Source organism: Mercenaria mercenaria, chromosome 8, assembly GCF_021730395.1.
Source record: "Mercenaria mercenaria strain notata chromosome 8, MADL_Memer_1, whole genome shotgun sequence".
Lineage (NCBI taxonomy): Eukaryota > Metazoa > Mollusca > Bivalvia > Venerida > Veneridae > Mercenaria > Mercenaria mercenaria.
The window spans coordinates 68,493,052-68,637,230 of record NC_069368.1 but is presented as its reverse complement, the minus strand read 5'-3'; the positions used below and the strand labels follow the sequence as shown (position 1 = coordinate 68,637,230).

Sequence of the window (144,179 nt, the reverse complement as noted above, 5' to 3'; positions counted from 1 at the left end):
CAAAAACTAGGTCACCGGATCAAACCAAAAGAAAAGCTTGTGAACACTCTAGAGGCCACAGTTTAAATTTGAAACTCATGAGAATTGGTCAGAATGTTTGTCATGATGATCCCTAGGTCATGTTTGTAGGGTTAAAAACTAAGGCAGTAGGCCAGATCAAAGGAAAAGCTTGTGAACATCGTAGAGGCCACAGTGTTGTGACCCTATCTTTAAGAAACTTAGTCAGAATGTTTGTCTTGATGATCTCAAGGTCAAGTTCGAAACTGAGTCATGTGGGGTCAAAAACTAGGTCAGTAGGCCAGATCAACTCTGATGAGCGATAATAAGGCCATCATGGACTTCTTCTTTTGTAGAATTATGGCCCTTTCTAAATTTCACAAAATAGGCCATAGTGAAGAAATTTGGTGCGTTCAACTCCTCATACTCTTTTTGAAGGATTCCTTAATTCTTGATTCAAAGTTGCTCAGAAACTGGGTCATGTGGGGTCAGAAACCAGGTCAGTAGGCTAAATCAAAGGAATATCTTGTGAACACTCTAGAGACCACAATGTAAGTTTGAAACTCATGAGACTTAGTCAGAATGTTTGCCTGATGATTTCTAAGTCAAATTTGAATCTGAGTCATATGGGGTCAAAAGCTAGGTCACCCAGTCAAATCAAAGGAGAAGCTTGTGAACAGTTGTGACCCATTCTTAATGAAACTTGGTCAGAATGTTTGTCTTGGTGATCTCAAGGTATTGGTAAATTTTGAAACTGGGCATGTCGGGTCAAAACTTAGGTCAGTAGTCCAGCTTAAAGGAAAATCTTGTTGACACGCTAGAGACCACAATTTAAGTTTAAAACTCATGGGAATTGGTCACAAAATAGGCCATAGTGAAAAAGTTTGGTGCATTCAACTCCTCATACACTTTTTGAAGGAATTGATTCAAAGTTGCTCAGATGCACACCCTTTTCAGAATAGAATGTGCTTCACACATTTAGTTAAACATCCTTCATGTGGAAATGGTTGGTACTAAAAACTTTGCTATTTAGAGGCTGGCGCAGTATATTGGGGCATCCGTGTCCAATGGACACAATTCTAGTTTTTAGCCCACCTGAGCACGAAGTGCTCAAGGTGAGCTTTTGTGATCGCCCTGTGTCCGTCGTCCGTCCGTTGTCAACAATTTGACTGTAAACACTCTAGAGATCACAATTTTTGCCTAATCTTAATGAAACTTGGTCAGAATGTTACCCTCAATAAAATCTTGGACGAATTCGATATTGGGTCATCTGGGATCAAGAACTAGGTCACCAGGTCAGATCAAAGGAAAAGCTTGTTAACACTCTAAGAGGTCACAATTTTGGCCCAATCTTAATGAAACTTGGTCAGAATGTTACCCTCAATAAAATCTTGGATGACGTGATATTGGGTCATCTAGGGTCAAAAACTAGGTCACCAGGTCAAATCAAAGGAAAAGTTTTTTAACACTAGAGGTTACAATTTTGGCCCAATCTTAATGAAACTATGTCAGAATGTTACCCTCAGTAAAATCTTGGATGAGTTCGATATTGGGTCATCTGGGGTCAAAAACTAGGTCACCAGGTTAAATCAAAGGAAAAGCTTGTTAACACTCTAGAGGTCACAATTTTGGCCCAATCTTAATGAAACTTGGTCAGAATGTTACCCTCAATAAAATCTTGGGCAAATTTGATGCTGGGTCATCTGGGATCAAAAACTAGGTCACCAGGTCAGATCAAAGGAAAAGCTTGTTAACACTCTAGAGGTCACATTTATGACTATATCTTCATGAAACTTAGTCAGAATGTTAATCTTAATGATCGCAAGGTCCAGTTTGAATCTGGGTCATGTAGGATCATAAACTAGGACAGCAGGTCAAATCAAAGGAAAAGCTAGTTAACACTGTAGATGCCACATTTATGACCGTATCTTATTGAAACTTGGTCAGAATGTTAATCTTGATGATCAATAGGTCGAGTTCAAATCTGGGTCAGGTGGGATCAAAAACTAGGTCACTAGGTCAAATCAAAGGAAAAGCTTGTTAACACTCTAGAGGCCACATTTATGATTTTATCTTTATGAAACTTAGTCAGAATGTTAATCTTGATGATCTTTAGGTCAAGTTCGAATCTGGGTCATGTTTGTTCAAAAACTAGGTCACCGGGTAAAATCAAAGGAAAAGCTAGTTAACACTGTAGAGGCCACATTTATGACCATATCTTAATGAAACTTTGTTAGAATGTTAATCTTGATGATCTATAGGTCAAGTTCAGATCTGGGTCAGGTGGGGTCAAAAACTAGGTCACTAGGTCAAATCAAAGGAAAAGCTTGTTAACACTCTAGAGGCCACATTTATGGCTGTATATTCATGAAACTTAGAATGTTAATCTTGATGATCTTTAGGTGATGTTCGAATCTGGGTCATGTTGGGTCAAAAACTAGGTCACTAAGTCAAATCAAAGGAAAAGCTAGTTAACACTTTAGAGGCCACATTTATGACCATATCTTAATGAAACTTGGTCTGAATGTTAATCTTGATGATCTTTAGGTCCATAGGTCAGGTGAGCGATACAGGGCCTTCATGGCCCTCTTGTTTAATAAATTGAAGTTGGATATCAAATGAAAGCATTGAAAGGTTAATTGCATTTTTATATTAGAGCAGTGTTTAACTTTAGTTTATCTGAAACATTATGTTTTGGATTGTACCTAAAATATCTTTCCGTTACTTGATCAAAAGAGTGATTTCAACCATTTATGTTATTGTTGGCAAGGGTGATAGTTCATTGGTATGAGTGAAACTATTTGCTCTAATTGTTCAGAACTACATGCATTTGCAAATTTTTCACTTCCTTATAGTCTGTTGCCCTGTCTGGCTGATATTCTGGTTAGTTGCCCTATACAGTATTCTTCCCCTGTCTGGCTGGTCTTCTGGTTGGTTGCCCTATACAGTATTCTTCCCCTGTCTGGCTGGTATTCTTGTTGGTTGCCGTATACAGTATTCTTCCCCTGTCTGGCTGGTATTCTGGTTGGTTGCCGTATACAGTATTCTTCCCGTCTGGCTGGTATTCTGGTTGGTTGCCCTATACAGTATTCTTCCCCAGTCTGGCTGGTATTCTGGTTGGTTGTCCTATACAGTATTCTTCCCCTGTCTGGACAGCTCAGTAGGAGGAGTTCAAAAATACAATTTGGTCCCTGGATGAGTCATTAATTTTGTCTTAGGTGATTTGGCAATAGACAGTGTGTCTTAAATAGTATTTGCCACCCACCCAATCCCCCTCCCCTTATCCCCAGTGTCCACTACTTCATATGGAGAAAAACCTTATAAGTTATAAGCCAGCAAGTATTTAGAGGACCAGACACAATGGACTGACAGCTGTTACAGAACTGAAAAATATGCAAAAATTGGTATAAAAATTTAACAGCAGACTTTCTATGATTTAATTGAGTTCAGCCAAGGTCAAGGTTAGAGTGTTATGCTATAGCTAGACATATATTGAATTATTTAGAAAATTGTTAGATGTTTTCAGACAATATTCTGTGAGATATAATTTTCAGTAAAAAATGCTGTAAGAATCAGAATGTTACTAGGCAACAGTTGCATATTGGAAGTCTTCAGGAACTGAGTCAGCTGAATGAAAGGACTCACGGACAAGCAGGCCCGGATCCAGAAATTTTTGACTTGGGGGCACCAGAGTGGAATGAAGACATCACCACTGAGGCACATAGTGAGGTATTGGAGGTGGTGCCTTGCCCATGTTAGGAGGGTGTCAGGGTGGTCTTCCCCTGGATTTTTTTTTTTTAAATACGGGTATGAAATGGTGTCCTCTGGTGCATCTATTGGTGGGTGTACTCCCCTCATATTAGTTAGGTCAGGAAATGTTTGAAATACAGGCATGAAATGGTGGCCTCTGGAGCATTTCTGGGTCTAAATTTTGAGAAAAAAATATTCCACTTTGCCAAGATAGTAGGGTGCATCTTTGATGAGTATAGGTCACTTCTCAGCCAATGTGTGTGTGTGTGGGGGGGGGGGGCATAGGCCCCCTAGGCACGGCCTTGGAGCCAGGCCTGACAAGAACACTGATATGTAATAATATGGCCGTAACTATGCACTTGAATTTATTATGTCTCCCACCACACAGTGGTGTGGGAGACATATTGATTTACTCCAGTCTCTGTGTGTGTGTGTCTGTCTGTCTGTCCCAAAGCTTGTCCGCACTCTAAGTCGAACATTTCTCATCCGATCTTCACCAAACTTCAACAAAATGTGTCTGCCAATAAGTGTGCGGCCAAATTCGATAACTAGCCTAGGCACTTTGGAATTATGGCCCTTGGATTACCAAAAACACTCAGATTTCTTGCGCAGTTTTGCCCCCAAACCGGCGCCTATACTACTAGTAGTATAGGCGTACTTTTGGTGTCAAGAAAGCGCATGCACATGTGGATTAAGTAAACAGTATATAAAGACTGACTTACTATTTAGATGATAAGGCAGTTGTGGGAGACATGCGCTTTTCTCAAAAGCATCTCTTGTTATCCCCCGACGAAAGTCGGAGGGATATAGTTTTGGCGTTGTCCGTCCGTCCGTCCGTCCTTCCGTCCGTCTTTCCGTCCGTCCGTCCGTCCTTCCGTCTTTCCGTCCGTCCGTCCGTCCGTCCGTCCGGAGCCATATCTAGGAAATGGTTGGGAATATTTATTTTAAACTTCATATACATGTTCACCACAATGAGTTCTTGCGGCCCGTCAAGTTTCAGTCAGATTGCCCAAGTAACACCAGAGTTATGGCCCTTAGAAGTTTCTAGTGTTAACTATATAGGGTACTATAAATATGGCAATTTCTGCATCATAACTTTTGATATATTTGACCTAGAACTATGAAACTTAAACAGAATTTAGATCACCATAATGTGGTTGTGCACACACAATTTCATATGGATTTCTTTTGTAACTGCAGAGTTATTGCCCTTTAATTGTCTAAAAATCCATATATTTGTACATAACAAACTTGCCATTTGGCAGAATTTCATTAAATTTCTTTCATTCTTTTCTGTGAACATTTATTATAAACATGTGAAGTTGCGCACCCACACCAGGTCGCCCACTTGCCTTGGTCACCCGGGGTGACCCCGGGGTCAAAATTGACCCGCCCCAGGGGTCACTTGATTTTACATAGAAAAATCTTTAAAAATCTTCTTCTCAAAAACCAGAATCCCTAGAGCTTAGATATTTGACTTGTAGCATTGCCTAGTGGACCTCTACAATAGTTTTTCAAATCATGACCCTGGGGTCAAAATTGACCCCGCCCCATGGGTCACTTGATTTTACATAGGAAAATCTTCAAAAATTTTCTAAAAATAAACCAGAAGGCCTAGAGCTTAGATATTTCACATGTAGCATTACCTAGTAGACCTCTACAAAATTTGTTCAAATCATGACCCCAGGGTCAAAATTGACCCTGCCCCAGGGGTCACTTGATTTTACATAGGAAAATCTTCAAAAATTTTCTAAAAATAAAACAGAAGGCCTAGAGCTTAGATATTTCACATGTAGCATTGCCTAGTGGACCTCTACAAAATGTGTTCAAATCATGACCCCCGGGGTCAAAATTGACCCCGCTTCAGGGGTCACTTGATTTTACATAGGAAAATCTTCAAAAAATTTCTAAAAATAAACCAGAAGGCCTAGATATTAGGTATTTGACCTGTAGCATTGCCTAATAGACTTCTACAAAATTTGTTCAAATCATGACCCCCAGGGTCAAAATGACCCCGCCCCATGGGGTTACTTCATTGTACATAGAAAAATCTTCAAAATTTTCTAAAAATAAACCAGAAGGCCTAGAGCTTAGATATTTCACATGTAGCATTGCCTGGTGGACCTCTACAAAATTGGTTCAAATCATGACCCCTGGGGTCAAAATTGACCCCGCCCCAGGGGTCACTTGATTTTACTGAGGAAAATCATTAAAAAATTTCTTAAAATAAACCAGAAGGCCTAGAGCTTAGGTATTTCACATGTAGCATTGCCTAGTGGACCTCTACAAAATTTGTTCAAATCATGACCCCTGGGTCAAAATTGACCCCGCTCCAGGGGTCACTTGATTTTACATAGGAAAATCTTCAAAAAATTTCTAAAAATAAACTAGAAGGCCTAGATCTTAGATATTTGACTTGTAGCATTGCCTAGTAGACTTCTACAAAATTTGTTCAAATCATGACCCCCGGGGTCAAATTGGCCCGCCCTATGGGGTTACTTGATTGTACATAGAAAAATCTTCAAAATTTTCTAAAAATAAACCAGAAGGCCTACAGCTTAGATATTTGATATGTAACATTTCCTAGTAGACTTCTACAAACTTTTTTCAAATCATGACCCCAGGGGTAAAATTAGCCCCGCCCCAGGGGTTGCTTGATTGTACATCGGAAAATCTTCAAAATTTTCTAAAAATAAACCAGAAGGCCTAGAGCTTAGATATTTGACATGTAGCATTGCCTAGTGGACCTCTACAAAATTGGTTCAAATCTTGACCAACCCAGGGTCAAATTGACCCAGCCCCAGGGGTTACTTGATTGTACATAGGGAAATCTTCATAAATTTGCTAAAAATTAACCAGAAGGCCTAGATCTTAGATATTTGATATGTAACATTTCCTAGTAGACTTCTACAAACTTTGTTCAAATCTTGACCCCCGGGGTAAAATTGGCCCCGCCCCAGGGGTTACTTGATTGTACATCGGAAAATCTTCCAAAAAATTTCTAAAAATCATCAGTTTGACATTAGAAACATGTAGCTCATATTACTCTGGTGAGCAATCCAGGGTCATCATGACCCTCTTGTTTTTCATTTTTAATTTTCCATCAAGATTTATAATCAACGTGTGAAATTTTGTTTCCTCTCCCATTCCCCCGCACCCCCACACCCTTAAAAAATAAATATATATACATATATATATATTTCCATTCTTTTTTTTTTTTTTTTTTTTTTTAAATGTTCAAACCTTCAACATGTTAAGTTGTGACTGCACAAGCCTTGCCCTCAGTCATGTTCAAGATATCTTACCATAGTTCTCATAAGGATATCTGTTTTTTTAAGTTCAAATGTACATGTTAAACAACAACACCTGGTGCCAAACCACTCAAAGACAATATTTCGTTCCAGTTAAACTTCAAGCTCATATTTCAGTTAACTGCATTTAATTTTAAAAGCTAAGCTTATTACAGTAAGCATATCCCATTCAAAATAAATTCTTTAGTCAGGATCAAAGTATCATACATTTATTATGTACTCTTTAATTAAACATTTGTTTTCTGTTAAATTGATTTTGACTAATGAAATTATTTGCTTCTTATAACATCCTTAACTTTTTCCTGGATATATTTTTTTGCCATTCCTCACCACAAACCCTTTCGGCGGGGGATACCAATTCATCGAATTTGCTTGTTTAACATAGAAATAAGCTGTGCCCGTCTAAAAGGAATTTTGATGTTATTTGGATCAGTAATCTGAAGGTCAAGGTCACCATTGAGGTCAAGGGTATAAATGATGTTTTCAGATTCATCACTAACATATCCATCAATTATAACTTCGTGGAATAATAAGTGACATAATAGTTACTCTGTTACATTCTCGTTTTCTCATATTTTGTTGATATTTTTTCTTACTGCTGTTTTATCTTTTGGGAATGGAATGATCTCATTCTATGCACAGTAAACTCCAGTTGTTATTAACTTATGGAGATTATCATATCGTAGTTTCTGATAGCAGAATATAGCTATGAAATTGCTGTAACCAGAGTAATAGAAAATCTGGTCATTCAGGGTTATTCCTTGTAACCAGAAATTCATTATAGCTGTGTTTATAGAAGGTTGAACTTATTGTACTTTTTTTAAGACAAATGTATGACAACAAAGATAAATGTGAGACAACCATTTATTGTATTTTTCTGAGTTTTCCTCCTAAACTAATTGTACAGTTTCTCTAAGGAGGCAATTCACACTGTTATTAGGTGTATGAAATGACACTGCGGAGTTGTCTATTGGCAATAAAGAGTGACATCTCCTATTAAAAGGGATGTTTTCAGCAACCAGGCTAAGATACAAGAAACTCATTAAAAAGGGTTATTTGACTTTGGAGGTAATAAAGACTTCTGTAAATGGAATCGGAAATGTGTGGGAGCTAATGTTACTCCAGAGGAACAATCAGAAATATTGTCAGACATTACAGATGTATGAAGATATAGTGAGCTGTCTGTACTATTGTAGTTATAAAGCTTCTGGTAGAACAGAAAGATCTATGGTCAGAAATATTGTCAGACATTACAGATATTACGAGATATAGTGAGACGTCTGTACTATTGTAGTTGTGAAGCTTCTGATAGAACAGAAAGATCTATGGTCAGAAATATTGTCAGACATTACAGATATAACAAGATATAGTGTGACGTCTATACTATTGTAGCTGTGAAGCTTCTAGTAGAACAGAAAGATCTTTGGTCAGAAATATTGTCAGACATTACAGATATTACGAGATATAGTGAGACGTCTGTACTATTGTAGTTATAAAGCTTCTGGTAGAACAGATAGATCTGTGGTCAGAAATATTGTCAGACATTACAGATATTACGAGATATAGTGAGACGTCTGTACTATTGTAGCTGTGAAGCTTCTGGTAGAACAGAAAGATCTATGGTCAGAAATATTGTCAGACATTACAGATATAACAAGATATAGTGAGACGTCTGTACTATTGTAGTTGTGAAGCTTCTAGTAGAACAGAAAGATCTTTGGTCAGAAATATTGTCAGACATTGCAGATATTACGAGATATAGTGAGACGTCTGTACTAGTGAGACGTCTGTACTATTGTAGTTGTGAAGCTTCTAATAGAACAGAGAGATCTTTGGTCAGAAATATTGTCAGACATTACAGATATTACGAGATATAGTGAGACGTCTATACTATTGTAGTTGTGAAGCTTCTGATAGAACAGAGAGATCTTTGGTCAGAAATATTGTCAGACATTACAGATATTACGAGATATATTGAGACGTCTGTACTATTGTAGTTGTGAAGCTTCTAATAGAACAGAGAGATCTTTGGTCAGAAATATTGTCAGACATTACAGATATTACGAGATATAGTGAGACGTCTGTACTATTGTAGTTGTGAAGCTTCTGATAGAACAGAAAGATCTATGGTCAGAAAAATTGTCAAACATTACAGATATTACAAGATATAGTGAGACGTCTTTACTATTGTAGCTGTGAAGCTTCTGGTAGAAGAGAAATATTGTCAGACATTACAGATGTTACGAGATATTATGAGTGAGACGTCTGTACTATTATAGTTGTGTAATTTCTGGTAGAAGAGAGAGATCTATGGTCAGAAATATAGTCGTACATTACAGATGTTAAGAGATATAGTATCTAAGGTCTGTACAATTGACTTTATAACTGTCCTTCAAGTCCAAGATTATTCTTTTTGATTCTGAACAACAAGAAAATTGTCCTATTGCCAGAAATATTGCCAGCTATGAAAGGTTTTAGTAGTTACAGTGCTATGTCTATAACATCACTAGAAATAATACAGATGTTTAAAGATACAGTGGTAGACCACTGAATGAAGACCATGGTCGACCAAGGTGTTTGATGACTGTCAAAAACCATGGTGCCATTTAACTATGGTTTTCCATGGTTGTATGACTATGAACTACCATAGAAGTCCATGGTAGTCCATGTCATCTGACCATCATTTTTGCCTGGGAAGTGCCTTTGGATGAGCCTGCTTTTTTAAGCCCCAACACATTTATGTGGGGAACATATAGCATTGCTGTTGTCCGTACGTCCCGATATCTTGTGTGTCCAACTCCTCCTGATACTATTAATCTGATTTGTTTCAAGCTTTCACAGATGAACAAGCTTGATGTGCAGATGACCTTAAAGGAAGGAATTATGTCTCCCCCCCTCTGGGGGAGACATATTGTTTTTGCCCTGTCCGTCCGTCCGCCCGTCCGTTCATCCGTCTGTTCATCACACTTCATTTCCGAATAATAACTGGAGAACCATTTGACATAGAACCTTCAAACTTCATAGGGTTGTAGGGCAGCTGGAGTAGACGACCCCTATTGTTTTTGGGGTCACTCCGTCAAAGGTCAAGGTCACAGGGGCCTGAACATTGAAAACCATTTCTGATCAATAACTAGAGAACCACTTGACCAAGAATGTTGAAACTTCATAAGATGATTGATCATGAAGAGTAGATGACCCCTATTGTTTTTGGGATCACTCCCTCAAAGGTCAAGGTCACAGGGGCCTGAACATTGAAAACCATTTCCAATCAATAACTAGAGAACAACTTGACCCAGAATGTTGAAACTTCATAGGATGATTGTACATGAAAAGTAGATGACCCCTATCGATTTTGGGGTCACTCCGTTAAAGCTCAAGGTCACAGGGGCCTGAACAATGAAAACCATTTCCGGTCAGTAACTTGAGAACCACTTGACCCAGAATGTTGAAACTTAATAGGATGATTGGTCATGCAGAGTAGATGACCCCTAACGATTTTGGGGTCACTCTGTTAAAAGTCAAGGTCACAGGGGCCTGAACATGGAAAACCATTTCCAATCAATAACTTGAGAACCTCTCGACCCAGAATGTTGAAACTTCATAGAATGATTGTTCATGACCCCTATTGTTTTTGGGGTCACTCCATTAAAGGTCAAGGTCACAGGGGCCTGAACATTGATAACCAGTTCCGATCAATAACTTGAGAACCACTTGACCCAGAATGTTGAAACTTCATAGGATGATTGAACATGCAGAGTAGATGACCCCTATTGATTTTGGGGTCAGTCTATTGAAGGTCAAGGTCACAGTGGCCTGTTCATGTAAAATCATTTTTTGGAAATAACTTGAGAACCACTTGACCTAGAATGTTGAAACTTAATAGGATGATTGGACATGCAGAGTAGATGACCCCTATTTATTTTGCGTTCACTTGATCAAAGGTCAGGGTCACAGGAGCCTGAACAGTGACTTGAGAACCACTAGGCCAAGAGTGTTGAAATTTAGCTGGATGACTGGACATGCCAAGTAGATGATCCCTATTGCAGCCAACCATCAGTGTCTCTTTGACTTTCGCTCCTGACCCCTATTGACTTCATGCCTATAGGACTTTGCATTGGGGGAGACATGCGCTGTTTTACAAAAGCATTTTCTAGTTGTTTCTGTGACTAGTTCTACTGCAGTTATGGCCCTTTGATAGTTTTGCTGTATAGAATATAGAGAAAAATCTTGTTTTTAGAGGATGGCACAGTACCTGGAGGCATCTATGTCCAATGGACACAATGCTGGTTTTTCTTACTTCGATATTTTTAGTATTTCCACTTTATTGTGTTTCTCAGTTTCTTTCTCAACCAGCCCCCACCCACTAGACACTCCACATTCAAAAATAACCTCCCTTTCATCTTTTGTATGTGGTGAGTGCCTTGCCTGCTAGCTAAAAGCAAAATCATTATGTTTTAACCCTTAGCCTGATAGCGGCAAGAGATTCTGCCTTTGCGACCAGTGCAGACCAAGATCAGCCTGCACATCCATGCAGTCTGATCATGGTCTGCACTATTCGCCATTCAGTCAGTATCTTTTTGGTAAGCACCCCTTTTAACAGTTAATGGTTACTGTCAAAATTGAAAGATGGACAAGTTCATTATAGAAATTTAGCAGGGTAAGAGTTAAACTTATAAACTGTTGTTCAATTAGCAGGACAGAAGAACATCAAAATTCAGACTGATGTTTTACCATTGTGATTCGGAAGGCATTTTTTATGTTATTAAAGACAGAGAAATAATAATTCTGTGGTGATAAATTGATTGGATGGCAATAAATGTGCCAATTCTAAGATAAAATCTAAATTGTAACTGGATTATTTCCAATAGATAAAATATGATTAAGATGCATTTAGTCATGTAATACCATAGACAGAGTTAATATTATACCACTGTGACAATCGAATGGGTTTTCCTGGAGATATATTCTGTCCTGAAAATTTAAGACTGTGGCTTTGATATACAGGAGGGAATTTTTGTAACTCAATATTATGGTGCTAAATTTAATAGTTTGATGTCTCTAAATGGAATTTTGTTTGACTTGGCATTGATTCGACTATAGGTTCAGGGTGAGTTATTAGTATGGATGGATGATCCTGCCTCAATTTTTTCTTAAATATTTTCTCCTCTGGTCAAAATTACATCAAACTTGGTCTGTAGCATCCTGGCAAGGTCCCCCCTCGATTTTTTTTTTTTCAAATGAGGGCACTTGGTTCCTTTTAGGGGCAGCTAGATTTAAAAATAGAAATACCTTAAAACGACTTCTTTTCATGAACCAATTGACAGATCTTCATCAAACGTAGTCTGTAGCATCAGTATAATCTCAGATTTATACAAATAGGGACACTTGCCCCTTGTATGGGCCGCTTGAGCTAAAATTACAAATACTGTTAAATGACTTCATCCCATATACAGCTTGATGGATCTTCATCAAACTTAGTCTGTAGCATTACTGTAAGGATCCTGTCTCAAATTTGTTCACTTGGGCTTTTTAAAGGACTGCTAGAGCTAAAAATAGAAATATATTTAAACAACATTTTTTATGAGCAGCTTGATGAATTTTCGTCAAACATGGTCTGTAGAATCATTATTAGGTCCTCTCTCAATTCTGTTCAGATGGGGACACTTGGCCCCTTTTAGGTGCCACTAGAGCTAAAAATAGAAATACCTTAAAACACCATCTTCTCATGAACCTGATGATGATTTGATTGATCTTCATCAGACTTGGTTTGTAACATCAATGTAAGGTCCTCTCTCAATTCTGTTCAGAAGGGGGCACTTGAACTTTTTTAGGGACTGCTAGAGCTAAAAATAGAAATATTTTTAAATACTTCTCATGAACTGTTTGATGGATCTTCATCAGGCTTGGTTTGTGCATTGTAAATTTGTAATGCACTCTCCCATTTTGTTCTTCAAATGGGATCATCATTTAATGGCTCCTTAAAGGGGCCATTATAGCTGAAAATAGATTTTTCTAAACAACTTCTCATGAACTGCTTGATGGATCTCCATCAGACTTGGTATGTAGAATCATTGTAAGGTCCTAACTAATATTTTTAAAAATAAAGAGCATTGACATTTATGCTTTTACATGCTAAACACAGATCTTACCATTCATGATTCATTGTGTCATATGTTTATTAAATGTCAAATAGTCAGGGTCAAGTAAGCAACTTAGGGCCACTATGGCCCTTTTGTCTAACTGAGGTTGAACAGAATACTGTTTTGTTTTGAATGCATTAAGTTACAGCAGTTTTTGATTCAACCCTACTGTCATGCCTTTATCTTTTATTAAGCTAAAAAACAGTTTTATTTAATTTTACAAGGTGGGGTGCTATAAGCTTCTAGAAACATTTATCATCAGAAAGATGAGACAAATCAATATTTCAAATGAATAACTTGCTATGTGACATTACTGACCCTGCAGTTACAAGAAAATAGAGAATCCAGAGAATCGGAAAAAATGGGTTATGCAAATCAATGTTAACCAAATACTCATAACAAATAAAGTTTTGAAAATCTACAAAAGCCTTTGCGGTAGACTAGCCACTAGACTGATAATAACTATATTTCTATATTTTTCCCTTTTTTGACAAATTCAATTTCATAGAGACAAAAGCCAGTCTATTTTAAAGATTTTCACACAGGACTGATGTTGAAATTATGATATTGGACATAGGATATAGACTGGCTCAGTTCACTACATTCAATCATAAAAATGTAAAAAGATATATCATAGTCTAGGAGCTAGTCTACCTTTGCGGGAAATGAAAGTGGCGATGACTGCCCTGATTGAAAAGGAGGAAAAATGGAAATAATGGCAGAATGATAATGACTTCTTTAAAATCTTGATCTGAAATACAAAAGGAGAAAAAGATTGGAATTTAACGATGAAATGGTATTTTGATCGTATAGCTAAACTGGATCATCCACATGCAAATGATTCAAGAAGAATTTTATGAATTACATCCCTTTTTGGAACATAATTTTCCTATAATATTCCTTTGAAACAAAAAGAGTGGTAGTAATCAAGCTGCATTTTAATGTTGAGCCCACTTGCGGTGAGCTCGACTTAGTTGTCACTTTTGGCGGGTCGGTGTATGTGCGTGTGTCCATGCGTGCTTCCGTCCGATTTTGTCCGGACCATAACTTTGACATGCATGGACCAATCTTGTTTATATCTGGCATGAATGTTTGCCTCAATGAGAAGGAGTGTCTTGCACAAACCCCATGTTCCTATCTCAAAGGTCAAGGTCACAGTTGGAGGTCAAAGGTCAAATTGAAGTTTGTCCAGAGCATTTCTTCTTCATGCATGGTGAATGTTCACCATTATGAGATGGAGTGTCATGGGCAAGAACCATATCCCAAGGTCTAAGGTCAAGGTCACACTTAGACAGCTGACTGGCTCGACATTCTGCCCGTGGGCATACTTGTTTTTTTTATGAATTAAGTTTTGAAATTTGGAAATTTGGTGTCAATTTAGTGACATGTACTGTGCTGTAATTTGGAAGTTTTGTGTCAATTTAGGCGACACAGTGTTGTAATTTGAAAGTTTGTTCTTGTTTTAAGTGACAGTGTTTACTGTCATTTTAGGAAATTTAATATATCAGTTTTAAATGTCAAGAGAGTGGTGCTTGAAATTACACCCTTACCCCAACGCATACACCCTGATCTTTGTTTGATTATCAATAACCCTTACCCTGCTAAATTTCTATAATGTACTTGTCCATCTTTCAGTTTAGACAGTACCATTAACTGTTAAAAGGGGTGCTTACCAAAAAGATACTGACTGCATGGCGAACAGTGCAGATCTTGATCAGCCTGCACAGATGTGCAGGCTGATCAAAATCTACATTGGCCGCAAAGGCAGAATCAGTCGTGTCCAGTATGATAATGGTTAAGATATTTGTTTATCTATATTTGATATTTGGGTACTAGAAAATATGATTGCAGATCTTCTGGTATCAGTTTCTCAGAGTTTGACATTAAAAATGTCAATATTGTGTCAGGAAACTTTAAAAATGTCATAAATATTGATATCCATTGCTAAATAACTCTTGATAATATCAATACATATTTAAGAATAAACTGGCAGGTTTCAAACAAATGTTATATGTACATAAAATGTCAGTAAGAGAGGTGTCAAAGATTTCATGGGACATCTGGTATTTTGTCCATTGCAAATTTTACTGTATCACTCAGTACATCTGTATACCATTAAGTAAGTCTGTATTCAGGCTGTATATTTATTTATGCACCTTTCGTATGGAATTTGACCAAGAACGTAAAAAAGTTTAAAAAAATGCAAAATCGAAAAGTCTTAAAACATATTTAGTCAATAACTTATCAATGAGTAGTGTAAAGGAGACTCCTTTGACCTCCAAAACCAGTCCAAAACCTAAAAGACTGCTAGGTAAGAAAAAGCATCTGTACAATGTTATAAGCACTTTATTCTTCTTAGCTCATTTGTTTATACAAACTGTAGAAAGCATATGGCTATGTTTACAGCTGAAATTGTAAAGACTCCAGGGACGTAGCCTGACAAAATATCTAAAACAGAACTCTTTAAATTTCGATTGGGACAATAAAGTCTATGGAGAAGAATTTTAGTTTGCATATTTATTAATTCTGAGAAAACAAACTGAGGCAATTGCTGCAGTGTTCCACACTGAGATAAATTGTGCTGCCTATCTTTTTATAATATAGTGTAGAAATGAGGTTAGAAATATAACCTGAGTTTACTTGCATCTCTTATCTTTGTGGAGAAGTAATTTAAATATTTGGAAATGATTGAAGAGTTAGACACTTGTTAAAATTAGTTTATGTGATTACCTCCCTTTATTAACATTCAGCTTTAAAATTAGTTTATGTGATTACCTCCCTTTATTAACATTGAATTGTTAACATAACTGTGTAGTTTATGTGATTACCTCCCTTTATTAACATTCATCATTGACTTGTACAGAGTGAAAAATGTAATCCAAGTAATGCTGCTTTGAAGTTACATTAAGATATTTAATACCCACATCCTTTTCTCATGCCGATAACCATTTAAGACAGCCATCGCTTTTTAAGAAGTGTACATTTCTAAAACTGGTTTAATATTATGAAGTAAGTGATTATCCGACAGTGGTTTTTTTTAAATAAAAAAAATCCTCCATATAGGGTTTTAATGATCTTTTCTAGCATCTTAGAAGTTGAATTTTTCAATACACATCATTGATCAATAATTTATGTTAAATGATCATTAAAGTGGGATGACCTTTATCTGAAAATTGAGTGAAGGTCATGCACTGAGCTACTTCATTATTAGTGAAACCAAGTCAAAAACAAAAGTTCAGATTTATTTATGTCATTCAAAATGCCATACATGCAGGTAAAGAATTTTGTAAAAGCAGATATTATTGGCACATAATTATTGGACTGTCTGATGTTCCTCTAGACAGCATTTGTGTTAAATATTTATGAATTTTTTCCTCTATAAGCCAGATAATAAATTCAAACATGAGACTCCTTATAGAAGGTGTTTGAGTAGCAGCTAGTGGATCATGTTTGAATGGTGGAAGAAAACAATTCATAATCTTTTAAGTATTATTTTATCATTTCTAGCAGTGATGCTTACAGTGTTTTTAAGTGATATTAAGTGATTAAGCAGAAGGCTTTCGAGGAATTAAAATAGAAAAAAAGCAACATGGAAGGATGAAGCAGTTGTAGGAAAATATTAAGGAGTTTTCTATAAACTGTGTTGTACAGAATTTGGAATTAAGAATGGCAACTTCAGAGGATTTAATGAATAAACTTTTTGTAAACCCGCTTGACTCTATCGGGCGTAAACTGCGGAGTGGCCGACGGCGTCATACCACAGATGTGGTACCCAGTTTATCTGTAAGATCTCCAAAGGTTGATCGGAGTAATAAGATGTTGCCAAAGTCTCGGCACACGTCAGTCGATTTTGGCAGTGCCATTGTTCCCGTGGAGATTATTGACGACAGTGAGGTATGTGTCTCTTCTTCTTATTTCTTGATAAGCTTTTTGCATAGACCATCTATTGATACATTGTCCCGTCCGTCCTTGTCCATCCTGTCCCACCGATCCTGTCTCTTCCTGTCTCATATAAAGAAACAATACAAATATCATTTTGAAACTCACCATAAGGTTGTAGTATCATAAGACATTTTCATATACCAGGTCCCATAACTGACAAGTTTGACAAAAATTTTCTCCCCTTTTCACTTTGGAAAATTTCCCAAAATAGACATCTTCTGTATTGCTTAAACTTATATTGCTTATAAACTTGTTTGAGTTTATAATTTAAATTTGCCCCATGTGGTTCTGGGACAATCTGTGTATGAAAAGAATTGGAACCACTGCCTTACCCTTGCATGATCGTAAGAGATGACTAATAGGGTCTAAACACTTGGTTTTGCAGTAACTCTGTGATTCCAGCAGGTATGCAAATTTTGATTCCATACCTCATGTTTTTATTTCGATGTAAATGAGATGTGAAACCAAAATTTGTAGTCCTGTTGGTGCAGTATAACCTATACTGTGTTAGTGCGCAGTAAAACCCAAATAAAATGAAATAGATATAATTTAAATTTACAAGTCAGGTTCCATTACTCTGGCTTTTATTTTGAAATATTTCCTTTCTGGACTAAATAGAAATCATGGGCAATGAACATCTCTACAACCAACTTGAAGATACTGCAATTTATTGGAAATTTAACACAAGTTGTAAGAATCATAAGTCAAACTCCTTTTAGAGGTCTTGTAATGCTAACAATTGTTTTGACAAAATTATTCCCCTTTTCACTTTGAAGATGTCCTAAAATTGAAATTTCCTTAAATATTTCTGAATTTGATTGAATCTGTACACAAACCTTTAAAACATAGTGTTAGTTTAAATTTCAACTTCCATAACTCTGCATTTTATTTTGACATACTTATCCGAGTGAAAATGATCAGTGAAATTCCACTGATATTTCAATGAAATTTCAATAAAATATCAGTGAAATAACAGTGAAAGATTTTGGCAAATTATCAGTAAAATTTTGGTGAAATTTCATTAAAATGTTGCCAAAATAACAGTAAAATTTTGGTGAAATTTCAGAAATATTTTGCCAAATTCTTTCGGTGGATTTTGATGAAATTTCATTGATATTTCTGTGAAATTTCACCAAATTTCATAAATATTTTGCCAAATTCTTTCAGTGAATTTTGGTGAAATTTCATTGATATTTCTGTGAAATTTCACTAAATTTCATCAATATTTTGCCAAATTCTGTCGGTGAATTTTGGTAAAGTTTTATTGATATTTCTGTGATATTTCACCAAATTTCATCAATATTTTGCCTAATTCTTTCAGAGAAATTTGAGAGACATTTTGTCAAAATTTCGCCAAAATTTCACAGAAATATCAATGAAATTTCATGTAAAGAATTTGGCAAAATTTCAAAGCTGTATCTTAAAAAGCAAGAAAGATACTAAGGTCAAGGTCAAAGTCAAGTGACCCCAAATTACTTGTGGTCATCAGTTAATCGTACTTGAATAGTCTAGGAAAAAAGATCAGAAAATTTTTGAAGTATTTTTTCCTATGTAATTCATAATCAACAAGTGACCCCCAGGCTGGGGCCTCTTTTCATTCCAGAGGCATAATTTGACCAAATTTGTTAGAGAACCCACTAGGCAATGCTACATACCAAGAATCAAAGGCTTATAGGACTTGAACTTTCAGACATGAACATTTTTAAAAACAAATGCCTATATAAGTCTATGTAAAATTTGGGACCCCCATGGTGGTTCCTCTTTTCACCCCTGGGTAATTATTTGAACAATCTTGGTAGAAGACCAAAAGGCAAAATTACATAACAAATATCAAAGGCCTAAGTCTTGTGGTTTCAGGAAAGAAATTTTTCCCTTTATAAGTCTATGTAAAACTAGGGACCCCGGGGATGGGCCTCTTCTCATTCCAGTGACACAATTTGAAAAGTCTTTGTAGTAGACTTCTATATAATATTATATTATATATGTTGCATATGGTACCAAATATCAAAGCCCTAGGCCCTGTGGTTTTTGACAAGAACATTTTCAAAGTTTTTCCCTATATAAGTCTATATTATATAAACCAAATGACCCTGGGCGGGGCCATATTTGACCCTAGGGGAATAATATGAGTTATTTTGGTAAAGAACCACTAGATGATGCTACATAAAAAATATCAAAGCCCTAGGACCGTTGGTTTTTGACAAGAACTTCAACAAGATTTTCAAAGTTTTCCCTATAGGGAAATATGACTTGTATATATATATCTCTATGTGACCCTCAATGCGGGGCCATATTTGACCCTAGGGGAATAATTTGAACTATCATGGTAGAGGGCCACTAGATGATGCTACATGCCAAATATAAAAACCCTAGGAACTGAGGTTTTGGACAAGAAGATTTTTTAAGTTTTTCCTTTTGGTTGCCATGGCAACCAGTTCTCCTTGAATTTCAATTCTTTGAATAATTTTGAAAGGGGGCTACCTAAGGATCACTCCTGTGATGTTTATGTTAGTCTCACACTTGTCTTTTTTTTCTACATTTCCCCACCCACTTGTTTACATCAATGTTTTCTAAATTTTCAGCATTGTTTGAAAAGTTTTAAACACTTACTTACATCAATGTTTTCTAAATTTTCAGCATTGTTTGAAAAGTTTTAAACACTTACTTACTGTAGAACTATCTATTTTCAATTATTCTGCAATTTTTCTTCCACTGTAACCATGCTCATGTAATGAAAATATGGTATTTTTCACAGATGGAATCAAATCTTCTATCAATGTGACTTTGCAGACGAAATATGTAATCACCAGTTACTTCCCTTGGTGCTAATATAGATTGTAACCCTGAAAAATTATCCTACCCTAAATGCATTTCAATTGGAAGAAAACAGGCTTTGAATTTGCTGTCCCCTGTTAATTAATAACTTGGTGGCCATTTTAGGACATTAATTTGTCACATGAGTGTACATAGTATAAGGCTTTACTTCTAAATAATGATGTATAACTTCATTAGATTTTCTCACCAAAATTTTGCTCACAAAAATTTGACAATCGAAATTTCACTGAAAAATAAATTTTGGTGAGAAATGAATTGCACCAAATTTCATTGAAATTTTAGTGAAATTTCACCAAATTTTTATCATTTTGTTAAATTTCACCCGTTTCAATGAAATTTCACTGAGATTTTGGTGACATTTTCACTGGGTGCCTTTATTACATAGATAATGGAGCAAATGTGTTTCTTTCTTTAAGAATCACTAAAGCCAGGAGTGAAAGTATTGCAATGAACAGGTTGTAAGGACCGTAAGGCCTGTTTGTATATGAACATATATATAGAAGGTCCCATATTGATAAAATTATTCCCCTTTTAGACTTTAAGTGGGACATTTTGAATTGAAAGGTTCTTTAAAGGGAATTTTACACTGTGAAAAATAATTTCCCATAACTCTGATTGAATTGTTTTTAAAGAATTATATCCCTTTCTAATTGTACTTGTAATATTGAAGAGTCAATGATGATTATTTGTACTGACAGGATTTTGATATATCTTGGTACAATGATTATGTCATTACTGTAAGTGTAAAATACACAATTATCTTAAATCTGCCTTTAATGACACTATTTTCTGGTAAATAAAATGTTATTTTCTCTTCTTTACCCTAGATGGGACAGATGAAATTGTGTGAAATGTCAAAATGTTGTCTTATTAGTGGAGTTACTGGGTTATTTAGGACTTAATAGGTGGTCTTACTACTGAATAGCCAGGTGGTGTTTTCAAAGGTGTTCATGACCATTGAAATGTAGAAGAAATATAATATGAAACGCAAAAGTAAAGGTGCCAAAGTTACAGCAATGCTAGCTGACTAGTGATAACAAGATTTTTTTGTAGACTTAGAATTTTTTTCTGTGGACTTTGTATTTTTAGCTTGACTATTCAAAGAATAGGTAGAGCTATTGGACTCGCCCATGCATCGTCTGCACCGATGCATCCATGTCTGTGTCCCGATTTAGTTAAGTTTTTGTATGTAAGCTGGTGTCTCAGTAACCACTTGTGGGAATGGATTGAAACTTCACACACTTATTTACTGTGATAAACTGACTTACATTGCACAGGTTCCATAACTCTATTTTGCTTTTTTACAAAATTATGCCCCTTTTTCAACTTAGAATTTTTTGGTTAAGGTTTTGTATGTAAGCTAGTATCTCAGTACCAATGGCAGTAGATAGAAACCACTGTCATGATCTGACATGCACTGTACAGGTCCCATAACTCTACTTTGCATTTTTTCAAAATTATGCCCCTATTTCGACTTAGCAGATTTTGGTTAAATTTTTGTATGTAAGCTGATATCTCAGTATCCACTAATGGGAATGGATTGAAACTTAACACATGTGTCCACTGTCATGAGCTGATAAGCACTGTGGAGGTTCCATAACCCTGTTTTGCATTTGTACCAAATTATGCCCCTTTTTAGCTCACCTGACCTTAAAGTGCTCAAAGGTGAGCTTTTGTGATCGCCCTGTGTCCGTTGTCCGCCGTCAACAATTTGACTGTTAACACTCTAGAGGTCACAGTTTTTGCCCAAGCTTAGTGAAACTTGGTCAGAATGTTATCCTCAATAAAATCTTGGATGAGTTTGATATTGGGTCATCTGGGATCAAAAACTAGGTCACCAGGTCAAATCAAAGGAAAAGCTTGTTAACACTCTAGAGGTCACAATTTTGGCCCAATCTTAATGAAACTTAATCAGAATGTTATCCTCAATAAAATCTTGGACGAATTTGATATTAGGTCATCTGGGGTCAAAAACTAGGTCATCAGGTCAAATCAAAGGAAAAGCTTGTTAACACTCTAGAGGTCACAATTTTGGCCCTATCTTAATGAAATTTGGTCAGAATGTTACTCTCAATAAAATCTTGGACAAGTTCGATATTGGGTCATCTGGGGTCAAAAACTAGGTCACCATGTCAAATCAAAGAAAAAGCTTGTTAACACTCTAGAGGTCACAATTTTGGCCCAATCATAATGAAACTTGGTCAGAATGTTATCCACAATAAAATCTTGGACGAGTTTAATTTTGGGTTATCAGGGGTCAAAAACTAGGTCACCAGGTCAAATCAAAGGAAAAGCTTTTAAACATTGAAGAGGCCACATTTATGACTGTATCTTCATGAATCTTGGTCAGAATGTTAATCTTGATGGTCTCAAGGTCCAGTTTGAATCAGGGTCACGTAGGATCAAAAACTAGGTCACCAGTTCAAATCAAAGGAAAAGCTAGTTAACAATGTAGAGGCCACATTTATGACCATATCTTAATGAAACTTGGTCAGAATGTTAATCTTGATGATCTATAGGTCAAGTTCAAATCTGGGTCAGGTGGGGTCAAAAACTAGGTCACTAGGTCAAATAAAAGGAAAAGCTTGTTAACACTCTAGAGGCCACATTTATGACTGTATCTTCATGAATCTTGGTCAGAATGTTAATCTTGATGATCTTTAGGTCAAGTTTGAATCTGGGTCATGTGGGGTCAGAAAGTAGGGCACTGGGTCAAATCAAAGGAAAAGCTAGTTTACACTTAAGAGATCATATTTATGACTAATCTTTATGAAACTTGGTCAGAATGTTAATCTTGATGATCTTTAGGTCAATAGGTCAGGTGAGCGATACAGGGCCTTCATGGCCCTCTTGTTTGACTTTTGTACTCATTCAATTGACAAGGCTGTTGAATAGTCAAGCGTTGCTGTCCTCCAACAGCTCTTGTTTTTGGAATTTCTTCCCTTTGTTGTTCCTGTCCTTCGAGCTTCAACAGTCAAGTTCTTTAAATTTTGCTCCCATCCTCTAATATGACCCTTCAGCCACACTTAGGGGTCAAAGGTAATACCTTCGGGCATATATTGCTCCACATTTCGGTGCTCTTGTTTAACAATTGAAGTTGCTTATAGAAAATAATAAAATACTTAAAGACCTGCTCCAGTCCTACCTTTTAACCTTAAATTGTCACTGAAAAAGCATGAAAATCCTGACTATGAACAGTGACCCCTGTCAAAATAGGGTCTTTTTTATATAAATTCTATATAGAATACCTGTGATTATGCGTGTGGCGCGTGGCCGTTTACTGTTACCTATTGTAATCATGGGTTGCATACACACAATAGAATTTGAATAGCCGTGGAGCAGGGCTTTAAGTGGAAATGAAAGTATCAGAATGTAAATATACCTTGCTACAAAAGCTCTAATTTGAAACAATTTTGGAGAGTAAATTTGCACAGGCTGAGTACTCCGCCCATTTAGAGGTTATGTCAAAAGGATCTGGTGTCGGACTAAAAGCTTTTAATTGATTTGTTGTTTGATTCATAATGCACATTTTATGTGAAATACAGTTCTGAGGCAGATACTTAATACAGAGTACATTTAAGGCAATGAATTTTATAGAAGCTTTTTAAAATGTTTTTATGTGTTTGTACTCAGTTTGTATTCAGTGTTCACTTTGCAATGCCCCAGAATGCAACAAATAAGTCATTAAAACAAACGATTTCTAGGGGAGCCTTGCACACCCCCTGCAGCAGGAGAGGAAGTCCTTCCCTCACTCTATTCTTCACCACCATAAGGAGTGTCAAATTTGCCCCATGTGGTTCTGGGACGATCTGTGTATGAAGAGGATTGGAACCATTGCCTTACCCTTGCATGATCGTAAGAGGCGACTAATAGGGTCTTTACACTTGGTTTTGCTGTAACTCTTTGATTCCATACCTCATGTTTTTATTTCGATGTAAATGAGATGTGAAACCAAAATTTATAGTCCTGTTGGGCGTCATATAACCTATACTGTATTGGTGCACCGTAAAACCCAAATAAATAAATAAATAAAAGAGTGTCAAAATTTTTCTTGTAGCATGCCTTCGAAATTTGCTGGCTATAGAATCCCATTAATTCACTCACCACTATTTAAGTTAAAATACAATATTACTGAGAAAAATAGCAACCCTGAATGAAAATTCCAACCATTTAATCAGTATGCAAAGTTGTATGTTAAATTTAAGGCTTTAAAATGAGGTGCATCATGCTATGCCATTTATGTAAATGAATTGTCTTTCTTTTATAGTTTTTGTGCACACCCACTCCCTCCCCCATCCTAGGTATGGGTGGAAGTATGGCAATTGGATTCAACCTGATGTCTGTCTGTCTGTCTGCCTGTCTGAATTATATTTTGCATATCTCTTAAAGTAAATGACCTTTATTTTGAAACTTTATAGGATTGTTGTTTAGCATATGTCCCATATGATTCTTGGACAACTTGTATATAAAAATATCCTCTAATCCTTGCATGATCCTTGGACACAACTAATAAATATGTCTGTGATTTCATCAGATATAACAGTTTTGATTCCAAAGCTCATACATCATATTTTTATTTTGATGTAAATGAGATGCGAAACCAAAATATTTGGACCAGTTTGACGCCATATAACCTGTGCTGAGTTAGTGCACTGTAAAACTCGAATAAAAATTGTCACATTTTCACTTGCCCAAGAGTATGCATGGCCTTTTGTTTTCCACATCAGTAATTTGCACTGGGAAGTACCATATTATGTCATACTATTTATGGTAATTTTTAAGTAATCTTCTTTCTCAATTTTATGGTATGGGTTTTTTTTTGCACAGAATGAACTGTTTTTGTCAACAATTTTCAAAGGCTCCTATTATGAATTTTTGTCTGAAATTTTGGAAAAAAGATACTTTTCCCAGTTTGGAATATGACCGAATAACAGCTTTGAAATTGACCTAAAAAAACAACAGCCCTGAATTATTACCCACCGTATTGTATCATCAGTTGCCAGTAATGTTGTTTTGGTAATAAAGGAAGCTCACTATGTTACATACAGTATAGTCGGCTGTTATTGGAGTTTCCTCCCTTTGTCCACGAATGTTTATATTGATTGCCACTGCCAGTGAGCATTATGTAAATAGAGGATTTTACATAAGTGTCTTTTCATATTGAATTTATTAAACAGTTGAATAAAATAATAAATTTATAAATTTTATTCAACGAGTTTAATAAATTCAATGTGGGAAGTCACAAATGTAATATTCTTTTTATCACATGTAAGCCTTTCCAGTCAAAACATCAACAATTCTACTTTCTTTTACTATATAAACAAGTCACTTTGTCCTATGTCTCCTATACTGTAAACGATGTCAGTGTCAAAGCTTTATTACACTAGTGTATTATCATTTTTATTTAGTGGCTTTATTACACTCCGCGACGTCAAACGTGATAAATATTCTAACTAAGGAACCAGTTCCTAACGAATGAACATCAGACTTCTTGACAACATCACAGCAACTTTCCAGGGAATTGCTTTATTAAACAAATTATAATGTTGTTGGAAATACAATCTGTATACAGACATGATCAATATTTGTTAATATTTTGTAAAAAGACATTTGATATATAATTATTTGTTTTGTAACGTTTATGGGAATGGTGGTCTTATAAAACTGCATAAGATATGTCTGCCTTTCAACCTGGGGGTCAGTCTAATTTCATCTCATATGACACCAACAGTGATGTTTCCAGGAAGGGGTTCAAATAAAGCTCAATTCAGCCAATTCCTTAGATAATGAATATAACCCATGATTACGTTCCTTTCAGTGTTGGTGTAAAATTATAGTCAGAGCCTTAAACAAGAGGTAATAAAACATTGGACTCAATTTGCCTATTTTGAAAAAAAGCAGGATGTATAACATACTCATGTTGTTCACCTAAACATTTTCTGTTTTCCGTAAGTTAGAAAATGTAACAGATGCACAGCTCGTTTAAATGGGTCAGCCGTGTTACTGTACTTATAAAATAGACTGGCCCGGTTTATAGGTTGGTCAGGGCTACGATATGTATTGTATTTTGCCATCGAGATATTTCTAAAAAAACGCTTCTTCCCCTTCCGTTTGGATTTGTCCATGTTTACAAACATGTTTGTTTATTTTATGGACTGTATATATAAGCCCTACTTGAGGAGGGTCATTATTGTTTTTGGGGTCAATAAGTCAAAGGTTAAGATCACAGTGACCTGGAGACTGAAAATGGTTACTGGGCAGTAAGGAATAAAGTACAACTGTACCATTAGAGGAAGATCCTTACTAATTGTGGGGTTTGTGGGTCAAAGGTCAAGGTCACATGCTTATTTTTTTTTCCTCCTACAGCCATGTGTCATCCTGGTGGTTTGTAAACAAACAAAAATTTTAAAAAAAGGCTTTCTTTTCATTTAATTTTCTTGATATTATATTGTAGTGCATTTTTACTGCCCTATCCCATTCTGCATAACTCTTAATGTTACTTTGTAGATTAGATATTCAGATTTGCAACATATATCTGAGATAACCTCTAGGAAATAGAAATAGCACAAAATAAATATATCTTATGGTCATAATAAAACATGCGGCAGCTTTTAAAATGTGCCCCCATCCCAGCTTTAGTGCAGGATGGAGGGCATTATTTGAGTAAAGCCGGAGGCTGAGCATGTATATATAGCATTCCATTCTGGACGTTTAAACCTTATCGCAAATTAAAAGATTTCAAATTTACCGCCTGATGACGTCGTAACCTGCGCATGCGCTGCACATCACCCACAATACACCAAATCCCATGAGATTCACAATTTAAAGAAAATTTTTGTTGCTTAAAAACATAATACAAAAAGGGAGGGCATATAACAACACCAATTCTAAAAAGCTTCCAACACAATGTGACTCAAACTCACTACACAAAGGGCAGGGTATATACATGCTCAGCCTCCGGCTTTACTCAAATAATGCCCTCCATCCTGCACTAAAGCTGGGATGGGGGCACATTATTTTTCGTAAAGCCTTTCGGCTTTTCGCATGTATATATAGCATCTTTAAAGGCAACAAAAATACAGTTTACAATGCCTTAATTTATTATTCATCAAATAATCATTCATGACCAAATACAGCATCGTTGTAAGACACATCACTCTCAGAATGTCTACAATAAAATTTTTTAAAATTCTTATCCGACTTCCAGTTACCCTGCGAAATAATATTACTAATACTACAGCCTTTACTATAAGCTGCTGAGGCTGATGCCCCCCTATATGAATGTCCCTTGTAAATAGAAGTATCTATACCAGAAAGTTCAAGCACAATTTTGAGCCATCTTGATAACGTACTAGTTGTTACCGCATCAAGTGTTACAAAAGAAACAAAAACTCTGTCACTTTTCCTCATAGAAGCCGTCTTTTGAACATAATACAACAAAGTATGCATTGCACAAATTCTCTCATCTGTATAGTGTTCTACCTTCAGAGAATAGCACTGTCCTGCTTTGGACGTTTTCAGAATTTCAGAAAAGGTAAAAACAACTGCTTGTTGTTGAACAATCATATTATTTAAATCTAATGCACATAATGTCTGAGCTCTAGGCGCTGTTGCTAATGCAACCAAAGCTAATGTTTTCAATGTCAACAGTTTTAACGACAACTTGGATAAAGGCATCAAGCTTTGCAAATACCTTAACACAGTAGACACATTCCATGTCATAACATATCTAGGCTTTGAGGGTTTATGTATAAACACACTCTTCATAAAACGAGAAATCAAAGCAGTTTCTTTACACCAAGAATTTCCAAAAATTTGTAAAGTCTGAAGCAGCATTGCTTTGTGTATATTTATAATAGAGTATGACTTACCACTTCTAAATAGATAGTACAAATAACTTAATACTACCGTTTCAGACGAATAAAATGGACTGGAAAACCTAATACTATTCCACATACACCACTTTTTCCAAGCACTGCCGTACTGCTTGGTTGTTCCTCCAGACCATGACTCTGTGATAAAGTTAGCAACTTCTTTTGGAATTCCTCTACTCTGCAAGCTCTTCCGGATAGAACCACGCCAATCATCTTCAGCTTTTTTCCCAAGGGATGAAACTTTTTGTTGTGGGGTAATGCCAGCAAATCTTGATGTCTTGGTAATCTGATAGGAAAATCAGACATATTTTCTAAGAGAACAGGAAACCAACTCTGTGTAAACCAGTATGGAACAACCATGAGAGCTTTGTCTACCTTATCTGATACTACTTTATTTATTACCTTCCCAATTAAATTAAAGGGAGGAAATAAATATGGAACAAACTGGTTCCAAGACAAGGAAAATGCATTTACAGCCATAGCACCAGGCTCAGGGAACCATGAAACAAATTTTGGCAAACGTTTGTTCAACCTTGATGCAAACACATCTACATCAGGTAAAAAAGTATGCCTACAAAGCCTATTAAATATATCTTGCTTTAACATCCACTCGGTTGAATCAGAGAAATTCCTGGAATAAAAATCTGCTGTATTCAACCTGCCAGGAACATGCACAGCTGAAATATAAATCTGCCTAAGCAAGCACCATTCCCATATTTGTTTAGCCAACTTATCCATTTCTATAGACTCCATACCACCAAACTTATTGATATAAGATATGGCAGAAGTGTTATCAGACTGCACCTCTATATGTATGTCTCTACAATCTTCATAAAGAGCCTGTAAACAATAGAAAATTGCAAGGAGTTCAAGGTAGTTTATGCTAGCATTAAGAACTTCTTCATTATTCCATCTACCATTGGTATGAATGTCTGTTTCCAAGTCTATTCCTCCGAAACCTAGAAATGATGCATCAGTTCTACATCGTTTAGATACATTGACAGGTCTTATTCTTTTCCCATTTGTATCATTAATCTTTGTTATCCACCATGTAATTTCCTGTCTACTAAATAAAGACAATCTTATCTCATTATCAAAATCCATACTGTCACCAAGGCCAAGAAGTTTGTCCCTTTCAAGAGCCCTATAATGCAAAGGAGCTTCCAATATAGCGTTAAAAGCGTTAATAATAAGCCCAATAAATGAAGCAAGGTCTCTTACTACAACTAAATCTGCCTTCAACAAAACATGAGCTTTAGACAAAATCTTTTGAACTTTATCATCTGGCAGGAATACTTTAAATTGCACAGTATCAAGAATGTAACCAAAGAATACTAATCTTTGACATGGTATCAAAACAGATTTTTTGCGATTTAAAGTGAATCCTAAGCTTTCTAAAGTTTCTACAATAGTGACGCAATTATTTTGACAAACAGCCTTTTCTTGATTTAGATTAATTGAATCGTCTATATAATATGACGAACGAATATTTTGTTGTCTGAACCAAGCAAAAATTGGACGTAATATTTTTGTAAACAAATATGGCGCAATTGTGAGCCCAAATGGTAGGCAAACAAACGAATAAAGCTTATTGTTCCAAGAGAATTTCAGATACTTCCAATGTGAAGGATGTATTGGGATTGAAAAATATGCATCTGACAAATCTATTTTTGTCATATAATCATTCTGTTGGACCAAATCAAGTACAATATTAAATGTTTCTTGCTTGAAATGATTATATTGCACAAAAGCATTGAGATGTTTCAAATTAATGACTGGCCTAAATTTTCCGCCAGGTTTACTCACAATAAAAATGGTAGAAATATACTGATCTTGTTCCATTTCAGACTCTACAATCGCACCCTTATTCAAAAGTTCCATAACTTCATTGTTTACAATTACTTTTTGATCCATATCAAATGGAATCTCTCTAGGAATTTTATCTTGAACAGGCTGTTCAACAAAATCAATCTTGTACCCTGAAACTGCACCTAAAATCCAAGGATCAGATGTAAATCTTGTCCATGTATCTAAACAAGATTGTGTTCGTCCAACAGGACTTACCCTTTCTGTTACTCCTCCTCGTTTGGGTCACGACTGAGTGACGCAGATGTAACAGTAGCTGTAGGACGTCTCCTAGGAGCCCTTGTTCGTCCACCAGAGTGTCCGGCACCTCATACCGAAAAACCCCTTGTAGGGTATGGCTGTTGGCGATATCCTTGTCCTTGATAACCACCATACTGAGGACCATTGAAGCCCTGCGGTACAAAACCCAAGTTACCATATCCACGACGACCACGAAATCTACCTCTACTACGAATAGCCCCTCTGAAATTACTCTGATAGTAAGGATCCTTTCCTAAGAAAGAAATATTGTCACACGACTTCACTTCCTTTGAAATATCATCACCGAACAATTTAGTTGTGATAGGCATTGTCATATTGCAAAGAGGGGAATATTTCTTTTTCAAATAAGGTCTAATATGGTATCTCCTTCTCAAGCTGATACTGTACTGAACCTGACCTAAGCCAGTAATGACATCCGAGAATAAACCCTTTACTTCTTTAGTCATAGTTTTACTCTTTTTATGAAAGTCAACCAACTTACTGAGAGGCACTAAAGTAGTACTCAACAAGTTCTGAATATCTACCAATGCCTTGTCACCTAAGTGACCTTTCTTATCCATAAACCGCCAAACTTCCTGATTCACTAACGGCGGAATAGCTTTGTCACAATTAGCCGGAACTGGATATTTTGAGAACAAAGGGTCAGTGTCACACTGTTGTGTACACGCAGTGTTAATTAGCTTGGCTAGAGAATCACTTATTGGCTGCCCACGCTCTGGAGTTTTCATTTTTGGTAAGTCCCATGTGTAATCATCACAGTCACCACTAGCGGTGCTGTTAGTATCCCCAAACGCAGAATTTGTATCAAATCTGGATGCTAACTTTGGAATCTTAAACCTTTTATCAGATAAATTTTCATTTTCATCCGAAGAAATATCGTTAGAATCTACTGTCACCCTAAGGTTACTACCTGGAAAATTCTGATCATAAGAATCAAAATACGAGTCATCATAATCATCCATCTCATAATAAAGATTGTCATTTTGATCAACAATTCCTAGCGCTGACCGAAGTCCCGTTATATCTTCTGGAGACAACTTGGAAATGTCAAACAAATTACTATTTTGACTCCGAGACTGACCAGGTGGGTCCGAAGTACCCGACCTTGTATTTGAACCCGAGGGTTTTGATTTTTAAACTCTATACGACACGTCTATTCAAACACGCCGCAAAATGGAAAGTGAATCTCATGGGATTTGGTGTATTGTGGGTGATGTGCAGCGCATGCGCAGGTTACGACGTCATCAGGCGGTAAATTTGAAATCTTTTAATTTGCGATAAGGTTTAAACGTCCAGAATGGAATGCTATATATACATGCGAAAAGCCGAAAGGCTTTACGAAAAATAATGTGAGGAAGGAAATACACTCTTCTCTAAATTTTGTTTACTAGTTTTCATCATACACCAGGAACTAACATGAAGTACATTTTTAGGCTCAATAAGGAAATTTGTTAAAATTTTTTCCATCAAATTATCTTCAGCAATTGTTGTTTTATACAGAGAAAATTACCTCTTTAAAACTTTATGTAGTGGTAGCAGCTGAGTGTTGTGGTTAAGTGCTGTTTTTTTTTCTCCAATAAATACACTGGAAAATAATTCAAAAAGCTTCCAGCTTTCATCACAATCTAAATTTGATTAGAATAAACTCAAATGTAATGAGAACCAAACAATATTTCAATATTTACCTATGGCCTAAGCAGTAAGACATATTTATGATATCTACATTAATGACATGGATGCATTTAATTTGTGGAAATATTATATGTGAATATTTGTGTTTAATATGTGTACAAGTAAAAATACTTGAGCTTTCTATTATGTGACATAGAAAAAATCTGAGTGGGAATCATATAATGTAAAAAACAGTTAAATATTTTGTGAGCATTTATTTGTGAATGTAGGGCAGGAAACATCAGTGCAGTTTGTTGTTGGATATATTTGTGTTTATTTCAGTTCATTTAATGGTATGCTTATCATCAGTTAGACTAGTTACTGGTGTTTCCATAACTCTAGCCATTCATTGGAGTCTATAGTGCTCATGATCAGCTTTGTTAAATTGTTCTTCAACTTGTTGTCCATAATTTCTGGGAGAACTGTATGATGCATTATACAGCATCCTTGTATTGAGCATTTGTTCAGAAACACGATTGTCTATGCAACATTTCTGCTAGAGCTAAATTTTAAAGTAGTAAAAATTTTGAAAAGCTTCCCATACAAAGCCTAAGATATTTGGTATGTAGCATCCTCTAGTGGTGCTTGTAGTTTTGTTAGATATTTGGTATGTAGCATCGTCTAGTGGTGCTTGTAGTTTTGTTAGATATTTGGTATGTAGCATCCTCAAGTGGTGCATGTAGTTTTGTTAGATATTTGGTATGTAGCATCGTCTAGTGGTGCTTGTAGTTTTGTTAGATATTTGGTATGTAGCATCCTCAAGTGGTGCATGTAGTTTTGTTAGATATTTGGTATGTAGCATCCTCAAGTGGTGCATGTAGTTTTGTTAGATATTTGGTATGTAGCATCCTCAAGTGGTGCATGTAGTTTTGTTAGATATTTGGTATGTAGCATCCTCTAGTGGTGCATGTAGTTTTGTTAGATATTTGGTATGTAGCATCCTCAAGTGGTGCATGTAGTTTTGTTAGATATTTGGTATGTAGCATCCTCTAGTGGTGCATGTAGTTTTGTTAGATATTTGGTATGTAGCATCCTCTAGTGGTGCATGTAGTTTTGTTAGATATTTGGTATGTAGCATGTGGTTCTGGGACGATCTGTGTATGAAAAGAATTGGAACCACTGCCTTACCCTTGCATGATGGTAAGAGGCGACTAATAGGGTCTTAACACTTGGTTTTGCAGTAACTCTGTGGTTCCAGCAGGTATGCAAATTTTGATTCCATACCTCATGTTTTTATTTCGATGTAAATGAGATATGGAACCAAAATTTGTAGTCCTGTTTGGCGCCATATAACCTATACTGTGTTGGTGCCCCGTAAAACCCAAATAAATAAATAAATAGCATCGTCTAGTGGTGCATGTAGTTTTGTGAAGAAGTCCTCTACCAATCTATACATGTGAATCAGATGAGCAATATAGAGCCATCATGACCCTCAAGTTAAATATAGATTTAACGTTGGGGTGAAAGAGGTAATTGTTTACAAATGTAGACCTTTCTCTAAAATTAAAGATACTTAAATACTATTTATCTCTGATAATTTGTGTGTGTTTGTATTCACTTGTTGCTGCTTCCTTGCTATGGTTGTGAAAAATTGACTTAGTAAAACTAGTGATATTCATGCATACTCCTGATCAGGTTAAAAAAGCTTACCATGTCAGAGGAAAGTCATAAGGCTACTGAATCTTCATATGTGCCTTCCCAACAATAAAACCAAAAAAATGACTTAGTTCTGTAACTCTTGCTTCCATTTTGATGAAATTATGCCTCTTTTTATAGGCCCGTCTTTGAAAGAGCGGCGCATATTATGTGAACATCCGTGGCAGGCGAGCAGTAGGCGTCCAAAAGCATGTCCACTATCTACCGTATTTTCCCGAATTAAGGCCCCCCCTCTAATTAACGCCCCCCACCCATTTTGGAGGGAAAAAAGTCAACAAGAACGGGAAAAAAATCACCTACCTCATTTTTATAAGTCCATATAATAAGTAATTTACAGTACTAAAGTCCAATGTATTAAAAATTAAACACACTTTTAAACAGTCCATGTACCGTAAGTCCAAAACATTTGTATTAAGTACGGTACGTATCCAATCACCAAACAGAAAATTAAACCGTAAATACATTTTTGATTTGTTTTTACACCACTCGCGCACACGCTTCCTGCCGACTTTAAACAAACTTGCAGCAAACGATATACCCTTTTCTTCGGCAGTTTTAAGAACTTTTAATTCAGAAGCAGGCACAGTAGTGTGTCAAACCATTGACATTGTGTATTGCGCTATTAGCTACCCGCATGTACTAAGGAACATGTTATCGGAGTACACAGCTGTTTGGGTCATGACATAATGTGTAGTGTCGCCAGCGTGTCAAAAAGCCAGACATGGAATACACGAGGTACCGTATTTAAATGCATAAAAGACACACTGCATTAAATTGAATGCCAAATAATTACATTTTGGGGGGATTAAACAACACAGAAACACTTTACAGCTAGTTTGAACGATGTTTTTAAGTTTTGTAAAAAATTTCATTTTTTATTTTTTTACCTCAAATAAACGCCCCCTCTTTCGAAAATGTAACGCCCCCAGGGGCGTTAATACGGGAAAATACGGTAAGTCGGACAGTTTTCATCCAATCTTCACCAAGCTTGCTGACAATGTTTGTGGGCATAATATTTCGACCAAGTTCGATAACCACCCAAATCACCCCAGGCACCCTTGAATTACTCGAAAAACTGCGAATTTAGCCTTGTCCGCTCTCTTAAGTCAAACAGTTTTCATCCGATTTTCACCAAACTTGCTGGCTATGTTTGTGGGCATAATATCTCGGCCAAGTTTGATAATCACCCAAGTCACCCCAGGTTCTCTTGGATTATGGCCCTTGAATTACGCGAAAAACTGCGAATTTAGCCTTGTCCGCTCTCTAAGTCAAATAGTTTTCATTTGATCTTCACCAAACTTGTTGATAATCTTTGTGGGCATAATATCTCGGCCAGGTTTGATAACCGTCCAAATCGCCCCAGGCATTCTTGGATTATGGCCCTTGAATTACTCGAAAAACTGCGAATTTAGCCTTGTCTGCTCGCTAAGTCAAACAGTTTTCATCCGATCTTCACCAAACTTGCTGACAATGTTTGTTGGCATAATATCTCGGCCAGGTTTGATAACCACCCAAATTGCTCCAGGCACTCTTGGATTATGGCTCTTGAATTACTCGAAATCTGTGAAATTGGCCTTGTCCATTCAAACAGTTTTGATCCTTCGTCATTTTCATCCCACATGGAACTTCACAAATGCGTTGATTCCTTCTTACTCTGTTTTGGAATAACAGGGCATACAACATCTACATTATTACCTTTATAGTATGTAACTGAATATTTAGATTTTGATGGGCGTATTTTGTGACAGTCTGGCACTCTTGTTGTACTTAGTCATTGTTTTTTGTGCCGGCCCAAAAATCTTGTGAGGAAGGACTTGTATGTAAAGGAAGGTCGACATCCAGGGCTGAATTGCAGAAATTTTGTGTTGACAGCCATTACCTAAAGTAACACTCAGTGACATCAGTAAAACAAACAGCTCAACTACAGTGGTCACTAACCTAAAAACAGTTGTTCATAGCTTTTCTGTTCCAAATAATCAAATATATAATATTGATACAGTTTCAGCTTAAAAGTTTATTGGATGACAGGCGTTAACAAGCACAATCAATGTGACAATTGACATGATACTTTAGCAAGAGAAAATTGCTTCTTGTGTTATTTTGCCGAATGATTGATTTGCGTTCTCTAGAGGCAAAAAGGCAAATATATAGATAATTGTTAACTTATTTATAGAATGTAAGAAATTCTTATGGTTCAGAAGCTGATTCTTCAAAACAAGTTTTCATTTGGTGATATTTTGTGGTTACAGTTATTGGATGAGATCAAGTAAAAATTTTCAAATTTGGATATAAAGATAATAATTCTTGTTGGAAACGGAAATGAAGATAAGTCAATCAATGTGCGGAAATGTTTAAATATTAAACACTTCCTGAAAGAATATGAGTTGTGATTTGACAACTTTTAGAAACTGGATACTGTTAGCTTCTTAGATATTTGAATAACTGGAATTAGGTTGCAGATGACTAAAACTTGATCTTACGGTTCAACATTAATTGATTGAGAGATGTTACTGTTTGGCTGTGTGACATGGTGCTGATTGTTGTTATACCCCGGCATGTTGCATTCCTGACTCATGCCCCTACCTTAAAGGTCAAGGTCACACTTAGAGGTCAAAGAATTTACATTATTTTTTGTGTTGGGTCTTTAAGTTGTATGACTGGATGGATGTTCGAGTACCTTGGCACAAATATTCACCATAAATAGACAATGCAATGCATTCGAACTCTAGATTGTTAGCTGAAAGGTCAAGGTCACACAAAAATTTGACCTAGAGGTCAAAGATTTTACTTTTTTTGTCCAGACTATAACTTTTGTATTTTTTGTTTGCACATATGGATCATATTCAAATAGCTTGGCACAAACATCCACCACAATAAAATGATGTGTGAAGTGCAAAATTTGGACCTCCTATTTGTTCTGTTGTTGAAGAGCCCTTACTCATAGAACATATACCTCTGTGTACACTGTAAAGACGCATTTCTGATTTTCTTGTCAATATCTTGGAACCAACTTAAGCTGTGACTACTTATGCATTTATTGAAAAAGTGTTTCTGTTCTCCACAGTCACAAAATGACCTTCAAGTTGTCAGGATGGTGCTGAATGGCTTTACATTGTTGTGGAATATTTTACAGTTTGGCTTATAGATAGATAGAATATATTGGAAAATCTCACTAATTCAGAGATAGTTTTTCTTTTCAAAAAAAGTCTTTCACTGAGTCAAGAGAATAAGAAGTGGCAGCTATTTGAATTATTACTATGTTTAGAGTGGTTCTGTAGGAGCGTTATTCAGTCAAACGATATTCAGTCAAATGTTATTCAGTCAAAATGCAGTGTTTATCGGAGACTTTGTAAATTTTGTAGTGATTATTTCGAGGACTGTAAAATCATTTAATTTTGCGGTTTTGACCAATACTGGCATTTCTTGGGGATATAAATTTGTGGTTTTCCAATTCTAAGGCAAAATATATTGGATTTTTATACGCCCAAAGGGACATATTATGTTATAACCCCGGTGTCCGTCTGTCCATCCGTCTGTCTGTCCGTCCGAGCTCACATTTGCATACTTAGGTGGCTATAGGAACAATAGGTAACTGTACTTTTTCTTTGATGTCATTCATTCCGTAAAACTTTTATGTGGCTATTTTTCTCTTACGTGGCTAAAAGAACAATAGAGAGAACAAAAGAGTAGCCACATAAGTATCCATATGTAGGAACGTCCGTTAGCAATTTCATGTCCGCTCTGTAACTCTTGAACCCCTTGAAGGATTTCTAAGAAACTTGACACAAATGTTCACCACACCAAGACAACGTGCAGAGTGCATGTTTTGGATGTCTCTCTTCAAGGTCAAGGTCACACTTAGGGGTCAAAGGTCATATCAGTTTGTTTCATGTCCGCTCAGTAACTCTTGAACTGCTTGAAGGATTTCAAAGAAACTTAGCACAAATGTTCAACACACTGAGACGACGTGCAGAGCACATGTTTCGGATGACTCGCTTCAAGGTCAAGGTCACACTTAGGGGTCAAAAGTCATATATGACTTTGCTTTGTGTATATTGCTCTGCATTGCATTGCTCTTGTTTTTATTTGGCAGATCCCTTTTTAGCTCGATTATTCGAAGAATAGGGGAGCTATCCTACTAGCCCCAGCGTCGGCGTTAGCGTGAGCATTAGCATGAGCGTCACACAAATGTTAAAGTTTGCGTACCACCCCAAATATTTTCAAAGTCCATTGAAATATTGCTTTCATATTTTGCATACTTGTTTACCATCATGACCCCATTCTGTAGACAGGAACAGACAACTCTATCAAGCATTTTGACTGAATTATGTCCCCTTTTCAACTTAGAATATGCTTATTGTAATGTTAAAGTTTGCGTACCACCCCAAATATTTTCAAAGTCCATTGAGATATTGCTTTCATATTTTGCATACTTGTTTACCATCATGTCCCCAGTGTGTAAACAGGAGCAGACAACTCTATCAAGCATTTTGACTGAATTATGACCCCTTTTCGACTTACTATATGCTTATTGTAATGTTAAAGTTTTACTCATAGCTTATATTATACTATCAAGCACTGAGAATAGTCAAGCGCGCTGTCAACTGACAGCTCTTGTTTGTTCACTTACAAAATTTTTTTTTTTTAATTACTTCCCTTTTATGTTACTATAAATAGCTTATTTTGAAACTTTTTTATTATTGGCCGTAGAGAAAAACCGAGACCACTTTTCTGTGGTACAAAATGGATGGTACCTCCAATTTTTAGGTGTATTTTGACATACCTGTACCTGGTAAGGATTTTTTTGTGGACTTAGAATTTTTTTTTTGTGGACTTAGAATTTTTTTTTGAATTTCTTCCCTTTGTTGTTCCTGTCCTTTTGGCTTCAACAGTCAAGTTCTTTAAATTTTGCTCCCATCCTCTGATGTAACCCTTCAGGCGTATATTGCCCTGCTTGGCGGAGCTCTTGTTTATAAATTATTTGTTCATTGGGATTTGATGTCAGGTATTGATGAAACCATGAAGTCTGCAAAAATAAGTACCTCACAAACTTTAATGACTTTGCATTAACCAGATTAAATCCTGAAAAATATTAATTTTATATTTTTATGCTATTCATATTTTCATGGAAAAAAGTAACAATTTAAAGTTTCAGTTTTGTTTATTAGCAGCATGGGTGTTGAATGACTAATTGCAGATATTGTCAACATGCTTTAAATTCTTACAAGTGCAGGTAAAGGGTGATAAATATCAGTCATAATCCTCAGTCTGTCATAATGTGAGATTAACATCAGTCTTTCATAATATAGGATAAACATCAGTCTTTCTTGATATAGGATAATCATCAGTCTTTCATAAATTAGGATAAGCATCAGTCTTTCATAAATTAGGATAAACATCAGTCTTTCATAATGTGAGATTTACATCAGTCTTTCATAAATTAGGATAAACATCAGTCTATCATAATATAGGATAAACATCAGTCTATCACAATATAGGATAAACATCAGTCTTTCGTAATATAGGATAAACATCAGTCTGTCATAATATAGGATAAACATCAGTCTATCACAATATAGGATAAACATTAGTCTATCACAATATAGGATAAGCATCAGTCTTTGATAAATTAGGATAAACATCAGTCTGTCATAATATAGGATAAACATCAGTCTTTCAGTCAATATAAGATAAACATCAGTCTATCATAATATAGGATAAACATCAGTCTGTCACAATATAGGATAAACATGAGTCTATCTTATTACAGGATAAACATCAGTCTTTCATAATTTAGGATAAACATCAGTCTATCTTAATACAGGATAAACATCAGTCTATCACAATATAGGATAAACATCAGTCTGTCACAATATAGGATAAACATCAGTCTATCTTAATACAGGATAAACATCAGTCTATCACAATATAGGATAAGCATCAGTCTTTGATAATTTAGGATAAACATCAGTCTGTCATAATATAGGATAAACATCAGTCTGTCATAATGTAGGATAAACATCAGTCTTTCAGTCTGTCATTAAATAGTGTAAACGTCAGTCTATTATTACATAGGATAAACATTAGTCAGTTATAATATAGGATAAACATCAGTCTTTCATGATATAGGATAAACATCGGTCAATCATAATATAGGATAAGCATCAGGGATAAACATCAGTCTATCGCAATATAGGATAAACATCACTCTATCATAATATAGGATAACCATCAGTCTTTCATGATAAAAGATAAACTTCAAGCTACTGTTATATAGGATATACATCAGTGTATCATGATATTGGATAAACGTCATTAAAAACATGATAAACATCAGTCCTTTGATGATATAGGATAAACATCAACTTGTGATAATGTAGGACAAACATAATTCTTTCAAAAGATAGAATCAACATCATTCTGTCATAATATATGATAACTGTCAGTTTATCAAAACATAGTATAAACATCAGTCTGTCATTAATATATACGACAACTGTCAGTTTATCAAAACATAGTATAAACATCAGTCTGTCATTATATACGACAACTGTCAGTTTATCAAAACATAGTATAAACATCAGTCTGTCATTATATACGACAACTGTCAGTTTATCAAAACATAGTATAAACATCAGTCTGTCATTATATACGACAACTGTCAGTTTATCAAAAGATAGTATAAACATCAGTCGATCATTATATACAACTGTCAGTTTATCAAAACATAGTATAAACATCAGTCTGTCATTATATACGACAACTGTCAGTTTATCAAAACATAGTATAAACATCAGTCTGTCATTATACACGACAACTGTCAGTTTAACAAAACATAGTATAAACATCAGTCTGTCATTATACACGACAACTGTCAGTTTATCAAAACATAGTATAAACATCAGTCTGTCATTATACACGACAACTGTCAGTTTAACAAAACATAGTAGAAACATCAGTCTGTCATTATATACGACAACTGTCAGTTTATCAGAATATAGTATAAACATCATTCTGTCATAATATAGGCTAATAGTCAGTCAATTGTACTTGAGATAATACTGCTTTAAGCAGCAAATCTTTACCGCCATTTTGATGTTTAGATCCTGATGTAAAAGACTCATATGGGTTCTCTCTTGGGTTTTGTATCTTATTAATCAATTCATTGGAATGAATTCCAATAAGGCATTATTTAATCAAGCAGTGTTCTGTGTAGAGACTTTATAACTGTTGCTTCTATTGTTCAGTATAATGTAATGTTCATGCTACTGATTTTTGCACAAATGTTTCGTTTTTAATAACATGAAAGGGAATGCATGAGCTCCTCTGTGTAATGAATCAATCTTTTGCAGATGTGTTGGAAATATAAACAGGGTCGGATAGTTTTGTGTTACAATGTGAATGCTTCCCAAAAATTGACAAAGTCTTACTTGTATTGACAAAGGTGAAGTGGCTGGTTTCTCATGACTGTGGTGTTACACATTACAGTGAATTTCCAGGACTGTTTGCACACCTGAGTGGAAGTGCTCAAGGTGAGCTATTGCGACTGCTAAGTGTGTGTCATTTGCTGTCAATAGGTTTAATGTTAGTACTCTAGATGTCAGGTTTAGTGTTAGTACTCTAGATGTCAGGTTTAGTGTTAGTACTCTAGATGTCAGGTTTAATGTTAGTACTCTAGATGTCAGGTTCAATGTTAGTACTCTAGATGTCAGGTTTAATGTTAGTACTCTAGATGTCAGGTTTAATGTTAGTACTCTAGATGTCAGGTTTAATGTTAGTACTCTAGACATCACAGTTAATGCAGCTAGGTTAGAATATTTCCTTTAATATTGAAACTGGGTCATTTAAGGTCAAAACCAGGTCAAATATGTAAAAAAAAAATCTTTAACACTTATACCTTAGAGGCAACATTCTCTACCGGATCTTTATTATAATTTGCCACAATGAAATGTAAGTTAAGTTTGAAAATGGTTAACCACAGTCCAAAACTAGGTCTCTTGGTTTAATAATAGAAATTCTTATTAACTCTCTAAAAGCCACATTTGCTACTTGATCATTATAGGTATGTCTCTGTTAATTCAAGATGAAGTTCAAAACTAGGTTACCTGAAGTTGTTTGTTTTTATTTTTTTGGTTTAACGCTTTTTTTATGCCCCCAAAGGGAGGCATATTAGTTTTCAACTGTCCGTCCGTTCGTTCGTTAGTTCTTTCGTTCGTTCATCACAACGTTAACTTTTTGCATGAAGGCACTTTACTCGCGAACCACTGCACCCAGGACCTTCAGACTTCACATGCTGATAGTACTTATTGAGTACATGACCCCTACTGACTTTAGGTTACCAGGTCAAAGGTCAAGGTCAAAGGTCAAGGTGCTGCGGGGGGCATTTGTCACCATTAGTGACAGCTCTTGTTCAACAGTATGTAAGTCATGTAACGGCGGGCAGTTAACCTAACCAGTGTTCCTGGATTCTGTACCAGTACAAACCTGTTCTCTGCAAGTACCTGCCAACTTCCTCACATGAATTATCAGAGGTGGAGGACGACTGAATTCAGACACAATTTCTTTATAAAATTATCAAATTGTCACGATAAACGTACTCCCCACCGGGGGATCGAACTCGCGACCCTTCGATCCATAGACCAATGCTCTCCCTACTGAGCTAAGTGGGTGGGCTTACCTGAAGTTAAAAACTAGGTCACAGGATCAAATCAGAAAAGAAGCTTGTTAGTACTGTATGATTGTGATAATATATTCTACCAGATTTTCATAAAAAATATGTAAAAGTGTTTTATGAAATATAGGTCATGTTTGAAACTGGGTTGTCTAAGATCAAAAACTAGGCTTCAAGGTCAATCATATAAAATAAGCTTGTTTACACTCGAAAGGCCACATTTTCTACACAATCTTTGTAAAAATTTGCCATAATATTTGCCTCAGTGAAATCTACAACAAAATGCTAACAAGTCATCAGAGGTCAAAAACTAGGTTACTTGGTCAGATTTCCAGAGGTCATATTTTGTAATCTTCATAAAACTCTGTCAGAAGGTTTATTTAAGTTCATGAAATTTTTGTCCCAGTGTTCATGTTTCTGCAATCTGGGTTCTAAACTGGGTCAGCTGAGGTCAAAAACTAGGTCACTTAGTCAGGTCATTGAAAGTTCTTATTTACATTTTACATGCAACATTTTAAAGTGTAATTCATGAAATTTTATCAGAATGCTTGTCATAATAAAATCATGGTGTTACTTGAAACTGGGTTACTAGGTCACTAGGTCAGATCATTGAAAAACTTAGTTGATGTTCTACCTGTGATATATAAAGTATGAAGTAATAAAATCTAGGTCAGATTGAAGAGTATTATTTTTGTTTGGGATTTAGGGACACAAAATTTACTGATGTATTTTTGCTTATGTAGGAAGTGGTTTAAGTAGATTACAGTGATATTAATTATAGTGGTAGACTGTAGTTTGTAAAGAGTGAAAAGTATTTTTTGTGTTCAGACAGTGTCAGGCAAATATTTTGCTATCTGTGGACAGATGCTGAAGTAGATGAAAACATTGTTGTGTACAAGGATTTCAAATATTGCATGGATTTTTGCTGTGAAGGTAGCATGTCATTATAAGTATTGTGTACAGGCATTTCATTGGACTATAGATCTGAAGGGAGCATTTCCTAACACGAGATTGCAGTGTGACAAGCATTTCATATAATATATAACAATTAAAAGCAGGTGTATTATCATGTTGTGTCAGTTACTTTATATGAATTTAATTCAAGTGAAGGTGCATCTTCTCAGGTAAAATGGCTGTTTGATGTAATTCTGTAGGTACATAGTATACATCTTCAAATTTATATTAACCCTTACCATGTTGGACATGATTGATTCTGCCTTTGCGAACAGTGTAGATCATGATCAGCCTGCACGTCTGTGCAGTCTGATCATGATCTGCACTGTTCGCTATTAATCCAGTATCTTTTTGGTAAGAACCCCTTAACAGTTAATGCAGGTACTGTCAAAATTGGAAGATGGACAAATTCATTATAGAAATTTAGCAGGGTAAGATTTATGAAACAAACAAAATGCAGAAGTCATAAGCTTCTGGAGACTGTGGATGCATGTCTAAAATATTCTATACAATATTAACTTTAGTAGCTCATACATTATGCAAGGCAATGGTAACCATTACTCTGAAACGTCTGACTCAGTATTTACCCTATGATATTTTGTTCACATAGAAATGATTTTCTTGCCAAGGTCTTAAAAGCAGGTATCAAATATTCATAGATTCAAGCAAGAAAGTGATATTTTTAACATCAAGTGTCAGTCATTTTATAACGAAAGGGCTCAACAAGTATAAGTCGAAATGGGTAGAAGAGATAAGTTTATTACTATGTAGCCATTTTTGAACAAGTATAGTCTAAGAATGCTTTGGCTGAGAAAGATTTTGTTGAGTTATTTGTCTGCCAGAAGAGAATTATTGGTGCTTTCTGCATAGTGGAATTTATCTGAATTTCCCCTTTATAAGAACAGGGAGCCTATAGGCAAATGTAGAAACTCTGTGTTACTGAAGCGGATTATCAGTTATACACTGACTGTTCTGTGAGTAATGAAATACAGTCTGTATGGTGTATATCCAGTTTCATTAGGATGGATGTAGATCCGAAGGCAACTGTTAAAAAGCCACTCTCATCGGCTTCTGAAATTATGTATAGGCATCAGAAAAAGAGAAAAAAATGGTTCAGAACATTTTTACAAGGGAATGAAAAGAAAGCTGAAAAAGAAAAGTTAGAAAAGGAAGACTTGCACAAAGGCGTTAGTAAGTCGCTGGAAAATGTAGGTCAAATGAATATGTCATTGCTTGGACTTCAGGAGCGTGCATCATCAGCATCATACCTTCCAAATGATGTAGATTCTGTGTCTATTTCAAGTAGCGAAAGTGACACAGCCGAAGTATTTGGCTCCTCCTATTCTGAGCAAGAGAGGCAACTTAGGAGAGGACAGCGGTATTCTTCCTCAGACAACGAAATGACATCTGAAAGTGAATTTACAGATAGCAATATTAATGATAGTGATACTTATCCAAAACATGAACATGTCAAGAAAAATGACTCGATTGAATCTGATTCTGGATTTTCAAATTTACTTAGTTATCTGCCCCTAGGTTTAGCCCCTGCCGCTACACACAGGGGCTCCTGTGATTCCCTTATTTCTCAGTCAGAAGAGAAAAATACACTTGTACAACTGATTGAAATGTCTGCAGATTCTGACCAGGTGAGTAATTAGTCATTTGAATTGATAGGACTTTTTCCTAACATTTTGTAAGGAAATTATGTATCTATGAATTTAAGTCATTTGCAGTGTTTTTGCTGAGCCAACTCAGATAGTGATGTACTGAATGAAGCTAAATATTTTTTTCCCTTGTAGCTAGGGGAACTTGACACATGTAGTTTTTTTTTTACTGGAAGGCAGTAACCTATAGCTGTATTTTTTATTTATTAATGTTCTAATTATTAACTTCATTTATTTTAAACTTTTGGATTGACTTTCTTAATATGCTGTTTGATGGAAATATGCTATAAGACTTTTATATACATGCTGCCATGAAATCATTGGTATCCACTAATCGTAGCTGCATCAAACCACAAAGATTAACCCCAGGGAACACATTCCCTTTCATTTTGTCTTCAAAAGTAGAAATTCAAGAATTTATACCCTATTACAAAATAGCTGTCTTGAACAAACACATGAAATTCAGTGTCGGTGAAATTAAATGATTTCAGAGCACTAAATATTACATATGGATATGACTACAAAGTTTAATAATAGTGAGTGACTGACAGTGTTAATTACATTTTTAGCTCACCTGAGCAATGCTCAGGTGAGTTTTTCTGATCGCTCGATGTCCGGCGTCCGGCGTCCGTCGTCTGTCGTCTGTCGTCGTTCGTCCTTTTCAACATTTGCTTGTGTATGCGATAGAGGCTGTATTTTCAATTAATCTTCATGAATATTGGTCAGATGATAACCTTGATGAAATCTAGGCCGAGTTCGAAAATGGGTCATCTCGGGTCAAAAACTAGGTCACTAGGTCAAATCAAAAAAAAACCTTGTGTATGCGATAGAGACTGTATTTTTCATTTAATCTTCATGAAATTGGTCAGAATGATAACTTTGATGAAATCTAGGCCGAGTTCGAAAATGGGTCATCTCAGGTCAAAAACTAGGTCACTAGGTCAAATCAAAGAAAAACCTTGTGTATGCGATAGAGGTGGTATTTTTCAATTAATCTTCAAGAAAATTGGTCAGAATGATAACCTTGATGAAATCTAAGACGAGTTCGAAAATGGGTCATCTCGGGTCAAAAACTAGGTCACTAGGTCAAATCAAAGAAAAACCTTGTGTATGCGATAGAGGCTGTATTTTTCAATTGATCTTCATGAATTTTGGTCAGAATGATTGCCTTGATGAAATTTAGACCAAGTTCCAAAATGGGTCATCTCGGGTCAAAAACTAGGTCACTAGGTCAAATCAAAGAAAAACCTTGTGTATGTGATAGAGGCTGTATTTTTCAATTGATCTTCATGAATTTTGGTCAGAATGATTGCCTTGATGAAATCTAGGCCGAGTTCGAAAATGGGTCATCTCGGGTCAAAAACTAGGTCACTAGGTCAAATCAAAGAAAAACCTTGTGTATGCGATAGAGGCGGTATTTTTCAATTGATCTTCATGAATTTTGGTCAGAATGATTGCCTTGATGAAATCTAGGCCGAGTTTGAAAATGGGTCATCTCGGGTCAAAAACTAGGTCACTAGGTCAAATCAAAGAAAAACCTTGTGTATGTGATAGAGGCTGTATTTTTCAATTGATCTTCATGAATTTTGGTCAGAATGATTGCCTTGATGAAATCTAGGCCGAGTTCGAAAATGGGTCATCTCGGGTCAAAAACTAGGTCACTAGGTCAAATCAAAGAAAAACCTTGTGTATGCGATAGAGGTGGTATTTTCCAATTAATCTTCATGAATATTGGTCAGAATGATAACCTTGATGAAATCTAAGCCGAGTTTGAAAATGGGTCATCTCGGGTCAAAAACTAGGTCACTAGGTCAAATCAAAGAAAAACCTTGTGTATGCGATAGAGGCTGTATTTTTCAATTGATCTTCATGAATTTTGGTCAGAATGATTGCCTTGATGAAATCTAGGCCGAGTTCGAAATTGGGTCATCTCGGGTCAAAAACTAGGTCACTAGGTCAAATCAAAGAAAAACCTTGTGTATGCGATAGAGGCTGTATTTTTCAATTGATCTTCATGAATTTTGGTCAGAATGATTGCCTTGATGAAATCTAGGCCGAGTTCAAAAATGAGTCATCTCGGGTTAAAAACTAGGTCACTAGGTCAAATCAAAGAAAAACCTTGTGTATGCGATAGAGGATGTATTTTTCAATTGATCTTCATGAATTTTGGTCAGAATGATTGCCTTGATGAAATCTAGGCCGAGTTCGAAAATGGGTCATCTCCGGTCAAAAACTAGGTCACTAGGTCAAATCAAAGAAAAACCTTGTGTATGCGATAGAGGTGGTATTTTCCAATTAATCTTCATGAATATTGGTCAGAATGATAACCTTGATGAAATCTAAGCCGAGTTCGAAAATGGGTCATCTCGGGTCAAAAACTAGGTCACTAGGTCAAATCAAAGAAAAACCTTGTGTATGCGATAGAGGCTGTATTTTTCAATTGATCTTCATGAATTTTGGTCAGAATGATTGCCTTGATGAAATCTAGGCCGAGTTCGAAATTGGGTCATCTCGGGTCAAAAACTAGGTCACTAGGTCAAATCAAAGAAAAACCTTGTGTATGCGATAGAGGCTGTATTTTTCAATTGATCTTCATGAATTTTGGTCAGAATGATTGCCTTGATGAAATCTAGGCCGAGTTCAAAAATGAGTAAAAAGGTCAATCAAAATGCCCCAAAAGTAAAAGGGTTTTCTGGGCCTAGAGCTTTGCTATTTGGTGTGAAACAAAACTAGTGGTCCTTCCAAAGATTGTTCAGATTATTTCCCTGGGGTAAAATATGGCCCCCCCACCCCGGGGGTCACAAGGTTTATATAGACTTATATAGGAAATTTTTTGAAAAAATGCTCTTGTCCAAAACCACAGGGCCTAGGGCTTTGATATTTTGTATATGACATCATCTAGTGGTCCTCTACTTAGATTGTTCAAATTATTCCCCTAGGGTCAAATATGGCTCTGCCCTGAGGTCACATGGTTTACATAGACTTATATAGGGAAAAACTTTGAAAATCTTCTTGTCCAAACCACAAAGACTATGGCTTTGATATTTTGTAATGTGCATCATCTAGTGGTTCTCTATCAAGTTTGTTCAAAGTATCCCTCTAGGTCAAATATGGCCCGCCCAGGGGTACATGGTTTATAGACTTATATAGGGAAAAACTTAGAATCTTCATGTCCATAACTTACATCATTCAAATTTGGACCACATGTATAGTTTTGAGTGGCAAGATGAACTTGACATGAGTTGACATTGATCTTGACTAGTGACCTACTTTCACATTCTGTAGCTACAGCCTTCAAATTTTGACCACATGCAAAAGTTTGTGTACTGAAACAAACTTTGACCTTGTTATTGACCAAGTGACCTACTTTCACATTTTTGAAGGTACAGGCTTCAAATTTGGACCACATGCATAGTTTTTTGTTCCAAAATGAAATTTGACCTTGATTTTGACCTAGTGACCTACTTTCACACTATTCAAGCTACAGCCTTTAAATTTGAACCACAAGCCTAGTTTTATGTACTGAAATGAACTTTGATCTTGAGATTGACCTAGTGACATACTTTCACATTTTTGAAGGTACAGGCTTCAAATTTGGACCACTTGCATAGTTTTGTGTTCCGAAATAAAATTTGACCTTGATTTTGACCTAGTGACCTACTTTCACATTTCTCAAGCTGCAGCCATCAAATTTGAACCACATACATAGTTTTGTGTACCGAAATGAACTTTGATCTTGAGATTGACCTAGTGACCTACTTTCACATTTCTGAAGGTACAGGCTTCAGATTTTGACTGCATGCATATTTTTGTGTTCTGAATTGAAATTTCTGAATTGAAATTTGACATTGATTTTTACCTACTACCTACTTTCACATTTCTCAAGCTACTACCTCAAAATTTAAAGCAATGCGTAGTTCTGTCTACCGAAATTAACTTTTACCTTGATATTGATCTAGTGACCTACTTTCACATTTCTCAAGCCTCAGCTTTCAAATTTGGACCACATACACATTGTTTTGTACCAGAATTAAATTTGACCTTGATTTTGACCTTGAGCTAGTCTTGAAATTTGGAACATTCAAAAATGGCTCAGTGGATGGCACCAAGATCACTCTGTAATCTCTTGTTAGGTTAATAGGTTAAAGGTCAAGGTCAGATTAAACCAGAATGGTAGAACTTCTGTTTACAATGAGCATATAATTTCTGTTCCTTGTGCAATTACTAAATGCATCAAGGGGGGCATTTCGTGTTCGACGAGCTCTTGTTACATTGGACACAACCATGTACATTTTTTCATATGTCTCATTACACTCAAGACTTATGAATGTGTTTCATTTAACTCTGAAGACAACCATGAATGTGTTTTATTGCATCAGTGCAGTCTGATCATGATCTGCACTGTTCATCATTCAGTATCGTTTTGGTAAGCACCCCTTTTAACAGTTAATGGTACTGTCCAAATTGAGCCCACCCGCTTAGCTCAGTAGGTAGAGCGTCGGTGTACGGATCGAGGGGTCGTGAGTTCGATCCTTGGGCGGGGCGTATGTTCTCCGTGACTATTTGATAAACGACATTGTGTCTGAAATCATTAGTCCTCCACCTCTGATTCATGTGGGGTAGTTGGCAGTTATTTGCGGAGAACAGGTTTGTACTGGTACAGAATCCAGGAACACTGGTTAGGTTAACTGCCTGCCGTTATATGACTGAAATACTGTTGAAAAACGGCGTTAAACCCAAAACAAACAAAAACTGTCCAAATTGAAAGCTGGACAAGTTCATTATAGAAATTTGTCAGGGTAAGGGTTAAACTTATTGTGTCCCCCCCCCCCAATCCTAACCCCAGGGGGACATATTGTTTTTGCCCTGTCCATCCATCCTTCTATCCATCCATCCGTCACACTTTATTACCGATCAATAACTGGAGAACCATTTGATGAGAACCACTTGACCTAGAATCTTCAAACTTCATAGGGTGGTAGGGCTTTTGGAGTAGACAACCCTATTTTGTTTTTGGGGTCACTCCATCAAAGGTCAAGGTCACAGGGACCTGAACATAGGAAACCATTTCCAATCAGTAACTTGAGGAACCACTTGACCAAGAATGTTGAAACTTCATGATATGATTGGACATGTAGAGTAGATGACCCGTATTGATTTTGGGGTCACTGTATTAAAGGTCACGGTCACAGGGGCCAGAACATTGAAAACTTTTTCAGATCAGTAACTTGAGAACCACTTGACCCAGAATGTTGAAACTTCATAGGATGATTGGAAATGTAGTCTAACAGTAGATGGCCCCTATTGATTTTTGGGTCACTTGATCAAAGTTTAAGGTCACTGGGGCCAGAAATTGGAAAACTGTTTCTCATCGATAACTTGAGAACCTTTTGACCCAGAACCTTCAAACTTCATAGGATGGTAGGACTTACTGTATCGATGACATTTATTAGCTCGACTATTCGAAGAATAAGTAGAGCTATCCTACTCACCACGGCGTCGGTGTCGGTGTAGGCGTCACACCCTGGTTAAGTTTTTTGTATTTTTTTTTGTACCAGTCCACATTTTGACACAGTCTTTTGAGATAAAGTTTTGAAACTTTCAACACTTGTTTACCATCACCATGTCCAGTTATAGGCAAGAGTACATAACTCTGTCAAGCATTTTGGTTAAATTATTGCCCCTTTTTGACTTAGAAATCTTGGTTAAGTTTTTCGTACCAGTCTTCATTTTGACAAAGTCTTTTGAGATAAAGCTTTGAAACTTTCAACACTTGGTTACCATCACCATGTCCAGTTGTAGGCAAGAGCACATAACTCCATCAAGCATTTTGGCTGAATTATGGCCCCTTCTGACTTAGAAATCTTGGTTAAGTTTTTCGTACCAGTTCAATATTATATTTTGTGTAAAGTGTTTGACATACGGTTTTGAAACTTTTATATATTGTTCTGTATTATAGTCTCTATCAATAGGTTAGAGTACATAACTCTTTCATCTTTTTTGGCTGAATTATGGCCCTTTTTGAACTTGGAAATTGGTTCTGTTTTCGTATGTTCATGTTTTGTTTAGACTATTTGACATATTGCTTTTAAACTTTAAACACTTGTTTATCATTATGATTTCCATCTGTAGACAAGAGTACATAACTCTGACAACTATTTTGGCTGAATTATGGCCCTTTTTGGACTTTGAAATTTTTGTCAAAACTATTTGAACTGTGGCTTTGAAACTTTTAACACTAGTATATTAACATGATTTCCATCTGTAGGCAAGTGTACATAACTCTGTCAACTATTTTGACTGAATTATGACCCTTTTTGGACTTGGAAATTTGTTAAATTTTTCATACAAGTCCATATTTTGCCTGGCATATAACTTAACATATTTGCCATCATAGTCACATATTGCCATTTAGTGCAAGACTAATCGAAATCCACATATACAGGAACATTTTTTATGTAATCCATTTTTTTCTTTTGTCTGAAAATCTATGGAAATATTTTGACCCCATTCTTCAATCAATTCTTCGAATAGTCGAGCACGCTGCCATCTGACAGCTCTTGTTGATTATGGGCTCACTTGAGCAAAAGTCAAGGTCATAGGGGCCTGAACATGGAAAACTCTTTCTGATCAATAACTTGAGAACCACTTGGCCTAGAATGTTGAAACTTCATAGGACATGCAGAGTAGACGACCCCTATTGATTTTAGGGTCTCTCGATCAAAGGTCAAATTCACAGGGGCTAGAACATGAAAGACCATTTCCAATCCATAACTTGAGAACCACTAAGCCCAGAATGTTGAAACGTCTTTGAATGATTGGACATGCTGAGTAGATGATCCCTATTGCAGCCAACCTTTGGTGTCTCTTGGACTTTTGCTCCTGTACCCTTTACTATTGGGACCCAGTCCGCTTAGCTCAGTAGGTAGAGCATCGGTCTATGGATCGCGGGGTCATGAGTTCGATCCTCGGGCTGGGCGTATGTTCTCCGTGACTATTTGATAAATGACATTGTGTCTGAGATCATTAGTCCTCCACCGCTGATTCATGTGGGGAAGTTGGCAGTTACTTGCGGAGAACAAGTTTGTACTGGTACAGAATCCAGGAACACTGGTTAGGTTAACTGCCCGCCGTTACATGACTGAAATACTGTTGAAAAACGGCGTTAAACCCAAAACAAACAAACAAACAAAACTATGCATTGGGGGAGACATGCACTTTTCTACAAAAGCATCATCTAGTTACTTCTGGTCAAACTGTTTTCTTTGTCAACTCGACCCAAAAACTTTTGCATTAACTGTAGTACCTTTATTATATACAACTACAATTTTAACAAAGATTCATGCAATGACACCATTTTATCTGGAATAGATTAAAATGAACATTAGAGAAGAGTCTCCCTGTCAGAAGCTAGACTTAAAACCTATTAAAGGATATGTACTGTTTTGATTTCCTGAAGGAATTGATATAACATAAATATTTGCCGACATTCTTCCCTTCACCAGCCCAAGAATCCCTCAACATTAATTTAAACAATTTTTAGCTCGACTATTCATAGAATAGTGAGCTGTTGCACTCGCCCATGCGTCGGCGTCGGCGTCTGCGTCCCGATTTTGGTTAAGGTTTTGTATGTAAGCTGGTATCTTAGTAACCACTTGTGGGAATGGATTGAAACTTCACACACTTATTCACTGTGACAAACTGACTTACATTGCACAGGTTCCATAACTCTATTTTGCTTTTTTACAAAATTATGCCCCTTTTTCGACTTAGAAATTTTTGGTTAAGGTTTTGTATGTAAGCTGGTATCTCAGTACTTACTAATGGGAATGGATTGAAACTTCACTACTTGTTCACTATCTGATCTGACATGCACTAGCAAGTCCCATAACTCTACTCTCTTATTTTTCAAAATTATGCCCCTTTTTCGACTTAGCAGTTTTGGTTAAATTTTTGTATGTAATCTGATATCTCAGTATCCACTAATTGGAATGGATTGAAACTTCACACACTTGTTCACTGTCATGATCTAACATGCACTGTGAAGGTCCCATAACTCTACTTTGCATTTTTACAAAATTATGCCCCTTTGACTTAGCAGTTTTTTGTTAAGTTTTTGTATGTAAGCTGGTATCTCAGTATCCACAAATTGGAAAGGATTGAAACTTCACACACTTATTCACTGTCATGATATGACATGCAGTACAGAGGTTCAATACCTCTACTTTGCATTTTACAAAATTATGCCCCTTTTTCAACTTTTGTATTCATTCAATTGACAAGGCTGTTGAATAGTCGAGCGTTGCTGTCCTCCGACAGCTCTTGTTTTTTATCTGGTTTTTTTTAGCTCACCTGTCACAAAGTGACAAGGTGAGCTTTTGTGATCGAGCAGCGTCCGTCGTCCGTGCGTGCGTGTGTAAACTTTTCCTTGTGAAAATGGGTCAGAATGTTCATCTTGGTAAATTCTAGGTCAAGTTTGAAACTGGGTCATGTGCCTTCAGAAACTAGGTCAGTAGGTCTAAAAATAGAAAAACCTTGTGACCTCTCTAGAGGCCATAATTTTCAATGGATCTTCATGAAAATTGGTCAGAATGTTCACCTTGATGATATCTAGGTCAAGTTCGAAACTGGGTCACGTGCCTTCAAAAACTAGGTCAGCAGGTCTAAAAAAAGAAAAACCTTGTGACCTCTCTAGAGGCCATATATTTCACAAGATCTTCATGAAAATTGGTCAGAACGTTTATCTTGATGATATCTAGGTCAAGTTCGAAACTGGGTCACGTGCCATCAAAAACTAGGTCAGTAGGTTAAATAAAAGAAAAACCTTGTGACCTCTCTAAAGGCCATATTTTTCATGGGATCTGTATGAAAGTTGGTCTGAATGTTCATCTTGATGATATCTAGGTCAAGTTTGAAACTGGGTCACGTGCGGTCAAAAACTAGGTCAGTAGGTCTAAAAATAGAAAAACCTTGTGACCTCTCTAGAGGCCATATATTTCATGAAATCTTCTTGAAAATTGGTCAGAGTGTTCACCTTGATGATATCTAAGTCAAGTTCGAAAGTGGGTCACGTGCCGTCAAAAACTAGGTCAGTAGGTCAAATAATAGAAAAACCTTGTGACCTCTCTAGAGGCCATATTTTCCATGGGATCTGTATGAAAGTTGGTCTGATTGTTCATCTTGATGATATCTTGATCAAGTTCGAAAGTGGGTCACGTGCCATCAAAAACTAGGTCAGTAGGTCAAATAATAGAAAAAACCTTGTGACCTCTCTAAAGGCCATATTTTCAAATTGATCTTCATGAAAGTTGGTCTGGATGTTCATCTTGATGATATCTAGGTCAAGTTCGAAACTGGGTCATGTGCGGTCAAAAACTAGGTCAGTAGGTCTAAAAATAGAAAAACCTTGTGACCTCTCTAGAGGCTTTACTTGTGAATGGATCTCCATAAAAATTGGTCAGAATGTTCATCTTGATGATATCTAGGTCAGGTTTGAAAGTGGGTCACGTGCCATCAAAAAGTAGGTCCGTAGGTCAAATAATGAAAAAACGTTGTGACCTCTCTAGAGGCCATATTTTTCATGGGATCTGTATGAAAGTTGGTCTGAATGTTTATCTTGATGATATCTAGGTCAAGTTTGAAACTGGGTCAACTGCGATCAAAAACTAGGTCAGTAGGTCTTGAAATAGAAAAACCTTGTGACCTCTCTAGAGGCCATACCCTTGAATGGATCTTCATGAAAATTGGTCAGAATGTTCACCTTGATGATATCTAGACCAGATTTGAAACTGGGTCACGTGCCTTAAAAAACTAGGTCAATAGGTCAAATAATAGAAAAACCTTGTGACCTCTCTAGAGACCATATTTTTCAATGGATCTTCATGAAAATTGGTCAGAATTTTTATCTTGATAATATCTAGGTCAAGTTCAGAACTGGGTCACATGAGCTCAAAAACTGGGTCACTATGTCAAATAATAGAAAAAACGACGTCATACTCAAAACTGGATCATGTGGGAAGAGGTGAGCGATTCAGGACCATCATGGTCCTCTTGTTGTTTTTTTTTATCCCTTGATCATCAGATCATAATAATTATGCAGTACCCCACTTTAGTCACTTGAAGTATTATCTCTAGAAACGGCAATGAAATTGTATTGGTAACTATTCAGTACAGTTTATCCTCCATTAACTGGAATTATGATTACCATCTTTATACCCCCACCAAACATGTTTGGGTGGGGTGGGGCTATATAGGAGTCAGTTTTGTCGCGTCCCGTCCCGTCGCGTCGCGAAATCTATTATCTCAATTATTTCTAAATGGATTTGATTCAAACTTAAAATAGATGTTCCACCTTATCACCCACATCATGTGACACAAGGGCATAACTCTGACACCAAGTTTTCATGAATTATGTCCCCTTTTACTTAGAATTTAAGGTTAATTTTGTTGTATTTTCACTATATCTCAGTTATTACAAAATGGATTTGATTCAAACTTAAAATAGATGTTCCACCTTATCACCCATATCATGTCACACAAGGTGCATAATTCTGACACCAATTTTTCATGAATTATGCCCCTTTTTACTTAGAATTTAAGGTTATTTTGATGTATTTTCACTATATCTCAGTTACTACTGAATGGATTTGATTCAAACTTAAAATAGGTGTTCCACCTCATCACCCACATCTTGTGACACAAGGTGCATAACTCTGACACCAATTTTTCTTGAATTATGTACCCTTTTACTTAAAATTTAAGGTTAATTTTGATGTATTTTCACTATATCTCATTCTGATTGGCTTAGAGCCAAAGGGAAGTAACCTTTTTTTAACTTTTGTACTGAGTTTCTTTCCCTTAAATTCCAGGAATTAGTCTATTTTTAGAAATCCTATTTTTAGATTTTCAATATTTTAGGTATTTTTTCAACTTTTTTATTACAAGTCCTATGTAAAAAGTAAATGCATTTTTCTGTGGTAACATGGGTCGGTAAGGCATTTTTTTGTATTCACTTTTAGAGTATCTCTAATATTAGAGATTTTTTATATTTACTAGTATTACATTACTAGTATTATACTAGTATTACTTATATGTGGAAGCCCAGGATGAAGTACTCCAAAGACAAGTAAAATTCTTTTTAAGTATTAAGCTTTTTTGACATTTTTATATTATTCTAAGTATTTTTAAGATTTCTTATGGTTGCCATTCTTCTGTGACAAGACCATATGGTGGGGGTATGAGTCACTCCTGTGACAGTTCTAGTTTAATCAGACTTCTAGTTAATAAATGGGTAGATATCAGAGATTATTGTGAATGGTCTAAAATTATCAATAATGCAGTATTCCTTCCATTGACTGGAAGTATGGTTACAAAAGGAGTAGAATTTTTGTCATCTAAGAAACCAGTTTCAGGTGCAACATCCCCATGGCTGCAAATAGTTAGAGATCTTGACATCAGAGCTTAGCTAAATAACCTGTTAAAGAATATGGTATTCTGCTTTGATTTCCCTGGTGGAAATGTCACAACATAAATAGCTGCTGACATTCAAGACATTTATTCTGCTACCAGTACCCAAGTCCATCTGCATTCCAGTATCTATAGTGTAACAAAGTTCCATCTGGCACTATACCTTCCTTGTTTGATTTAAAGTTGGAGTTATTACCAACACTGTATTGGATAGACATATTTTGACATTCTGAAAAAAAAAAACTCAGACATTGTCCTTGATTTATGTTTGGACTGGTGGTGCATCAGAATATTGATGGATTGTGTTTTTGCATGTCTCAATAATATACAAACAGGAAAATCTGCAATCAACTTAAACTGCTGCTGACGTGTGACGGTGTTATATTTCCTGAAGATATGGTACACAACTGTTGTTATTTACTTCTTTATCACTGATTTGATTAAACCTTATTTCTATTCAGACGGGGAATGTGAGAGTTTGGAAAATGATCAAGATGCTTCTGAATTATTCATGAGTTCTTAAAGTTTCTTGTTTATTTATTTTCAGGTACAAGTGATCCCTACGTGAAATTCAAACTCGGCAGCAAACAGCTGTACAAAAGTCGAACTGTTCACAAGAACCTTAATCCAAAATGGGACGAACGGTTTGTTCTGTCTATAGAAGATGTTTTCCGTCCAATACTCCTCAGTGTTTATGACTATGATCGAGGCAGCTTTGATGATTCTATGGGTTCAGCGGAGTTAAATTTAGAAAATTTGAAACCAAATGAGTAAGAAAATTGTCCTCACTCTTATAATAATAATTCACCAAACTTGAACAAAATGTGCTTGCTAATAAGTCCTCAGCCAAGTTAGATAACTAGTCAAATAGGCCCAGGCACTTCGGAATTATAGCCCTTGAATTTTTTTTTTAATAATCAAAGCACTGAAAGTCTGATAAGGCAGTTGAGGTCTTGGTGCATGGTTGACTCATATACTACTATTCAGATGGTTAGGCAGTTGTGGGACACATGCGCTTTTGTCAAAAGCAGCTCTAGTAATAATAATAATAATAATAATAATAATAATAGTAATAATAATAATGTCTATGTCAGATCATTCACTAAGATCAGAACTATAACCTCAAGTTGATTGTGTATAAATCAGCTGCTGTAAAATTGTATAATGTTGTGGTTTTGACCAAAATATCTATTTCCTGCGAATTTGAATTTGTGGATTTCATCTTTTTGTTCATTGAAATTTTAATTTGTGGATTGACACAACCTGTGAAAAGTTGTCAGTCCAGGAAAATAAATGATTTTGTAGCAAATATCTGTTGTTTAGCTATTCTGCAGAGAAAATGATAATTAATTATGCTAAATTATTTAATTATTACATTTCTAAGAGTGGCAGTAGAAAGACCTAGGAATGATACCATATTCTGGTTAAAACTTGATTATGACATTTCATTTGAAACTGCATAGTGATATTCCGGTTGAAGCTTGATAATGGCATTCTGGTTGAAACTGCATGGTAATATTCCAGTTGAAGCTTGATAATAGCATTCTGGTTGAAATTACATGATGATATTCCGGTTGTAGCTTGATAATTATGGCATTCTGGTTGAAACTGCATGGTGATATTCCAGTTGAAACTTGGTAATGGCATTCTGGTTGAAATTGCATGATGATATTCCGGTTGAAGCTTGATAATTATGGCATTCTGGTTGAAACTGCATGGTGATATTCCAGTTGAAGCTTGGCAATGGCATTCTGGTTGAAATTGCATGATGATATTCCAGTTGAAGCTTGATAATTATGGCATTCTGGTTGAAACTGCATGGTGATATTCCAGTTGAAGCTTGGTAATGGCATTCTGGTTGAAATTGCATGATGATATTCCGGTTGAAGCTTGATAATTATGGCATTCTGGTTGAAACTGCATGGTGATATTCCAGTTGAAGCTTGGTAATGGCATTCTGGTTGAAATTGCATGATGATATTCTGGTTGAAGCTTGGTAATGGCATTCTGGTTGAAATTGCATGATGATATTCCGGTTGAAGTTTGATAATTATGGCATTCTGGTTGAAACTGCATGGTGATATTCCAGTTGAAGCTTGGTAATGGCATTCTGGTTGAAATTGCATGATGATATTCTGGTTGAAGCTTGATAATTATGGCATTCTGGTTGAAACTGCATGGTGATATTCCAGTTGAAGCTTGGTAATGGCATTCTGGTTGAAATTGCATGATGATATTCCGGTTGAAGCTTGATAATGGCATTCTGGTTGAAACTGCATGGTGATATTCCAGTTGAAGCTTGGTAATGGCAATTTGGTTGAATCTGCATGGTGATACTCAGGCCACACCAAATTGATGTCTTGTTCTTCGGATTTTTTTCAAAAATATTTGGGGCGAGCGAGCGAAAAAAAATTAAAATATTTTTTTTTCAAATCATCATTTATTGAAGCGAGCGAAGAGCGATGAAATAGAAAACAAATTAAATAATCACTTGTGTCATGTTTATCACCAAATCAAGTGTATTTCTATTCATAAGCCGGAAAAACAAATGTGTGTGAAGTAACATTCAGACAGCATTGTCTTTGGAGTATTGAATATTTAATGTGTGATGCATACAATAAAAAGTAAGAAATATATCAGCGCTTTTATTATTCTGAAATGTCTTATTTATCCCATATCACTTAACAATTTTCTCTGCTGGTGACACATTAGACCTTTTAACCTTTGAAGTGCTGGACAACATGTATCTATTACAAATGCAGATCACACAGCACTCTACTGAACCTGTTAATCTGAGGTGGTACTATTTGGTGCCAAGTCTGCAGGCTGGGTGTTACTGTCAGAAATCAAATGAAAATCCAGCACTTTGAGAGTTTGACTATACAAAGTAAACAAAAACAGACGGCGACATTTTTGGGTGACATATAAGCAAATGTCTAGAATTCCTGATGAATTGTCATGTACCATCTTTAATATCACTCAAACCAAATAAAGAATTGTAGAACAATCAACAAAAACAAAAACCTGCGTTTGAGAAACACACATAACCCCGGTGGGTTTTACACAACTGTATCTGCGGAAAGATTCATCTTATTGTATAGCGCAGCAGCCCTAACATCTCTGTAAAACTGCAGCTCGGGGAAATCTCAACAGCTGTTGCTGAAAATACCTGCCGTTCGTCATCTCGGCATGAGATAAAAAAAGACATAGGGGGCTGCCATTTTGTTATGCCCGATTTTTAAAGCGATCAAATATTACAAAATTTAATCGAATAAACTCATACTACCGGGGTAGGTATCCCTTCTGTGCGGTAGGGAGACTACGTAGTCGGATCGGTGGCTGTATTAGAGAACATGTTCTTCCGTTGCTCCGATAAATTACAAGGTGCGTTTAAACTTCGGAATTTCCACTTTTTTTTTCGTTCCTACTGATTTAGACCCAGCGCAAAAAATAGCCAGGTGCGGGCGGTCAAAAAAAATTGAAATATTTTTTTTTCATTTCCCGTCAAATTGGTGCGGGAAATCCGACGAACAGGTAATCAGTTTGGTGTGGCCTCAGGTTAAAATTTGGTTATACCATCAATACTGATAGTGCTGCCCTGCAGAAAGCATAATGAGAGTTAACAAGTCTACAAAATTTGTGTTTTATGCACCAGAATATTTGTATGGGCCATAGATAATGACAAGTGAGTAATAAGTTTTTAGGTCTTTCACTTGCTATATTCTTGAGAAATGACTTAGCCCTTATATTTGAAGAAAAAAAGTATTCATTTTCTTTTCAGACCCGCAGATATTGAGTTAAAATTGTCAGAGAAGGGTAAATCTGACTACATGGGTTTCATCAAACTGCAAGTCACTCTCATCCCAAAATCTCAGGAAGACAGAGATCAGGTTTGCTATTTCATTGCACTACACATGATTATTTGTTAAGCATATTATAAATATCCTTTGCGCAATGGTAACATAGTGACACGGGTAAAATTTTTGAGTCCTCAAAAAAAAAAGGGCCAATCTTTACAGTGAATGCCTCATAATAACGCTTTTACACGGGGTAAATTTTTCTATCCTCAAAACCTGACCCCATTTTAGCGTAGGAACCCTGAAACTTTTATTTTTGTGCCGCCCCCCAATGAGTGGTGGGGGCATATAGATTTGCTCTTGTCCGTCCGAAGTTCGTGACACCCCTAGCTCAAAAAGTATTTGATATAAATTAATGAAACCTTGCATGAATCTTGATATGAACTTGCGCACTCATATTTTTCATCTGGCTCCTGAAATAATAAAAAAAATGCACATTTTCACCTAATTATGTGCCTCACTAAAAAAGTATTTAATGTAAATTCATGAAACCTTGCTTGAGTCTCTATCATAATGTTACCTTGCACACTTGGCATTCTTCTTGAGAATTTTAGCATTTATTACAGAGTTTTGGCCCTTGAAATAGCCAAAATAGTGGATCTTTTGTTTGTGATGCTCATAGCTCAAAAAGTATATGGTATAGAATAATGAATCCATTTCATGATTTTTAGCTCGACTATTCGAAGAATAGTCTAGCTATTCTACTCACCCTGGCGTCGGCATCAGCGTCGGCGTCGGCGTCACACCTTGGTTCAGTTTTTGCATGCAAGTACATGCAGCCATCAATTAAAGGCATATAGCTTTGAAACTTATTTTTTCTTTTTCTAGGTCAATTACCAACCTCTCTGGGTCAAGTCCCATAACTCTGACATGTATTTTGAGCAAATTATGCCCCCTTTTGGACTTAGAAAATTTTTGTTAAAGTTTTACATGCAAGTTACTATCTCCAGAACTAATGCAGATATTGATTTGAAACTTCACATGTGTCTTCGGGGTTATAAAACTAGTTGATAGCAGCAAGTCCCATAACTCTGACTTTCATTTTGGCCAAATTATGCCCCCTTTTGGACTTAGAAAATTCTGGTTAAAGTTTTGCGTGCAAGTACATACAGCTATTTCTAAAAGGCATATAGATCTGAAACTTATTTTTTCTTTTTCTAGATCAATTACCAACCTCACTGGGTCAAGACCCTTAACTCTGACATATATTTTGAGCAAATTTTGCCCCCTTTTAGACTTAGAAAATTTTGGTTAAAGTTTTACCTGCAAGTTATTATCTCCAAAACTAATGCAGATATTGATTTGAAACTTCACATGTGTCTTCGGGGTTATAAAGCTAGTTGATAGCAGCAAGTCCCATAACTCTGACCTTCATTTTGGCCAAATTATGCCCCCTTTTGGACTTAGAAAATTCTGGTTAAAGTTTTGCGTGCAAGTACATACAGCTATTTCTAAAAGGCATATAGATTTGAAACTTACTTTTTCTTTTTCTAGATCAATTACCAACCTCACTGGGTCAAGTTCCATAACTCTGACATGTTTTTTGAGCAAATTATGCCCCCTTTTAGACTTAGAAAATTTTGGTTAAAGTTCTACATGCAAGTTATTATCTCCAAAACTAATGCAGATATTGATTTGAAACTTCACATGTGTCTTCAGGGTTATAAAACTAGTTGATAGCAGCAAGTCCCATAACTCTGACCTTCATTTTGGCCAAATTATGCCCCCTTTTGGACTTAGCAATTTCTGGTTAAAGTTTTGCGTGCAAGTACATACAGCTATTACTAAAAGGCATATAGATTTGAAACTTATTTTTTCTATTTCTAGATCAATTACTAACTTCACTGGATCAAGTTCCTAAACTCTGGCATGTATTTTGAGCAAATAATGCCCCCTTATGGACTTTGAAAATTCTGGTTAAAGTTTTACATGCTAGTTTCTATCTCCAAAACTAATGCAGATATTGAATTGAAACTTCACATGTGCCTTAGGGGTTATAAAACTAGTTGATAGCAGCAAGTCCCATAACTGATATGCATTTTGGTTAAATTATTCCCCCTTTTGAACTTAAAACTCTTTTGATATTTAACCTTTTTAGGTAATATTTTCCTGCCTCTGGGACAATATATCGAATAGTCGAGCTTGGCTGTCTTATGGACAGCTCTTGTTTTTTTGAGGCTATACCCCATTATGACTGCAAACATTTGAATGATTTCCTTTTATTTGTGACAAATGTACCAGTGGGGGTGCACACCCTGTGTCCTACAGACACATTCTAGTTTTAGTTTTAATTGCTGAAATTGAAAAGTTCATTACTTATATGCTTCTGAAAAGTGGACTTAAAATTTTCTTTCACTATTTTGATATTTTACCTGTTAAATTCATGATAAATAAATTTTGTTAGAAATGTCTTTATTTAAAATAGCTATTTTTATCAATATAAATCAATAAACTGTCAAATTTGCATAATTTAAGCATTCTTCAGAAAACCCTGACCTATTTAAATTCAAATCACGCATAATAAAGCCTTATAAGACAAATATAAGACTTAAGTAGATTTGGAGACAATATAATTATGTGTTATCTCTTCTATTTTTAGCTCACCTGTCACAAAGTGACAAGGTGAGCTTTTGTGATCGCGCGGTGTCCGTCGTCCGTCCGTCCGTAAACTTTTGCTTGTGACCACTCTAGAGGTCACATTTTTCATGGGATCTTCATGAAAGTTAATTAGTATGTTCATCCTGATGATATTTAGGTCAAGTTCGAAACTGGGTCACGTGCGGTCAAAAACTAGGTCAGTAGGTCTAAAAATAGAAAAACCTTGTGACCACTCTAGAGGTCACATTTTTCATGGGATCTTCATGAAAGTTAATCAGAATGTTCATCTTGATGATATTTAGGTCAAGTTCGAAACTGGGTCACGTGCGGTCAAAAACTAGGTCAGTAGGTCTAAAAATAGAAAAACCTTGTGACCACTCTAGAGGTCAAATTTTTCATGGGATCTTTATGAAAGTTGGTCAGAATGTTCATCTTGATGATATCTAGGTCAAGTTTGAAACTGGGTCACGTGCCTTCAAAAACTAGGTCAGTAGGTCTAAAAATAGAAAAACCTTGTGACCTCTCTAGAGGCCATATATTTCACAAGATCTTCATGAAAATTGGTCAGAACGTTCACCTTGATGATATCTAGGTCAAGTTCGAAACTCGGTCACGTGCCATCAAAAACTAGGTCAGTAGGTCAAATAATAGAAAAACCTTGTGACCTCTCTAAAGGCCATATTTTTCATGGGATCTGTATGAAAGTTGGTCTGAATGTTCATCTTGATGATATCTAGGTCAAGTTCGAAACTCGGTCACGTGCCATCAAAAACTAGGTCAGTAGGTCAAATAATAGAAAAACCTTGTGACCACTCTAGAGGTCACATTTTTCATGGAATCTTCATGAAAGTTAATCAGAATGTTCATCTTGATGATATCTAGGTCAAGTTCGAAACTGGGTCACGTGCCTTCAAAAACTAGGTCAGTAGGTCTAAAAATTGAAAAACCTTGTGACCTCTCTAGAGGCCATATATTTCACAAGATCTTCATGAAAATTGGTCAGAACGTTCACCTTGATGATATCTAGGTCAAGTTCGAAACTGGGTCACGTGCCATCAAAAACTAGGTCAGTAGGTCAAATAATAGAAAAACCTTGTGACCTCCTAAAGGCCATATTTTTCATGGGATCTGTATGAAAGTTGGTCTGAATGTTCATCTTGAAGATATCTAGGTCAAGTTCGAAACTGGGTCGCGTGCTGTCAAAAACTAGGTCAGTAGGTCTAAAAATAGAAAAACCTTGTGACCTCTCTAGAGGCCATATATTTCATGACATCTTCATGAAAATTGGTCAGAATGTTCACCTTGATGATATCTAGGTCAAGTTCGAAAGTGGGTCACGTGCCATCAAAAACTAAGTCAGTAGGTCAAATAATAGAAAAACCTTGTGACCTCTCTAAAGGCCATATTTTTCATTGGATCTGTATGAAAATTGGTCTGAATGTTCATCTTGATGATATCTAGGTCAAGTTTGAAACAGGGTCATGTGCGGTCAAAAACTAGGTCAGTAGGTCTAAAAATAGAAAAACCTTGTGACCTCTCTAGAGGCCATACTTGTGAATAGATCTCCATAAAAATTGGTCAGAATGTTCACCTTGATGATATCTAGGTCAAGTTTGAAACTGGGTCACGTGCCATAAAAAACTCGAAACTGGGTAATGTGCGGTCAAAAACTAGGCCAGTAGGTATAAAAATAGAAAAACCTTGTGACCTCTCTAGAGGCCATATTTTTCATGAGATCTTCATGAAAATTAGTGAGAATGTTCACCTTGATGATATCTAGGTAAAGTTAAAAACAGGGTCACGTACCTTCGAAAACTAGGTCAATAGGTCAAATAATAGAAAAACCTAGAGACCATATTTTTCAATGGATCTTCATGAAAATTGGTCAGAATTTTTATCTTGATAATATCTAGGTCAAGTTCAAAACTGGGTCACATGAGCTCAAAAACTAGGTCACTATATCAAATAATAGAAAAAACAACGTCATACTCAAAACTGGGTCATGTGGGAAGAGGTGAGCGATTCAGGACCATCATGGTCCTCTTGTTAAAATATGTATTTGAACGTTGTGGGCATGTTGGCAAAAGTTTGGACTCTTCATCCGGTAACGTACTAAACTGTATTTATTATACCCCCACCAAACATGTTTGAGGGGGGTATATAGGAGTCAGTTTTGTCGCGTTTGTCGCGTCCCGTCCCGTCCCGTCCCGTCGCGTCCCGAAATCTATTATCTCAGTTATTACCAAATGGATTTGATTCAAACTTAAAATACATGTTCCACCTTATCACCCACATCATGTGACACAAGGTGCATAACTCTTGACACCAAGTTTTCATGAATTATGTCCCCTTTTACTTAGAATTTAAGGTTAATTTTGTTGTATTTTCACTATATCTCAGTTATTACTAAATGGATTTGATTCAAACTTAAAATAGATGTTCCACCTCATCACCCACATCATGTGACATAAGGTGCATAACTCTGACACAATTTTTTTTATGAATTATGCCCCTTTTTACTTAGAATTTAAGGTTGATTTTGATGTATTTTCACTTTATCTCAGTTACTACTGAATGGATTTGATTCAAACTTAAAATAGATGTTCCACCTCATCACCCACATCATGTGCCCACATCATGTGACACAAGGTGCATAACTCTGACACCAAGCTTTCATGAATTATGTCCCCTTTTACTTAGAATTTAAAGCTAATTTTGTTGTATTTTCACTATATCTCAGTTATTACTAAATGGATTTGATTCAAACTTAAAATAGTTGTTCCACCTCATCACCCAGATGATGTGACATAAGGTGCTTAACTCTGAAATAAATTTTTTATGAATTATGTCCCCTTTTACTTTAAATTTAAGGTTGATTTTGATGTATTTTCACTATATCTCAATTATTACAAAATGGATTTGATTCAAACTTAAAATAGATGTTCCACCTCATCACCCACATCATGTGACACAAGGTGCATAACTCTGACACCAATTTTTCATGAATTATGCCCCTTTTTACTTAGAATTTAAGGTTAATTTTGATGTATTTTCACTATATCTCAATTACTACTGAATGGATTTGATTCAGACTTAAAATAGATGTTCCACCTCATCACCCACATCATGTGACACAAGGTGCATAACTCTGACACTATTTTTCTTGAATGGTGTCCCCTTTTACCTAGAATTTAATGTTAATTTTGATGTATTTTCACTATATCTCATTCTGATTGGCTTAGAGCCAAAGGGAAGTAACCTTTTTTAACCTTTGTACTGAGTTTCTTCCCCTTAAATTCCAGGAATTAGTCTATTTTTAGAAATCCTATTTTTAGATTTTCAATCTTTTTTATTATAAGTCCTATGTAAATAGTAAAAACATTTTTCCGTGGTAACATGGGTCGGTAAGACACTTCTTTGTATTCACTTTTAGTGTATCTCTAATATTAGAGATTTAATATATTTACTAGTATTACTATACTAGTATTATACTAGTATTACTTATATGTGGAAGCCCAGGATGAAGTACTCCAAAGTATTTTTAAGATTCCTTATGGTTGCCATTCTTCTGTGACAAGACCTTATGGTGGGGGTATGAGTCACTCCTGTGACAGTTCTAGTTATGTCTGTCGACGTTCAAATTGTTGCTAATACACAGCAGAAATGACAGTGTTTGTTTGAACGTAAATACACAATAGGATGGTTCACATACACTGGGACCCCGTCATAACGCTGTCGTCGGGGTCCAAGGTTCGAGACCCGCGGATCTAGCGGGGTTAAATTTATAACGCGGGTTGATCGTATCAGCGGTATATGCAATACCCCACCCACCGGTAACGTATTTTGTACGCTGTTTATGTTAATAAGAAATAAGAATCGTATAAACGGGACATTTATTTACCTTAAATGCTACTGAAAAATACATTAACAGAATTATAACGCTGTGTCATCTTCTCATTTTGTCGTGGTTATAAAAGAAAATTGGATTTGTGTATCCCGGAAGTAAACATATATAACGCTGTGTGAGGAGTGCGCGGTCGTGAGAATTACATATGCACTGCAATTGCACTGGGGGTTTATGTAACTAAAAGAGAAAAAACGCGGACAGTCTTAAAAAAAATAATTTTGAATAGATTTACATGAAGGAAATCGATAAATAAGATAGAAAATTTTTAAATCAGCGTCGTTGATATACGATATTAAAAAGGGAGCACATTCTCAGTAAGGCTTTCAGTGCGTCGAATCTTCGTTATTTCCGATGAATTGAGTGTGATGATTACAAAAAACGGCTGCAGTTTATTACAAAATTCGATTTTTTATTCACTCAAGTGATCATGTCATCTGCTTAATTGGTGCAAACTTAAACGGTTTGATAGTTGACTGACCAATGTTACACGCTTGTTATGCAAACAATCTAATTTTGACACGGTACTGATTGCATAATTGTCACATGTCTACATGTATTGAAATTTAAACAAAGGCGATAGCAAACAAGAAAGCTAGCAGACGATTATTGATTTTTGTGACAGTTGTCATGGAAAGGTGTTAAAGCACACAGGTACTTGTAGTTTTAACGCTGGTTATGATCAAATTAAGTAACATCCGCGGATTTTTTTTTTTTTTTCTGTTTTTTTTTGTGATTTTTTTTATCCTCTAAAATTTGGGCGCCAAGGCCATACAGCGTTATACCGAGGACCGCGGTATATCGAGAAGCGTTATAACGGGTTTCGAGTGTACATGTTTTATAATACTGCCAACAGTTACTATATTTATACTATATAATTATAATAAATAATACATGGATTGCCTGTAGCGTATATATGGGTTCTATGTTAACAGTTTAAGCAGTGCCCGAAAGAGCACTGTATCGTTGAAGAACGTATATTTGGTTCTTACCCGAATGAGCACTGTATCGTTGAAGAACCTATATTTGGTTATGTTACACGCTTTTGTATGAAGTCATTATAATGGAAATCTGCTCTTGAGCTGAAGAAACAGCTACAACCGAAAAAAAACGTATTTGGGTTCATTTTAACGTTGTTAAACGTATTTTTATTTCAAAATACCTCAAATCCATGGTCCAGTTTTAAAACCTCAAAAAAGGCACCCATCTCATAACATAACAGGCAATTGCTGTAAAGATTGGTCCGTTTTTGAGGCAACGAAATTTTTACCCGTTTCAGTACGCTACAGGCAGTTGCTGTAAAGATGGCCAGGTGCGCAAAGGATATAAAATAAATATTTAAAGTTTACCATGCTTGATATTATGATGTTAAGCTTGACATTGCACCTTGCATGTGATGCTGCATGGGTGATATGAGAAGAATTTGGATGAAGCACACAAAAAATGGGGAAAAAAATGTTTATAACATGTAAGATCTAATTATATTTCACTAATGAGCTTTCACTCAGGAAGTCATGAAAATATAGCATCTGGTGTTTCACTTGGTGAAAGCTACTTCAGTCTTACACTGAAACTGTTCGACAGAGATTGCATGATTGCAGTATATCATATAATAACTTCCCTATATGGAAGTCATAAAGATATTAATTGCAAAAAAAGAAGATAATTAAGACAGTATTATACAAGTGTTGTAAGTAGTTTTCAGCTAACCTTATAATGTGGTGATAATTGGATGATTCAGATTGATTAAGTTAAGTACTGTAGATGGGGTAAAATTTGTGAAAAATTTATTTCTGCTAATATACATAATCAGAATGACAAAATATCTCCCAAAGTATGATTAATCACAAGACACACAAATAATTCTGTTATCTAATAAAACAAATGCAAAATGACTAAATTTACAGTATTCTAGCTATGGTATGACTAAATTTACAGTGTTCTAGCTATGGTATGACTAAATTTACAGTATTCTAGCTATGGTATGACTAAATTTACAGTGTTCTAGCTAAAGTTTGTGAAATAAAGCTTAACCCTTACCTTGCTAAATTTCTATTATGAACTTGTGGACAGTACCATTAACTGTTAAAATGGGTGCTTATCAAAAAGATACTGACCAGATGGCGAACAGTGCAGGTCTTGATCAGACTGCATGGATGTGCTGGCTGATCATGATCTACACTGGTCGCAAAGCAGAATCACTGTGTCCAGCATGATGAGGTTTAATGCTTCAATCTCTTGTTTATAAGAGTATACATATAATAATGCTAGCAGTTTTACCATTTTCAGAAAAGTATAATTGAAGGTTAGATTTGTTTTTGTGTGAACAAAAAGCATTAAATATCCATAAACATATAAAATGATGATAGATCTTGATTAAAAAGAAATAATATTATACCCCCAGGTATAAAGTATGTGTGGGCATTATTGGAGTCATGCTTGCCCATCACTGATTCGAATCATAGGAAAAACTGAGTTAACACTTCAGAGACCACAATGTTCTACTTGACCTTTATAAATCTTGGTAAGAATATTTATAAAAGTGTGTCAGGCTCAAAACTGGTTTGTTTGAGGTCTTAAACTAGGTCACAAGGTCAAATCATAAAAAACTTTGTTAACACTCTAGAGGCCTTATTTTCTAGTCAGAATATTTGTCTCCATGAAGTATAGCACTAGTTTTAAACTGGTAAACTAGGTCAATGGATCTATAAAATCTTTGAGAAGGTCCAAATGCAACCAGTCATAGAAATTTTAAACAAAAACATAGGAATAGTTATCATAGGAACCTTTTTAGCTCACCTATCACGAACGAACGAAGTGACAGGTGAGCTATTGTGACCGCTTGATGTCCGTCGTGCGTAGTGCGTCGTCAGTCTTCTTCTTGAAAACCACTGGGCAGAATTACACCAAACTTCATAGGAATGATCCTTGGGTGGCCCCCTTTCAAAATTATTCAAAGAATTGAATTCCATGCAGAACTCAGGTTGCCATGGCAACCCAAAGGAAAAACTTCAAAAATCTTCTTGTCTAAAACCACAGGGCCTAGGGCTTTGATATCTGGTATGTAGCATCATCTAGTGATCCTCGACTAAAATTGTTCAAATTATCCCCCTAGGGTCAAATATGGCCCCGCCCCGGGGGTCACATGTGTTATATAGACTTATATAGGAAAAAGCTTTAAAAATCTTCTTGTCTGAAACCATATGACCTAGGCTTTTGATATTTGGTATGATGCATTGTCTAATAGTCCTCTACCAAAATTGTTCAGATTATGCCCCTGGGGTTAAAAGAGGCCCCGCCCTGGGGTCACTTAGTTATTATATGAGTTATATAGGAGAAATACTTAAAAAATCATCTGATCCTATTTCCAAGACTGTTTAATTATAATTACATGATGACCCCAAGTAATATGATGTCAGTTGACTGTGACCTTGACCTACTGACCTACTTTCTTGTTTTTTAAGACACAGGCTTGAAATTTTGATGACATGCACTGTTTTGCACACAAATCGTAAAACTGAATTTCATTGACCATGAATGTGACCTACTGACTTTCTTAATATTTTATCATCAGTTTGACATTTGAAACATGTAGCTCATATAACTCAGGCGAGCGATCCAGGGTCATCATGACCCTCTTGTTATAATCTTTTTGGCACTCTGGAGGCCACATTTACTATTTGATCATCTTAAATTATTGTGTCAGTATGTTTGTCTCTTTCAAGCATAGATTTGCTTGATCAGTTGAACATTAGAAACTTGTGTGATGATATACCTAAATTAGTTACCTAATATTTTGAAAAAAGAAATCAGTCCCATTGGACAAAAAAAAAAATGATTTCAGACAGTAATTTGTAAATGTGAAGTGAGTGATTTAGTGAGGAGTTCCAGGCAGTATTTTGTTAATAAAAAGAAGTATTATAATATATTTTTACTTAATATAATGTATATTTGAAAAATAATGTTTCTTTATACATTTGTATTCATTTGGAAATATGGCCCTTTAACAGTAAGCCAAGTATCAAGTGATATTTCATGAATGTATAATGTATGTACGAATCTTTTAAAGGCACTGACCTCCAGATTTGGCTAAAAATAATCTTTCCTTCAAATTGAAATTTGCTCATATTATGAACATTAGAATATGAGTTTTTGTTTCTAAAATATTTTGAGAATTCCAAATTAAGAAAAAAAGATGACTGTGTCGGGAATTGAACCCTGGACAGCTGCAGCAATAAAGACATTTTCCCGTCGTCTTGACCAATAGCGCTATCGTGGAATTAGTAAAGTATGACTTCAAAATATAGATATTATAATCAAGACAGTTCACCTAACGCTTTTCGATTTTCATCGTAAAAAGTAATAAAAACAGCAAATTCTCAAGTGTTTCCGTAACATATATTTTGTCAGTAATTAAATTTTAAAGCCTTCTGAAGAAATATAGCATTTATTTCCAGATATCTAAAAAAAAATTTTTTTTTCTTGTCGAACGATCTGTAGGCCAGTCCCTTTAAAATAACTGTATTTTGCTATATGTTCCAGCAGATGTTCTATGTGACAGCAGTGAAATGCTGAGACAGTTGCTAGGTTTCATAAAATGCCTGTTATTATTCTGTAAAAATCTATTTTCTTGTTTATTTCCTGCTTACTCCTTCCTATTTCTGACACAGATTTATGGCAAAATCAATATTAAACTTCTGTTATTGACACTATATATAAGTTTCAGTACCCTCAGGATATTTTAATATAATATTATGAGAAACAATATATTCACATTTTTAGTTGTTACTTGTGATTTAGATAGTCTTGGAATTTATTTTTGGACATACTATGTTAGCTGCTGCAGTACAGGGATATTTGCATTCAGAATCGAGATTTTAGGTAGTGCAGAAGCAATTCAGACAGAATTTTTAGCTCATAATTTTTGCTCAGATTTATCTGTTAGTATTGTTGGATGGTCCAGCCATCCTTTGCTTTCCTTCTTCATTAAACATAGTGACAGACTTTTCAATGATTCAGCTTGACAGTACCTATGGGCCTCTAGTGATAAACCATTTGATGGGAGTTCAGAAGCATTCTTGCTACACTTAGGGGTTTGTCTCATGAGCTTTTTAATAGAAATTGCATTTTATCAACAACAAAAAATCATATGGGTCACTGTTAAACAAAAATTAAGATAATACAGTCAATGAGGATTAGAAACTATATATCTAAAATACATAATATGAAAGAAAGTCCTCACCAAATTAATTTTTATAATTGTGATTTAGATTTTCATGGAACTGAGTCAGACATTCATGGACATATTATGTAAGCTTCTGTGGGGATTTTGTATTCAAAATTGAGGTTTTTAAAATGCATTTTTTTTTTATAAATAAAGGGATGCAGCTGGTTAATGAAATGACAGAGAAATGAAAATAACCAATCACATATGCTCTCATTTAATTATAATGTCAGCATGTTACATTAACTCCATCTTGAATTTCAAATTAACATATATATGTTTTCCTGTTGTCATATTATCTTGTATTGAAAAGAATAATAAATTTGAACAGAAATGAATAACTTCTGTTCCCAGGAGTCATTGACCTTAGATTTATATATTTGTCTGGATTATAAACTGCAGCATTTCTGAGGAATGAAAAGTTACTTAATCAGTTTGGGAGAAAATTAATTTATCAGAAGATGTCAACTAAAATTCCAGAGGTATTTCATAGCTAGGATCTTTTCCAATTGCATTTTCATCCGTTCATTAGTTTTCAGAATTTCAGGAAATTTAATTCAGGAAAAAATTGAAAGAATTAGACTAAGTGTTCTTTTCTTAACAAATTGTCTTCCTGTTTCTGTGTGGGTTTAAAGAACTGTAACCTTCCATTGTCTGAAGTTGATAAAATTCTTTTAAAGGCTCATAATGCCTTTATTCAAAATGTTAAGTACATTAATTTCCTGTTAAATCCTATTTCTGATAATTAATTTCTTTAACATTTGTCAAAGGTTAGAATATTGCTGAATATACTAGAATGTCTTATTGAGTTTGTTGTTTTTAGCTCGACTATTTGAAGAATAAGTAGAGCTATCCTACTCACCACGGCGTCGGTGTCGGCGTCACACCTTGGTTAAGTTTTTCGTACCAGTCCACATTTTGACAAAATCTTTTGAGATAAAGCTTTGAAACTTTCAACACTTGTTTACCACCACCATGGCCAGTTATAGGCAAGAGCACATAACTCCATCCAGGATTTTGGCTGAATTATGGCCCCTTTTGACTTATAAATCATGGTTAAATTTTTCGTACCAATTCATATTTTGACAAAGTCTTTTAAGATAAAGCTTTGAAACTTTCAACACTTGTTTACCATCACCATGGCCAGTTATAGGCAAGAGTACATAACTCCATCAAGGATTTTGGCTGAATTATGGCCCCTTTCGACTTAGAATCTTGCTTAAGTTTTACGTACCAGTTCGTTTTTTGACAAAGTCTTTTGAGATAAAGCTTTGAAACTTTCAGCACTTGTTTACCATCACCATGTCCAGTTATAGGCAAGAGCACATAACTCCATCAAGGATTTTGGCTGAATTATGGCCCTTTTTGACTTAGAAATCTGGGTTAATATTTCGTACCAGTTCATATTTTGACAAAGTCTTTTGAGATAAAGCTTTGAAACTTTCAACACCTGTTTACCATCACCATATCCAGTTATAGGCAAGAGTACATAACTCCATCTTGGATTTTGGCTGAATTATGGCCCTTTTTGACTTAGAAATCTTGGTTAAGTTTTCCGTACCAGTTCATATTTTTTGTGAAGTGTTTGACATATGGCTTTGAAACTTTTATCACTTGTTTAGTATAATAGTCTCTATCTGTGGGAAAGAGTACATAACTCTGTCATCTATTTTGGCTGAATTATGGCCCTTTTTATACGCCCGTTTGAAAAACGGGACGTATTATGGGAACGCCCCTGGCGGGCGGGCGGGCAGCGTCCACAGACTTTGTCCGGAGCATATCTTCTACATGCATGGAGGGATTTTGATGAAACTTGGCACAGTTGTTCACCATCATGAGACGGAGTGTCATGCGCAAGAACCAGGTCCCTAGGTCTAAGATCAAGGTCACACTTAGAGGTCAAAGGTCAAATTCAAGAATGACTTTGTCCGGAGCATATCTTCTTCATGCATGGAGGGATTTTGATATAACTTGGCACAAATGTTCACCACCACGAGGCTGAGTGTCATGCGCAAGAACTAGGTCCCTAGGTCTAAGGTCAAGGTCACACTTAGAGGTCAAAGGATACAAGAATGAAAACCTTGTCCGGAGCATTTCTTCTTCATGCATAGAGGGATTTTGATATAACTTGGCACAAATGTTCACCACCACGAGACAGAGTGTCATGCGCAAGAACCAGGTCCCTAGGTCTGAGGTCAAGGTCACACTTAGAGGCCAAAGGTCAGATACAGGAATGACTTTGTCCGAAGCATTTCTTCTTCATGCATGGAGGGATTTTGATGAAACTTGGCACAATTATACACCATCATGAGACGAAGTGTCTTGCGCAGTTCCCTTTTTAGAATTACTTCCCTTTGTTGTTACTATAAATAGTGTATATTGTAACTTTTTCATTACTAGTCGTAGGGAAAAATCGAGACCACTTTTCTGTAGTACAACATGCATGCTACATCCAATTATGAGGTGTATTTTGACCAATATCTACCTGGTAAAGATTTTTGTGTGGACTTACAATTTTTTTTGGATTTTTTTTTTTTTTTTTTTTTTTTTTAAGATTACCTTCCCTTAGTTGTTACTATAAATAACTTATATTGTAACTTTTTTTATAATTGACCGTGGGGAAAAAACAAGACCACTTTTCTGTGGTACAACATAGATGTTACTTTCAAATTTTAGGTGTATTTTAAGGTATCTCTACCTGGTAAGGAGTTTTTTTGTGGACTTAGAAAAACAAAAGACTTACAATGATTACTAAACAACCACAAAATTAAAATTCCATTTGCAAATACAGGTGCTAGAGTAAAGAAATTTACTGTGACGGGCGTATATTGTGACATTCTGGCACCCTTGTTGGACTTTGAAATTGGTTCTGTTTTCATACAAGTCCACGTTTTGTCAAAACTATTTGACATATGGCTTTTAAACTTTGAACACTTGTTAATCATTATGATTTCCATCTGTAGGCAAGAGTACATAACTATTTTGACTGAATTATGGCCCTTTTTGGACTTTGAAATTGGTTCATACATTGCCATTTAGTGCAAGACTTATCGAAATCAAAGAAATACAGGAACATTGTTTGTCTAATCTATTTATTTCTTTTGTCTGAATATCTGTGGAAATATTTTGACCCCATTCTTCAATCAATTCTTCGAATAGTCGAGCGCGCTGTCATCAGACAGCTCTCGTTTATTACCTCCCTTTAATGCTCCAACTATTACAGTTCATGAGCAATATTAGAAGTGGTGCTTTTCTAACCTTGTAAGTGTGCATAAAATCTGTTTGGAAAGCTGTTTCACTTGTTTTTAAGATAAAAATTTAAAGCATTATTGACCTTTAAATGCTATTATAGGTAATAATTGAATGTATAAATAGTAATGACCCTAAGTTTTAAAGTTCCATAAGGCCTTTAATTTTATGTTAAAAAACAGATAAAGCAATTTTTCATTTAGATTAAATGCATTATTACATGATTAGGAAAGCACTACTTTCAATATTACACATCAGGTAAAGTGATAAAGGAAGGTAATCATAAACAGTTGATTCACTAATATTATTCTTATTATTAACCTTCAGCCTGCTGGTGGCAAGTGATTCTGCCTTTGCGACCAGTGTAGACCAAGATCAGCCCGCACATCCGTGCAGGCTGATCATGGTCTGCACTGTTCGCTATTCAGTCAGTAAATTTTTAGTGAACACCCCTTCAAATAATAAATGGTATTGCTCAAATTGAATGACAGACCAGTCCATTTTAGAAATTTTACAGGCTAAAGGTTAAAATCTTAGACAATCATTAAGAGGAAACAATTATCAATAACTGGATGTAGAAAGGAATAAATATAACCCAAAATGTGGCAGCCACATTATAACAAAGGCATCATGAACCTTTAAGAAAGTACTAAATATTTGAAAATTTATTTTGTTTACTGGTAGTCTGTAAAATGTAAAGCAATACTCCAAACCCTGTCAGTAATAGAGGGATGTCCAGTCAGGATTTTAATTACAAATTACAGTGAGACACCAATTGCATGAGGTTGCAAAGGGATAAATAAATGTATAGAAACGTTCCATTTGTCCAGTGTTTTAAGCAGCTTGGGACCTAAATATGCTCAATACATTGACGCTTGTGTGAACAGTGTTTCACCATTGTACGCTGTAAATTGTTCTGTAGAGCTTATTTAAAGAAGTTCAACATGAAAGGTTGTTTGCAGTTGATGAGTATATATTAACACTATACATTGCAATGTTTTTCTTCTTATTTCAGTACTTCAAGCGTACAGTAAAGCTTACAGATAAGGAATCTGCAGCCCGCAAACTAAAGATGCAGATGTGGACAGGGGTTGTAACAATTGTACTTGTTGAAGGTCGCGACCTTATACCAATGGATGACAATGGGCTCTCAGATCCTTATGTCAAGTTCAAACTAGGCAATGAAAAATATAGAAGCAAGGTAGGTAAGATTTTATTGCATTGTTCATCTTAAAAGGTGAAGGGAATATTGGTGTTGAATATTTTGTCATTTCAAAAGCATTTCAGTTGCATTTTTAGTTTGACATTTTGAAGAAAAAGTAGAGCTATTGCACTTGCCCAAGCGTCGGCGTCGCCGTTAGTTAAAGTTTTTGATAAAGTCAAATATCTCTGTAAATATCAAAGCTATCGACTTGAAACTTAAAAAAGTTATTTACTGTCAAAGTCTACACCAGGAGAAATAATCCCCATAACTCGAGATCTGGTTTGAATTTTGACAGAGTTATTCCCTTTTTTATCTTAGAATTTTTTGGTTAAAGTTTTTACTGGCAAAGCTCTAATTCAGAGACAAGCACTGAGAAAAGTCCAGTGCGCTGTCATCAGACAGCTCTTGTTTTTCGTAATTCATTACATGGATGAGTTAGCACAAGAGAGTCACTATTACAAAATTCAACTTTTATCAAACAAAATTTTTGAACCAGTCACTGCAATATCTAAGATTACACAAGATACCTCAGTAGGCTAGTGCTGACATTGCAGCTTGAGTTACCTCTGCAGATCTTTTTAGGGACTTTAGTATTAGTTGGAACAGATATGACTTTAGTCATTCAAGACCCAGACTCAGAGCAATTAGTTTCCAAATTAAGAACTAAAGATCAAGTTATTCAATGCATTTCAAAAAGACACGTTTAAATTTAAATGTAAGGTCACATTTATAGATCTAAGGTCAAGGTCACGCTGTCTATAACTCTGCGATCCAAAATTTGTAGTAAATGTTCACAAGTAATTAATCAAATAGCCAGCTAGAGCCATAATAAGCCAAGCCAGCTCGAGCCGTAATAAGCCAAGCCAGCTAGAGCCGTAATAAGCCAAGCCAGCTCAAGCCGTAATAAGCTAAACCAGCTAGAGCGGTAATAAGCCAAGCCAGCTAGAGCCGTAATAAGCCAAGCCAGCTAGAGCCATAATAAGCCAAGCCAACTAGAGCCATAATAAACCAAGCCAGCTAGAGCCATAATAAGCCAAGCCAGCTAGAGCCATAATAAGCCAAGGTCAGGTGTTGTGTATAAAATGGCTTTGTGGATAGTGGGGAGGAAGTAAATGATAACTTTTCTTCATTGTTTTTTGTTACTATGGTAATTTTCTGATAATCAAGAATCATCCTGAATTCCAACTGACAGTATCTGATTAAACAAACCATTTTTATGTGGGTTTGAATGTTTGATGTTTTATTTATTCAAATTAATCATTGGATTTAATCAGTTATGCAGGCAGAAATTATTTCCTCCTAAAAAATGGGTAATTGGAGAAGGAAATTTAATTTCCTGACAGTCTTTCTGCAGCCTTGATATTTCATTGATGGCTCTTTGCATGGTTTTGTTAAATCTATATTTCAATATTTTCCCTGTGGTATAAAGATAAAATGTCTGTCTGTTTCTATTTTCAAAAGGAATAGACTTTGTTAATGTAGTATAAGAAAACATCTCCTAAGCGCTTTCCTTTATCGGGAACTTCTATATTTATCTTCTTGCAATTTTTGTATATTTCAGCATAAATATAAAACATTGAATCCACGGTGGTTGGAACAGTTTGACCTTCGAATGTATCAAGGTCAGACAAATCATCTAGAGATCGTCATGTATGATCATGATGTGGGTAGAGATGATTTTATGGGCAGGTAAGTTTCTTTACAGAAAAACTTTGAGCTGTGTCACAAAAGATATACCAGTTGGTCCTTGACGGTCACAAATTTTATAAGCAGGGTTGTATGATAAGAACTATAGCCTAGCATTTAAGTTTACTTTGAAAAACCATTTAATTTCGTGGTTTTGGCCAAAACAGATATTTCATGGGGATATGATTTTGTTGATTTCAGCTTCTGAAGATTGAATGTGAATTTTATTAGTTTTGTTGGGATTTAATTTCAGTGATTGATGCAACAACAAAATCAATGAGAATTAGACCCTCAAACAAATATAATCACTGTTACAGTATCAAATGTTTTTAGCTCACCTGTCACAAAGTGACAAGGTGAGCTTTTGTGATCGCGTGGCGTCCGTCGTGCGTGCGTGCGTAAACTTTTGCTTGTGACCACTCTAAAGGTCACATTTTTCATGGGATCTTTATGAAAGTTGGTCAGAATGTTCATCTTGATGATATCTAGGTCAGGTTCGAAACTGGGTCACGTGCAGTCAAAAACTAGGTCAGTAGATCTAAAAATAGAAAAACCTTGTGACCTCTCTAGAGGCCATATATTTCATGAGATCTTCATGAAAATTGGTCAGAATGTTCAACTTGATGATATCTAGGTCAGGTACGAAACTGGGTCATGTGGGGTAAAAAACTAGGTCAGTAGGTCTAAAAATAGAAAAACCTTGTGACCTCTCTAGAGGCCATATTTCTCAATGGATCTTCATGAAAATTGGTCAGAATGTTCACCTTGATGATATTTAGGTCAAGTTCAAAACTTGGTCACGTGGGGTCAAAAACTAGGTCAGTAGATCTAAAATTAGAAAAACATTGTGACTTCTTTAGAGGCCATATTTTTCATGAGATCTTCATGAAAATTAGTCAGAATGTTCATCTTGATGATATCTAGGTCGAGTTCGAAACTGGGTCACGTGCGGTCAAAAACTAGGTCAGTAGATCGAAAAATAGAAAAACCTTGTGACCTCTCTAGAGGCCATATTTCTCAATGGATCTTCATGAAAATTGGTCAGAATGTTCACCTTGATGATATCTAGGTCAAGTTCGAAACTGGGTCACGTGGGGTCGAAAACTAGGTCAGTGGATCTAAAAATAGAAAAACCTTGTGACCTCTCTAGAGGCCATATTTTTCATGAGATCTTCATGAAAATTGGTCAGAACATTCACTTGATGACATCTAAGTTGAGTTCGAAACTTGGTCATGTGGGGTCAAAAACTAGGTCAGTAGGTCTAGAAATAGAGAAACCTTGTGACCTCTCTAGAGGCCATATTTCTCAATGGATCTTCATGAAAATTGGTCAGAATGTTCACCTTGATGATATCTGGGTCAAGTTTGAAACTGGGTCACGTGCGGTCAAAAACTAGGTCAGTAGGTCTATAAATAGAAAAACATTGTGACCTCTCTAGAGGCCTTATTTTTCATGGAATCTTTATGAAAATTGGTCAGAATGTTCATCTTGATGATATCTAGGTCAAGATCGAAACTGGGTCACGTGCGGTCAAAAACTAGCTCAGTAGGTCTAAAAATAGAAAAACCTTGTGATGTCTCTAGAGGCCATATTTCTCAATGGATCTTCATGAAAATTGGTGAGAATGTTCAGCTTGATGATATCTAGGACAAGCTCATAACCGGGTCATGTGTGGTCAAAAACTAGGTCAGTAGGTCGAAAAATAGAAAAACCTTGTGACCTCTCTAGAGGCCATATTTTTCATGAGATCTTCATGAAAATTGGTGAGAATGTTCACCTTGATGATATCTAGGTCAAATTTAAAAGTGGGTCACATGCCTTCAAAAACTAGGTCATTAGGTCAAATATTAGAAAAACCTTGTGACCTTTCTAGAGGTCATATTTTTCAATGGATCTTCATGAAAATTGGTTAGAATTTTTAGCTCATCTGATTTTTTGAAAAAAAATGATGAGTTATTGTCATCACTTGAGCGGTTGTCGGCGTCGGCGTCGGCGTCGGCGTCTGCGTCGGCGTTGCCTGGTTAAGTTTTATGTTTAGGTCAGCTTTTCTCCTAAACTATCAAAGCTATTGCTTTGAAACTTGGAATACTTGTTCACCATCATAAGCTGACCCTGTATAGCAAGAAACATAACTCCATCTTGCTTTTTGAAAGATTTATGGCCCCTTTTGTACTTAGAAAATATCAGATTTCTTGGTTAAGTTTTATGTTTAGGTCAACTTTTCTCCTAAACTATCAAAGCTATTGCTTTGAAACTTGGAATACTTGTTCACCATCATAAGCTGACCCTGTACATCAAGAAACATAACTCCATCTTGCTTTTTTGCAAGATTTATTGCCCCTTTTGGACTTAGAAAATCAGTTTTCTTGGTTAAGTTTTATGTGTAGGTCAGCTTTAATCCTAAACTATCAAAGCTATTGCTTTAAAACTTGCAACACTTGTTCACCATCATAAGTTGACCCTGTACAGCAAGAAACATAACTCCGTCCTGCTTTTTGCAAGATTTATGGCCCCTTTTGGACTTAGAAAATATCAGATTTCTTGGTTAAGTTTTATGTTTAGGTCAACTTTTTCTCTTAAACTATCAAAGCTATTGCTTTGAAACTTGCAACACTTGTTCACCATCATAAGCTGACCCTGTACAGCAAGCAACATAACTCCATCCTGCTTTTTGCAATAATTATTGCCCCTTTTGGACTTAGAAAATCATTTTCTTGGTTGAGTATTATGTTTAAGTCAACTTTTCTCATAAACTATCAAAGCTATTGCTTTAAAACTTGCAACAGTTTTTCACCATCATAAGTGGACACTGTACATCAAGAAACATAACTCTATCCTGCTTTTTGCAAGAATGATGGCCCTTTTTAGACTTAGAAAATCATGGGTAGGACAATATTTCTATTACACTAAAAAAAATCAGATGAGCGTCAGCACCCGCAAGGCGGTGCTCTTGTTTATCTTGATGATATCTAGGTCACATGTGCTCAAAAACTAGGTCACTTTGTCAAATAATAGAAATAGTGACTTCATACTCAGTTCAACACTGGGTCATGTGGGGATAGGTGAGCGATTCAGGACCATCATGGTCCTCTTGTTTAAAGAAGATAAGGTCTTTATGAAGTGGGTTTCTTTCAGATAATAAATGTTTGCTTTTCACTCAGTTCAGCAGTAGAAACTCTGTTACTAAAAATTCCGTATTCAAAAAAATGAAACTGTTATAGCTTACAATATATTAATGTTGTAGAATAATAGCATTAAGTTACAAAGGACTTATAAATAGCCAGTTGGTAGCAGTTACATAAATTAAAGTTAAGTTGTCCTTGCTTTTTACTCTTTTTAACTAATTTTTCCCATTTGACCGGACCCAAAACCATTCTTAGTTGTTTTTTTTTAAAGTCCAAGGTATTAGGAAACATATGTATGATGTTTTGTTTTACCTTACAGAGCTGTGATAGACTTAACGAAACTTGATCGAGAGAAAACTCATGTGATAGAACAACAATTAGAGGATGGTGCCGGCATCATAAAACTACTCATCACAATTAGTGGGACGTCGGGACATGAAACTATCTCAGATCTCTCTGCATATGCATTCAATCCTATGGAAAGAGAAGAAATTATGTTAAAATTTGTGAGTATTTTTATCACTAGACATATATATATAGATTTTGTTGAGCACAGCTTTGAAGATAGTATAAAGTTTGTTTGAATCATACTTCTAAACAGGTTCATGAATGTGACTGTTTTATCATTTTTCTGCATCTCTCGAGCTGTGGGACATTGTAATTTTTTAAAACGATACATAAAGCATGGCTTTAAATCTAACAAACAAATTGTCAAAAAGACCATCATTCGGCTTTGCCAAAGGATAAACTAGCAGCTTGTACTCTACCCGGCTAACCCAAACATGCTAAATAACACTGTGTACTCTGCCTGGCTAACCCAAACTTGCTAAATAACACTGTACTGAAACTCTTAATGGAGTTTGAACAACTGCAAGACTTAGTGCAAACACTTGCTTCAAAAAAAGCAGGCCTGGCCATCAATAAGTTTATTGTGTTTTTCAGGGTTTCTTCAAATCTTTCCAGAATATGAAGGATATTGGCTGGTTGCAGGTCAAAGGTTAGTGACTTTTTGTTTGTGTTTGTGTTTGTAATTCATTTTCAGTGGTCACACCAGATTTATTTTAAGTTTTTTTCGAAGTAAAGTTAGTTGTCAAACTTCGTAGGGTAATTACATAGATAACCCCTATTGTTTTGTAACCTCTATTGTTTCGAGGTCTTTAGGTCAAAGGTCAAGGATACAGTGACCTCAAGACTGAAAACAGTTTCTACACAGTAACTAAAAAATGCTTTGGTCCACAGTTCGCAAACTTAATAGTATGATTGTCAGTGGTCATTAGATGACCCCTAGGGAAGGGATCAGTATGTCAGAGGTCAGAGTCATTGTGATCTCAGCTGGACTGAAAGTGGGACAGGCCATCATGGGGAACATACATAATATACAAGCATCTCTTGCTTTGTTAAAAATGATAGTTATTTGTTTATAGAACAAATGTGTTTTTCCCCCGAATTGAAAATTCTGTTTGGTGTTTTAAGTTAACTGTATTCTATTAAATTCAAAATAGCTCTTATTTCCACATATTGGAGTCTTCTACAAGGATATATAATGTACTTTCTTCTTGCAAAATGAGTGCTGTGGAACGTATGAATGTGACAGTAATGCCTTCAGCTGAATATCTAGCAATATTTTCTACAGATCTTGCAGAAATTTTGTATTAGATCAAAATGAGTTAGAATATTCTGAAATTAATTTATTTCTTCTAGATTTATTGAATTGCCCAAATTTAGAGATTTGATCAGAAATTGTTGTATTTAATCAGTTGGATCATTACTATTCATGAGGGACTATTTTTTTTGTGGATTTCATGTTTGCTTTAGTTCATGAAATTAAATCCCATTTAGATTAAATTTCCCATTTATTTAATCTTCAAGTGAAACTTCTAATCTACAAATTCCTGTCTGTCCCCAAGAAATAGCTATTTGCTCAGAAATGCCAGGAGAAATTAAGTAATTTCGCAGTATTCAATTTTCCAGTGCTGTTACGTTGTTTAGGGAGAAACAATGTTTTTAACTGCCTGATAAGTGATTTCGGAGGGAGTTTTTTTTCTTTAACATTTGCATGTCTGAAAGAATGGCCCAATGGGTAATGACAGTGTTTTAAAGTTAATAAGTATGATTGTACTTTTAGGCTATTCTTTTTATTTTTACTTGAAACTAAAGATTTGTATTAGATCTAAACTTACTTGCAGGCCTTGATTGACAATTGATTTTGTGTTTACAGATTAATTTCTTCCTGAATATTTTAGAATATGTATGCCCTGTGGAGCTTTGCTACGAAATCAGTTTAACATGATTTTGTAGCAGCATTTTTAGGTCAATGATTTTTGTCGAGCCCGCTTGCGGAAGTGAAGACATAGTTGTCCAATGGCTGTTCGGTGTATGCGTCAGTGTGTGCGTGCATGTATCCATCCCAATTTGTTTGTCTAATCCATAACTTTGACATGCTTTGAGGAATTTCCTTTGTATTTGGCCTGAATGTTAATCTCAGTGAGACGGAGTGTCATGCCCAAAGCCCATGTTCCTATCTCGAAGGTCAAGGTCACAGTTGGAGGTCAAAGTTCATGTCAGATCTTGTCCGGCCCATAACTTTGACATGCATTGAGGAATCTTGTTTATATTTGGCCTGAATGTTAACCTCAGTGAGTTTGAGTGTCTTGCGAAAACCCCAGGTTCCTATATTAAAGGTCAAGGTCACAGTTTGAGGTCAAAGGTCATGTCAGATCTTGTCCAGCCCACAACTTTGACATGCATTGAGGAATCTTGTTTATATTGGGCATGAATATTTGACTCAATGAGACAGACTATCTGATAGGTCAAGGTCACAGTTAGGGGTCAAAGGGCGAGCTCAACATGTTGCCCGAGTCATCCAGGTATTGTTGTCACTTGACTGCAGTCAGTGTTGGTTAAGATTTTTGTTCAGTGTCTTTGTCCTTGAAATCTGTATGATTTATACCTTTATACATTTGTTTATCGTCAGAATGTTAGTTAATGGGCAAAGAACCATAGCTTCGTCTTGCATATTGCCATATGTCTGGCCCTTACCCAGAGAAGCATTGGATCTACCAGCAGTGACTTTATTACATAATTGTTTTAATGTCAAAAGACATTTCATGCAAAGACTATGACAGCATTTAAAACTTACGGATCAGCGTTGCACTACTGAAAGTTCTGCTTTCATTTTTACCCAGGAAATGCATTAAGTGTGATCAGATATTAACCGCATACATGTGATCTCCCGCGCGGGAGGGTCAAAATCCCGATTTTTTCGCCTTGCCTCCCATCTCCCGACCAAAACCATAATTCTCTCGCTTTTCAATTTTTTTTATTTTTTTTAAAAATCAGTATTATGACTGGGTTGATAATTACCGAGGAGTGCCAAACATGTTTACACAGTAAATCAAAGTGTCACCGACTGTGTATTATACATGTTTGACACACATGTAGCTGGAGGAAAGAGTTGTTTTTCACAAGTGAATTTTGATAACATGTTTGTTTTGATAAGGGATTAGACAAGCAGGGCATTTTCCACCTGTCTCACGGGGCCGAATATCGGCCCATTCTCAAAGCCAATTAGGCTCCATTTTATACCAGTTTGAAGCAAAAAACTCCCGGTCATAAGAAATAATTACCAGCTGAAATGAATTTTTTGATTATTCAAAGAAAAGTTTTGTTCGGTAATAAAATCACATAAATAATTGTTGGAAAAACCAACCCATTACTATTTTTAGAACATGAGAGTTATTTCCCCTTGTGCAGTTACGCCATTTTCTTCCAATGTTTACCAAATTAATTTGCTACTAAAATCGAACTTATTTCATTGAAAATTGGATGAAAACACACACTCATTTATTTGATAACATCAATCTACATTATTTTGGTAAGGGTAAATACATGTTGATGCATTTCTGTTTTCTGTTTTTCATGTCAAAATCGTTAATGATCAGTATTTTTATACGAAAGTGGGTGGGGTAAGGAATTTACATAATTTACGAGTTGTGTTCAGACCAATTTAGAACTTCGTTTTTTTTTTTCACTTCTGGAGTAGAATAATGTTCACCACAATTCAGACCTAAATTGAGTGTTTCTACAAATTTAATCTGTTAAGAAAGTTTGAAGTTGGAACAAGAGGGAGCTTCTGTAAGACAGCATGCTTGACTTTTCTCAGTGATTGACTCTGAATTAAAGCTTTTCCATTAAAAGGGGCAATTAAAGCTTTTCCATTAAAAGGGGCAATTAAAGCTTTGCCAGTAAAAGGGGCAATTAAAGCTTTGCCAGTAAAAGGGGCATAATAGTCAATAGCTTTGAATGTAACAGAGATGTTGGAAAATGTAAGTTAAAAAGGGGCATAAGTCTGTCAAAATTCAAATCAGGAGTTATGAGTATTGTTTCTTCTGGTGTAGACTTTTGCGTTATTGTGTGGCCTAAAGTGTTGGATTTTGTCTCTAAATTTTGTGTCCGCGTGCTTAATTTATGTCGATAAAAAACCTCCAGTTTTGAGACCCCAACTCCAGCTGAAAAATGGCAAACCTCCAGTTTTGGGATTCTGAACTTACCACATGTATGTCTAAACCTGTCTGCAGGATTTAATTATGTCTCCCCTAGGAGACATATTGTTTTTGCCCTGTCCGTCCGTCCATACGTCACACTTCATTTCCGAGCAATAACTGGAGAACCATTTGACCTAGAACCTTCAAACTTCATAGGGTTGTAGGGCTGCTGGAGTAGACGACCCCTATTGTTTTTGGGGTCACTCCGTCAAAGGTCAAGGTCACAGGGGCCTGAACATTGAAAACCATTTCCGATCAATAACTAGAGAACCACTTGACCCAGAATGTTGAAACTTCATAGGATGATTGATCATGAAGAGTAGATGACCCCTATTGATTTTGGGGTCACTCCGTCAAAGGTCAAGGTCACAGGGGCCTGAACATTGAAAACCATTTCCAATCAATAACTAGAGAACCACTTGACCCAGAATGTTGAAACTTCATAGGATGATTGGTCATGAAGAGTAGATGACAACTATTGATTTTGGGGTCACTCCGTCAAAGGTCAAGGTCACAGGGGCCTGAACATTGAAAACCATTTCCGACCAATAACTAGAGAACCACTTGACCCAGAATGTTGAAACTTCATAGGATGATTGGTCATGAAGAGTAGATGACCCCTATTGATTTTGGGGTCACTCCGTCAAAGGTCAAGGTCACAGGGGTCTGAACATTGAAAACCATTTCCGGTCAGTTACTTGAGAACCACTTGACCCAGAATGTTGAAACTTAATAGGATGATTGGTCATGCAGAGTAGATGACCCCCCAACGATTTTGGGGTCACTCTGTGAAAGGTCAAGGTCACAGGGGCCTGAACATTGAAAACCATTTCCGGTCAGTAACTTGAGAACCACTTGACCCAGAATGATGAAACTTCATAGGATGATTGGTCATGCAGAGTAGATGACCCCTAACAATTTTAGGGTCACTCTGTTAAAGGTCAAGGCCACAGGGGCCTGAACATGGAAAACCATTTCCAATCAATAACTTGAGAACCTCTCGACCCAGAATGTTGAAACTTCATAGGATGATTGTTCATGCAGAGTAAATGACCCCTATTGTTTTTGGGGTCACTCCGTTAAAGGTCAAGGTCACAGGGGCCTGAACATTGATAACCAGTTCCGATCAATAACTTGAGGACCACTTGACCCAGAATGTTGAAACTTCATAGGATGATTGGACATGCAGAGTAGATGACCCCTATTGATTTTGGGGTCAGTCTATTAAAGGTCAAGGTCACAGTGGCCTGTTCATGTAAAATCATTTTTTGGAAATAACTTGAGAACTACTTGACCTACAATGTTGAAACTTAATAGGATGATTGGACATGCAGAGTAGATGACCCCTATTTATTTTGAGGTCATTTGATCAAAGGTCAAGGTCACAGGAGCCTGAACAGTGACTTGAGAACCACTAGGCCAAGAGTGTTGAAATTTAGCGGGATGACTGGACATGCCAAGTAGATGATCCCTATTGCAGCCAACCATCAGTGTCTCTTTGACTTTCGCTCCTGACCCCTATTGACTTCTTGCCTATAGGACTTTGCATTGGGGGAGACATGCGCTTTTTTACAAAAGCATTTTCTAGTTATTAATTGATTTATTTTATCTTCATTACATGTGTAGAATTCCAGTCTGTGCCCTAATGAAGAAAGTCTATTTGATAATACAAAATGTCTTGGTTGTATTCCTGTGCAGTTAAATGTATTAGTGACGTGTGAATAAAAGAATCAATACATCTGTTATTCATTAAGAATCCCTGCTCAAAAGCATCAGTCAATAGTAAGCTCTGCAAATTAATTTCATTTGACTTTAGATTTTGACTTTAAGATATGTATTATTAAAGTACACTAATTGTGTGAGTGAGACCTTAAAAAGACCATAAAATTTTCTTTGAAGCATATCCATAATATCACACAGACCTAAGCTCAGTTCTCTAAAAGATACTTTTTGAATGCTATTAAAGCTGCACATCCATTTACAAAGTTATCCGTTCACTAGGGGGATCCCTGGGAGTTGTTACTGCGCAGCCTATTGATGTAACACCAAATTTCAATAAAATTTGTATCTGTATCTAGCACAGTTGCCGATCCATAACTTACTGATACTTCTGTGGGGTTATATGAAGTTGAATAGTTGCAGATGGTATTGAACAAATTGAAATAATCAAATGAAAATGTTTCAGCAGATAAAAGCCTAGAATACTGGTTTATATCTAATGGAAAGTCAAATTCAGTGAAAAACAGAGATGCCTGTTTACAAAGAGATGCCTGTTTACAAGTTAGAAGACAGAAAAGTAATGAAAATCTTGATTATGGTTGCTACTGTTTATTTTTTGCAAGCTGTACGCATGTTATAGTGTAAGTTGTTATCTATATGTGTAGGAAATCATATTTAACAGTTGAGGCTATCAGAAATAAGCAAAAGAAAATTTATTTTTCTAACATTTTATCTAGAAATGAGTTGTTTTTTTTAGCTCACCTAAGCACAAAGTGCTCAAAGGTGAGCTTTTGTGATCGCCCTGTGTCCGTTGTCCGTCGTCGTCAACAATTTGACTGTTAACTCTCTAGAGGTCACAATTTTGAACTAATCTTAATGAAACTTGGTCAGAATGTTATCCTCAATAAAATCTTGGACGAGTTCGATATTGGGTCATCTGGGGTCAAAAACTAGGTCACCAGGTCAAATCAGAGGGAAAACTTGTTAACACTAGAGGTCACAATTTTGGCCTAAACTTAATGAAACTTGGTCAGAATGTTACCCTCAATAAAATCTTGGACGAGTTCGATATTGGGTCATCTGGGGTCAAAAACTAGGTCACAAGGTCAAATCAAAGGTAAAGCTTGTTAACACACTAGAGGTCACATTTTTGGCCCAATCTTAATGAAACTTAGTCAGAATGTAACCCTCAATAAAATCATGGATGAGTTCGACATTGGGTCATCTGGGGTTAAAAACTAGGTCACCAGGTCAAATCAAAGGAAAAGCTTGTTAACACTCTAGAGGTCACAATTTAGGCCCAATCTTAATGAAATATGGTCAGAATGTTACCCTCAATAAAGTCTTGGACGAATTAGATATTGGGTCATCTTGGGTCAAAAACTAGGTCACCGGGTCAAATTAAAGGAAAAGCTTGTCAACACTGTAGAGGCCACATTTATGACTGTATCTTCATGAAACTTAGTCAGAATGTTAATCTTGATGATCTCAAGGTCCAGTTCGAACCTGGGTCATGTCTGATCAAAAACTAGGTCACCGGGTCAAATCAAAGGAAAGCTTATTAACACTGTAGAGGCCACATTTATGACTGTATCTTCATGAAACTTAGTCAGAATGGTAATCTTGATGATCTCAAGGTCAAGTTTGAATTTGGGTTATGTAGGATCAAAAACTAGGTCACAAGGTCAATTCAAAGGAAAAGCTAGTTTACACTGCAGAAGCCACATTTATGACCGTATCTTAATGAAACTTGGTCAGAATGTTAATCTTGATGATCTATAAGTCATGTTCAAATCTGGGTCAGGTGGGGTCAAAAAATAGGTCACCGAGTCAAATCAAGTGAAAAGCTTGTTAACACTGTAGAGGCCACATTTATGACTGTATCTTCTTGAAACTTGGTCAGAATGGTAAGCTTGATGATCTCAAGGTCCAGTTTGAATCTGGGTCATGTCAGGTTGAAAACTAGGTCACCAGGTGAAATCAAAGGAAAAGCTAGTTTACACTCTAGAGGCCACATTTATGACCATATCTTAATGAAAACTTGGTCAGAATGTTAATCTTGTTGATCTTTAGGTCATTAGGTCAGGTGAGCGATACAGGGCCTTCATGGCCCTCTTGTTTGAAAAAGTCAGTCTAAATCCGAGTATTTATCAAAAGAACTCAGAAAAAGCATGGATGTTTAGGTTTTGGTTCTGTTGTGTATGTAAGCTGTTATGATAAAAGTGTGCATTTTTAGCTCGACTATTCATAGAATAGTAGAGCTATTGGACTCGCCCATGCGTTGGCGTCCGCGTCCCGATTTGGTTAAGTTTTTGTATGTAAGCTGGTATCTCAGCAACCACTTGTGGGAATGGATTGAAACTTCACACACTTATTCACTGTGATAAACTGACTTACATTGCACAGGTTCCATAACTCTATTTTGCTTTTTTACAAAATTATGCCCCTTTTTCGACTTAGAATTTTTTGGTTAAGGTTTTGTATGTAAGCTGGTATCTCAGTACTCACTAATGGGAATGGATTGAAACTTCACACACTTGTTCACTGTCATGATCTGACATGCACAAAGCAGGTCCCATAACTTTATTTTGCTTTTTTACAAAATTATGCCCCTTTTTCAGCATAGAAAATTATGCCCCTTTTTCGACTTTCTTATTCATTCAAGCGACAAGGCTGTTAAATAGTCGAGCGTTGCTGTCTTCCGACAGCTCTTGTTGTTAATTGTTTTCACAGTAAATTTTGTCAGAAACAAAGTTTAAAAACACACAATGTTTGACATACCCAAATGAATACAAATATTGAAAGAATAAATATTAAAGAAGATATATGTAAAAAAAGTTTTGTAAAGAAAAACTCTAGGAAATGTCTTTTTCATAAATCCATACAGTCATTCCAAAAGCTAAATAGCCACTTTCAGCTTCTAAAGTCACACATTCATATTTGGCAACACATCCATTCCCGAATCCACACATCCGTTCCTGAAACCACACATCCATTCCTGAAACCACACATCAATTCCTGAAACCACACATCCATTCCTGAAAACCGCCTCGGTAGCCTAGTGGTAGAGCGTCCGCTTCGAGTGCGGGAGGTCGTGGGTTCAATCCCCGGCCGTGTCATACCAAAGATGTAAAAAAATGGTACTAGTAGCTTCCTCGCTTGGCGCTCAGCATTAAGAGGGTAGTGCTAGGACTGGTCAGCCCGGTGTCAGTATAATGTGACTGGGTGGGGTATCATGTCTCGTGTCTACGGCGTGATATTCCAGTGAGGCAGCACTATAAAGTTGGGCATTATGCTGACTACTACAAGTAGACACCTCCGTTTGTATGACTAAAAATTGTTGAAAAAGACGTTAAACCCGAACACACACACACCATTCCTGAAACCACACATTCATTCTTGAAACCACACATCCATTCCTGAAACCACACATCCATTCCTGAAACCACACATCATTTACAAAACCACACATCCATTCCTGAAACCACACATCCATTTACAAAACCACACATCATTTAAAAAACCACACATCCATTTACAAAACCACACATCATTTAAAAAACCACACATCCATTCCTAAAACCACACATCCTTTTACAAAAACCACACATCTGTTCCTAAAACCACACATCCATTCCTAAAACCACACATCCTTTTACAAAACCACACATCCATTCCTGAAACTACACATCCATTTCTAAAACCACACATTTAAAAAAACACACATCCATTTACAAAACCACAAATCATTTAAAAAACCACACATTCATTCCTGAATCCACACATCCATTTACAAAACCACACATCCTTTTACAAAACCACGCATCTGTTCCTTAAACCACACATCCATTCCTAAAACCACACATCCTTTTACAAAACCACACATCCATTCCTGAAACCACACATCCATTTCTAAAACCACACATCCTTTTACAAAACCACACATCTGTTCCTGAAACCACACATCCATTCTTGAAACCACACATCCATTTACAAAACTACACATCATTTAAAAAACCACACATCCATTCCTGAAACCACACATCCATTCCTGAATCCACACATCCATTCCTAAAACCACACATCCTTTTACAAAACCACACGTCTGTTCCTGAAACCACACATCTGTTCCCGAAATATAACATTCATTCTGGAACCACACATCCATTCCCCAAAACTCACATCCATTTCTGAAACCACACATCCATTCCAAAAAATCACATCTATTCCTAAAGTTCCCAAGAAAGAAATGGTTAAGGAGCTAGGTCCTAAGTTTTGAAACTTCATTTGGAGGTCAGGATGTAAGCTTTATCTTAAGTTTCTTGGAGACTAGATAGATGATTCTAGAAAACTTTTGACATTTCCCACTGTCAGTACACAAAACCAAATGGAAATAAACACTGGTTCATCCTGTTAATTATTGTGTGGGTAAATTACAGTCTCTAATGGAACAAAGTAAGAAATTGTCGTTCTTTTTAGAACAATACAGAGTGATATAGCACTGGCAGGTAGGGTAATAATTGGTTTGAGATATTGGATATGGTTGTGCGAAAATTGGATGAAAAGATTCTTAGCTGGTAAAGCAGATACTATTGCTGAAGTAGTTAATGGTTCTGATGTTAAATTGTGTTTGATGTGTAACTTTTTTTTCCATACCCTTAGAGAGTATCATTTGAATGCCAGACCTCTCAATTTCTGCACAAGAACATTAAAAGTGAATACAGTGGGAGCTTTGTTCTTTATAACTAATGTTTCTCTGAACCAGCAAGAGTTCTTTACTGATCCATATTTTTATGCACCCGTCATAAAATGGGGGTGGGGGGCATATAGTGTTACCCCTGTCTCTGTTTGTGTGTTGTTCGGGAAAGGGTGGTGTTCATGTCCGGGCCATAACTTTGACATGCATGGTCCGATTTCAGAATTATATGACACAAATGATAAGCATGGATAGACGATGTGTCGTGCGCAAAAATCATTTCACTAGCTCAAAGGTCAAGGTCACCATCCTTGGTTGAACTTAGCCAATTTTCACTACATATACAGTTGAATATCGTTACCTCGATATCGGTTAGCTCGATACTCCTGTTAGCACGATGTGTTTTAGTCGGTCGCGATTTTTCCCTATTTATCTTAAAGTAATTATTTATCATTACCTCGATATGGTTAGCTCGATATTTTGTTTAGCTCGATGAGATTTTTCAGTCCCGTCAACTTACCTGTACTGTTTTTACACCTGGTTTCGTCGATATCACAGCTTGTCAAAAAATATCCATGTTATTTGTAAGGTGTGAAAATCAACCTATTGGTGTCCGGCTATGTATTAATCATATTCAAGTTAGTTTGTTTTTTTTTTGGTTTTTTTTGTTATTTAAGTTTTAATCGAATTTAAATGTCAGCAGTTTGCATTTAATTCCCAATAATTAGTGTTAGAAAAACACCGTGCAAGCAGGAAAGCTGTTTTCAAATATAAAAACTAATTTGGATGAAATATTTTCTGCTTGACGGAGTAAAAATCTGCCATTTAGGATATGCGTATTTAACTGGCAAATTTTTGTTATTGAAGCACAGTCAAAATGACTACTCAACTAGGAACGTTACCGCTGCATTCAGACTTGTTTAGGGAAGGAATAAAAATGCTAATGTTTAAATGTATATTTTGAAAAATTAAAAAGTTGTATGTATGTATTTAATTAAGATATTTATTTGTAAATAAAATTAAAATCGTATTTACGTTTTATATTATTTCTTTCCCCTTTCAAACCCTCTGAGAAAAAAACACTGGATAATGACAATATAGACGTCCAACACAAGTACAAAGAAGTCCCATATAGTCGATATCGTTACATCGAACTTCGGATACGTCGAAGCAATTTTTACAGTCCCTTGAATATCGAGGTAACGGTATTCGACTGTATACCGATAATGTGGTCTTCCTGTCCGGGCCATAACTTTGACATGCATGTTCCAATTTCAGAATAATTTAACACAAATGATAAGCATGGATAGACGATATGTCATGCACAAAAACCATTTCACTAGCTCAAAGGTCAAGGTCACAGTCCTTGGTTGAACTTAGCCAATTTTCACTACATATACAGAATACTAAATTTTCTGGTTTTCCTACAATATTTTTTTTTATAAATAAAAAGGGCCAAGGGTCCTTCTTTTAGCAGCACCATGCCTGTGACCTTTCTCATGTTGCGGGGTCATCCGTGTCTGTGACACATTTCTAGTCTGTGTTTCTTTTTTATGCCTTTAGGTCTTTATGTGCAACAGCTTTATAGTTATATGAAAACAGTAGTTGAGAGAGCCAAATAACTTATTAGCTCACCTGATCACTCTGTAACTGTTGTCCATTGGCATCTACATTTAACTTGGACATCTTCTCCTCATAGATTAATAGTCGGAATCACACCAGATTTGATCTATAGCAACTTGGCATAGTCTTCAACTATTTCTTTTTTCAAAAGATTCTGTTTGATTGCATTTAGGGGCTGCTTTTTTAGAGGAACTTTTTGCAAGTTTGTTCGAAAGATTTTTACTTTGAGATTGTTACTAAAAAGGGCAGGAGTTTTCTGTTGGCAGGACCAGCTGATATTTCACACAGATTTTTCTGTTTCTGTGCCATGTACGTACAGTTTGTAGACAGTTCAAGGCAAGAAAGCTCTATGACTTACTTCTTCCCTGAAAGATTTATTGCATGAAATACTTATGATTAGTCACATTATGTTGCCTTATCCATGAAATTCAGAATATGCCAAGTTATGTCATAATGCCTCATAATTGTGCACTTTCTCCACAAGAACTACAATGTATATTTTAATAATTGCTTTTAATAGTGGGTAACTTTTAACTCTAGATGTGTTTTCTGTTTTCAGTTTTTAAAGCTCAAGATTTACTAGCTGCCGATCTTGGTGGAAAAAGTGATCCTTTCTGTGTTCTCGAACTTGTAAATACTCGTCTGCAAACCCATACAGAATATAAAACTCTCAACCCAGAGTGGAATAAAGTTTTTACATTGTAAGTAAAGGGTGTGTTCCTTAGTAAGTAAAGCTTATATAAACCAGCTATGAAACAATATGGCAGTGTGTGCATACCAGCATTTTAGAGATGGTATGTATGTTAAATTTAAGTTTTACACTTTGATATCTTGCATCATGACAAATACAGTAAACCTCGCTTATAAGGAACAGCTTGGGACCTCTTAAAATTGTTCCTTATAATCCAGATTCCTTATATCCGAATAGCGAACTAGTTCCTTGTATCCGAAGTTTGTATAACGACCACAATTTGTATAGCAACCATTACTTGACTGACATTTGAAAAGGGCTATGTGTAAACACTCCGGGTCGACCGAGAAAGTTGCGAGTCTATTACAGGTCCTCTCCTGGAGAGATGGTAAGGTAAACTGCCGGCATGTATATGGCAGAAATAGTGTTGAAACACGGCGTTAAACCTAAACTAAGCCAAAATGTACGTCGGTAAGAATGACCATAATTTGTGGGGGTTTTTTGTCGTTTTTTTCTATCTTCTTTTTAAGATAGAGCGCTACATTGTGACTATAAGATGTGTTGCAGTTACTCCCCTTACCTTGCTCGACTGCATGTTATGTGAATAGGCATGAATACTTATATAAAATAAATGTTAAAATTTTTATTACAAAAATGTTAAATTAAACTACCCATTAAAATTTAAAAGTAGGGTATTTATGGCATACAGTGTATTACGGCTAGACAATGGCAGCATACATACGATTACACCTATAGTTTTGCTATTGTCCATTTTAGCACCTGCCATAATTTCTACAATTGGAAATTTGGTAAACTGGACTGTTTGCCATTATTAATCACGCGTAATTAGCACATTTATTTAGGATAGTATGACCGTTACCGTGACTGATTTTCGTTCACTATTGTTAACATGAAATACCTATTACATGTAGCTCTCGAACATAATTTTGAGTAAATATAAGTCAACTATCGTCTAGTATTTGGTAAATGTTAATGTTATGATGATATTATATATTTTCTTTTTATGGTATCAATGAATATCATAGAAATGAAATGTTTATTCGTGTGCATGAAAGCGCGTGAACGTGCCGACGTTACTCTGACATCATCAGCGATTCTCTTGTTTATTTCCGGTTTTCAGTACCATTTATTCTTTTTGATTATTGTTCGCTATAACCGAGGTGTTTTCCATTGAGTTTCCTACTTTGGGACTGGAAAAAGTGTTCCTTATAACCGAGTGTTCCTTATAACCGAGTTCCCTATAACCGAGGATTTTTACATTGAATAAAGAAGGAATTAGATCGGGGAATTGAAAACTGTTCCTTATAACCGAGTGTTCCTTATATCCGAGTTCCTTATAAGAGAGGTTTACTGTATTAGGCTTGCTATCCTAATTTCTAGAATGGACTGGTCCATCATTCAATTTAAGCAATACCAGTTATTGTTCGAAGGGGTGTTCTGACTGAATAGCGAACCCACCCGCTTAGCTCAATAAGTAGAGCGTCGGTCTATGGATCGCGGGGTCGATCCTCAGGTCAGGCATATGTTCTCCATGACTATTTGATAAACAACATTGTGTCTGAAGTCATTAGTCCTCCACCTCTGATTCATTTCGGGAAGTTGGCAGTTACTTGCGGAGAACAGGTTTGTACTGGTACAGAATCCAGGAACACTGGTTAGGTTAACTGCCCGTCGTAACATGACTGAAATACTGTTGAAAAACGGCGTTAAACCTGAAACAAACAAACAAACAAGACTGAATAGTGAACTGTGCAGACCATGATCTGTGCAGGCTGATCTTGGTCTGCACTAGTCGCAAAGGCAAAACCACTTGCCACCAGCAGGCTAAAGGTCAAAGAAATTTTGGTTATCAGATTTATCGCATGAGTTGTAGAGAAACTTTGAAGTGTAATACAGTCTCACCTGGCCAGTTTCCTGAAGTAACATATGTGGTGGTACAGCAATGATGCCAACATGGTTTGAGCCATCAGTCATAGATTTATATCGTATTTCATACTAGATTTGAGCTTCCCTAGGTTTTAACCACTTAAATTTCAATTCAAACTTTGTAAATTAAATTTCAAAAATGTTTCTATATTGCCAAAAGGCAAAAATGTGAAGGAATTTAAAGTAACTTTCATCACAGCTAAACCAGCACACAAAGTAAAACATCTCATCTAATCACATGCAAGACATTTTCAAATTTTTCCGATACTTACTCAAAATTGTATAATATCTGAAGAGAGTTATTTAGATGCTGGATTACTTATAGCAGCATTAGAAAAGTCTGAAAGGGGTTATAAAGTGGTATTATCAGAAACCACAGCTAGTGCATATACTCCTTCCATGTTAGTTTCTTAGTGATGAAGTATTCACTTCATAGCCTCTATCCTATACTTAGGTTCTTTTATTTTTATGCCCCCTGCATCTACTGATGCAGGAGGCATATAGTGATTGTCCTGTCCGTCCATTCGTCCGTCCGTACAAGGTTAACCAGATTGGACCGTTTCATCTAGCATCAATACCCCTAACTAGAATGACTTGATACTAATGCAGATGTAACCTGTGACCATTCCTCATCTTCAGACTTCACCTGACCTCAGTTTGACCTTGACCTTGAACTTTACTTCGTTTTGGACTTACGTTGCTTTGTATCGACAAGGATGCCACCGGGGGCATCAAGCGTTTATTGAGCGCAGCTACTTGTTTATTTCAGTAATGTAAAAGACATCCATTCTGTGTTAGAGCTCACTGTGTATGATGAGGACCGGGACAAAAAGGTGGAATTTCTCGGTCGATGTGCAATACCATTGCTCAGGGTAACACTTTTACTTGTCTTTTGTCATTATATAATCAATATTTACATTTTCATCAATAACTATGATTTATTCTTTTCATTAAAGCTTTGTTATCTTTGAATGTAAAGAATAAGTAGGTATTGATTTTGTGGTTGATGACTAAGATGAAAAATCATAGAGCTTTTATGGAGAAATTTCTAGCTCATCTGAGCCAAAGGTTCTGGGTGAGCTTTTAGTATAGGCAGATGGTCCGGTGTCCATCATCCTTTAACCATCATCCACAATTTACATGAACATCTTCTTCTCTGGAACTGCTTGTCAGAATTATACCAAACTTGGTCTGTAGCATCTTGGGATATGCTGATTAATCGGCATTGAGGAACTATGATTAAAATGGTCCATGACTTGATTGCTGATGACATTTTTCATCTTTGATGAACTTTGATGTCCTAATAATTCTTCAGGAACAAGCTTCATCAGGTAACATTTCCATTTATTATTGTAAGTGTGCATGTAAAATGATTTATAGTTACACAAAATTGTGACAATTAACAACAACTTCTTGTATTGCATTCAACGTACAGATTTAAGTTTTTCTTTTCATCTGATTTTGATGAATTATCGTCATGATTAATAGACAGTCAGGCATATTTTGAATAGATTAATCAATGCAGAAATTTTGACTGATTCCTACTGGCAAAGTCCTCCCTCAAGTTTGAACAAATGATTCTCCTTGAATCCTTTGTTTTTATACTAAGCACAGATATTACCATTTAATTATGGTTTAGTGTGTCATGCAAGGCCAAGAAGTTAAGTTCAGGTGTGTGAGTACAGTACGGTACTGAACATAATCACTAGCATTTCCATGAACTTCCATTGTACATTGTTGGAAAGAGCTGAGTTAATTATATAAAAATGTCCTTTTGTGGTTCAGTGATGTAGGTTTCTGGCTTTGAAGCACTTACACCTCACTACAGTGAGTTAGAAGCTCTTGTTTGAGAATTAGAATTATTTCATGTGGGTTACTTAAATAGCTACAGTAACTAGAGTAGCATGTGGCAGGTTGGTGGATCTACCCAGGTGCCTTCCCGTGCCTGATATAATACCCTCAGATGGGCATCTTGGGGTCTTACTCCTTCACCAACAGCTGAAAAAACTCCACATGACCAGAACAGAATTGGTGTTACTGAAAACCAGCATTACCAACAATAATGCTTTTCTGGCTTAGAGCAGAAATTTCTGATTTTAAATACATAAGTTTAACTATTTATGCAAAGTGAATTTTGTTTCGGAATGTATTTTGTGAAATAAGGTTTGACTTAATCCCTGTAGGCTGACGTGTCTGAAATTCTGAAATTTTAACAATTGAATGTTTCAGATAAAACCAGGGGAGAAAAGATGGTATGCTTTAAAAGACAAAAAACTCATTCATCGAACAAAAGGAGCCATACTGTTAGAGTTAGACTTCATCTATAATCATGTAAGTAACTGTAGCGACCATGTTCATCTTTATACTGTCACTACTGTATATTTGGTAAAAGTTTCAAGGGTTTTATTTTCACGACTAAAGTGGACCATAAATTCAAAACTAGTGAATGTTAAAAAAGCATAATATTCAATAGTATAAACAACTATGAGGCATGAATTCTGATTTACATGAAAAAGTATGTTGTATGAAAAGTTGCAGAACAAAAGTGACATAAAAATGACCCAGTCTACTTTTCTGCAACAATGTGATGTTTACAAAAATAACTGTAGATGGAATAAAATGAAACAAAGTGAATTCAAATCTTTTGTAACTTGTAAAAGTTTGAATATTTTTAGCTCCACTATTCGGAGAATAGGGGGGCTATACTATTTGCCCCAGTGTCGGCGTGACCCTTCTTGGTTAAAGTTTTTCGGCAGCCTTTGTTTTTCTGTCATATCTTTGTTACTATTGCTTATATCTTACTGTAACTTCACATAAACATTGCCCAGTATACAAACAATGTAATGTGTATGGGCTGAGCCCATTATACCCATGGTCAAGGTCACCAAGCTGTTATACTTAGGTTATTTTTAAGGTTAAAGTTTTTCGGCAACCTTTGTTTTTCTGTCATATCTTTATTACTATTGCTTATATCTTACTATAAGTTTACATAAACATTGTCCAGCAAACAAAATATGTATAGGGACTGGGCCCATTATACCCAAGGTCAAGGTCACCAAGGTCTTAGGTTATTTTTAAGCTTAAAGTTTTTCGGCAACCTTTGTTTTTCTGTCATGTCTTTGTTACTTTTGCTTATATCATGCTGTTAGTTCACATAAACATTGCCCAGTATACAAACAAAGTATGTGTAGGGGCTGGGCCCATTATACCCAAGGTCAAGGTCACCAAGGAGTTATACTTTGAATTATTTTTATGTTAAATTTTTTCAAAAGCTTCATTTATAGACATATCTTTGGTCTTTTAAAAGATAATGACTTGAAATTAAAAGTATTTGTTTATAATCATCTGCATGTGTGGCTACATACCCCATAACTCTAATTGTGTTTTTGACAGAATTATGCCCCTTTTTGTACTTAAACTTTTTTTTGCAATCTTCGCTTTCTGGATACTACTTTAATGCAATATAAGATAAAGACTTAAAACTTAAAATGTATCTTTATCATCATCATCTGCATGTGTGGTAACAATCCCCATAAATTATCTCAGATTTGTATTTTTGACCGAATTATGCCCCTTTTATGCTTAAATTTTTTTACAAACTTCGTTTTCTGGACATAACTTTGGTACTGTATAAGATAATGACTTGAAACTCAAAATTTATCTTTATCATCATCATCTGCATGTGTTGTAACAATCCTAATAACACAAATTTGTGTATTTGATGGAATTATGCCCCTTGATGTAACACATACTGATAATGTTCAACAGAACTTTTGCTGTGTTAGAAACTCTATGAAGACAGTAAATTCTCTTTTTATTTTTGCAGAAAATAATATATTTAGACTGAGAGTTTATCATTTTCTGTATGACACAGCAATGGATAAATTTAAGAAGTCAGTGTGGTAGATTAGAAAACTTCAGTACCGAATCAAATATGATATATGTAAATGCTTGTAGGTAAACAAATAAATTTGGTATTAAATAAAGGCATATATGACAGATACACATTATCAAAAAACAAAAAAAACAAAAAAAAACAAAAGTAAGTGGGAATAGAAAGGAAAGGAATAATAAAATAGGATAAAAAACACAAGAGAATTGATCGGTGAGGATACATACCATACAAAGTGAGTTGACGTTATGCTACAAGTAACTGCGATTTTGCTGTAACTGAAATAGGATAGTGAAAATGTATCTGAATGGTTGGTTTAACAAGTGTAATGAAATTGACGCATTCTCACATTAGCACAGGAATCACATTATCTGTAGGTTCAATGTTTGATTTACATATTCAGGCAATGATTTTGTTTGTCTCTTTTACATAATTGTCTTCTAATCCAAGTTGCACGTTTTGTGCCTATCAATGGATTTGAGTTATTCTGTTGATTCTAATGCATAAAAAATGTTTCCCAATTTCACTGTGACTTTTATATGGATCATTTTAATTGATGAGTCAGAATTCAGCTGTTGTGTTATCTGTTGTTTATTAAATGGAATAAAATACAATATGTCTATCCTTTGTTTCAGATTAAAGCTGCTGTGAGAACAGTAAATCCAAAAGAAGAGAAATATATGCAACCGGAGCCTAAATTTAAAATCTCAGTAAGTTTCCATATAGTAACAGGACCAAACTTGAAAATTTTTAAAAAGTCATACAATTTTTAACTGCAGTTCAAGAGTTTTTGTGCCCCTCCATGAGTGGTGGGAGCATATAGATTTGGTCTTATCCGTGCGTGCGTCCGTCCGAAGTTCGTGACGTGGCTAGCTCGAAAAGTATTTGATACAGATTGATGAAATCTTGCATGAGTGTTTATCATGATATGAACTTGCGCACCTATTTTTCGTCTGGCTCCGCCCCCTATTTTCAGAGTTATGGCCCCTGAAATAGTCAAAAATGCACATTTTCACCTTGTGACACGCCTAGCTCAAAAAGTATTAGATATAAATTGATGAAACCTTGCATGAGTCTTAATCATGATATGAACTTGAGCACCTCCTACTTTTCATCTGGCTCTGCCCCCTATTTTTAGAGTTATGGCCCCTGAAATAGTCAAAAATACACATTTTCACCTTGTGACATGCCTAGCTCAAAAAGTATTTGATACAGATACATGAAACCTTGCATGAGTCTTGATTATGATATGAACTTGCCCACCTATTTTTCATCTGGCTTTGCCCCCTATTTTCAGAGTAATGGCCCCTGAAATAGTAAAAAATGCGCATTTTCACCTCGTGAAACGCCTAGCTCAAAAAGTGTTTGATATAGATTCATGAAACCTTGCATGAGTCTTAATCATGATATGAACTTGCGCACCTCCTATTTTTCATTTGGGTCGGCCCCCTATTTTCAGAGTTATGGTCCCTGAAATAGTCAAAAATGCACATTTTCACCTTGTGACATGCCTAGCTCAAAAAGTATTTGATATAGATTCATGAAAAACTTGGATGAGTCCTAATCATGATATGAACTTGTGCACCTACTATTTATGTCTCCCCCAGGAGACATATTGTTTTTGCCCTGTCCGTCCGTCCGTCTGTCCGTCCGTCCTTCCGTCCGTCCGTCCGTCCTTCCGTCCGTCCGTCACACTTCATTTCCGAGCAATTACTGGAGAACCATTTGACCTAGAACCTTCAAACTTCATAGGGTTGTAGGGCTGCTGGAGTAGACGACCCTTATTGTTTTTGGGGTCACTCCGTCAAAGGTCAAGGTCACAGGGGCCTGAACATTGAAAACCATTTCCGATCAATAACTAGAGAACCACTTGACCCAGAATGTTGAAACTTCATAGGATGATTGGTCATGAAGAGTAGATGATCCCTATTGATTTTAGGGTCACTCCGTCAAAGGTCAAGGTCACAGGGGCCTGAACATTGAAAACCATTTCCGATCAATAACTAGAGAACCACTTGACCCAGAATGTTGAAACTTCATAGGATGATTGGTCATGAAAAGTAGATGACCCCTATCGATTTTGGGGTCATTCCGTCAAAGGTCAAGGTCACAGGGGCCTGAACATTGAAAACCATTTCCGATCAATAACTAGAGAACCACTTGACCCCGAATGTTGAAACTTCATAGGATGATTGGTCATGAAGAGTAGATGATCCCTATTGATTTTAGGGTCACTCCGTCAAAGGTCAAGGCCACAGGGGCCTGAACATGGAAAACCATTTCCAATCAATAACTTGAGAACCTCTCGACCCAGAATGTTGAAACTTCATAGGATGATTGTTCATGCAGAGTAAATGACCCCTATTGTTTTTGGGGCCACTCCGTTAAAGGTCAAGGTCACAGGGGCCTGAACATTGATAACCAGTTCTGATCAATAACTTGAGAACCACTTGACCCAGAATGTTGAAACTTCATAGGATGATTGAACATGCAGAGTAGATGACCCCTATTGATTTTGGGGTCAGTCTGTTAAAGGTCAAGGTCACAGTGGTCTGTTCATGTAAAATCATTTTTTGGAAATAACTTGAGAACCACTTGACCTACAATGTTGAAACTTAATAGGATGATTGGACATGCAGAGTAGATGACCCCTGTTTATTTTGAGGTCACTTGATCAAAGGTCAAGGTCACAGGAGCCTGAACAGTGACATGAGAACCACTAGGCCAAGAGTGTTGAAATTTAGCGGGATGACTGGACATGCCAAGTAGATGATCCCTATTGCAGCCAACCATCAGTGTCTCTTTGATTTTTGCTCCTGACCCCTATTGACTTCTTGCCTATAGGACTTTGCATTGGGGGAGACATGCGCTTTTTTACAAAAGCATTTTCTAGTTTTCATTTGGGTCCGCCCCGTATTTTTAGAGTTATGGCCCCTGAAATAGTCAAAAATACACATTTTCACCTTGTGATGCACCTAGCTCAAAAAGTATTTAATATAAATGGTTGAAAACTTGCATAAGCCTTTATCATGATATAAGCTTGCACACCTCTTATCTTTTGGCTGGCTCCACCCCCTATTTTTAAAGTTATGGCCCCTGAAATAGTAAAAAAATGCACTTTTTCACCTAATTATGTGCCTAGCTCAAAAAGTATCAGATGTAAATTCAGGAAACCTTGCTGGAGTCTTTATCGTGATGTGAATGTGAACTTGCACACTTGGCATTCCTCTTGAGAATCTTAGCTCTTATTACAGAGTTATGGCCCGTGAAATAACCAAAATTGTTGATTTTTTGTTTGTGATGCTCGATCATAGCTCAAAAAGTAAAGGGCCTAGAATAATGAATCCTTTTCATAAAATGATTGTTGAGGCTATACCCCATTAAGACTGCAAACATTTGAATTATTGGCCCTCATTTATGACAAATGTACCAGTGGGGGGCACACCCTGTGTCCTACAGACACATTCTAGTTGTGATTGCATATGGCTGTCATTATTCTTTTTATGCCCCCCGCCATAAAATGGGAGGGGGGTATATAGTGTTGCCCCTGTCCGTGTGTGTGTTTGTTCGTTTGTGTTTGTGTGTGTGTGTTTGGGAAAGGTTGATGTTCGTGTCTGGTCCATAACTTTGACATGCATGGTCCGATTTCAAAATAATTTGACACAAATAATAAGCATGGATAGACGATATGTCATGCGCAAAACCAGGTCCCTAGCTCAAAGGTCAAGGTCACAGTCCTTGGTTGAACTTAGCCAATTTTCACTACATATATACTGATAATGTGGTCTTCTTGTCCAGTCCATAACTTTGACATGCATGGTCTGATTTCAAAATAATTTGACACAAATAATAAGCATGGATAGATGATGTGTCATGCGCAAAACCAGGTCCCTAGGTCTAAGGTCAAGGTCACACTTAGTGGCCAAAGGTCACATACAAGAATGATTTTGTCTTGAGGATTTCTTCTTCATGCATGGAGGGATTTTGATGTAAGTTGGCTCAGTTCTATACCCTCATGACACAGAATGTCATGCACAAGAACCAGGTCCCTAGTTTAGAATTACTTCCCTTTGTTGTTACTATAAATAGCTTATATTGTAACTTTAGGGAAAAAACAAGACCACTTTTCTGTAGTACAACATGCATGTTACAACCAATTTTGAGAAGTATTTTAACCTATCTCCGCCTGGTAAGGATTTTTGTGTGGACTTGGGAATTTTTTTTATTTTTTTTTTGTTAAGATTAACTTCCCTTAGTTGTTACTATAAATATCTTATGCCAGTGACCATTCTCATGTTGCGGGGGCATCCGTGTCTGTGACATATTTCTAGTTCAACAATTTGACTGTTAACACTCCAGAGGTCACAATTTTAGCCTGATCTTAATGAAACATGGTCAGATTGTTACCCTGAATAAAATCTCAGACAAGTTTGTTACTTAGTCAACTTGGGTCAAAAAGTAGGTCTCTAGTTTAATTAATAGGACATACTTGTAAACACTACAGGCCACATTTTCTTACGTCATCTTCGTAGAATATTGCTATAATGTTTGTCCCTACAAAATCTAGGTCACGTTTAAAACCTTTTTTTCTAAGGTAAGAAACTAGGTGACTAGGTTAAATCATAGAAAAACCTTGTTAACACTCAAGAAGCTACATTTTCTACCTGATCTTCATAAAACTTAGTCAAAATATTTGTCTTTATGAAGTCTAGGTCAAGTTTGAAACTGGATTATCTCGATCAAAATTAAGTCACTAGGAAAAATCATAGAAAGTTCCCATTCTTATCTTGATAAGTTGAAATTGGAGAAATCTTATAGCTGTTTTAGACCGTTATATGAAATAAACAATTTCAATGGATACAAAGACTATGATAGTGTTACTTTTGCTGTTGATACATCTCCTGTTTTATTTAGTTTGTCATAAATGCCCATGTTTCTGGTGTAAAGATTTTCCGTCTGAAAGATTGAGTGCTTTCACTGAAGTGTTTGGTGTTGAAATTACCATCTGGAATAGTTTAGATCAATTAATTTTGTTTTCTACAGAAAGAAGCTGAGCACACAAATTGCTATTTGTCTGTATATTTTACATCCAGTGTGAAACTGAAGACTTGATGTATTCTATAACAGGTTTTCCTTTCTGAGGTTCTAAATACTCTGAGTGGTAATAGGAAACTATCAGACTAGCTAAAGTGGTCTCATCAGTAGTCTATTTTCCTGGAGTATTTTCTGCTATATTTATGTCTCCCACCACATAGTGGTGTGGAAGACATATTGATTAACTGCTGTCTGTCTGTGTGTGTGTGTGTGTGTGTGTGTGTACGTTTGTGTGTCCGTCTGTCACAAATCTTGTCCGCGCTCTAAGTTGAACAGTTCTCAGCTGATCTTCACCAAACTTTAAAAAAATGTGTTTACCAATAAGTCCTCGGCCAAGTTCGATGACGAGCCAAATCGCCCCAGGCACTTCAGAATTATGGCCCTTGAATTACCGAAAATTGGCCTTTTTACTCTTGTCCGCACTCTAACTTGATCTGTTATCATCCAGTCTTCACCAAACTTAAACAAAATGTGTTTGCCAATAAGTCCTTGGCCAAGTTTGATAACTAGCCAAATCGGCCCAGACACGGCCCAGAATTATGGCCCTTGAGTTACCGAAAATCGCTATGTACACGCTTATCTGCACTCTTAAGTCGAACATTTCTCATCTGATCTTCACCAAACTTGAACAGAATGTGTTTGCCAATAAGTCCTTGCGCCAAGTTCGATATCTAGCCAAATTGGCCCAGGCACTTCGGAATAATGGCCCTTGAATTACTGAAAATCCCTCTGTACACAGATGCCAGTGATACATGTATTGGTGCATGGTTGACTCAGATACATAACTATTCAGTTGACTAGGCAGTTGTGGGCAACATGCGCTTTTCTCAAAAACAGCTTTAGTTCTGTTTGAATCTGTTTTTAGCCCATTATAAAACTTACAAGATTCTGTTTTGTCTGTGGAATAAAAGTGATTCACAAGTAAAGAAGTAACCACTCTTTTACTACAGTTGTGAAACTTGACCCATTATAGGATTACCTGCACTCGAGGGCAGTGGCCACAAAACTTGTCCATTCTCTAAACTGAACATTTCTTATCCAATGTTCATGGAACATGGTTGCTATAAAATCTTAGATAAGTTTGATGACCAGCCAGGAGGTTCCTGTGGCTCTGGAGTTAGTGCCCTTGACAGTGTCTGCTCAATATTTCAGCATTTCTTATGCATCATTCAACAGACTTGGTCATATTGGCATAAAATCTCAGCTTGGTTCAGTAACCAGTCAAATAGTCTCTGTTGTATTTGAGTTATGCCTCTTAAATTACTTAGAATTGCAGAAATTGACAAGTGTGCACCCCTGACACTTTGTATGCAGTGTTTACAGACTTGGTCTGAATGTTTATCTTCATTAACTCTTGACAAACTTGGAGAGCCGCCTGGCTAGTCCTGGTCACAGTGGTATTGTATATTATAAATTCTAAGATTGATAGATCAGATCCTAATGACTTTAGTGTTTCATGAACCATTAGCTTCTATATTAAAATATTTCGAAAAAAAACACTAATTTTTAGAAAAAAAAAAGACTTTCCTAATATCCTTAGGACAACCAGCACATTTTCATGCAATCTCGCCAGGCATATGTATGTTTTTGACAACACAGAAAATGACGTCACTGGACCTTCAGCTATTTCCGGAAGTAAAGAAAATGAAAGTAGACATGCTAAACTTGAAAACGAAAGTCGCCTTTGGATTGGTCGATGGTCAGGGGTCATGCGTAGGGGTCACTGTCTAAATGTATGCGTGTGGACTTTTTTTTTTTTTTCTTGCTAATGGGGAGTCAATTTTCAGTAGTTTCTAACGATTTGAAATTACCTGGGCTTTAGCACGACATGTCAGCTTTTCATCTACGAAAACATATTTGAGCTCGGGATAAACACAAATCCCACAGGGGTCCATAACGGAGCAAGGGTACATAAAGATTTTTGGAACTTCATCAAATCGCTCAAAAAGGTCCTTTTTGATGTTGTCTGAAAGTGTCAGTATATGCCTCGGATGTAAGATATTTCCGTATTTGAGAGCTGCAGACGTAGACATTTCAGAAATATTTTCAAAGTGAATTTCAAGTATTAAATGTTGATTCTACTGAAGCGTGAAAGGGCCATCAGACGCTAATACGTTTAATTACGTTACAGCTGCGGAAAGGATATATAGTATATGATGAGCTATCTACTTCACATGGCATGGACGTCCACAGCAGCATCAGTTCTGTGTCCACATGGTGGTTAAGGGTTGATGCACTTTCTTTTTATCGCTGTAATTACTTGATAGATTGAATTCCGCATCTTCGCCTACAACATATGGCACAAGGGCCATAATCGAGTCGGTCTTATTATTGAGACCCTGCACAATAATGCTCAGATAAGGCGTTAATGCATAAAATATCAATGGGCAATGCACAATTACCACTCACTGCAATTCCAATTATCTACTAATTTGTACATGTACAATCAATACATCAAACACTTTCATTTCATTGCTTCAAGGTAATAAACAGTCACTAATGGCACAAGTCATGAAATAATTAAATTGTCATTACTCAGTCACTGTTATTGTTTTTCACACATCTCTTTCGCGTGTCGTAAACCGTTGCAAAATGTAACAGTCCATGTATAACCTCTAATTACTTGACAAGCACTAATTGCTAAGCGGTCACATTAAAGAGACCTATAACAATACAATTTGACAGTTTGGTTCTGTCAAAAGTGGTTGTAATATGTAATAGGGGACCGGTCACATTTTCGGACCTTGCGACCATTGAAATATGAAGAAAAATATTCAGTTCTTTCAAAAACTGCCCTTACTAATGGAATGGTCTCATTTACGGACCGGTCGTTAAGCGGAACTTTACTGTACTAAGTTAATGTATTGATATACTTTACCTCTATCTCTGTTATTACTATATATTCAGTTCAGATTTAAACTTTTGTCCTAATATTTTCATCTACATTGGTGTCTGTAAACACTCCAGTGATAGCTTGTGGCTGCCTCAGATGCGCCAAATTTCATTATCAAACTTTAAAATAGTGGAGTGCGCAGTCTCCTGTGATAGCTTTTTTTCCCAAGGTTCTCATCATTCCAGTTAATGCTCAGTAGTAGATTTGCAGTAATACTGGTTTATAAAACTGTTTTTCACAGTGTTGTGTTTATTAGCCCACCATCATCAGATGGTGGGCTATTAGAATCACTCTGCGTCCGTGGTCCGTCCGTCCGTCATTCCGTCCGTCCGTCCGTCCATCCGTCCGTCCGTCCGTCCGTTAACAATTTCTCGTTATCACATCTCCTCAGAAACTACTGGGGGGATTTTGACCAAACTTTGTCAGAATGATGTATTGATACCCTAGTTGTGTCCCCCTGAAAATCAGACTGGTTCAACAATTTATGAGTGAGTTATGGCCCTTTGTTTATTTCTATAATTTATATAGATTTATATAGGGAAAAACTTTCAAAACCTTCTTGTTCAAAACCACAGAGCCTAGGGCTTTGATATTTGGTATGAAGCATCATCTAGTGGTCCACTACCAAAATGATTCAAATTATTTCTCTGGGGTCAAATATGGCCCCGCCCTGGGGGTCACATGGTTTATATAGACTTATATAGGGAAAAACTTTGAATAACCTCTTGTCCTAAACCACAGGGCCTAGGGCTTTGATATTTTGTATGTGACATCATCTAGTGGTCTTCAACTAAGATTGTTCAAATTATAGCCCTAGGGTCAAATATGGCCCCGCCCTGGGGGTCATATGGTTTACATAGACTTATATAGGGAAAAACTTTGAAAATCTTCTTGTCCAAACCACAAAGCCTAGGGCTTTGATACTTGTAATGTAGCATCATCTAGTGGTTCTCTACCAAGTGTGTTCAAATTATCCTCCTAGGGTTAAATATGGCCCCGCCCTGGGGGTCACATGGTTCATATAGACTTATATAGGGAAAAGCTTTTAAAATGTTCTTGTCAGTAACTACAACATTCAAACTTGGACCACATGTATATTTTTGAGTGGCAAGATGAACCTTGACATGAGTTGACCTTGATTTTGACCTAGTGACCTACTTTCACATTTCTGTAGCTACAGCCTTCAAATTTGGACCACATGCATAATTTTGTGCACTGGAAAAAACTTTGACCTTTTTTTTGACCTAGTGACCTACTTTCACATTTTTGAAGGTACAGGCATCAAATTTGGACCATATGCATAGTTTCGTGTTTCAAAATGAAATTTGACATTGATTTTGACCTAGTGACCTACTTTAACATTTCTCAAGCTACAGCTTTCAAATTTGGACTACATGCATAGTTTTGTGTACCGAAAAAAACTTTGACCTTAAAATTGACCTAGTGACCTACTTTCACATTTTTGAAGGTACAGGCTTCAAATTTGGACCACATGCATAGTTTTGTATTCTGAAATGAAATTTGACCTTGATTTTGACCTAGTGACCTACTTTTACATTTCTCAAGCTACAGCCTTCAAATTTGGACCACTTGCATAGTTTTGTGTACTGAAATGACCTTTGACCTTTACATTGACCTAGTGACCTACTTTCACATTTCTAAGGTACAGGCTTCAAATTTGGACCACATGCATAGTTTTGTATTCCGAAATAAAATTTGACCTTGATTTTGACCTAGTGACCTACTTTTACATTTCTCAAGCTACAGCCTTCAAATTTGGACCACATGCATAGTTTTGTGTACCGAAACAAACTTTGACTTTTACATTGACCTAGTGACCTACTTTCACATTTTTGAAGGTACAGGCTTCAAATTTGGACCACATGCATAGTTTTGTATTCCGAAGTAAAATTTGACCTTGATTTTGACCTAGTGACCTACTTTTACATTTCTCAAGCTACAGCCTTCAAATTTGGACCACTTGCATAGTTTTGTGTATTGAAATGAACTTTGACCTTAAGATTGACATAGTGACCTACTTTCATATTTCTGTAGCTACAGGCTTAAAATTTAGGACCACATGCATAGTTTTGTGTATGGAAACAAACTTTGACCTTGACATTGACCTAGTGACCTACTTTCACATTTTTGAAGGTACAGGATTCAAATTTGGACCACATGCATAGATTTGTGTTGTGTACGGAAATGAAATTTGACCTTGAGCTAGTCAATAAGTCTTGAAATTTGGAACACTCAAAAATGGCACATTGGTGGGCGCCAAGATCACTCTGTGATCTCTTGTTTTCAGCTAGATCTGGTTTTGCAAATTTGGACAGAAAAGTTGTTGATACCAAGAAGTTGAATCCAGTAGTAATACAGCAGTAATTAAATGCTGTATAGACTTCAAAATCTGCTATATACAGTAGATATGAATGACTGTTTTTTTATTTTCAGATAATGAAGAAGAATATAGACAGAGTTTCACAGATCATATCAACATTTATTGAGGGAGGAAAGTTTGTACAAAGCTGTTTCAACTGGGATTCTCCTATACGCAGTCTAACTGCATTTCTTGTAAGGTTCTAGTTTCACTTCATTTTAAAGGTTTAGTTTTTCTTTCATTTTTATTCAACACTTTTACTGCATTTTAGGTTCATATACCAAAAATATCTATACTCAGGTTTGCACTTACCTCAAAAAGTTAAGGAAATTTGAGGGGTTTTTTTTCCAGGTCAGTGAATTGTCAGGGAATTTTGAAAAAACAATATGTTAGTGAGAAAAGATCTTTCAAAAAAGTGAGGGAGAAGTCAAGGAAATATTTTCAAGGACCAAATTTGAAATTTCAAGTGTGAAAATCCAGTCAACGTAAAATTTTAAAGATGTTAACTTTGCTTACTTCACTTGTATTTTCTAAAATGATCCTTCCAGATCTCATTTAAACTACTTTTAAAGATATGAATAAGAGGATATAGTCACTGTCAGTTTGCATAGTATTTATGTGACTGTAGACTGTTTGAGAGTGCAGTTTAAAATGGAGGAAAAATATGCAATACATGGGTGGATAATGGATTGTGTTTCTGTAAGTTAGGAGGTCTAAAAAATAAAGTGGTATTTGGCCATGAAAACTATGGTTTGATCAGTGAAAAGTGAGGGAATTTTATATGTGCTTGTTGTTGGAAACCCTTATATTGAATTTTCCTCTTTTATTTATGGCAGGGAACATTGTTACGTTGTAAACTTTGGAAAATAAATGCACAGATTTGTAACACTTAATAAATCAGTTAGTGGGAAAGTAATCATCCTCAAATAGAAAGAAATATTCTATGTTTAGATATACAGAAATTGAGAATACTTTAAGCCTGTGTACAGTCAAAATTTCAGCTCAATTTAGATGTGAAGTCGTTTATGGAACACTTCTAAAACCTATTTCTGAAGTATGGAATTGTGAATACTAACATGTTGAGAGACACTGATTAAAGTCATCTTTCTTTATTGTTGTAGACACATTTCTGCAACTGCTTGTTTTGGATTTTCTCCAGTTTCTAAAGACCGTCTAACTTTTTAATTGATCTTACACAGATGTCTTAAGTTACATATCATAAAATTTGTTAGACTGTCTCCATTTGTCAAATATTTGTCTTTTGCAGATTTTTGTGTGTTAATTTCAGGTTTTCCTTGTGTTAGTGTGGAATTTTGAGCCTTACATGCTTCCATTGACATTACTCATATTGTTGCTCAAGAATGTATTTCTTTCATCCATCGTCACCCCATACAGTCGAGATCCAGAAGAAAATGTAAGTTTCCTTATTTGTTTTTGAATAATTCATGGTCAGGTATCTCTGTGATTTTTCTATAGCCTTACATTACAAGAAATTGCTCTTTTACATACATGTAGAAGTGTAAAGTAACAAAAAAATTGACACCAAAACCTGATATTTTTGTACTTAAATTTATTTACCATATTTCTCTCTGCATATACAATGTAATACTACATAATGTGACTAGTTTGTCTAATGAACAAGCTCAGAGATGTTGTAATATTAAAGTTTCAGTGTTATTTCTGCTTTTATTGAGATATTGATGAACTGAATAAGGAAATAAATCTACAATAATTTAACATGAACACTTGTCACAGAAAAGAAGGAATAAAACAAGCAAAAGTGGCGTGCCACACACTCGAGATTCAAAAAGGAAAAAGAAAATAGTTTCCAGAGATGATATGGTAGGCTGCCATAGCATGTTTTGTTTTAAGTTCTATTTTATCAAAATTATATATTTACACTGTCATATAGCTCTTAATTTGTGATCAATAGCCACTCAGAAGCTATTACTATCTGTATAATTTCGTCTAAAAATCTTAATGGAACCAAAACTGCCATCTCTCACACCTCCCATCTAATTCTAGCCTAATTCATTCAGCATAATTGCTTGACCCTTTTCCTAGATCTGACATTTATTGACTGCCAATCCTTTTATGTATGGAAGAACACAACCATCTCAGGCTTCCACGACAAATTAATTAGTCTACTCTATTTCCTACTCACTGCAAAATTCCTGCTTGAAACTGACACCAGAAAAAAGTAAATGTCACATGGATCATATTATCTACTGACTGCAATACTGTTGCTGAATGGTTTGGACATCCTTTTACCTTATATAGGCTGAACACACCCACTTTCTTTCTTAAGCTCCTATTACTTCATTATAGAACAACGTAGGAAGCTTCAAATTTGCAAAAATGTCCCAAAACTACAAGCCAAAACAAAATATATTTATAAGTGATTGATTTCTCAGTTATTATTCTTTCTGTTTAGCTGTTACTGGATTTATAGGCTTACATTATCATTAAGGTAAAAATCTCTTAAGGTAGTTCTGCAGGTTGGGATCAAACTTTTCTGTGCAATGTAGAATTTGATGAAACCATGTTTTTTCAAAACTTCAGAATATACTTAGAAAATTTGATGAATGAAAAGGATAGGGTCGTAGGTTTGAATTTTTGCTAGACTGATTTGAAAAATTAGGACCTCACACAAATTTTCATAATGGTAGTCAGTGGGGAAATCAGTTTTGATGGCATTTTCACGAACAGAAATTTTTCTACGATGTAATTTTAATGAAACTTCTAACAGTCATAAATAAACATTATGGTCTATAAAATGATGATATAAAATGTATAGGTCAGTGTGCTTGTATTCAAGATATTTGCCTATGATTAAAGAGATCTACGCATTATGTGCTGATTTTAAGACATTATTTTGAACAATTTAAAGTGTCCTACATTTTAGTGTCATATTTTATCTTAACAAAGGCAGTAATGTTGCTGTTTCAATAGATTTTGTCAGGGGTAGCCATTATTTTACAAAACGATTTTCATTTTCTTATACCAAGTCTGGGCTTTATTCTAAATAATTAATATTCCGCCATTACTTCATGTATATCAAACATGCAGAAAAACCTTAATGGGTCTTTCCTACCTCTGTCTAATGTTTCCCATTCAGAAAGTAAATTGATAATTTCCAGGAAAAGGCCAGTTACGTAAGAATATACATGATATCACTAAATAAAATATGCCATTTTAAACTTAGATAATATCTATGAATTTCTACCATTAATTTTTAGCTAGACTATTCAAAGAAAAGGTGTTTTACATCAATGTTAAAAAATCATAGTGTTATATATTAGGCCTAACTGATCTTATTTATAAAAAGAACTTCATCAAGCATGCTCACTGACATATACTTTGTTAAAGTGCTGACACACACTATGCTAAAGTGGCAATTTAAAAGGTATTACCTACAACCACTTGTAAAACATCACAAGTTTTAAAGAATACGTTAAATAATTTTTCAGTTTTAAATCTAATTATGTTTCTGTTCAAAGAAGAGGTGGTATATTGTTTTAAGCTTGTCAGTTGGTTTGTTTTTCTGGTGGTAATTACTTTCAGTTTTTGGCCAATAACTAGAGAAAGCTTGGTCTCACATTAGTTAAACTTCATTTGATGATTGCCTGTGGTCAGTAGATGACCCCTCTTTTTTAGCATTCAGTAGGTAAAAGGTAAAGGTCACAATGTCCTCAAGACTGAAAACTGTTTCCACTCAGTAAGTAAAGAACTCTGTGACCTACAGCCTTCGAACATCATAGGCTGATTGCATGTGGTCAGTAGATACCCCTGTTGTTTTGGAAGATAGTAGGTCAAAGGTCATATTGACTTTGAGAATGAAAACATTTACCCGTGACAACTAAAGAACACTTGTACCTAATGCTTTTAAGTCATCATAGATGGTGTTGGGTAGGGACATTATGTCTTTTACAAATAGCTCTTGTTGAATCTTGTGGTTTTCACTAGTACACTTTTTCCATCCAATCCAAATATTCTTTTCAATAGCATCAACTGACCATACAGTATTCATCTTTGTAGGTTTCAGGCTACAAAATTCTGTTCCTTATTTATGCATATGAAAATAGACCTTTCATTTAATTGTAATGCATATGCAAGCTTTTTTACATTCTTTCTAAGAATTAACTCATCATCAAGATGAAATGTCAAATTGTTAACAGTTCCATTGATGTAAAGACAAATAAGTAATTACATTGATGAAAACACAGTCTGTCTAAACTTTCACAATCAAAACAGCTTTACATTCAAACTTGTCATTTTGTTGAAAATTAGATACTGTAAAATCATTCAGTTTCGCTGGCATAAAATTTCATGGTTTTGGTAAAATTGACTATTTCTGGGGGGAGGGGGGGACACAGATTCATTTATATCAGATTTTAAAGATAGAATCAAAGAAATCTGCTTATTCAACAGGATTTGATTGCATGGGTTGTTGAAATGTGAAATTCACAAAAAATTGCCCCCCCCCCCCCTCCTCTCCAAAAATATTAATGATTTTGTAGTATTTGTAAGACACAGCCACAATGGTGGGAACAGTTTGATACATTTTTATTGTATTTTCAGGAATATGAAGATGATGATGATGATTTTGATGAAGAGGAAGATCGAGAAAAGGTAAACTATACATCAGAGTATGGTTATAACTTGAAGGTGTTAGTGATTGTGAAAGACCACTAGTTGCTTTCCCATAGACCCCTGTTACAGCATCATGATGTGTGTGGCCTTTCATACATTGAAGCATATAATCATAGTTTTATCAAAAACTATGTTAGTTCCAACAAAGTTGATTGAACATCTAATTAGCTGAGTGGTTAAAGTCACAGAGTTTGAACCATCTGCCCCTCACTGATGTTGGTTCCAAACCTAGCTTGGGATGTAGAATTTTTCATTTGAGGAAGCCATCCAGCTGGGTTATGGAAGGTCAGTGGTTCTTCTCAGGTGCTGGTCATGACTAAAACAAGCCCTGGAGGTAAAAGTTTGTTTCCATATTATCTTACTTACTTACCTTAATCCCATGCTACGTTAGCCTTTAGTGAATGACACTATCCTAGCTTTGGCTTTAGTGAATGACACTATCCTAGCCTTGGCCTTATTATGCTACGTTAGCCTTTAGTGAATGACACTATCCTAGCCTTGGCCTTATTATGCAACGTTAGCCTTTAGTGAATGACACTATCCTAGCCTTTGCCTTATTATGCTACGTTAGCCTTTAGTGAATAACTCTATCCTAGCCTTTGCCTTATTATGCTACGTTAGCCTTTAGTGAATGACACTATCCTAGCCTTGGCCTTATTATGCTACGTTAACCTTTAGTGAATGACACTATCCTAGCCTTGGCCTTATTATGCTACGTTAGCCTTTAGTGAATGACACTATCCTAGCCTTGGCCTTATTATGCTACGTTAGCCTTTAGTGAATAACTCTATCCTAGCCTTTGCCTTATTATGCTACGTTAGCCTTTAGTGAATGACACTATCCTAGCCTTGACCTTATTATGCTACGTTAACCTTTAGTGAATGACACTATCCTAGCCTTGGCCTTATTATGCTACGTTAGCCTTTAGTGAATGACACTATCCTAGCCTTGGCCTTATTATGCTACGTTAGCCTTTAGTGAATGACACTATCCTAGCCTTGGCCTTATTATGCTACGTTAGCCTTTAGTGAATGACACTATCCTAGCCTTGGCCTTATTATGCTACGTTAGCCTTTAGTGAATGACACTATCCTAGCCTTGGCCTTATTATGCTACATTAGCCTTTAGTGAATGACACTATCCTAGCCTTGGCCTTGTTTTGCTACATTAGCCTTTATTGTTTACCATGCTACCTAAACCTCTACTGTATAACACTGCCATAGACTTTCCCATAGTAGTCTTAAGATATGATGGATTTTTGTATGGTATATGTTGCTCTGGCACAATTATAGTTTGTATGGTCACGTTAAGATATGATGAAACCTTTGGACAGTCTCAGGACCAGAAGAAAATATCCCTTTTCAGAGAGTACATTTTTAAGAGGTGTTATTTTTAGTAGAAAGAATCAGTTCTGCAGCTAGACAATTGTTCAGTTATAAAGGATTTCTTCTTGTCAGGAGTTCTTGTTGAGAGAGATACATTCTTCTGTTCCAGTAGCTATCCCATAATTCGAAAAGTGTTCATGAAGTGTATAACACAAATTCACAAAATAACAAAAGTTGAAAGACCTTTCTCTTATATTGATATTAATGAAGTAAGCTAAAACAAATATATTTGCAGGAGGAAAAGAAGAGTTTTAAGGAGAAATTACAGGCAGCACAGGAAATCTGCCTACAAGTTCAGGAAGGTCTAGACATTGTGGCCTCTCTGGGAGAGAGAGTGAAAAAGTATGTGCCTTTTGTGTTATAGGAGGTTCTAATATTATTGATAAGTTCTCTTATATTGTTAGATTGCCATCTTGGCTGCAAATATCTCACAATAAATTTACCAATTATGTAATTTTTATTTGATTCACATGCCTGTCTTACCATATATTTCTATCTAGGCGACTGCAATAGCAAATTTCCTCCCATAGGAATAGTTAAGTCAGATTTAAACAGTTTGTATCTTTTGATTCATAGGATGGGAATGTTTCATTGTCAGCAGAATTCGCAGAGGCCATATGAATCAGAGATATTGATATGTATCAAAGAATTTTCCATTGGTTAAAACAAAATTACAAAATTTTTTTATCTATATTCTGTTTACAGAAAATGGGTTAAAAAACTTAATATCCTGACTTTGAAGGTTTAACCAAATCTCTGTCTATTAACTAAGGGTTGAGTTTTACTGTTTAGAAGGAGTCCAGAGTTTTGTGATCGCCCTTTGTCCGTTGTCGTCCATCCATCCGTCGTCAACAATTTGACTGTTAACACTCTAGAGGTCACAATTTTGACCTAATTTTAATGAAACATGGTCAGAATGTTACCCTCAATAAAATCTTGAACGAGTTCGATATTAGGTCATCTGGGGTCAAAAACTAGGACACCAGATCAAATCAAAGGTAAAGCTTGTTAACACTCTAGAGGTCACAATTTTGGCCCAATCTTAATGAAACTTGGTCAGAATGTTACCCTCAATAAAATCTTGGACGATTTCGATATTGGGTCATCTGGGATCAAAAACTAGGTCACCAGGTCAAATCAAAGGAAAAGCTTGTTAACACTTAAGAGGTCACAGTTTTGGCCCAATCTTAATGAAACTTGGTCAGAATGTAACCTTCAATAAAACCTTGGATGAGTTCGATGTTGGGTCATCTGGGGTCAAAAACTAGGTCACCAGGTCAAATCAAAGGAAAAGCTTGTTAACACTGTAGAGGACACATTTTTGACTATATCTTCATGAAACTTAGCCAGAATGTTATTCTTGATGATCTCAAGGTCCAGTTTGAATCTGGGTCATGTAGGGTCAAAAACTAGGTCACTAGGTCAATCAAAGGAAAAGCTAGTTAACACTCTAGAGGCCATATTTATGACCATATCTTAATGAAACTTGGTCAGAATGTTAATCTTGAAGATTCATAGGTCAAGTTCAAATCTGGGTCTGGTGGGGTCAAAAACTAGGTCACCAGGTTATATCAAAGGAAAAGCTTGTTAACACTCTAGAGGTCACAATTTTGGCCCAATCTTAATGAAACTTGGTCAGAATGTTACCCTCAATAAAATCATTTTGACCCAATCTTAATGAAACTTGGTCAGAATGTTACCCTCAATAAAATCTTGGACGGGATTGATATTGGGTTATCTGGGGTCAAAACTAGGTCACTAGGTCAAATCAAAGGAAAGGCTTGTTAGTCCCCTACTGGTTGAAAACCAGTTTCGGGGACTATAGGAATGCGCTTTTCCGTCATTCCGTCCGTCCGTCCGCAATTTCGTGTCCGGTCCATAACTCTGTCATCCATAAAGGGATTTTTATATTACTTGGCACAAATGTTCCCCATGATGAGACGACGTGTCATGCGCAAAACCCGGACCCCTAGCTTAAAGGTCAAGGTCACAATTGGAGGTCAAAGGTCAACAGGGCTTTTTTCCTGTCCGGTCCATAACTCTCCCATCCATGAAGAGATTTTAATATTACTTGGCACAAATGTTCCCCATGATGAGAGGATGTGTCATGCGCAAATCCCGGACCCCTAGCTCAAAGGTCAAGATCACAATTGGAGGTCAAAGGTCAACAGGGCTTTTTTCCTGTCCGGTCCATAACTCTCCCATCCATGAAGAGATTTTAATATTACTTGGCACAAATGTTCCCCATGAGAAGACGACGTGTCATGCGCAAAACCTGGACCCCTAGCTTAAAGGTCAAGGTCACAATTAGAGGTCAAAGGTCAACAAGGCTTTTTTCCTGTCCGGTCCATAACTCTCCCATCTATGAAGGGATTTTAATATTACTTGGCACAAATGTACCTCATAATAAGACGATGTGTCATGCACAACTTTCAGACCCCTAGCTCAAAGGTCAAGGTCACACTTAGCAGTCAAATGTTAACATAGCATGAACAGGGTCTGTTTCGTGTCCGGTCCATAACTCTGACATTCATTAAGGGATTTTAATATCACTTAGCACAAGTGTTCCCCATGATGAGACGACGTGTCATGCGCAAATCCCGGACCCCTAGCTCAAAGGTCAAGGTCACAATTGGGGGTCAAAGGTCAACAGAGTTTTTTTCCTGTCCTGTCCATAACTCTGCCATCCATGAAGGGATTTTAATATTACTTGGCACAAATGTTCCCCATGATGAGACAACATGTCATGCGCAAAGTGCAGACCCTTAGCTCAAAGGTCAAGGTCACAATTGCAGGTCAAAGGTCAATAAGATGTTTTCCCAGTCCGATCCAGAACTCTGTCATCCATCAAGGGATTACAATATTACTTGGCATAAATGTTTCCCATGGTGAGACGACGTGTCATGCGTAACACCTAGTACCCTAGCTTAAAGGTCAAGGTCACACTTTGAGATCAAAGGTCAAGAGGATTTTTTTCCTGTCCGGTCTATAACTTTGTCATGCAAAGCAGGATTTAGATATCAGTTGGCACAAATATTCCCCTGGATGAGACAACATGTCATGCGCAAGAACTAGGTCCCTAGGTCTAAGGTCAAGGTCATATTTAGAGGTCAAAGGTCAAATTCAAGAATGACTTTGTAAGGAACATTTCTTCTTCATGCATGGATGGATTTTGGTGCAACTTGGACCAAATGTTCACCACCATGAGGCACCCTTGTTTTTAGAATTACGTCCCTTTGTTGTTACTATAAATAGATTTTATTGTAACTTTTTTATTACTGGCGGTAGAGAAAAATCGAGACCACTTTTCTGAGGTACAGCATGCATGTTACATCCAATTTTTAGGTGTATTTTTTTTTTTTAAGATTAATTTCCCTTTGTTGTTACTATAAATAACTTACATGATAACATTTTTATAATCAGCCAAAACAATTCAATATGAAAACAACAGTGGGTCTTTATATATGCACATTTTATATATGCATGGCAATACTTCATTCACTTGTTAACACTGTAGTGGCCACATTTATGACCATATCTTAATGAAACTTGGTCAGAATGTTAATCTTGATGATCTATAGGTCAAGTTTAAATCTGGGTCAGGTGGGTCAAAAACTAGGTCACTAGGTCAAATCAAAGGAAAAGCTTGTTAACACTCTAGAGGCCACATTTATGACTGTATCTTTATGAAACTTAATCAGAATGTTAATCTTGATGATCTTTAGGTCAAGTTTGAATCTGGGTCATGTGAGGTCAGAAACTAGGTCATGGGGTCAAATCAAAGGAAAAGCTAGTTAACACTTTAGAGGCTACATTTATGACCATATCTTAATGAAACTTGGTCAGAATGTTGATCTTGATGATCTTTAGGTCAATAGGTCAGGTGACCAATACAGGGCCTTCATGGCCCTCTTGTTTCTATTAGAATCATTGTTTTGTCTTTATACTTTTGTTGAAAATTCAGTTATTATTGTTTTTCAGTGCATTTACCTGGTCCGTTCCGTGGCTGACCACTCTGGCTGTGATAGTGTTAGCCCTTGGTGTAATCATACTGTACCACATTCCATTGAGATGGCTCATTTTAGCATGGGGTAAGTTTTAAACCTCTACTACAGTCAAACTTCACTTGCTTGAACTCAGATTATTCGTTCACCGCCCTTCGCTCGAACTCATTGTCGGTTCCTGGCAAAATATCTGTATAATGTTTATTTTTTGATTGATGTCATTAAGAGCAGTGTACTCAGGTGAGCAATATATGACCGTCATCACCTTCTTGTTTCGTCTTTCCATAGTACATAACTCCCCATTAAGGTAAAAAGGTACCAAGTATTGATAAAGGTTATGGTATCTTTTTGCATTAATGGGGCAAAAATAAAAGTTGGATGAATTTCAGTATTTGACATTTTTTACTATTTTGATAAATGGTTAATAAATTATTTATTTAAATATTTACTTCAGTCAGGCCCAGTATGGTTTTACTATGAAATTGATACTTTTCTCATTTCAGGTATCAACAAATTCACAAAGAAATTACGAGCACCAAATGCAATACCAAACAATGAAGTGTTAGATTTTCTGTCTCGTGTTCCATCAGATAAGGAATTGGTAATTAATTATAACTCCATTATTGAATTGATTTCCAATCGCTTTGTTTACCATAGGTTATTACCGGTACCTTATTTGGATAATAGCCTGTTCACATTTTGAAAGTTTTCAGCAAGATTCTTGTGCAGTATGGTAGTAATAGAACTTCCTGGGTTTAAATAAGAAACCAAAAATAATTATTTTAATTTTACATTAAGTTGTTAGTCACCCAGGATAAAGTTAACTGGCTGACTAAAATGGTATACACATGTTTAAAGATGAATGAGTAATGGAGGAGTGGCATAGAATCTGCTTCTTCTTGTCTTTGTTGTTTTTTGACACCCATGAAGGGGCACATACAGTAATCACATGACTCTTTGTGTGCTTGTCAGTTTGTTAATTATTTTGTGTCTATGCTGTGACATTTACAGGGATTCCAATTAAACATTACACAAATGTTAAACATGATATAGAAGTATGTGGTTGCAAGAGTCATCTGTACCTAAATGATTGAGGTCACAAGCAAAGCACTAGTTTCATACCATAACTCTATATCAGAGGTGTAATTTCAAGTACATGTGTGTTTCACAAACACGTTTTGTTCATATGAACATCAAGTTGATTAAGATTCATGTCACAAAGTTAAAGATATACAGTGACTTTCTTTCACTAAAATATTTTATATTTATATATTTACTTCAGATGTTGAAAATCCTCATCATATTATATTTAAGTTTATTAAGTATGAGAATTAATTGTATGTGTAGAGTTTCATTCATAATTGCATGTCATGCAGTATCAGTCAGTTGTTTACACAAAGTCAAGTTTTTTTAGTGACAGTACACATTTATACTGTGTTCAGCTATACAGTACACATTTATACTGTGTTCTGCTATACAGTACACATTTATACTGTGTTCAGCTATACAGTACACATTTATACTGTGTTCAGCTATACAGTACACATTTATACAGTGTTAAGCTATACAGTACACATTTATACTGTGTTCAGCCATACAGTACACATTTATACTGTGTTCAGCCATACAGTACACATTTATACTGTGTTCAGCCATAGATGTGTACATCCTGCATTATTTTTAACCTGATGTGTAGTACTGCTAATACATATAAACTCGTTAATTTATGTTTACTTAAAGCGGAATTATGAGCATTTTCAAGTAAATGTCGAGCTGAAATAGATGTGTGTGTAAAAAGGATGGACGAAATAATAGCTTTTCACCCAATATACCAAACTCTTCCTGTTACCAGTACGGAACGATAATTTTCCAAATATTACTTTTTCTAATTTTGACTGGGGCAGTCTTTTTAAGAAAAATCAAACTTTATGAAGGAGTTGCTTCCCTTCAACTTCAGAAATCTCTATCTATAGGTAAGGGAGGTCTGTGCGTAGAAGATTTAAGAAAAGAACTATTATTTTATTAGTCCAATTTCTTTATTTCTAAAGCATCAACTTCAAATACTTATACAGTATTATCGTTAATATAACACAATTAAATCACAGCAACCGAAAATTGCTTTTATAAAACATTCACCAAAAACACACTATGAGCAGTAAGATGCGTATAATGCCACTTTAAACTGTATGTAGCATTTGATCATGTGTTCAAATATAAAATTTGGGTCTAGTACATGTTTAAATGATCTCACAATAATATGTGGCAGACACCCTCAAAGCTAGGTTACTTGCAATGTGAAATGTATCTATGTCTGTTTCAGGTACAATTTAGAGAATTGCGGCCGGACATAAACACAGTACCATCCAGAAAGAAAACCAGATAGTGTGTCTCAAATGAACTTGTATCCAGCTGGAACTAGAAATCCATTCCATTTTAATCTCCACATATTTTTTATTATTATGTATATAAATGTTGATGGAATTTTGACACTTATCTCTCAAATGTTTGGTTATATGTTTAAGTAAACATGAGCCAATGTAATGAAAGTACAGTTTGAAGACCAGTCTGAAAATTACAGTATTTGATTGGTTGTTTTTTAGCACTGTCTAAATATTGACCAATGGCAATGTTGCATTTTGAGACTGGTCACCATTCTCAGTGTTAGAATCTTGAAGCCAAGTGTTTGTTGCTGGTTCAACAGGTGATTGGTTCCAGTCCTGGCAGGGAGTGTTCAAGAGGAGGAGTTTGTATTTAAATTTGTATTTCCAGTGTTTAAAAGCTTCTCAATGTAGTTGCCTTTACAGAACTATCCAAATGTGTAAGAAAAATATGCATTTCAAATGCATGCTCATGTTTGTTTTGATAAGTGTGCAATCCATGCAATTCATCATATTTTGAATACCCTTCCCCTATCTCATTCATTCGTTAAAAACTTCATTGGTGACGGATGGTTGGAAACCAGATTTTTTGTTGCAAGTTTTAAAAAAAAATGTGTGTAATGTTTTCAGCATTTCATTTATTTTGAATGAGAGAATAGTAACAAAGTTCCCTAAATATTACAAATGTTGATTGTTTAAGTTACTTTTTCACAGAGTTGAACATTTTTCTAATATCTTCCTTTACACATAGTTTCATATAAAATATATAGATATGTGACATCGGGGGAAAAAAGAAGGAATCGAAAACTTTTACTAAAAATCTTTTACAAATCCAATGTAGAATGTAGATTTCATACGCATTCAAAATATTTTACTTTTTCAAATTGTTTTTTATGTACTTAACAAAGTTACTTTTGTCAGTAAATCTTTACAAAAGGCCAGTTTTACAAACAAGTATTAAAACTTTTGAGAGTATTTTCTCTTCATTGGATGTAAAAAAAAAACAGTCCTCACTAATCATATAATATGGCAAATCATGAATGTTTTATTATCAAATCAATTTCATTAGAATCAATTTATATTATTTTTTTATTTAGTTTGCTGTACTTGAAAATTCTTGCTCTGTAATTTTGGGTCCCAGGTTATGAAACTGATTATGAAAACCTGGCATTTGATTGGTTGATTCTGAACTTGAAATTGACCAGTGGCAGAACAACAATTTAAGACTGGTTTGTAACCTTGAAACCCAACTTACCATAAATGACTGTATAGTTTGCAAGGTTTTTTCTTTTCGATACAAGTTGTACCATAGAGACTTACTGTACAGTCATTTATTGTGGAATGAACTTGTTCAAACAAAGAAACTGTAGCATATGAAAGGTAGATAATATCAAGGAAATGAACCTGTGATAATAGTCATTAATTTCTTTCCAGTTATATATTCTCAGAGCCACAAGCTGTAATGAAAAGCCATGTGCACTATGAGCTACTGTATGTTAACAACTAAAGAATTCCAAAACGGCATATAAAAGTGTCAGTTACTGTTACAGCTAATTATCTTAGGAGCACAACTTATTCACATGCTAAATTACTTATTCATCAGATATCCTGTGAAATGAAGCACTATAGGTGCATTATTTTAGGATTTCTTTGATTCTATTAACCATTTGCCTCTGGTCTGACCAGGAAACAACAGAGTACTTTTAGAAGTGGGTGTTTAGCTGTCCTATTTCCATTTTCGAACTAGACTCACACAGATCTAGGATTAGCCTAGGGTTGGGTCTAGAATTGGGACAGTAATCAATCCATGTTTTGTTTCTGCTGCAAGGCTTTTGGTTTTATGTTGGGACTTCAGAGCTGCACACAATCTCTGACCGAGTAAAAAGTTCCTCATTTATTTACATTTGGGTGTGAATTGCCTAGAGCCCAATGTTATAAGACCAGTTGACAAATCCTGCATTTGATTGGTTGTTTCTGAACATGAATTGGAAATTGACCAATGGCAAGGCTGCATTGTTGGACTGGTATCAGAATTTATTTTTGCAGGATGTTAGTTTTGATCATCTTGAGACAAGTGTTTGTGCATTATGGCACTTCAAAAGAAAGTTCTATGTCATTTCTAGTTCAGCTATATGAAGTATATGGGGGAGTATTCCTACTGGCCGCAGCATCCACATCATTTGGGGATATTAATCACTCCAGTGATAGCTCGTTTTCTCAGATATGCCCTATATCGCTACCAAGGGTCAAGCATGCTGTTTCTTCTAACAGCTCTTGTATACAAGTTGATTCTATGATACAGAGGTAATTATAAAAAGATCTGTCAATAAGATGATCAAATAGGCCACTTTAACAAAGTACAGTTTAAATAAATCATTTTGAATTATAACAACAGTCTGTGAACAGTTGCTTTAGTTTCAAGTGAATCAAATTGTTTTAGATCCTGACAGAATTTTGTCATAGATTTCCATTGCAATTGTTTGTTCCTATTTATACTGCTTCTAGTCTTATAAGTCGGGTAAATTAATTATTTATTGTTCATCAAAAGTTTTTTTTTTCCTATTCAAATTTTAAAAAAAAATTTTATGTATTAAAGTATGTCTTGTTGATATTAAATTCTGCAATTTCTTAAGCTAGTCTGTTCGGGAGACAATCAAAATCCCCTTGATCAAAATCCCCTACTTTGAAAAATGACAGGGTGTTACAAAATCCCCTTCATACTTTTGCAGGGGGTATCATAATCCCCTCTATGATTTTTACTTATTTCATCAAGTTCAAATACAACTATATACAACTTAAAAGTCTATTGCAAAAAGCACGTAAATACAATGCCTTTAGCAAACATAATATAATTTGGAGCACTGATATCTATATATCTATAATGTTAATCACAGAGGGGATTATGATACCCCCTGCAAATGTGTGAAGGGGATTTTGTAACACCTAGTCATTTTTCAGTGGAGGGAATTTTGATATACACTCAGTCTGTTCACTGCCTGCCATTGCCATAACATAATTTTTTCAGTCTGACCTTTTCTTATAAACTTTTAGTATAAAATGATTTTGTAAAGTTTAAAACTTTAGTTTTGACTTCTGTGACAAGGTCAGAATGAAACATCAGAAATCTATAAAAAATATTACCTAAAGCCATTAGAAATTTATTGCTTTATTATCATCCCTGCCAGCCCACAATTGTTTATGCTTTGTTTTCTGAAATACCACATTAGATTTTTTCTTCAGGATAAGATTTGTACTTTAATAAGTATTTTTGTTGTTTTATGTTATTTTTATCCAATATTAATTTAATGTATACTCTTCTTATTTTTTTTATTTTAGTACATCTATTTGTATGTTTTACACAGGGTATTATCAGTTATCAGGAATAAAGGATAAATAGAGAATATTAGGTTACTGTCTTTCTTAACTTATGTTTATCCACCGAGTTGGAGAAAGGTTTATCCGTCCGAGGCTTGCCGAGGGGGATAAACCTTTCGGAGACGAGGCGGATAAACTAATCTATTTATTCTGCAGTCAATAAAATCTGTGTATAACGTATATTTACTTTCAAAATGTTTTTTTTTCTATACAAAAATAATCCTGAATTTCACTCACTTGTGAATTCCTATGCCCTACAACCCCCTTGTCTGTTTGATCCAGTTACATACAATTCCTTACAATAAAACATTATTTCATGCCTCATACTTTGCCTTTTGAAGTTCTGTGTATTATAAATCATCGGTGCTAACAGGGCATTCGCGTACAAAACAAGCAGAATGGTTTTGACTCGGATAAAATACAGCCGAAAACCACGCTTGAGATGAATTCAAATGCCCGCAGTCTTAAATTTACTTCATTTTTGTACAAGACAATGTGAGTTAATGAAATTCCTTCCACCATGAATGGTTTAGATCCAATTATTACAATAAACGACTGCTTAAATCTGGTTATTTGTGTAAATTTCTAACTAAAAATGAGTGAACGCCAAATAAACAAAGTCAAGGACGATTCACTCAGACTTTAAAAACCGTCACCGTACCATTCCGTATGGAGGTTTACTAGGATAGAGTGAAACAGTTTTTTAATTTTTTTTACCGTGGCTGTCCTCATAAAATGATGAAATGTTTGAGCTTTAAACTCTTAGCCCAGTTTACATTGCCTATAGCACATATACTTGAAAAAGTAGTCCGTCAGTTGCATTGACAGTATAAACCTCAAGTTTACACAGCAGGCAGATATCGGACTGATAATTGCATAGTTGTAGGATAAAGTCCTCCCCCACTCACTCATTTTAAGGGAAATTTGGATGATAATCTAGCAGTTAATTTATATTGGCCAAATTTTAATTTTATATCAAAACTATATTGTTTAGATCTGTAAGATTGGTATTTTTGGTTCTTTTTTGGAATCTTGTGAAGTATTTAAGAAAGAATCATTGTACATTTGTTCTCAAATTATGCAATTACTTGATCAAGAATATATACATATATTATATAGTTATGCAGTATATATTATAGAATAATGATATAAATGTTGCTTTTTCTCATTGCATAATATATAAATATCCTTTAATCTTTATGAAGAAATAATTTATAATATCTCGAGTGTGGTGCCATAAACACTGTACAAAGATAATCACTACATTTAGTGGCTGGGTTTGAATTCCTTATTTTATACCGTCTATATGCCCTTTTCCCGTTATTCCGAGCCCCTTAACCGGTATTTCAGTTCTGGTCTGTAACAGATTTAAGTTTCAAAAGAATATTTTCTATAGTTTGATACTCCGACATCTAAACCTAAAAAATCCCCATGAAGAAAAATTCTAAGGATTGTTGTCGATGAATAATCCAGGCTTTCACATGATGAGACTCACCCTCTGAAACAGCCAGATGCTTTCTCATTGAACCGAGGCTTGTGATAATTTGTACTAGCTCTCAAAAACTAAGGCTTTTTTTGAAAAAGTTCTTTTTATACACCCGTTTGAAAAACGGGACGTATTATGGGAACGCTCCTGGCGGGCGGGCGGGCGGGCGGTGTCCACAGACCTTGTCCGGAGCATATCTTCTACATGCATGAAGGGATTTTGATGAAACTTGGCACAGTTGTTCACCATCATGAGACGGAGTGTCATGCGCAAGAACCAGGTCCCTAGGTCTAAGGTCAAGGTCACACTTAGAGGTCAAAGGACAAATTCAAGAATGACTTTGTCCGGAGCATATCTTCTTCATGCATAGAGGGATTTTGATGAAAGTTGGCACAATTGTTCATCATCATGAGAAGGAGTGTCATGCGCAAGAACCAGGTCCCTAGGTCTAAGGTCAAGGTCACACTTAGAGGTCAAAGGATACAAGAATGAAAACTTTGTCCGGAGCATTTCTTCTTCATGCATAGAGGGATTTTGATATAACTTGGCACAAATGTTCACCACCATGAGGCGGAGTGTCATGCGCAAGAACCAGGTCTCTAGGTCTAAGGTCAAGGTCACACTTAGAGGTCAAAGGATACAAGAATGAAAACCTTGTCCGGAGCATGTCTTCTTCATGCATAGAGGGATTTTGATATAACTTGGCACAAATGTTCACCACCACGAGACGTAGTGTCATGCGCAAGAACCAGGTCCCTAGGTCTAAGGTCAAGGTCACAATTAGAGGCCAAAGGTCAGATACAAGAATGACTTTGTCCGAAGCATTTCTTCTTCATGCATGGAGGGATTTTGATGTAACTTGACACAATTATACACCATCATGAGACGAAGTGTCATGCGCAGTTCCCTTCTTTCGAATTACTTCCCTTTGTTGTTACTATAAATAGCTTATATTGTAACTTTTTCATTACTAGTCATAGGGAAAAATCGAGACCACTTTTCTGTAGTACAATATGCATGCTACATCAAGTTTTGAGGTGTATTTTGACCAGTCTTATCCTGGTAAAGATTTTTGTGAGGACTTACAATTTTTTTTTTGATTTTTTTTTTTTTTTTTTTTTAAGATTAACTTCCCTTAGTTGTTACTATAAATAACTTATATTGTAACTTTTTTAAAGTTGACCGTAGGGAAAAACCAAGACCACTTTTCTGTGGTACAACATAGATGTTAATTTCCAATTTTAGGTGTATTTTAAGGTATCTCTACCTGGTACGGAGTTTTTTTTGTGGACTTACAAAAACAAAACACTTAGTTATTACTAAACAACCACAAAGTTAAAATTCCATTTGCAAATACAGGTGCTAGAGTAAAGAAATTTGCTGTGACGGGCGTATATTGTGACATTCTTGCACTCTTGTTTAAAATTAAGAACAGATATATAATTGTGTTTGCAGACAAAAAAGTTTTACAATACGTGGTTTCTGTTTTCTGTAAGAAGGTTATATATTACCCCAGTGATTTTAGATAAGCAAATTTTGTGACAAAATTTTCCGTTCTTATATTTCTATTTTAATGTGAGTAATACTATTTTCTTTTCATGCCTCCGAAGGGAGGCATATAGTTTTTGAACCGTCTGTCAGTCTGTCGGTCTGTCAGTCTGTCCGCAATTTTCGTGTCCGGTCCATATCTTTGTCATCGATGGATGGATTTTCAAATAACTTGGCATGAATGTGTACCACAGTAAGACGACGTGTCGCGCGCAAGACCCAGGTCCGTAGCTCAAAGGTCAAGGTCACACTTAGACATTAAAGGATAGTGCATTGATGGACGTGCCCGGTCCATATCTTTGTCATCGATGGATGGGTTTTCAAATAACTTGGCATGAATGTGTACCACAGTAAGACGACGTGTCGCGCGCAAGACCCAGGTCCGTAGCTCAAAGGTCAAGGTCACACTTAGACATTAAAGGATAGTGCATTGATGGGCGTGTCCGGTCCATATCTTTGTCAACCATGGATGGATTTTCAAATAACTTGGCATGAATGTGTACCACAGTAAGACGACGTGTCGCGTGCAAGACCCAGGTCCGTAGCTCAAAGGTCAAGGTCACACTTAGACATTAAAGGATAGTGCATTGATGGGCGTGTCCGGTCCATATCTTTGTCAACCATGGATGGATTTTCAAATTACTTGGCATGAATGTGTACCACAGTAAGACGACGTGTCGCGCGCAAGACCCAGGTCTGTAGCTCAAAGGTCAAGGTCACACTTAGACGTTAAAGGTCATTTTTCATGATAGTGCATTGATGGGCGTGTCCGGTCCATATCTTTGTCATTCATGCATGGATTTTAAAATAACTACGCATGAATGTGTGGCACAGTAAGACGACGTGTCGCTCGCAAGACCAAGCTCCGTAGGTCAAAGGTCCTAAACTCTAACATCGGCAATAACTACTCATTCAAAGTGCCATCGGGGGCATATGTCATCCTATGGAGACAGCTCTTGTTATTCTTGTTTAACTGTCATATGATTTGCCAAAACATGTGTAAAATTTAGAAACAGGAAATAGCTGCAAGTGCAAATTTTCCAAAGGCTCGGATCAATGAGAAGGCTCGGAATTACGAGAAAGAAGCATACATTATTTTTGACCAGCCTGTTAAATTGGACTTATATTTCCTAAAAAAATGAGGATGAAAGCAAAAAGTATTTTATCTCCTTTTATATTTTTAGATATGTTGAGAGCTAACCTACTCACCAGTATTTCATGAGTTTTGCCCCCTTTTACTTCAAATTTTAGATTAAAGTTTTGATGCATTTTCATTTTGTCTCTGTTACTACTTTCAATAGATTTGATTCAGACTTCAAATACTTGTTCCACATCATCATTAAAATCATATAACAGAAGGTCCATAACTCTGGCACCAGTATTTCATGAGTTTTGGCCACTTTTGCTTAGGAATTCTGGTTAAAGTTTTGATGCACTTTCACTCTGTCTCTTGTCATTACTGAATAGATTTGATTCAAACTTGAGTTGCCCCACATCATCACCCACATCACATATGACAAGGTCCTTATAAAATTTATGTGGATCATTTGATAAAGATCAAGGTCACTTGGCTTACCCTACCCTTGAAATATTTCTTGAATGTCACCTGTACACACACCACTGTATGTTAAAAAAAGAATTCTTTAGTATTTGAATTCATGTTGTCAATTTAGAAATTTCATACACAAATGGTTTTGTTTTGTCTGACAAAGCAGTATTATGGGGGTATTAATAATTCCAGTGATAGCTCTAGTTTCTTCAGGTATGCCCTTTTTCATTCTTCAGCATCAAAATAGTCCAGCATGCTGTTCTCTGACTGCTGTTCTTATGTAATATACCAGGTGACATGTTTTATTGTTGCACCTCAGAATATATTTTATTTACATGTTATTTGGAGCGAATCTCAAATTTCATTTTCTTGCCAAGTATCAAATACTGATATATCTATATATCTATTCCATCATTTCAACAAAAAATAATTTGTACGTGAAATATCTGTCATTATTGTCTTGTTACTGACCTTTAACCCTTACCATGCTGGACATGATTGATTCTGCCTTTGTGACCTGTGTAGATGATGATCAGCCTGCACACCCATGCAGTCTGATCAAGATCTGCACTGTTCACAATTAGTCAGTATCATTTTGGTAAGTACCACTTTTAACAGTTAATACCTTCAGATACAGTTATCTTGATGCAAAGTATTTATAGGGTGTTTACAGCTGAATTTATTGACTTTTTATTGTGTAAATATATACAGTAGTATTCCTTTTTTTACAAACTGTTTGAGACAATGCAAAAAGACATTTCATATTATGTTTGATGTGAGAACTGTGTAAATATCTAGAGTTTTGATGTTTTTAAGACGCACATGTCATTTTTATAATTTTTTTATCATTCAAGCAAACATATTGGGTGTTTTGTTACAACATGTCATTGAAAGCATAAAGTGCTAATTCATATTATCTCGTACATATCTTCTACAGTGTATGTTTATTTGATGTGTTTATTTAAGTCTTTTACATGATTTATACTGTACTTAGATCGCAAGTTTTTGTTTTAGTACTATTTTTATACGCCCGTTTGAAAAACGGGACGTATTATGGGAACGCCCCTGGCGGGCGGGCGGGTTGGCGGGCGGGCGGGCGGCGTCCACAGACCTTGTCCGGAGCATATCTTCTACATGTATGAAGGGATTTTGATGAAACTTGGCACAGTTGTTCACCATCATGAGACGGAGTGTCATGCGCAAGAACCAGGTCCCTAGGTCTAAGGTCAAGGTCACACTTGGAGGTCAAAGGTCAAATTCAAGAATGACTTTGTCCGGAGCATATCTTCTTCATGCATAGAGGGATTTTGATGAAAGTTGGCACAATTGTTCATCATCATGAGAAGGAGTGTCATGCGCAAGAACCAGGTCCCTAGGTCTAAGGTCAAGGTCACACTTAGAGGTCAAAGGATACAAGAATGAAAACTTTGTCCGGAGCATTTCTTCTTCATGCATAGAGGGATTTTGATATAACTTGGCACAAATGTTCACCACCATGAGGCGGAGTGTCATGCGCAAGAACCAGGTCTCTAGGTCTAAGGTCAAGGTCACACTTAGAGGTCAAAGGATACAAGAATGAAAACCTTGTCCGGAGCATTTCTTCTTCATGCATAGAGGGATTTTGATATAACTTGGCACAAATGTTCACCACCACAAGACGTAGTGTCATGCGCAAGAACCAGGTCCCTTGGTCTAAGGTCAAGGTCACACTTAGAGGCCAAAGGTCAGATACAAGAATGACTTTGTCCGAAGCATTTCTTCTTCATGCATGGAGGGATTTTGATGTAACTTGACACAATTATACACCATCATGAGACGAAGTGTCATGCGCAGTTCCCTTCTTTAGAATTACTTCCCTTTGTTGTTACTATAAATAGCTTATATTGTAACTTTTTCATTACTAGTCGTAGGGAAAAATCGAGACCACTTTTCTGTAGTACAACATGCATGCTACATCCAATTTTGAGGTGTATTTTGACCAGTCTCTACCTGGTAAAGATTTTTGTGTGGACTTACAATTTTTTTGATTTTTTTTTTTTTTTTTTTTTTTTTTTTTTTTTTTTTTTTAAGATTAACTTCCCTTAGTTGTTACTATAAATAACTTATATTGTAACTTTTTTATAATTGACCGTAGGGAAAAACCAAGACCACTTTTCTGTGGTACAACATAGATGTTACTTTCCAATTTTAGGTGTATTTTAAGGTATCTGTACCTGGTAAGGAGTTTTTTTGTGGACTTAGAAAAACAAAACACTTAGTTATTACTAAACAACCACAAAATTAAAATTCCATTTGCAAATACAGGTGCTAGAGTAAAGAAATTTGCTGTGACGGGCGTATATTGTGACATTCTTGCACTCTTGTCTGCATATAGTTATGATAATTTGTATAGTTGAAATACCATTATGTCATGGGTTAAATTTGTTACAAAAATAAACATCTTTTATTCCACTTCATGCAAGATTTTTTTTTGCCTGTTAATATATATATATATATTTTTATATATATATATTTTTTTTTTTTTTTTTTTTTTTTTTTTTTACTTTTCAAAGTAGGATAGGTCATGGGATGGTACTATAAGGAGATATAAATGCCTCGTGCATGGGTTCCACTTGTAGTGTTGTTTTTTGCATGGTGGTTGTGAGTTGTCAGATTTTGTTGATAAACTGTTTTTTTATAATCTTTAATGCTGTTTTTCAGTTTTCAACCACACAACTGTAAATATGGATACGTAGATTTTAGAATAAAATTTTGAACAATTGTACTACTGGTAGATGGTCCTGTTTATTCTGGCAACTAACATTGATATTTTGCTGCCAATCATCTTTTATGTTACTTCCAGTGATGTTTGTTGTTTTACCTGTGTTTCTCATATCCTACGCAGAATATATGCTCAATTGATTACCCATATCATGTAATAGGGAGCTGGGCGAAAAACCTTCCTGCTGATATTTCTCAAAGTGAACAAATCTTCTCCCATACATTTAACGCAACAATCACAATTTAGCAAAGAATTCATGAAAGTATTTTTCTATTTCAGCATCAGTAACTATTTTTTTAGCATTGTATTTACATATAAAATCAAAAATATTTTAAAAGGAAAAATCAAGAGGGGTTTTGTCCACTTTTTCAAAAATCAACAGGAGTTTGATGTATTTGTGTTTATTTTTTTTTTCAGGGGATTGGGAGGGGAGGAGAGGGGGCCTGTGTGTTTGCCTGTGAGGGGTTTTGTTCTAAATTCCATTGCATATACTGCAACTAGCTTATAGCAAGTAACTTGGCTCTTCCTGAAATGGTAAAGCCTCCAGATTTATGTCATTTTTTTCAACATTTAGGAAATACTTTTGCTTCAGAGAAATTTTTAATAAAAGTAACAAAATGGCTTTATTTAGTTATGCATAAAACACACATTTATTCATTCGAATATCTCCTGTGCAGTAGTCCTCTGACATTAACTATTTCCAACATATTTAATTTGTAGACTAAAATAATTTCAACAAAACCAAAAGTTACCATTTTAATTTGAGTCTTCCAAGAAATTAGTGGAGTATTTAAGCAAAGTTGACATATTCTTATAATCTTTTTCTCAAAAATATAAACAACTGATAAAAAATCTTCCTACATTTTGTTCTGTACGAGGACTGCTTCATTTGAGCTATACAGAAAAGTAATCTAAAATGTTGGTCATACAGTAAAAATTAGATGTAAAATAAATGAAATTCATATGTAATGTTTATCATACTCCTAAAACATTAAACTAAGTTATATGAATTAATGACATTTGAAAGACTTTGACATTGTGACATACATCTGAAGGTTCCTGAAAAGTACTTCTGCAGGTTGAAATAAAAATGTAGAATTTGATAAAGTTTTTGTTGTTAAGGTATGTTGGTGAAATTCAACAATTAAGTTTATATAAAGAGAATAAATTGATTTCACTGTCAGATTTCACTACAATGTATCAGGTCTTGGAAGCGTGATTTCATTGTCAAGTCTTGGGAGAGTAATTTCACTGTTGGGTCTCTGAAGATTGATTTCACCATTAAGTTCCGGGGTGTGGAGGATGGTGGGGGGGGGGGTGATAGAGTGAGTTTACTGTTGGGTCTCAGAGTGGTTTCACTGAGGTCTTGGGTCAGTAATTTCACAGTCAGGTCCTTGAAAAGTGTTTTCACCTGTCTGGTCTTGGGAGTGATTTCAGTGTGGAATCTCAGAAGAGTGATTTTTCCAAATTACAGAGTCTCAGCTTTGGGCTTTTGTTGATGAACAGTTTTTCTAAACCAGCAGTGATATACTATTTTGAATGTGTATCATGTATGTGATTTATTGTTTTGTTCAACTTGAAATACCATGATGTTTTCCTCCCTTATGATGTATTAAGTGCTTTACTTTTTGATATAATGCCTCATTTATTTTATGCATTGAATACTGCTAATTGGCTTATGCATAATTCAATATTGGAAGGCATGCAGAATTTATGGAGGTTTTTTACTTCTGGAGTAGATATAGTTTGATTTTTCACTGGTAATTAATCCCTAGGTATCTGTGAGGGTGCAATCTAGGTATCTGTGAGGGTGCAATCTAATGTGGTGTAACTCCTGGTATTGACACCTCAAATCTATTTCATATTTGATGACTTTGGTCAAGCTCATGTTTTTCAGTGTGGAATCATATCCTCATATACTCATATCACCACTATATATTGTTCTGTTTCAAGTGAGGCCTGTATGAACTGATTACTTAACCATTGCCCTGCTAAATTTCTAAAATGGACTGGTCCATCATTCAATTTGGGCAATACCATTTATTATTCAAAGGGATGTTCACTGAAAATTTACTGACTGAATAGTGCAGACCATGATAAGCCTGCACGGATACACATTAATGCTTTGTAATTTTGGGAATATATGTTTTTATTTACTTGTAATTTTGGGGCAGGATTAACTGGAAATCTCGGGCTAAAGTTTTTTCCTGAAATTTGAAATTCCATTAATAACTAAGGAATATAAGAGTATTACCAGAATTCAATTGATAAAAGTAGGAATCCGTTTTACTCTGGTATTATAGATATTAATTGCTTTCGAATTAGTCTTGTACTGGCCTTACCTGAAAACAACAACAACTTGTGATTTACTTTTGTGATACCTTGTGGGCCATTGGAAGGTTTAATATTTTCTTTTACATATATATATATATTCTTGTACATGTAATACTTTGAACAAAGTACATTTTATACATATATCATCTCATGTTTCATGTGAATAATGATGAAAATATGAAAATAAAAACTGAGCATAGAATCTTTTGTGTTCTTATTGAATTCCTACTAAATATTAAATGTGATACAGTACAGTGATATAAGGAAGATAAATAGGAAAAATTAAAGTTAGGATTGGCCACTAGGAAGCAAATATATCATAGTAAATATTGATTCAGCTAAACTAGACACTTAGACTGATTCAATACAACATGCAGGATATGGAGTAGACTCATTGATTGAAATTCACAGTTTAAAAACAAATCAGAAAGGTTTCCATAAGCATATTAGTTATCTGTAGTTATTTCCATTTCCCTATCTTACTATTTTACCAGTCGTCTTGCTCGCAACCATGTGGGTCTCATTACTTTTAAGTTCAGTCTATTCATCTTCCCAGTCGGCCGTTTTACCAGTTGCCCGTCAAATGTTATTCACGTAGGCACTTCAGTCTCTCACCATTAAAGTTCAATGTTACCATATGTTTATACAGTTCGGCACTACTTTAACCCAATTACAGTCTCTTTACGTTACCAGTTCAGACTCATTATTTACAGTCCAGCCATACTTACCAGTTCTAATTTTTCTTGGTACAGTTCAGCTCCTCATTATTTTTTACCTTAAGTTTTTCATTGACCAGTTCAACAACTCCGTACCAAAAGTTATAGTAACCGTAAAAGCCTCATACATTCTCCAGCTTGATCTTAAATAAAGCTTGAACCACCTTAGTACTCATTTTCAGTTAACAATCAAGCTTAACGTCCTGAGTTAGTCTCAATACTTTCGCCCGAGTTAATAACTTACAAGCTTGGTATCTCTAATACGTTTGAACAGTACATCTTTATTACTTCCATTCTGTCGGAGTAAATTGAACATACCAGCCTTGATTCATTAATCTTTGTAATCTTATTGACTTACCGCACTATATTATCAATTACTCAGTCAGTATATAAGAAGTACACATAGAATCTCAATTAGGATTAGCAGCTGTAAGCAACTTATACTGTTAAGTTAGTCTTATCTATTAAACTAGCAGCATTAGATCTCATTCATATACTACCAGTTGAGAGACTCTATTACAGTTTACCATCAAGGTTCCATTATTACATATTCCAGTTAATCTTATTATTTCCAGTTCAGCTCATTACTATGTTTAACATCAGTCTATTACATTTCCAGGCTCATCTAACTGGTTTACATTAGTTCTATTAGTGTTACCAGTTAGTCTCTTACATCTACCAGTTCAATCTTATTATCTTACCCCTGCAGTCTCATTACATTTACCATTCAACTTATTACGTTACCAGTTCATTCATTACATTTATCAGTCCAGCCTTATTAATACAAGTCGATCTTATTACGTTTACCATTCAATCTATTACGTTACCATTCAGTAGCATTACTTTACCAGTCCAGCCTTATTACATTACAAGTTTAATCTTATTACATTTACCAGTCCAGCCTTATAACATTACAAGTTCGATCTTATTATGTTTGCCAATTCAGTCTTATTACATTGACAACTTCAGTCTCATAACATTTACCAGTTCAATCTCATAATGTTTACCAGTTCCGTCTTATTACGTTTGCCAGTTCAGTCTCATTATGTTTACCAGTTCAATCTTATTACGTTTACCAGTTCAGTTGTCTACCATTCAGTCTTATAACGTTAACCAGTCAGTCTACTATTAGTATTCAGTTCATCTCATACATTTACCAGTTAAATATACTCGTTTACCAGTTCAGTCTTTTACGTTAACTTCAGTCTCATACGTTTACCAGTTCAGTCTATTGACATTACCAGTCAGCCTTATTACATTTACCAGTTCAGTTTTATTACGTTTACCACTTCAGTCTCATTACATTTACCAGTTCAATCTTACTACGTTTACCAGTTCAGTCTTACTACTTTAACCAGTTCAGTCTCATTACGTTTACCAGTTCAGACTCATTACATTTACCAGTCCAGCCTTATTACATTACCAGTTCAATCTTATTACGTTAACCAGTTCAGTCTCATTACGTTTACCAGTTCAGTCTTATTACATTTACCAGTTCAATCTAACTGCGTTTACCAGTTTAGTTTCATTATGTTTACCAGTTCAGTCTCATTACATCTACCAGTTCAATCTTATTATCTTTACCCCTTCAGTCTCATTACATTTACCAATTCAATCTTATTACGTTTACCAGTTCAGTCTCATTACATTTATCAGTCCAGCCTTATTACATTACAAGTTCGATCTTATTACGTTTACCAGTTCAATCTTATTACGTTTACCAGTTCAGTCGCATTACATTTACCAGTCCAGCCTTATTACATTACAAGTTTAATCTTATTACATTTACCAGTCCAGCCTTATAACATTACAAGTTCGATCTTATTATGTTTACCAATTCAGTCTTATTACATTTACCAGTTCAGTCTCATTCCGTTTACCAGTTCCGTCTTATTACGTTTGCCAGTTCAGTCTCATTATGTTTACCAGTTCAATCTTATTACGTTTACCAGTTCAGTCTGTCTACCAGTTCAGTCTTATTACGTTTACCAGTTCAGTCTTATTACGTTTATCAGTTCAGTCTCATTACATTTACCAGTTAAATCTTACTACGTTTACCAGTTCAGTCTTTCTACGTTAACCAGTTCAGTCTCATTACGTTTACCAGTTCAGTCTTATTACATTTACCAGTCCAGCCTTATTACATTTACCAGTTCAGTCTTATAACGTTAGCCAGTTCAGTCTTATTACGTTTACCAGTCCAGCCTCATTACATTTACCATTTCAGTCTACATTACTTTACCATTTCAGTCTCATTACGTTTACCATTCAGTCTCATTACTTTACCATTCAATCTTATTACTTTACATTCAGTCTCATACTTTACCATTCAATGTTTACATTTACCATTTCAGTCTCATTACGTTTACCAGTTCAATCTCATTACGTTTACCAGTTTCAGTCTCATTATTACGTTACCAGTTCAATCTTATTACGTTTACCAGTTCAGTCTCATTACGTTTACCATTCAGTCTTATTACATTTACCAGTTCAATCTTATTACGTTAACCAGTTCAGTCTCATTACGTTTACCAGTTCAGTCTTATTACATTTACCAGTCCAGCCTTATTACATTTACCAGTTCAGTTTTATTACGTTTACCACTTCAGTCTCATTACATTTACCAGTTCAATCTTACTACTTTAACCAGTTCAGTCTCATTACGTTTACCAGTTCAGTCTCATTCCATTTACCAGTTCAATCTTATTACGTTTACCAGTTCAGTTATTACTTACATTCAATTTATACGTACCATTCAATCTCATTAGTTTACCAGTTTCAGTCTCATTAGTTACATTCGTCTTATAACGTTAGCCAGTTCTCTCTTATTACGTTTACCAGTCCAGCCTCATTACATTTACCAGTCCAGCCTTATTACATTTACCAGTTCAATCTTATTACGTTTACCAGTTCAGTCCTATTGCGTTTACCAGTTCAGTCTTATTCATTACATATACCAGTTCAATCTTATTACGTTTACCAGTTCAGTCTTACTGCGTTTACCAGTTCAATCTTATTGCGTTTAACAGTTCAATGTTTTTACCTTTACCAGATCAATCTTAATATGTTTACCATTTCAGTCCTATTACGTCAACCAGTTCAGTCTTATAACGATTACCAGTTCAGTCTTATTGCGTTTACCAGTTCAGTGTTATTGCGTTTACCAGTTCAGTCAGTCCTATTGCGTTTACCAGTTCCGTCTTATTACGTTTACCAGTCCAGTCCCATTACATTTACCAGTTCAGTTTTACTACGTTTACCATTTCAATCTCATTACTTTACATTTCAAGTCATTACGTTTACATTCAATCTCTTACGTTACCATTTCATCTCATACGTTTACCATTTCAGTCTCATTACGTTTACCAGTTCAATCTCTATACTTACCAGTTCATCTAACAGTTTACCATTTCAGTCTCATTACGTTTACCATTTCAATCTAAATATGTTTACCATTTCAGTCTCATTACGTTTACCATTTCAGTCTCATTACGTTTACCATTTCAGTCTCATTACGTTTACCATTTCAGTCTCATTACGTTTACCATTTCAATCTCATTACGTTTATCATTTCAGTCTCATTACGTTTACCATTTCAATCTCATTACGTTTACCATTTCAGTCTCATTACGTTTACCATTTCAATCTCATTACGTTTACCATTTCAGTCTCATTACGTTTACCATTTCAATCTCATTACGTTTACCATTTCAATCTCATTACGTTTACCATTTCAGTCTCATTACGTTTACCATTTCAGTCTCATTACGTTTACCATTTCAATCTCATTACGTTTACCATTTCAGTCTCATTACGTTTACCAGTTCAATCTTATTACGTTTACCAGTTCAGTCTAAACATGTTTACCATTTCAGTCTCATTACGTTTACCATTTCAATCTCATTACGTTTACCATTTCAATCTCATTACGTTTACCATTTCAGTCTCATTACGTTTACCAGTTCAATCTTATTACATTTACCATTTCAATCTCATTACGTTTACCATTTCAATCTCATTACATTTACCATTTCAGTCTCTTTACGTTTACCAGTTCAATCTCTTTACGTAAATCGTTCTGTTCATTCAACAAAAATCGATTTGCTTCCTACTCATCCTGTTTTCATTTAAAAATGGTGTATGATTTATGGAGATCGTTTTAACGTAATAGTCGATATTTACGTTCAAATGACGTCAGAGCGACAAATATGACGTTGAGTTTCGAATAAAAATTTTGCTTTAATCTTGTCTAATGTAAAACCCAAACGATAGAATTTGAGAAAATCTAACATGATGATGAAAATTTCATTTTCTATCGATTGAAGGAATAAAATTATGGGGTCACCGAATTCATTTTCGCGTAAAATTATATTACGCTACCCCTACCCCCAAATCACAAGATGGCGGACTTTTCTTCTATAAATCTACTATTTTGTTTTTCTTAGTACAATTAAATCAAAATACTCTTTAAAACTGTGCTACCTTTGGCGAAATCATTTCAGTGTAGAACTCATTTAATGTTTAGATTATATTCAATTTAAGAAAATGCGAGAATATCGACGCCGCATTACCATTGCCTCTACCCCTATCCCAGATAAAAAAAATGCATAATTCAATGGATTTTCTTATGTCTTGTGATAAAGACAAACGCATTTTGAGTTCTTTACAATTGTGCAATGATTTCATTCAACATTAAGATTGAAATTATTTATTTCGCAAGTTAATGGTAATACATGAACAGTCCTGTATTAATGCACATTTACAAAAATAAATAAGAAAATAAGAAAACGACAGAATATAACTAAAATCTTTTATTTGAATTATCTCAACCTTTTAATTTTTACAATTACCTTGTACAGAATTCCATCACAGGCCGCTATTTCCGAGCGTAAAACTGGATACATAAAGAAATGAAATTTTATGCATGTAATAGCATAGAGGCAAAGAAATATAATACAACTTTAGAAAATTTAAAAAGCGCTAAGGTAATTTATATCATCATGTTTGAATAAACTTTATTAATTTATTTAGCTTTACTAATTTTACATTTGGGAAATATTTTAATTGTTTGGAGAGTTGTCGGACACCCCGATTTCGAATAAAGTGAATACCCGCGGGGAAACAGAGTATATTTGTTACACGGAGGTTGTTGCTCTCAAAAGGTTGATTTATTCAGTAACTTGGCTAGAACAGAAACACCATCCTTTGCAAAGAGGTTTTAGCTCTCCAAATATGTGTGTAAAAAAAGGTTATCCTTGTATTCATAGACACGTAATAGAAACATATTCTATATGTAATTCTTTTTCCTAACAGTAGAAACCTATCAAACACCACACATATGAGTAAACATTCTGCTAAATCTGTTAAATAGTCCAAGAAATAAAACAAATGTTTGTTTTTGGTTTAGCGCTGTTTTCTATGTTACGGCGGGAAGTTAACCCAGCCAGTGTTCCTGGATTCTGTATTTTCAAACAAGTAACTTCCAACTTCACCACATAAATCAGAGTTGGAGGACGAACGATGTATTGTTATTATTATTATTATACCAGATATATATATAGCGGCCTTTTCATGATAAACACGTTCAAAGGCGCTTTACATGTAGCAAACGCAGCCACACAGAGCGCGAAAGTCATCCTCTACTAGTACAGACACGTGTCGTCACGTGTCGTCACGTGCCTCCTATCAAGTCGTCATGCCCTACCCGGGGATCGAACTCACGATTCATAGGTCTGAGCTCCTTCCATTGAGCTCAGCGGGTGGGGTAAAAGAAAGAAAGAAAATACCGGTTGTGACTGATGCTCTCTTTAATTAACAGCGGTTGGTTGTTAAACATGTGTAATTCTATGTTTCCATTGTCTTTATGTGCGACTCAAGAATCATAACTTTGTACGGAGGACTTGAGGCTCAAACTTGCAACCCCTGCTTTCGTATTTACGAGATATTAGGATTTGTACGGGCACGTGTATATGTGTAAGGTTTCACTTTTTATTTTAATAAGCGTCTTAGATGTCAAAATTCAGAATGTAACAATTTTCAAACAATTTAGCAGTACATTCATCGGAAGTTTATAAGGATACGCTAACGCATGTAACCTAGGGATAGTATCTCTTACATCATGATTACGGAAATTATAGATGTTATGATTTATTTCAAATAGCGTCTGTGGTATAAAACATCAAACGAATAAAAAAATAAACTCTAGCCTTTCAAACCGAATTCTGACGTCAATAGATATGAACATTTGCGTAGAGCAGGTGATTTACCGGGCAAGCCCGTGGCAACAAATCTTATAGTCATCTTATGGGATGTGCCTGCATGTGTGTGTGCATGCGTGCGTGCGTGCGTGCATGCTTAGAGAGTGTTAGGGATAATAAAAAGAAAAACAAGATTCAAACAACCTATACTCCCGTGGCGGGGCGGCTAAGTCAATCTTGATATGTCTGAAATAACAAACTTTAAAATATTTGAACTTGTATAATATTGAACTATGATATTTTACAATAATTATGTTTCAAGGGTGAAAACTCCGAACTAAATATACAATTGTGTATGCATAGTTTTTTTCATTTTAGCAGTGTATTACAACGGAAAACTTGTTTATTGATATTTTGAGTAAGGAAAAGATGAAAAAAATAATCATTATTATACAGAAATATATTTAAAGCGATTTAAAAAAAAAAGAACATGATCAGTCTTTTACGAAAAGTTGTTGCATTGGCATATGTAAATCTGCATCGAAACCCGGCATTTCGCACTGGTCGCCAGTTTTACAGTTATAAAGACCTTTTCTGAAAAGAAAACCCTCTTTCTCACGTACCAAGATCCGTTTCACGTATGTAGTGAGCCTCTGATGAATGGGAGTGTAAAGTACTAAGATTTGAAAAGAGATATATCAGAAAAACACGTAAACTAAGCTATGTTGTGATTTGGGGGTAGGGGTAGCGTAATATAATTTTACGCGAACATGAATTCGGTGACCCCATAATTTTATTCCATATATCGACAGAAAATAAAGTTTTCATCACCATGTTAGTTTTTTCTCAAATTCTATCGTTTGAGTCTTACATGAGACAAGATTAAAGCAAAATTATAATTTGAAACTCAACGTCATATTTGTCGCTCTGACGTCCCTTTAACGTAAATATCGACTTTTACGTTAAAATGATATCCATAAATTATACACCATTTTAAAGACATTTTTAAATGAAAATAGGATGAGTAGAAAGCAAATCGATTTTTGTTAAATGAACAGAACGATTTACAAAAATTGTGTGATGGACGTGAAATCGCGGTTCATCAAAAATGGACGTCAATGGTCGCTTTTGAAGGTTTGCAGAGAAAAAAGTTGCAAAAATATCAGAAAAGTAAAATACACAATCTATGAGGAATATGCTGAATTTTATATTAATCAAAATTTCGAAATGAAACCCAATAACTTCATATTAGGCGCATTCCACCTTAACTTGTTCAATCTTATTACGTTTAACATTTCGATCTTATTACGTTTACCAGTTCAGCCTCATTATGTGTACTAAAAAGTACCAATTTATCAGTTTTCGCCTTATTATGTTTACCAGTTCGATTAGCCTCATTATGTCCCAT

The 144,179-nt window shown here is 35.8% G+C and overlaps 1 protein-coding gene across 2 annotated transcripts; it reads left to right on the top strand.

Annotated features, from left to right (window-relative positions):
- The first annotated feature begins 56,526 nt into the window (after positions 1 to 56,526).
- On the top strand, positions 56,527 to 126,070 carry LOC123566166 (multiple C2 and transmembrane domain-containing protein 1-like). 2 transcript variants are annotated; one of them, XM_053550131.1, is made up of 18 exons: positions 56,528 to 56,828; positions 59,840 to 59,948; positions 75,906 to 76,091; positions 77,656 to 77,783; positions 81,226 to 81,412; positions 81,849 to 81,903; positions 94,048 to 94,189; positions 96,896 to 96,998; positions 98,356 to 98,457; positions 100,654 to 100,728; positions 110,460 to 110,579; positions 111,674 to 111,799; positions 112,141 to 112,227; positions 114,967 to 115,017; positions 116,659 to 116,765; positions 120,405 to 120,514; positions 120,931 to 121,028; positions 122,748 to 126,070. In XM_053550131.1, the coding sequence occupies exons 1-18, from the start codon at positions 56,785 to 56,787 to the stop codon at positions 122,808 to 122,810; spliced, it is 1,893 nt and encodes a 630-aa protein (XP_053406106.1). In that variant the 5' UTR covers positions 56,528 to 56,784; the 3' UTR covers positions 122,811 to 126,070. The 2 variants fall into 2 exon arrangements, with proteins under 2 accessions (XP_053406107.1, XP_053406106.1); XM_053550132.1 differs by lacking the exon at positions 112,141 to 112,227 and having other exon boundaries at positions 56,527 to 56,828.
- The last annotated feature ends 18,109 nt before the right edge of the window (positions 126,071 to 144,179 follow it).

Coding starts and splice junctions, on each gene's coding strand:
- LOC123566166 (XM_053550131.1), top strand. CDS start 56,785: ATGGGTTCAGCGGAGTTAAATTTAGAAAATTTGAAACCAAATGA. Junction 111,800..112,140: donor GTCGAGATCCAGAAGAAAAT/GTAAGTTTCCTT, acceptor CACTTGTCACAG/AAAAGAAGGAATAAAACAAG. Junction 116,766..120,404: donor CTGGGAGAGAGAGTGAAAAA/GTATGTGCCTTT, acceptor ATTGTTTTTCAG/TGCATTTACCTGGTCCGTTC.